The sequence below is a fragment of the Mobula hypostoma genome, unplaced genomic scaffold (genome assembly GCF_963921235.1).
Source record: "Mobula hypostoma unplaced genomic scaffold, sMobHyp1.1 scaffold_42, whole genome shotgun sequence".
In the NCBI taxonomy this organism is placed as follows: Eukaryota; Metazoa; Chordata; class Chondrichthyes; order Myliobatiformes; family Myliobatidae; genus Mobula; species Mobula hypostoma.
The window spans coordinates 4,747-110,134 of record NW_026948219.1 but is presented as its reverse complement, the minus strand read 5'-3'; the positions used below and the strand labels follow the sequence as shown (position 1 = coordinate 110,134).

The 105,388-nt window shown below is 46.2% G+C and overlaps 3 protein-coding genes and 1 pseudogene across 10 annotated transcripts; 1 reads left to right on the top strand and 3 right to left on the bottom strand.

Annotated features, from left to right (window-relative positions):
- Positions 1-15,624: 15,624 nt before the first annotated feature.
- On the bottom strand, positions 15,625-20,734 carry LOC134341953 (zinc finger protein 229-like). Its single transcript, XM_063039907.1, has 2 exons — positions 20,725-20,734; positions 15,625-17,550 (listed from the first exon to the last, which is right to left on the bottom strand). Exons 1-2 carry the CDS (start codon positions 20,732-20,734, stop codon positions 16,388-16,390), a joined length of 1,173 nt encoding a protein of 390 aa, XP_062895977.1. The 3' UTR covers positions 15,625-16,387.
- Positions 20,735-25,053: 4,319 nt separating this feature from the next.
- LOC134341958 (gastrula zinc finger protein XlCGF26.1-like) lies at positions 25,054-60,707 on the bottom strand. The gene is made up of 4 exons (XM_063039910.1): positions 60,624-60,707; positions 53,789-55,302; positions 44,736-44,745; positions 25,054-28,812 (listed from the first exon to the last, which is right to left on the bottom strand). Exons 2-4 carry the CDS (start codon positions 54,898-54,900, stop codon positions 28,072-28,074), a joined length of 1,863 nt encoding a protein of 620 aa, XP_062895980.1. The 5' UTR covers positions 54,901-55,302; positions 60,624-60,707; the 3' UTR covers positions 25,054-28,071.
- A 156-nt stretch (positions 60,708-60,863) lies between these two features.
- LOC134341919 (zinc finger protein 229-like) lies at positions 60,864-96,401 on the top strand. 8 transcript variants are annotated; one of them, XR_010016902.1, is made up of 5 exons: positions 62,220-63,738; positions 70,055-70,222; positions 87,671-87,810; positions 87,887-88,056; positions 96,131-96,401. XR_010016902.1 is itself a non-coding variant. In XM_063039850.1 (3 exons), the coding sequence occupies exon 3, from the start codon at positions 78,593-78,595 to the stop codon at positions 79,796-79,798; it is 1,206 nt and encodes a 401-aa protein (XP_062895920.1). In that variant the 5' UTR covers positions 60,864-60,986; positions 70,055-70,222; positions 78,211-78,592; the 3' UTR covers positions 79,799-83,221. The 8 variants fall into 8 exon arrangements, 6 of the variants coding, with proteins under 6 accessions (XP_062895920.1, XP_062895924.1, XP_062895921.1 ...); XR_010016903.1 differs by lacking the exon at positions 87,887-88,056; XM_063039850.1 differs by lacking the exons at positions 62,220-63,738; positions 87,671-87,810; positions 87,887-88,056; positions 96,131-96,401 and adding exons at positions 60,864-60,986; positions 78,211-83,221.
- Positions 96,402-99,122: 2,721 nt separating this feature from the next.
- Positions 99,123-100,561, bottom strand: LOC134341917 (probable G-protein coupled receptor 139; annotated as a pseudogene).
- Between the last annotated feature and the right edge of the window lie 4,827 nt (positions 100,562-105,388).

Here is a 105,388-nt window from a genome sequence, read left to right as displayed (position 1 = left end):
GCCAGTCACTGTTGTGACCTCTGCGACTATGCTGACTGAGTTTGTAGCGGAAGCGGGAGGGCAGTCATGGGCGAAGAGAGAGAGTAGAGACGTGGCTCTGTACACGCCACTGCGGGGCGCCTGTGCTGAAGTTTTGGGGATTTGATGCGCACTTGCTTAGTTTCACCGTTTGAGTACGATTAGTGAGGAAGTGTAAGTTCCAATTACAGGTTGATGTGCCGAGACTTGTGGAGCTCCTAAACGTTATCTCCAGAAATTCTCCTCAAATTTGCCTGTCTCTGAAGTAAGAGTTGTTGGTCGATCATTCCCAGTGTTAATCCCGGTACCTTTCTTGAACAAAATAATGAGATTTGTCAGAACCTCCCAACGTCTAATGCTTCGCACCTATTCCTGTGGGCAGCGAGGACGCACATGTCATCACCAAAGCCGAGGAAATCTCTTCCCACGCATCCATTAGTATCATGTGCGATATTCCTTTCGGTCTCAGGGTCTTATCTATCCTCATGCTCTTCAAATTCTCCAATGCATCTTCCTTCGAAACCTTGACATATTCCAGCATATCAGGCAGTTCACGCTGCCCCCACATTCATCAAGTTCCCTCTGGGATTCCTACTCTGTGGTCTACGGAGTCCTGGCTGAATAGTGCTGGTCCCCGGCATCAGATCTGTCCGGAAGCTCTGCACTGGTGAATACTGAAGCAAAGCGTTCATAACCGACCCGCACTGCCGCCCCCGACACCAGGCACATGTTTCTTTCCTCTTGTATCCTTCATCGTCTCTACACTCTCGTCCTCCTGTTCTCCTCCTCGCCAATGCACACTCCCAACACTAATGTCCACTGTTTGGCTCCTTCTTGGCGACCTTGTAACTCTCCAGAACCCTCTCTGATGATCTCGGCTTCTTAACCCTTAAGCATGCTTCTTTCTTCCTCCGGAATGGATGTTCCACATCTCGTCACAGCCGTGACCCCTGCGAGTTAGCATACTTTCCCTACCTCAGCGGGACAAACCTGCCCAGAACGCCAAGCAAGGGCACCCGGAACAACCTTCACATTTCTGTTGGGCATTTCCCTGAACACATCCGTTCCCAGTTCACATCCCCAGGTTCCTGCCTCATAGCGTCATGATGGGTACTCCCCCAAATTAAACACGTCCCAATATATTCTGCTCATATCCTTGTCCATGGCTCTGTAAAAGTTCAGGGAGTTGTCGTCAGTATCACCAAAATACTCACTAAGCCTCGTATATCTTCGTTGAGTTTATTCTCTTCAAGCATCGGCTTTCTGAATTATTTCTAAACTTTTCTAAATTAAACAATACTACGTCACGGTTTGCATTCTTTTACCGCTCCCTCTCTTGTTTGTTTATTTATTTATTGTTTATTTCGGTGCTTTTGGACGTATTGCACTGTACACACATTTCACGGCATTTACTGGAGACAGTAAACGTGATGCTGGTTCCGATTCTGATGATGGAAATGAGGAGCCAGTGATGATCCATAATATGCACCGTCATTTACTGAGACCTTATTCGGAGCCGGAAAACCCGATGCACATTCGGTATCGGTGATATTTGTCACAGAGGTTATTATAGAGATTTTTAACCTTCAATGTCAAAAAGCAGGGGTTACTTCAATACATTCCGTGCTGCCCTCGTCAATCTTGCCCGCACACTGGGCTGCTGAGTTCATTGTGACTGAGGAAGTATGGACAAAGTTGGAATAAGGTGATGGAATCCGTGTGGTCTACAATGACACTGGGCAAATAACGCAGACTGTGCAGGCCCGCTGTAATGTTCATATAATGTGGGGTTGGTTTCAGGATAAATCGGGAGCTCACTCAGAGCTAACATTGACTTTGAGAGATATGGAGCGAGATATCACACAATTAATATAAAATAAAATGAATGTGAAGGCAACAATAGAGGCAGATACGAGAAAATCTGCATATGCTGGAAATTCAAGCAACATACATAAAATGCTGGTGGAACGCAGCATTTTGTGTGTGTTAATATAAGTAGGTGATAGGTCATGACTGGCATTTCAATCCGGAGTGCGGGGAACAGCTTTAAAAACTTTCTGATTGTCTACTTTACTGGACAGTGTTATGGACTGAGCTTTAAGTATTCCCCGCGGTGCCGAGAGAACACAGAAGTAGAAATAGCACCTTGTTTGTTAACTGACTGTAACTAACTCGAGTTATTGTGCAACCTCTGTGTTTTTTTCACCGGGGTATAGATTAATATATAAAAGGGCAGCGAGGTCAGAACGCAGGCGAGTGGCTCTCAGTGCTAGCAGTGCGGTACATTTTGTACAACACCCGAAAATGTCTCTACCAACAATCCGGCATGTGAGGATTGTATTTTACCCTATTCTCGCAGCTTTCGGTGTTCCGGGTAAGTCGACACATCCTCTGTCTGAAATGTTCGGGACGGACTTCTATTAACAGTCATTTCACTGGGTGTTGTTTACCGGCGAAACCGACCCAGCGCGGAGACACGGCAGACTACCGCTGCTGAACGGTTCGTCTCCGCTCCACACGCTGATGCAGGGTCAAGTTCACTGTCACCCCGACCCCCCATCCCGCCCCCAGAGTTCATCATAGACGATGCTGCTGAAATTCAGGGAGATCAATCCTCTCCGCTGTTCACCACTGTCAGCGTAAATTTGATACCGGGATTGTTGCAGATTGAAATGTATTTTGTGACCTAACGTTTGGTGAAGGAGCAGTAAAACAGTACGATTTGTGGGAACGTTGCGGATTGTACCAACTGCCACCATAGCTGAATTCTCTCTCTCTCTCTCTCTCTCTCTCTCTCTCTCTCTCTCTCCCTCTCTCTCTCCCTCTCCCTCTCTCTCTCTCTCTGTCTCTGTCTCTCTGTCTTTGTGTCTCCCTGTCTCTCTCTCCCTGTCTGTCCTCTCTCTCTCACGCTCTTTCTCCCTTTCTCCCTCTATCTCTCCGTCCTCTCTCTCTTTCTCTTTCTCTCTCTCCCTCTCTCTCTCTCTCTCTCTTTCTCTCTCTCTCCTCTCTCTCTGTCTCTGTCTCTCCGTCTTTCTCTTTCTCCCTGCCTCTCTCTCCCTTTCTCACTCTCTCTCTCACTGTCTGTCCTCTCTCTCTCTCTTATGCTCTTTCTCCCTTTCTCCCTCTCTCTCTTTCTCTTTCTCTCTCTCCCTCTCTCGCTCTCTCTCACTCTCTCGCTCACTCACTCTCTCCCTCTCCTTCCCTCCCCCGTTTTTGGATTTCCGATCAAACCTTTGATTATATGTCTTCCCCGTACCAGTTGGGAATTATAGTAAATATAGCTAGCATAGGAATGTGGTGTCCAGCTGGAGATTTGAATTAATTTCTCCCTATCGCACCTTTAAGATGATAATGAATGTGATCAAAAATGGCGGATATATCCAAGTGAGAGCTTATTTATTGATAGACTTTTCTGAAACTATTCGAGTTTAAGCTAGATTGTCTACAAGCGACACTGGATGAGTCAGTGAAGTCCAATTCTGTTCACCGGGCTCTGCGCTCATTCATTGACTAAACGGAGGGAACGAGTGCATCGGTTTCACCCTGGGGCTGATGACCGACAGCGGGCACGGTCCAACTTACTCCGGGCCTGTACCGGTTCAATAATAATGAGTTCCACTGAGTGGATTCTGTCGACTGCATATCAGCCGAGCCTCCTACAGCCACTGTGTTCAGCTCTGTCACGGCTCTCATTCACTACGGCTGGTGTCTAAATGGGGCTTCGAGGGTAAGAGCCATTGAAGTGACGATCCCACGGGTAGGGAATGTAGGGCACAAGGGAGGTATGGGAGAAGATGGTGATCTCCCCTATTTTTCTGGGTTGTGATGGCAAATGAGCAGCAATGCTGCCCCCTCTCGGTTACTTCGCCAAGGTGACATTGAGAGCACGTCACCAGCAACTTAACCAGGAGCAGTGCTGCCCCCTCTCGGTTACATCGCCAAGGTGACATCGAGAGCACGTCACCAGCAACTTAACCAGGAGCAGTGCTGCCCCCTCTCGGTTACATCGCCAAGGTGACATCGAGAGCACGTCACCAGCAACTTAACCAGGAGCAGTGCTGCCCCCTCTCGGTTACATCGCCAAGGTGACATCGAGAGCACGTCACCAGCAACTTAACCAGGAGCAGTGCTGCCCCCTCTCGGTTACATCGCCAAGGTGACATCGAGAGCACGTCACCAGCAACTTAACCAGGAGCAGTGCTGCCCCCTCTCGGTTACTTCGCCAAGGTGACATCGAGAGCACGTCACCAGCAACTTAACCAGGAGCAGTGCTGCCCCCTCTCGGTTACATCGCCAAGGTGACATCGAGAACACGTCACCAGCAACTTAACCAGGAGCAGTGCTGCCCCCTCTCGGTTACATCGCCAAGGTGAAATCGAGAGCACGTCACCAGCAACTTAACCAGGAGCAGTGCTGCCCCCTCTCGGTTACATCGCCAAGGTGACATCGAGAGCACGTCACCAGCAACTTAACCAGGAGCAGTGCTGCCCCCTCTCGGTTACATCGCCAAGGTGACATCGAGAGCACGTCACCAGCAACTTAACCAGGAGCAGTGCTGCCCCCTCTCGGTTACATCGCCAAGGTGACATCGAGAGCACGTCACCAGCAACTTAACCAGGAGCAGTGCTGCCCCCTCTCGGTTACTTCGCCAAAGTGACATCGAGATCACGTCACCAGCAACTGAACCAGGAGCAGTGCTGCCCCCTCTCGGTTACATCGCCAAGGTGACATCGAGAGCACGTCACCAGCAACTTAACCAGGAGCAGTGCTGCCCCCTCTCGGTTACTTCGCCAAAGTGACATCGAGATCACGTCACCAGCAACTGAACCAGGAGCAGTGCTGCCCCCTCTCGGTTACATCGCCAAGGTGACATCGAGAGCACGTCACCAGCAACTTAACCAGGAGCAGTGCTGCCCCCTCTCGGTTACATCGCCAAGGTGACATCGAGAGCACGTCACCAGCAACTTAACCAGGAGCAAATGCGCAGTTCGGCTGCAAACCGTTTTAGTTCACTGAATGAGGAGTTTTTATTCTCTCTTGGAACATAATTTCCCGGTAATTTTGCCTATCACTGTCGGAAAATTATTTTCACATTGCATTCCGAGTACGCTTCTCCTCGCCTTGTTTGTAACTCACAAGTTGTGACTCTTTCCCTAGCGAACTTATTGACAATGATGGTCCTCTTCCGAGGGAATTGCGGCCTTTCCAAATGTATATCGCTCTACATGGCTTTCATGGCAATGGCAGATCTCCTGGTGATGATCCTCTGTGTAATTGCGTATCATATCGTCATGTACCAGTTTCCATTCTCCTTCCTGCCCTACACATCAGCCTGTAAGGTCGTCCTGTACTTCAATTCGACCTGCCTGCAAACCTCGGTCTGGTATACTGTCCTGTTCACAGCCGATCGGTTTGTAGCGCTCTGTTGTCAGAAGCTTAAAACGAAATATTGCACGGCGAGGTCAGCTGTTGCCGGCATTATAACCGTTCCGCTCCTGATGCATTTACAGAACGTCCCGTATCTATTTCAGTATAAACCCGTGCGTGTAGTTAACGGTATTCAATGGGGCTGTCAGCCGAGCTCGTGGTTCATTACGTCTCTTGTGGGCGTCGCATTCTCCCTTCTGCAGAGTATTTTAACGGTTATATTACCTTTTGTTCTGATAACCCTGTTTAACTGTCTGACGGTAAGGCGCATTTTATTAGCCAGTAAAGTGCGCCGCGGACTGCGCGGTCACAACACAGAAGGATCCGGAGATGGAAAGCCGCCGGAAATCCATCATTTTACTCTTTAGTGTGTCCGGCAGTTTCATTCTGTTGTGGCTGTCGGTCACTGTGAGCTTTCTGATCACCCGACTCACAGGAAACGCGCATTACGAAGGTGATTACACCGACTCTGCCTATGTCGCCATTGAAGCCGGCTACATGCTCATGTATCTGAGTTCCTGCACGAACGCCTGTATTTATACAGCGACCCAGGCTAAATTTAGAGAGGAAATGCGGCTGGTGTTAAAATCTCCTTGGACTTTATTTTTAAAATTAGTTAAAAAAACACGGGTAAAGCAAAACACATATTTCTAAAGGTCGAATGTTCATTAACTACTAATTCTCCGCATCGGGAATCTGTTATTGGGTCGCGATGTACATCTGCGTTTTATGTGTTTAACTATAATGTGTCTCGCTATTAAATTGACTTGGAGTCAAATATAACTCCATTTCCGTGTAGAAGCGTCCTTGATAGCCGTGACGTCATCAACAATCCTGGTATCCGATCGCTCAGTTGATTTCAGTCACTCGTTGCATTTGACAGCTGCGTTGACAGTCGGGGTCATTTGGCCGCTGGGTAACTCGGGTAAAGGTGGAGCCATCGCAATGACTTTTACACTGGCAGTGGAGATTCGCTGCGTCAGCGCTGTGACAGAGCTACCTTCTTGTAGATTGCAATGGGGAATCAATATTGCATAGATTCTGCCCCAGCTCGACTATGGCGACCTATGCCAATCCCCAGAGCCATAATCCAGCCCGTATCCCTCTCTACCTTTGTTAACCAAGGGTTATCTAGACACGTTTCCATTATTTTATTATCACCTGCATCCAGCACGTCTGCTGTAGACATAACCACGCCGCACTGGGCGAGAAAAAGAGAATGTCTTCAGATCTGTCTATGGATGTGCCACTGCTGACATAGAAGACAAAGTTGTTGGCTATCTGTACAATATACACCTCCCCATAATTGTATAAACTTTTACACGGACCCTTCACTTTATTTTCTATTTCAGACAATCAAACTTCTCCTTATAGTTTATCACCTTCCCCACAGTCCAGGAAACAATCTGGTGAATATTGATCTTCCATCAGTTTTTACAACATCCTTCCCATGGCGTGGCAATCAGAATTGCACCCATTGCTCTCAGTCTGTTATCACCAGTGCTCCGTATAGCTGTCAGACCGAGTCGGAATTCTTCCACTCAAATCCTCGGTGAACAATGGAAGAATAACAAAATCCACTTTCGCTGTACTGTCCGACTGCATTCAGAAAGGTATGGCCTAGCGTTGCAAGGTTACAACTAAAAACGACCCTCCAAAGGTCTATATGTCCTCCCAGATTTTTATTTCACAATGTGGATAAGTCACATTTTGTTTCACATACTCTTTTACAAACAATAAAGGACCCAGCAGCAAATCTACAGCTCGCCGCTTATTGCCGGGTCCGCAAGGAGAGACACGCTCGCACACTGCCATTCGCATCCATTTACCAAGTTAATTGTGTGACTAGTTTGCCAATTCATCTCCGCGTCCCTGTATCTGTCATGGGTGCCTTGTTAGAAACATTACTGAAGGCCGTCCAAACTCTATCTACCTTCCTGCTTCGTTAAATCGTCGAGATTGTTCCTTTAAAAGCACAATCATATTTGTGACACATGACGCCACCGGCACAAGACCACACGGCTACGGCGTAGGGATCCGCATAGGCTCTGCGTATGGGTCGCGGCGACGCCGTACCTACGGCGTCGATTTGACGCAGAAGTATAAATAAGCTTTGACTCCTTATTCGCTTCGTTGAACTGCCTTCCGAGATGTATATACATATATTCTGTTAACCGGAATTTTCTGCCATGCCATTCCCATACCGATATAAAGAGAGCTGATCTCAATATTCAGGAAATGAAGTGATAAGGGGAGCGATGTGGAAACGGTGAAGAAGGGAGAAAAAAGATATTTAAGGAGGCACAGACGGTAAACGACGTTTGAGGGATAAATTGAAGACGGGTGTTTGCATAACTAATGACACAACTAAATCGAGATGGCTGGGTTTATAATTCTACGCACTTGTATCCAAATCACTGCAAGGTCCCGTCCAAATCAGTCCCATGATCCCAGAGTTCAGCGCTCTTTCAGTCACGCCCGCACGGCCCTCCCTCCACCGCGGACGTCCATCCTTCAGCTCCCCGAGGTGAAATTTCCGCAGTCCCATCCGTCGGCTCAGTAGCCTGTCCATTCCTTCCACTTCTGAGCGTTCTCTCAGTGGAAAACTGGGCGAGATACGCATCCCGTCAACAACTCATCCACACGAATGCTCCAAGCCGTATGGTAATGGACACGTAACTGAAAGTGTTCCAGGAGAAGGAAACGGGGCAAATAGAGCAAAGCCTCCTGGGTAATAACTGGGGAATAGCGATCACACTGTGAAAATTCGCGAAAATCAGGGTGGGCATATGAAATACAACAAGAAGCTATTCCTTAATGAGACATTATCACGACTAATATATTCCCACGAAGAAGTATTTCCTTTTTCCGCATTTAAACTCATTGATTTATATAAAAAATGAATATTTTGAAGTATTTCAAAGAGTGAGCCGTCGCGGAACTCCGGGTGTAAAGTTGCAAGCGTTCACTCCATTTCCTGAAGGGTATTCTCCCCGTCACATTTCCAAATTATCCCTTTTCTTAACGCCACACCTGGGAAAAATTCCCTCTGTCCTTCCTTTTGTATCCTGTCGTCAGTGTGGAAGTTTGATTCGGTTCATTTCTGTCTCTTGTATTCACTCCATGGATCTCCTCAGCTCCGGCCTCCTGCATCCATTCCACACCCTCCCACTCCTCATTTGGAGCTTCATTCCATTCTCACAGTTCCCATGTCTCCGCTGTACTTTTCCAATGTTGGAAGATTCTCCACACAGGTTTCTCTGAGGTTCCGTCCCTCTGCCAACGGAGAGAAATTCCTTTCTGCATCTCAGTTATTTCCTCTGCATGTTCTCCCCACACCTCTCCCGAATTCAGCACGGTGAGATCCGCCCGGTCTTCATCCTCTTCAATTTCTATTCGTCAGCAAGATTCTACCAACCTTCACAACTCTTTTTATTTTTCTCTGCCACTCCACGCCTTTCAGCATTTTGAAGGGAACATTTTTTACGTGATTTTCTGAAGTCTTCGGCCCTCGCCACCATTATGTCCTGGTCCTGGATGAGACACATCCACTGTGATCCAGGGACACAGAGCTGAGCAAAACAGCGGGCTGAGCGCTGGCGAAATTCTTGGCTGTCTCTGGAGTAGGTCTCTCTGCTGTGGGCCGAAGGGCCTGTAATGTGCTGTCAATATCTATGTTCTTTTTCAATTTTTGTATTAAGTTTCAAAATTAAACATAACAATAATAGTAACGATACATAGAGATCGGGATACAATAATAACAGTTAGCATGTACAAGCACAAATTCCAAGTAGCAAATATAGTTTAGCCTTCCAACCTCATAGTAATTCACCATGAAAAAGATATTTTATAAACAGTGAAAAAGAAAACCCCCTAAACTAAAAAGAAACTAAACTAAAAAAAAACACACACACAAACAAAGCTTGGGCTGTTATATTACATCGGCTAAAATTATTTGTCCTTAACTCTGCTCCTCTATACATGAACAAAAAATAATTACTACAAAGGATTCAGAAAGGGTGGACTTACATCATATGAAAATATTCAATAAATGGCCTCCAAATTTCTTCAAATTTAACCGAAGGATCCAGAGTACCGCTCCTAATTTTTTTCCAAGTTTAGGCATGCTATCGTTTGGGAAAACCATTGAAATGTAGTGGGGGAATTAGAATCTTTCCATTTAAATAAAATGGACCTTCTGGCTATTAATGTAACAAATGCAATTAGACTGACATGGATAAACGACTAGAGTCTATCACTGGTAGTCCAAAAATTGCAGTAGTAGGATGAGGTTGTAAATCAATTCGCAGAACTACTGAGATAATATCAGAAATATCTTTACAATATTTTTCTAAAAGAGGACAAGACCAGAACATATGTGTCAAGAAGGCTACCTCAGAATGACATCTATCACAAACAGGATTTATATGGCAATAAAAACGAGCTGACTTATCCTTGGACATATGAGCCCAGAGAACCACCTTGAACTGTATCAAGGCGTGTCTGGCTCACATTGAGGAAGTATTGACTAATGTTCTATGTTCACACAGTTTTCTCACTCCATCCAGAGACAACAGTAATGGAGAGGTACAGCTGTTAATTTTGTGTACTTCATTGAATGTTTAAAGACACGTCGCCTGTGTTCTGGACAAACGACAGGCGGATGAGTAACTGCTCCTGCTTATCGCCGACCTTTCTGTTCCTGCCACTTTAATTCCCTATTCCTTGTAAGTTCTGATCTTTGTGTGTCTGACCACATACTCTGATATACAGGTGAAACACCCCGGTTTCCTTGGCTGCGTGAGTCGAAGGAAGGCACTCTCAATCCCCGCCAAACTCGTCAGATTGAGACGGCTCAATCCCACCCCCAAACCCCGGGTTGTGTGGGTGCTGTGTAATTTGCTATCCTGTGACAAATAACAGACTGTACACTGCATACAATTAAAGGAATTATGTTTATGAATCTTAGCTTAACTGAAAGGTTAGTGAAGAATAACAAAAATAAACTGCCCAATTCCAATCAAACTGTCATACGTGCACACGTTGGAGCTCATCTGGAACTTCTCTGTCACTCAGGCGCTGGGTCCTCGGTCAACGTGAAAGCTCACACCACCTTCCGAACGGCGCTCGCAATCCACCTCGAACAAACGGGTCTCCCGCCGGATCCTGTGCTTCGACCGGGTCTCTACAGCGTCTTCTCTCCCCACCTCCCGCCGAACAAAACCCAGGCCCAACCTTAGTGTCCCTCACCAGAGAAACATCCCCTTCATTCAACCATCCTAATTGGATAGCACACATTTCTCCTCATCTCTTATGTTCAACCATAAGCCAAACAAGCTGAAAACAAGCTTCTTTTACAGAACTGCCAATATGAACTACATACAGCACAACCGTAAAAGTAATAACCAGGGCATTACCCTCTCCCCACACCAAAATAGTCATGTCATCATGATTGGAAATAATTTGCCCTCTCACATTAATAACACCGCTTTCAAGGGAATTTCGTGAGGTCAGCAACTCCAATCCATTTGTAAAAGGTAGTGACATATCTCACTAGGGGTGTAGTCGGAGCGCTCTGTTACCCTGGTCCTACATAGGCAAGCTGATTCTTTGAGACCTCCTTACCCCATCAACTACTTCGGTTTCAGACACTCCTTGGGATACCTCTGGTGTAAATGACGAGGGTTCCCCCGGGCTATCACTCGTGCCTTCCTGCAACCCGGATCCCTCAGCTCAGCTTCATCCCCAGTTACTCTGAAGCTTAGACCGCTTCCTAGTCCAGCTGCAAGCCTGCCTGAGCACTGCTAATCCCCCACACAACCCCCACCCCAACCCCCCGCCCAGGTCACCTGCCTCAGCGAGAGAAAGGCTGAGAACCCCTTCATCAATTTTTGGGGAGTTGGCGAAAGGCAGCGTATACCACAACCCCTTTACCTCATCCTCCGAGTCCTTCAGTCTCTCCGCGTTGCGGCAGAGTCCTCTTACTAGGTGTAGGGTCCAGGCCAGGCTCTGGGGTAACACGCACCTCTTGCCCCAGAGGTAGAAAGTGGTTCCGATGCAGAATCCTGACAGGTCCATTCCCATCCTCTGGTATCACTCAGAAAACTAGTACGTTTGGCATTTGACTCTCCATTGCATTGGTCGTAGCGTCCCAGCAGTCAGCCAACTTATACTTCCCTGGTAGACCCAAATTCATTATGAGGACTCGGTTTCCAGGCATGCACTGGGAGAACCTAACTTTTTTGATCATCTTCTCCATGTGCCTTGCGTGTTACACGCTTGGGCGATCATGGCTTTCCACATCGGAGCATCAATGATATCTCGCACATTTAAATCTGTTCTTTCGCAGCGTCCATATATCTTCTTCTTTGCCTTCCTCTTCCGTGTTTCCCAGGCATACAGCCTTGTAATGTAAGGCATTCTATTTCTCCCTTTCTGTAGACATGGCTCAGGAATTTAAGTTTCCTCTCATTTAATGTTCTTATTAAAGATCTTTCTGTATGGTCACGTTGGAGTACTGTCTCATTAGTTACCATATCCCTACATGATATTTTCAGCATTCTTCTAAGAAACCACATTTCTGTTGTTTCTAAGTTTCTTTGGAGTTCTGGTGTTATAGTCCGTGTTTCGGAAGCATACAGCGAGATTGACCGGATGTAACATTTTAGTAGCCTAAGCCTTGTTGTCAGAGAAATGTGTCTGTTGGCAAAAATGGGTTTCATTTTTTGGAAGCTGGTTTTGGCAATGGCAATTCTTCTTTTTATTATTTCCACTTTAGTTCCAGCATCTTGTGATATAAAGCTACCAAGGTAATTAAAGCTGGTCTTTTGTTCAATCTCTTGGTTACCGATATACAATTGGCAGTCGGGGGTAACCTGTTGTTTTGATATTACCATACATTTGTTTTTTTACAGTTGATGGTTAGACCAAGATCTGCACTTGTTTGTATTAATTTGTCTAGGAGGATGTGTAGGTCTTCTGCAGCACTTGCTGTTAGGGTGGTATCGTCTGCATATCTTATATTGCTGATGTTAACACCACCAATTTTTATTCCATCTATGTCTTCTATTTCTCTGAGAATCACTTCATTATAGATATTAAATATTTCCGCTGAGGCAACGCAACTCTGTCTAACTGCTCTTTTAATTTTAGTCCAACTGCTTATATTATCATAAATTTTTACCTCCGCTGTTTGATTCCAATATAAATTTTGAAGCAGTTGTTGGTCCCTTCAGTCAGTGTTTAGTTTAGCGAGAATTTGAAATATTTTATCATGTTTCACTTTGTCGAATGCTTTAGTGAAATCGATAAAACATAAGAAGACATCATTTTCATATTCAATTGCCCTTTCGGAAAGCATTCATAGTATGAAAATTGTGTTCCTATTTCCTCTATCCTCAATAAACCCATATTGCAGTTTAGAATTTTCTGTCTTGTTTTTAATTCGACTCAGAACAATTCTCAACAAAATCTTTATTATGTGACTTATAAGACTGATTGTTCTGTAATTTTCGCTGTCAATGGTTCTAGGAATTTGTGGCAGTTATAAATACTGATTTCAAGAGATCGTCACTTTTCAACATAATTGTATAAGGGCTAAGAGAGTTGTAAAAGAGCGCCTGAAGGCTTTGTGTGTCAATGGAAGGAGCATTCGTAACAAGGTGGATGAATTGAAAGTGCAGATTGTTATTAATGATTATGATATAATTGGGATCACAGAGACATGGCTCCAGGGTGACCAAGGATGGGAGCTCAACATTCAGGATTATTCAATATTCGGGAGGGATAGACATGAAAGAAAAGGAGGTGGGGTGGCGTTGCTGGTTAAAGAGGAGATTAACGCAATAGAAAGGAAGTGCATAAACTGGGAAGATGTGGAATCGATATGGGTAGAGCTGCATAACACTAAGGGACAGAAAACGCTGGTGGGAGTTGTGTACAGGCCACCTAACAGTAGTAGTGAGGTCGGGGATGGTATTAAACAGGAAATTAGAAATGTGTGCAATAAAGGAACAGCAGTTATAATGGGTGACTTCCATCTACATGTAGATTGGGGGAACCAAATTGGTAAAGGTGCTGAGGAAGAGGATTTCTTGGAATGTATGCGGGATGGTTTTCTGAACCAACATGACGAGGAACCAATTAGAGAGCAGGCTATTCTAGACTGGGTTTTGAGCAATGAGGAAGGGTTAATTATTAATCTTGTCGTGAGAGGCCCCTTGGGTAAGAGTGACCATAATATGGTGGAATTCTTCATTAAGATGCTTATAACCAGACACAATCCTGTAGCAGTTTAACTCAAACTGATTACTTACAAAGGTACAATCAAGTGGCAAATATCATTCACCAAAATCTTGCTTTAAAATACAAACCATGAATGCCCTCTATCACATTCAAGGCACCATAAATTCAAGCCTGATCCAGTTTTACAGTCAAAATATTAACAATTATGTGATAATCAATACAAGATGGAACAACTCCCTCGATAGATAAAACCATTCCCAACCAACAGATGTTCCTCAATCAGTGGAGCACGTCACCACGGGTATTGTTTGTGTCATCAGTCAGAAAACCGAAAGACTTTCTCTGCCAGTCAGCTTCCAAATGTTGCTACTTTGTCATTCATTGCCACGCCCCGCTGCTGATTCCCTTCTCATCATACATTCTTACCCCGACCATCATCCAGAGCCCCAAACTCTGCCCTGTGCAGACCCACCTCTGGTTTCTGACCCTGCTCCATCTGCAGAGAATTCAAGGGAAGCCTCTTCAATTGGAGCAGGAGAGAGTAATACAGTGACAACAGGCCTGAATAGGGATCTTGACAGGATGAAAGCCTGGGCAGACGACTGGAATGACACTTTTGAGCCTACTAACTGCAAGGCAATGGTGATGTCTAGGAAGAGAAATCCATCTAACCCCGACCTGTAGTTTGGGAACTGCAAAATCCTTGGTGTCAATATTGACAGCACGTTGGTATGGGATAAACACGTTTCCACTATTTCGTCCGTGGCTGGACAAAGGCTTGGAGCTCTGTGGAAAGTAGCATCCAAATTAGACAAAGAGGGCAGAGCCACGGTTTACAAAGCCCAGGTACAAAGTATCATGGATGAATGCCTCACAGAGTTCCCTCAGCCAGTTTGATTCCATTCAGAGAAAGGCTCCCAGGATTATAGGTGTAGATGAAAATGCACAATGCAGAATATACAAAATGCCCGCCAGCCACAGCCCTGCAGACCCTCACGCCATGCTGCCTTCATCTTATGAGAGACGGCGTACCAGACGATCAAGTTTATCTATGCCTGCTCAGGCTGTTTCTATGCCTGATGCGAGAAGCCACACACTGGATAGAAGCTTCCTTCACTGTGCTATCAGAATTTGGAACAGCCTTCCAGATGCTGTGGTTGGAAACATCTGCGACGATGGGTTCCAAGCCTTCAAGAGTCGAGTGCACAAAAACACCTATCATCTCTGGGAGGGAAGTCACATGTTTCTTCATAAGCTATCATGAAGGGGACCAGGATGGCAATGCTTGGTTGTTGGCAAGTAGGGTTAATACTTGACTTTCAAGAGCACTTGTGAGTTATCTTCCGGCTGGACTTAGTCCTTAAACTGCTGGAGAACAGTGCGGAAAGAACAGGTGCTGTTTCCTCCCAGTGGGGATTAGTTTTTAGTTCCAAGTGCTCCTGTTACATTCTGTCACCCTGCAACCTTATCCTTCAATCTCTTTGAATTATGGAGGGCAGCATGTGTATAAATGTCTCTCTCCAGCAGATTTCATCATGATCATCATGACTCCAGTATTTCTACTATTTTTAATTTCTCTTACCTGTACATATGATTTTTTTTTTGTATTCTATCGCTGAGCAGCAGTGAACCTTCTGACTGGCCTATCAGAGTTCTCTTTGGGAACTAGTTGACTTGATCAGCATTTCTGATCTGGCTATTGTTCACAATTGCACTTAATAAAAAAAAAAATCCCACAGAGTGGTGACTGTTTGGAACCCATCATCACAGAGAGAGTGAGAGGTGAACGACAGGGGAGGATTTAAAAGGACTGTCATGGAACTGAATCACTGGCAGTGTCCAGCCAGCCTGAGTTGACTCTCTACAGTACACTAATTGTGTTATAAATTCACTAAGTACCCAAGACAAAGTTTAAAACAGAACTGATTTATTTGTCTAAGATCCAGAATATTAAACTCCAGTCCCATTAAAGGTGAATGTGCAGCAGAAGAAACTGCTCCCATGCCCAGTGACCAGGGTGCAGAACTGGGTGTGGTGAGCAGCAGCAATAATTGCAGAGTTCAGCACCGACAGTCACTCTCGAAATTGCATTCAGCAATGGTGATGGACAAATATCCAGCAGGCAGCTTATTGAAACTTTCTCCCCAGTGTGAACCCGGCAGTGTGTCACAAGTGTAACATGCTGTGAGGTTTCACTGCTCATGTAATGGCCTCTCTGCAATGTATCACTGCTGAGGTAATGGTTTCTCTGTAGCAGCAATGATTTGGTTACGAATAGACATAACAGGGTTTTGGAGTGCGGGGCTATCCAGTGACAGAACTGTTCTTTCTTGTGAGTCTGGAAGAGAGATTTTCGCTGTATTTTGCTGGGGAGAGATGAGAAGACGCAAATGGAGAGAGTGGGCCCTTTTTCTTTTTTTTTGTTTTCTTTACTAACCCTATAGTCAAAGTAAGAATTATAAAGCTCAATTATTTAATTGCATATTGTGTACTGTTTGTTATTTCGGGGTACTGATTTGTAACAGGGGACACATCAAGAAGCATCCACCCAAACGTGATTTCTTAAGTTTGGCCGGGCTGGGGGGCTACCACCCCCTATATTAAGCTGCTAGCCGAAGCTAAGTTTCATAAGGTTAAATGACTGAGTGAATCGCTTCCCACATTCACAGCAGGTGAACGGCCTCTCCCCAGTGTGAACTCAATGATGCACATTTGGTTGCTTTAGCTGACAGAATCTCTTTCCAAAGTCTGAGCAGGTGAATGGCCTCTCCCTAGTGTGAATTGACCGGTGTGTCAGTGGGCAAGATGACCGAGTGAATCCCTTCCCACAATCTGAGGTGATCGGCCTCCACCTGATGTGAACTCGCTGGTGTCTCTGCAGATGAGATGACTGAGTGAATCCCTTCCCACACACTGAGCAGGTGAATGGCCTCTCCCCAGTGTGAACTGACTGGTGTCTCTGTAGTTGAGAAGACCGAGTGAATTCCTTCCCACAGACTGAGCAGGTAAACGGCCTCTCCCCAGTGTGAACTGACTGGTGTCTCAGTAGGTGAGATGACAAAGTGAATCCTTTCCCACAGTCTGAACAGGTGAACGGCCTCTCCCCAGTGTGAACTCGCTGATGTACCTTCAGGTGGGATGAGCAAGTGAATCCCTTCCCACAGTCTGAGCAGGTGAATGGTCTCACACCAGTGTGAACTCGCTGGTGTATCTGTAGAAGAGATGACCAAGTGAATCCCTTCCCACAGACTGAGCAAGTGAATGGTTTCTCCCCAGTGTGAACTCGCTGGTGTATCTGTAGATCAGATGAACGAGTGAATCGCTTCCCACACACTGCGCAGGTGAACGGCCGCTTCCCAGTGTGAACTGACCGGTGTTCTTGTAGGTTAGCTAACTGTGTGAATCCCTTCCCACACTCTGAACAGGCGAATGGCTTCTCCCCAGTGTGAACTCGCTGATGTACCTTCAGTTGGGATGAGCGAGTGAATCCCTTCCCGCAGTATGAGCAGGTGAACGGCCTCTCCCCAGTGTGAACTCGCTGGTGTACCAGTAGGTCGGTTGACCGAGTAAATCCCTTCCTGCAGTCTGAGCAGGTGAACGGCCTCTCCCCAGTGTGAACTCGCTGATGTACCTTCAGTTGGGATGAGCAAGTGAATCCCTTCCTACAGTCTGAGCAGGTGAACGGCCGCTCTCCAGTGTGAAGTCGCTGATGTACTTTCAGTTGGGATAACTGAGTGAATCCCTTCCTGCAATCTGAGCAGGTGAATGGTCTCTCTCCAGTGTGAACTCTCTGATGTACCTTCAGTTTAGATGAGCAAGTGAATCCCTTCCCACAGTCCGAGCAGATGAATGGCTTCTCCCCTGTGTGAACTCACTGATCTGTCATTACGTTAGATGACCGTGTGAATCCTTCCCCACAAATTCAGCAGATGACCAGCATCTGCCCAGTGTGAACTAATTGGTGTGCCCATAGGTGGGAAGACTGACAGAATCCCTTCTCACACGCAGAACAGGTGAATAGCCTTGTCACAGTGTGAACTTCCTGATGTACCTTCAGTTGAGATGACCGAGTGAATCCATTCCCACTGTCTGAGCAGATCAATGGGTTCCCACCTGTGTAAAATGACGGGAATGCCAGTCGGTCAGGTAATTGAGTGAATCTCTCCCCACAGTCTGAGCAGGAAGAATGATCGAGTGAATCCCTTGCTCCACTTCTTAAATACATGGACAGAGACAGCAAAACTGGTGTGTTGTGTTCAAGATTCCCATCGACAAATTCCTTGTCATTTTTAACCTGTAAAAAGATATACAAAATCTATCAATGGGTGTAGGACAACACTTCAGATGAGATCCCTTGAGTTGTCAAGGTGTGATCTGGTATCACACTGTTACAGTGAAGTTCAACCCAAGTTGGAGACAGAAATCATCTTCTAACTGGGCACAGTGCTGGTATCTGGAATGACCATCAAATTCTCTGATGCTCTTCCTGTCTCTATAAGAATGGGGCATTTCTGCCGTCTCCAATCTGTGATCTGGCTCAGTTTGACTCTCTCCGTTGGTATTATTCCCTGTTCCCACTGAGCTGCATGGGTTCCTGGCCCCACAGTAACTGAAACACTCTCACACAAATAGCCGGCAGTGCATTCCACGCACCCACCACTCTCTGTGTAAAAAACTTACCCCTGACATCCCCTCGGTATCTATTTCCAAGCCCCTTAAAACTATGTCCTCTTGTGTTAGCTATTTCAGCCCTGGAAAAGAATCCTCTGGCTACCAACATGATCAATGCCCCTCAGCATTTTATACATCTAAAAAAGGCTCTAAACATAAACAAAGAAATTATACATTGCTTTGAGGATTTCTTAGAAGTATACAAAATTATGAGGGTATGCATAGGGTAAATGCAAGCAGCTTTTTCCACTGAGGTTGGGTGGGATGACAACCAGAGGTCATGGGTAAGTGGGGAAGGTGAAAATTCAACGGGGACATGTGGAAAAGTTGTTTACTGAAATGGTCATCAGAGTGTGTAATGAGATGCCAGCAGAAGTGGTGAACATGACCTCAGTTTCACCATGTAAAAGAAGTCTGGATGGGAGTCTGGATGGTAGGGGTGTGGAGGGCAATGGTCCCGGTGCAGGTAGTTGCATTAGACAGCTTAAATGTTTTTTCGACATTGACCAGATGGGCCAAATACCCTGTCTCCATACTGAACGTCTCCATGTTTCTATGACAGAGAAGCTGGCCAAACTTGTTTGGAAGGGAAAAGGTAGGAGTGACAACGGAGCAGCAATGGCTGGAGTTTCTGGGAATAATTCAGGAGCTGGGTGATCGATACATCCCAAAGAAGTGGAAGCATTGGAAACGCAGGAGGACACAACCATGGCTGAAATGAGAAGCCAAAGCCAACATAAAAGACAAAGAGAGGGCAAAAAAAAGAGCAAAAACTATTGGGAAGCTTTTAGAAACCAACAGAAGATGACTGAAAACAAAGTCAGATGAGCTGAGGGTGTGGAATTATGATATTGTAGTCATTAAAGAGTCTTTGTAGCATCCAAAAGTCTGAGGCATTTAGAAGAACAAATTATCCGGGGCGTCAATATCTGTTGAAGACCAAGGTTCCCTGCACCAGTTACCTTTCAACTTTTATTTTGGCAAGCACATACAAACTCTACACATTCAAAATTCCACTTCTGAAGGCCTCCCACTTACCAAGTGCTCCTTTGCCAGAAAACAGCCTGTCCAGATCCTTTCTGACACCATCAAAATTGACCTTTCTCCAATTTAGAATCTCAACCCATGGTCCACACCTCTCTTTTTCTATACTTACTTTGAATTTCATGGTATTATGATCACTAATTTCTGTCACCAGCCCTGGATCATTTCGTAACAGCTCATTGCACACTTCTACATCAGGAATTTTACGTACTGATTAAGGGCACATTTGACAAACTCTACCCCATCTAGTTCTTTTACAGTATGGGAGTCCCAGTCAATATATGGAAAGTTAAAATCACTTACTGAATCAACCTTTGTTTCTTGGAATAGTCTGTGATCTCTCTACAAATTTGTTCCTCTAAATCCCTCAGACTGTTGGGTGCAACAAAATCTCAGTAATGGCTACAATATCATAATTCCCTGTCCTGAGCTCATCTAGCTTTCCTACGATGCTTCTTGCATTGTGATATACACAGCTCAGCACATTCATCGCACCATGCTCAACCATTTGATTGCTGACTCTGTCTGAGATCTAAACAACATCTGACTGGTGTCAAGAAAACAACCTCCCCTCATTGTCACAAAAACAAAGGAGCTGATTGTGGACGACAGGAGGAATGGAGACAGGCTAACCCCTATTGACATCAATGGATCTGGGGTTGAGAGGGTGAACAGCTTTAAGTTCCTCAGCATAAACATCACCGAGGATCTCACATGGTCTGTACATACCGGCTGTGTTGTGAAAAAAGCACAGCAGCACCTCTTTCACCTCAGACGGTTGAAGAAGTTTGGGATGGGGCCCCAAATCCTAAGGACTTTCTACAGGGACACAACTGAGAGCATCCTGACTGGCTGCATCACTGCCTGGTATGGGAACTGTACTTCCCTTAATCACAGGAACCTGCAGAGAGTGGTGTGGACAGCCCAGCGCATCTGTAGATGTGAACTTCCCACTATTCAGGACATTTACAGAGACAGGTGTGTAAAAAGGGCCCAAAGGATATTGGGGACCAAATTCACCACAACCACAAACTGTTCCTGCTGCTACCATCCAGGAAACGGTACCACAGCAAAAGGACCAACAGGCTCCAGGACATCATCTTCCACCAGGCCATCAGACTGATTAATTCATGCTGATACAAGTGAATTTCTATGTTCTATTGACTGTCCTATGTACAAACTATTTATTATAAATTACTATAAATTAAACATTGCACATTGTTGTGCGATAGCAACAAGAGCACTCTGTGATGGCTATTTAACCTCATTCCCCTTCCTCTCACCCAGTTTCCTGTGTCCCGCACCTTGGGTGTATCTCACCTCTCTTCATGTCATATCTATCACCTCCTCCAACTCCTGGATGATCCGGAATTCATCCATTTCAAGTTCCAACTCCTTAAAGTGCAGGGTTACAAGCTGCAGCTGGATGTACATCTTGTAGGTGAGGGCATCTGGGACACTGGAGGTCTCCCCACCTTCCTACCAATGTCTCCTCATACTGTGCACACCGAATTTTATTTAGAGAGGTATTAATTTTAACAGCTAGCAAATCACTGTCAATAAGAACTTTGATCTCCTCTGGGTTTGATCCAGTTCATCTGCACTCTCGCACAGAATATATAGCAGGCCTGTAAAGGTTAATGGAGGATTTTCTTACCAGAGCTTTTGCACATTGTTTATATGTGGTTTACTTGCTACATTACACTTTAAAAAGTCAGATTTCCAACTATCATTCCACTTCTTCTCACTTGCAAATTCTCCAGGAACTTTTGCATCACCACAATACACACAGGTAACACCAGTTTCTCTATTGTACACAAATATTTCCCCTGAACCCTCCCCCAGGTGACTGATGGTGGTGAACTCAGCGATGGCAATGCCAATGAATATGAAGGGAAGGGCAGTCGTCTGTCTCATTGGAGTCTGGCACATTTGTGATGTGAAAGCTACTTGTTGCCCAGGGCAAAATTGTTTGATATCATTATGTACCCAGAGAGAATGGGACAAAATATATTCTCACGGGTAGAAAAGTCCAGAACAAGAGGAGGAAGAACAAGCAACAGACACAAAATGCTGGAGGAACTCAGCAGGCCAGGCAGCATCTATGGAAAAGAGTACTAATGCTGAGTTCCTCCAGCAATTTGTGTGTGTTGCTTGGATTTCCAGCATCTGCAGATTTTCTCTTGTTTGTGACTGGAGGCAGAACAAAGGTGATTTTCTCAACAGCTGATGTAAAAGATTTTGTTCCCTTTCTCCGAGTTCCCGATCCTTGCATTTAGACAGCTGGAGCTCAGCTCTGTCTGAGAGATCCATCGGTTCCCATTCCCTCATCAGCCGGAAGCTCCCCGGGGCCCGTGGACGGATGGTGGGGCTGAGAGAGAGGGAAGAGAGCAGGACTGTCCCGGGATTGCGGGTCACGGAGTCCGGAGCTCACAGCAACTACCCGAAGTCGGTGTTGAAAACGCCCGCCCGGTGAGACCCCCAACCCGGAGATCCCTTCTTACCTCAACCGATCATCCGGGGCCTTTTGTGCCCCGCGCGCTGGTGAGCTCGAGCTTGGTCGGTTTAACGGCTGGGCTACTAATCACGTGACCAGCCCCCCACCGCTGTCAACAGAGGAGTCACGCGCTGCGCTATTCCTATTGGTGAGAAGCGATGTCAATCACTGCTTCCAACCAATAGCGGAGGCGGACCAGCCGAGAGGGCGTTACCCCCGCTGACACCGTCTCCCGAACTTTCCGTCACGGCGGGACAACCGTCAAAGTAAATGTCCGCTTTCTGATTTATTTCCATTTCCCTCCGAGGGAAGTTGGGGCGTTTGTGAAGCGTCTCCTGCGGCCGGAGTCTGATGTGTCGCTGAGAGGTAGGAGGAGACCACTCGGCCCGTCGGTTTGATGCCGGTTCCCCGGGGAGGGAGAGGGGGATTTTATTGAAAGGATGAAGACGGTGAGAGAGGGGGCGGACAGGATGTTTGTCCCGGTGGGGACAGGAGGGGCTCATCTGTGGAAATGTCTGAGCCCACGGTGGTGGCGAGCAGAGGGATTCACCACATTGGGGGGCAAACACCGGCAGACTGTTGCCCTGCAAGCGGGGCCAATGGTCCGGGCAAAGTGACAATTATTTGTGTTTTGTTGAGACTGTACCTGGAATATGGTGTAAAATCCCGCTCCCCACACTAACACGGGTCATACAGACCAAAGAACAAACTGCCGGAGGAACTCAGTGGGTCGGGCAGCATCTGTGGAGGGAAATGGACCGTCAACATTTCGGGCCGAGACCCTCCCTCTGGACTGAGAGTGGACGGGAAATAGTCAGAGAAAAGAGGTGAGGGGTGGGGATGGGGCAAGAGCTGGGGAGTGAGAGGTGGATCCAGGTGAGGGGGAGGTGGGAAGGTGGAAATAGTGACAGGGGTGGGAGGTGAGTGGTTGGGGCAACACGGGGCTGCAGAAGATGGAAATTAATTCCATAGAGGATTAACAAAGAGGTTGGTGAGTATTTGTTATAGAGAGTGCAATGAAGATTCACCAGACTGATCCCTGGAGTGGTGGGGTCATCATATGAAGAAAGATCAAATGCGATAACCCTTTCATTTAGAGAATCGAGCACTGTGATGTGAACACATTGAAATGCAAAACATCATTACCGGTTGAACCAGGGATCCCAGTCTCTGAAAAAGGGGGTGGACTGTCCGGGACTGAGATGAGGGGAAATGTCTCCACTCCAAGGGGGGTGAATGTCTGTAAATCCCCACCACAGAGGCCGGTGAAGACTCAGTGATCGTCCTCACATAAAACAGAGGCCGGCAGATGTGTGGACCGAAGGGATCGAGGAAATGAGGATCAGGCAGAAACATGTGGCTGAGATGGGAGAGCCCTCATCTTGATGGTTAGAGGGGCTGAATGGTCACCTCCTGCTGTTTCTACTTGATGTTTCATGTGATCCCGTGTCCTGTTCTCGTTTTTCTGCAGATCTGCAGCATCTGCCGGTCACTGCTCTACGTGTCCGTGTAGCTTCATCTTTCGCCCGATCAGACAAGGCACAGAGATCCGGATCTGTCACGTCCTCTTGTTGTGGGTTGACAATGTTTTACTCTGCAATATTTTCAGCATGTTTCCATATAACCACATAACAATTACAGCATAGAAACAGGCCATCTCGGCCCTTCTAGTCCGTGCCGAATGCTTACTCTCACCTTGTCCCAGGCCTTTGCCCATAACCACTGGGCTGAGGCCTGGGACTGGGCCTCATTCCACTGTTTTTACCTGCTGAAGGGCAGCCAATGTTTCTGGATGTCTGACCCATTTATGTGAGAATTTAGCCTTTTGTATTTATCTGAGCTTTTCATAAATATGTACAGTTTAGTTCAGCTTCACTCCAGAATTTCCAAAGCAGCAACCCAGTCAGTCAAATAGTTCCACACAATTGAAATAGTTTACAGTATTACATTTTTAAAATGTTTATGTTGTACTACTTATATAATTTAACTATTTAATATGTATATTCTTATTTTAAATCACAATGGTTAAAATCTATTGCTATGAATTAGGTTCTATTGCTGCCGCAGAGACAACAAATTTCATGACATCTGCCGGTGCTATTAAACCTGATTCTGATAATTGGTCTGGGAGACCCACCACCGGTCACCTGATCCCAGTTACCACAGATCGTAATGCGAGACTGAAGCCTTTTCTATTTATTTGCATTCCTCAGAAATGACAACAGTTAAGTTTCCCTCTGTGGTTCCAGAGCAGAAGCTCAGTCTGTCTAATATTTCCACACAATTAATTGGGGAATTTGTTTATTCTTATCACATACTGAGCTACAGTGAAAATCTTGCCTGACGTACCATCCACACAGATCAATACATTGCAACAGCACATTGAACTGATATACGATAAAACAATAACTGTAACAAGGCACTATGGCTGCAGAGAAAGTGCAGTGCAGATAGACATCTGGGGCAGGGTCACGTCGAGTTACATTGTGAGGTCGAGTCCATTTTATTGGACTGGAGACCATTAATTTGGCTTACAACCACAGACAGGAAGCTGTCCATGAGCCTGGTGGTTTAAGGCTTTTGTATCTCTTCCCCGTTGGGGGATTGGGTTTGCAGCAATAATGTCCAAAGTTGTGGGCATCTTTGAGTACACGGCCTGCTTTCCCGAGGCAGGGGAAGTGTAGGAAGAGTCCATAGAGGGGAGGCTTGTTTCTATGATGTTTCCAGATGAGACCAAAGTTCTCTGCAGTTCCTTGCAGTCGTGGGCAGAGCTTTAGCCATACGAAGGCGTGAAGTATCGACAAGAAGCTCAGAGACCTCGGCCTTCACCCTGCCTTGTGCAGCTGGATCCTGGACTTGCTGTCAGATGGCTGGCAGGTGGTAAGAGTGGGCTCCCTCACCTCTGTCTCTCTGACCCTCAGCACACATACCCCACAGGGTTGTCTCCTTGGCCCCCTCCTTTACTCTCTGTGCACCCATGACTTGTGTCACCACCTACAGCTCCAATCTGTTAATTAAATTTGCTGACGACACTACATTGATTGGCCTCATCCCAAATAATAACTTTCAATTGATCAAATGCTTCCTGACAAGGCTCAGTCCAAACAAACTTTTCATCGTTCTTCAGGAGATTAGTCAGAGGAAGAGCGATATCAGCAAAGTTCTTACAGAACTTACGATGATATCCAACCATTCCCAGAAACCTTCTAAGAGCCTTCGTACCAGTCTGTCACAAAAACTGTGAGTCAACTGTCTAAGAAAAATAACAAGATGGCTTGAGTTGCAAAAATAGATTGAGGTGCTTTTATTTACAAAAATAGTGGAAAAACAAAAACTTGGATGTCCACATCAAAACAAGAAAATTTTTTTTTATATATATACAGCTTGCAATTGTCACCTGTCTGGTTAACAGCCACCCTCAGACTAAACAAAAAAAAGAACCCAAAGCCTTGGTAACCTGAGGCTTATAACTGCTAAGCCAATCCCCCTAGACTAACCAAAAGCTAAATAACTCAATTATCTTCCATTTCACACAATCTGAAACTCTACCACCAGTTTTCACAATGAACACATATACTTCATCATAGGATTCACCATTTCCCGGTTAAATAACCTAAGTAAACCCCAAAACTTTACCACAAGATGAGTAATTAGGTAACGTAACCCTTGTCCCAGGTAAAGATGGTATCCTCCACCATCGGCACACCTGTGCAGGTTGCTGCTGCCTCTATATAAGACAGCTCTATGCAGCAGCTCTGTTTCAGACCCAGTTACCGTGGAGGAGAGAGACGTCAGATTATCATGACACTTCGGCAAAACACTTACTGGAAAGATGAATATGAATAAATTGACCTGAGATAATAAAACAGTGACATAGTGTGTTTCTTTTTTCATACCTATTACTGCTGGGGTTGAGTGTAAAATTGTGACTGTTGATTTATTGTGATGCGTGCACTCACCACAATAACAGAGGGAATAATGTGTGTGGATGACCCTTTGAGTGTTTTACCGAGTGTACCATGAGACGTCTGTAATCAGTGACGGGCCTTCGTCACACAGTCGGAATAGGAACTTCAGAAATTGCCTGGATTTTGCCTGCACAGGAGCCAACTTGCCTTGACCTACAACACAGCCAAGATAGATCACAGAGGCATGGCCAAATTCACTCTTAGCTAAGTCAACTGTAAGGTTGGCCCTGGAAAGCCTGTCAAACAGCTTTTCTACTACAGAGATATGCTCTTCCCAAGTGTCACTCCCTGTGACTAAGTCATCATTATAGGCAACTGTGTGTCCTAACCCTCAAATTACAGGATCAATCATTCTCTGGAATGTTCCTGGAGCATATTTCATTCCAAATGGTGAAACATTGTATTCATACAACCCAGAAGGTGTAACAAATGCAGAAATTTCTCTACCTCAGTCCGTCAATGGAACACACCAATATCCTTTCAACAGAACAATCTTTGTAAGAAATTACCTTTTCCTAATAGCATTAATCCGACCAATCAAAGACAAAGAAATTGGTGACCATTTAGTAAACAAAAGTTTAATCTGATCAATTAAAGGTGAAAAATTAGCTTTAATAAGTCTTTATACTTTTTCGTAATTACTATCCCTAAATATATAAATGAGTCAGTAACCAATTTAAATGGTAAACATCCATAAATAGGTACCTGCTTATTTAGGGGAAATAATTCACTCTTATTAAGATTCAATTTGTAGCCAGAAAAATTACTAAATTGAGCCATCAAAGCTAGAATAGCAGGAACTGACTTCTCCGGATTAGAGATATATAATAACATTGGAGATAAGGCAAGCACATTATCCCCCACCTTGTATTTTCTTTTGTTTTGGTCCACTTATCAAAGCACCACTTCATTTTGTTTTGAGAAATCTTTAAGTTTTGTCTGGCTAGAGTACAGGCTTGGTATAGTTTATTTTTGAACTTCAAAACATAGTCTAACAAGTTAACATATACATCCCCCTCAATCCACTGTTCCTTTAACAAGGTCAAAGGTCCCCTCACTCCATGACCAAATACAAGTTCAGATGGACTAAAGCCCAGTGACTCCTGTACCGACTCTCTTAAGCCTGATTTATACTTGTGCGTCAAGTGTACACCGTAGGCACCACGTACCCTACGCCGTACCCACGCTGTACCCTACGCCGTAGGGTGACGTGCACCTCCTCTAAAAAGTAACTCACGCGTCGCGGCGACGCAGACCACAACAACTGTGATTGGTCTGCTTGGTAGCATCGCATTTCCGGTTGCTTTTCTCTGCCATGTCTGTACACTGATGCGAAATAAATGGTTGGAGACAATGAACCAAATCGTCAAATCTACCTGCCGACATGAGAAAATATTTGAAATGCATTTCCTTGTCCATGTCTCTCACGAAGAAACTCAACAGTGACAGAGAAACCCCACCGCCAACTTGCGTTTTGGTGGTGAAGTGCATAGCCATGCAGACACAACTACGCATGCTCGCTACGGCGTAGGGCTACGCAAAAATTAAATCAGGCCTACGGTGTAGGATACGGCATATCCCGAACGCACAAGTATAAATCAGCCTTTATGGTGAACAAAAGCAAATGTATTCCTTCATCCCAGTCTTGTCCATTTTCAACACAGTCTGTCTTAATCATTGTTTTGACGGTAGAATTAAATCTTTCTAAAGCCCCTTGTGATTCCAGATGGTACACAGACAATGTAATTTGTGTCGCTCCCAGTTCATAAATTACCTGCTGGAATAATCCAGATGTAAAATTACTTCCTTGATCAGACTGGATTTCTTTAGGCAAACCAAATAAAGTAAGAAACTTGAAACCCAAGCAAGGGTTAACACATAAGTGTTCTTCACAGGATACCCCAAATCCGATCCACTCCAATGGATCAAATGAAGTGACAACCACACATTCGATGTTCGCTGAATTAATTAACCCACCCTTGTGGGCAGAGGAAAGTTCTGAACAGTGACCCATGGCCACTAGTTCCCTTGTTTCGATCGTTCCATTTTCCCTCCTTCATCTCGGTCTGACTCTGAGTGCCTGTGTCCTCGGTTAAAACTAAACAAGCAGCGAGCGATGTAAACAAGATGCAAGTCAGACTGATTCACCTTAATTTCGCTCTCTCTTAAAATGACAGCCCACAGCAAATGAAACCTAGGGATTCATAACAACGGCCACTCCCCATTGTGAACTGACTGGTGTGCCAGTAGTTTGGATGACTGAGTGAATCCCTTCCCACATTCTGAGCAGGTGAATGGCTTCTCCCCAGTGTGAACTCGCTGATGACTCTGCAGGGTGGATGATTGAGTGAATTCCTTCCCACATTCTGAGCAGGTGAACGGCTTCTCCCCAGTGTGAACTCGCTGATGTACCATTAGGGCAGAAGAGTGCGTGAATCTCTTCTCACAGACTGAGCAGGTGAACGGCTTCTCTCCAGTGTGAACTCGCTGATGATTCTGTAGGTTGGATGACTGAGTGAATCCCTTCCCACATACTGAGCAGGTAAATGGCTTCTCCCCAGTGTGAACTCGCTGATGGCTCTGTAGGTTGGATGACTGAGTGAATCCCTTCCCACAGACTGAGCAGGTGAACGGCTTCTCCCCAGTGTGAACTCGCTGATGAGTCTGTAGGTCGAATAACCCAGCGAATCCCTTCCCACATTCTGAGCAGGTGAACGGCTTCTCCCCAGTGTGAACTCGCTGATGACTCTGTAGGTGGGATGACTGAGTGAATCTCTTCCCACATTCTGAGCAGGTGAACGGCTTCTCCCCAGTGTGAACGCGCTGATGTACCAGTAGGGTGGAAGAGTAAGTGAATCTCTTCCCACAGACTGAGCAGGTGAACGGCTTCTCCCCAGTGTGAATTTGCTGGTGTCTCCGTAGGTCGGATGACTGAGTGAATCCCTTCCCAGAGTCTGAGCAGGTGAACGGCCACTCCCCGGTGTAAACACGCTGGTCAGCCATTAGGTCAGATGACTGAATGAATCCTTTCCCAGAAATTCAGCAGATGACCAGCCTCTGCCCTGTGTGAACAAACTGGTGTGTCCACAGGTGAGACGACTGATTGAAACCTTTCTCACACACAGAACAGGTGAAAGGCCTTGCCCAGTGTGAACTTGCTGATGTACCTTCAATTGAGATGACCGAGTGAATCGATTCCCACTGTTTGAGCAGGTGAACGGCCTTTCTCCTGTATAAAATGACGACTGTGCCAGTCTGTCAGATGATCGAGTGAATCCCTCCCCACTGTCTGAGCAGGAAGGATGGTCGATTGAATCCCTTGCTCCACTTCTTAAATGTCTAGACAGAGACAGCAAAACTGGCGTGTTGTGTTTGAGATTCAAGGAGCTAAATTCCTTCTCGTTTTTAACCTGTAAAAAGATTTACAAAATCCATCAATGGGTTAGGACTAAATTTCAGATGAGATTACTTGAGTTGTCAAGGTTTGATCTGGTATCACACTGTTGCAATGAGGTTCAACCCAAGTTGGAGAGAGAAATCTCTTCTGACTGGTCACAGTGCTGGTATCTGGAATGGCCATCAATTCCTTGATGCTCTTCCTGTTTCTATAAGAATGGGGCACTTCTGCCATCTCCAATCTGTGACCTGGCTCAGTTTGACTCTCTCCATTGGTATTATTCCCTGTTCCTGCTGAGCCGCATGGGTGCCTGGCCCCACAGTAACTGAAACACCCTCATGCAAATAGTCTTTCTTGACGTGCATCTGGGATTTTCTTTTATGTATTATTAACTTAAAGTGCCACAGTTTTAACGCCATATAAAAAATTCCTGCTGAGATGAGTGGTTGGTCCACACAACTGTTAAAAGGACTCAGAGTGAATTTCTGTATTATTTCAGGTTCTTTTCGCAGTCATAGAAAATTGCAACACAGAAACAAGCCCTTTGGGCCATCTAGTTTGTGCTGGACTATTTAAACTGCCCAATCCCATACCACTACCATCCAGGTATGTATATAAACCTCTGAAATGTTGAAATTGAGCTCGCATTCACCACTTGTGCTGGCTGCTCATTCCACACCCAGATGACCGTCTGTGTGCAGAAGTTTCCCTCATGTTCCCCTTAACGTTTCACCTTTCACCCTTAACCCATGGCCTCTAGTTGTAGTCCCACCATCTCAGTGGTAAAAGCCAGCTTGCATTTACCGTATCTATAACCCTCATAATTGTCGTATACCTCCATCAAATCTCCACTCAATCTTCTACGTTCCAAGGAATAAAGTCCTGACCTGTTCACTCTTTCCTTATAACCCAAGTCCTCCAGACCTGGCAACATCTTTGTGTATTTTCTCTGAGCTCTTTCAACCTCTTTTACATCTTTCCAGTAGGTAGGTGACCAAAACTGTACACAACACTCCAAATTAGGCCTTACCAATGTCTTCTACAAGTCAACATTACATCCATCTATTGTTGTCAGTACTTTGGTTCATGAAGGCCAACTCACTCTTGTCTGCATTAAATTACATTTTCCATTTCTCAAACCATTTTCCTGGCTGGTTCAGATCACACTGCAAGCCATGACAGTCTTCCTCACTATTCACTACACCACCAACCTTGGTGTCATCCACAAATTTGCTGATCCAGTTAACCACACTATCATCCAGATCACTGATATAGATGACAAACAGTAACAGATCCAGCACTGATCCCTGTGGCACACCACTGGTCACAGGCCTCCGGTCAGAGAGGCAACCATCTGCTACCACACTCTGGGTTCTCCCAAAGACAGTGTCTCATCCAAATTACTATCTCATCTTGAATGTTGAGTGACTAAACCTTCTTGACCAACCTCCCATATGAGACTTTGTCAAGTGCTTTTCCTAAAGTCCATGTAGACAACATCCACTGCCTTGCTTTCATCCACTTTCCTGATAACTTCCTCGAGAGACTCTATAAGATTGGATAGACATGACCTGCTGCCTATCCTTAATCAGTCCACATCGATCCAAATACTTGTATGTCCGTCTCCTGCACACATATTCCAATAACTTTCCCACTACTAATGTCGGGCTCACCAATGTATAAATTCCTAGTTTATTTTTAGAGCCTGTCTTGAACAGCGGAGCAACATTGGCTGTCCTGCAATCCGTCACCTGTCCATCACCTGTCACGAAGGATGATTTAAATATCTGTGCATGGGCCCCGACAATTTCTGCACTTGTCTGCCGCAGAGTCCCAGGGAACAACTTGTCAGGCCCTGGGGGTTTTTCCACGCTAATTTGCCTTAAGACAGCAAACACCTCCACCTCTGTAATCTGTACAGGGTCCATGAAGTTGATGCTGCTTTCCCTCACTTCTAAAGACTCTGTGACCATCTCCTGAGTAAATACGGATGCAGAAAGTATCTCCCCCATCTATTTTGTCTCTTCATGTAGATCACCATTATGACCTTCCAGAGAATTAATTTTTCCCCTTGCCATCTTTTCACACTTAACATATCTGTAGAATCCATGAGGATTCTCCTTCACCTTGTCTGCTGGGGCAACCTCATGTCTTCTTTGTCTTTCATAAGTGTTCACCTGAATTTCCTGTATTTCATATGTACCCCATTTGTTCCTATCTGCCTGTACCTGGTATGTGCCTCCTTTTTATTGATCTGAGAGATGAAAGCCAAAGGGGTGATGGAGCTGCATGGTGGGAGGTGGGGGTAAGGGGGGTTAAACTAAAGTTGCAGGGGGAATGGGAGCCTGAATAACAGAACAGATAGTAGAGGTGTTGTGGAGACAGTTGTTGTTCAGTCCTTAGGCAAAGTCAGGAATTAAAAACATTGAGCATGGTGCGGTGAATATGCTGAGCCCTGTATATTTCAATACAAGGAGCAGTGTAGGAAAGGCGGATGTGTTCAGGGCATGGATCAACACCTGGAATTATGACACTAGGAAATGGCAACTGTGGACTGGGACAGGCTGCTTTATGGCAAAGGTGTGCTTGGTAAATGGGAGGCCTTCAAACCGAAATTTTGAAAGTACAAGGCGGGTATGTGCCTCTCAGAATAAAAAGTAAAGATAGAAACTGTAGGGAACCTTGGTTTTCAAGAGATATTGAGACCCTGGTGAAGCACAAAATAGAGTTGTAGAACAGGAACAGGCAGGTAGGTTCTTATGGAGTTTAAGAAATGCAAGAGAACACATAAGAAATAAATCAGGATGGCTAAAAGGCATGAGATTCCCCTTGCAGGAAAGATGAAGGATAATCCTCAGGGATTCTGGAGATAGATTAAGAGCAAATGGATTGCAATGCACAAAATTGGTCCTCTGGAAGACCGGAATGGCAATCCATGTGTGGAACCAAAGCAGATGGGGGAGATCTGAGTATGGAATGAGCTGCCAGACGAGGTGGTAAATGCGGGTTCTTTTTTAACATTTAAGAATAAATTGGACAGATACGTGGATGGGAGGTGTATGGAGGGATATGGTCCGTGTGCAGGTCAGTGGGACTAGGCAGAAAATGGTTCGGCACAGCCAAGAAGGGCCAAAGGGCCTGTTTCTGTGCTGTAGTTTCTATGGTTCTTTGGTTCTATCTCAAATATATTTTTCATCTCATTTACTCAGGAGATGGACACAGGGTCTATGGGATTGTGGAAAAGCGGTATTAAAATCGTGGACCCTGTACGGATTAAAGAAGAGGAGGTGATTGCCATCCTGAGGCAAATTAGGGTGGATGAATCTCTAGGGCATGACAAGGTGCTCCCTTGGACCCCACGGGAGGCAGTGCAGAAATCGTTGGAGCCCTAGCAGATATAACTAAATCATCCTTAGTGACAGGGGAGTTATCACAGGATTGTAGGATAGCCAAAGTCATTTCGCTCTTCAACATAGAGCAGAGAAATCTACAGCATATTCCAGGCCATTCAGCCCACAATGTTCTGCCAACCATATAACTTACTCTAGAAACTGCCTGGAATTTCCCTAGCACATAGACCTCTATTTTACTGAGGTCCGTGTACCTATCTAAGAGGCTGTTAAAAGACCCTATTGTATCTGCCTCTACCACCACCGCAGGCAGTGCATCCCACACACCCACCACTCTCTGTGTAAAAAAACTTACCCCTGACATCCCCTCGGTATCTATTTCCAATCACTTTAAAACTATGCCCCCTCGTGTTAGCCATTTCAGCCCTGGGAAAAGCCTCTGGCTATCCACACGATCAATGCCCCTCATCATCTTATACACCTAAAAAAGGCTCCAAACATAAACAAAGAAATTATACATTGCTTTGAAGATTTGTTAGAAGTATACAAAATTATAAGGGTATAGATTGGGTAAATGCAAGCAGCTTTTTCCACTGAGGTTGGGTGGGATGACAACCAGAGGTCATGGGTAAGTGGGGAAGGAGAAAATGTAATGGGAACATGTGGAAAAGCTCTTCACTGAAATGGTGGTGAGAGTGTGGAATGAGATGTCAGCACAAGTGGTGAATATGAGCTCGATTTCACAATTAAGAGAAGTTTGATAGGTACCTGGATGGTCGGGGTATGGAGGGAGATGGTCCTGGTGAAGGTAGTTGCATTAGACAGATTAAATGATTTTTTTTACCATTGACTAGATGGGTCAAATACCCTGTTTCCGTACCAAACTACTCCATATTTTTATGACAGACAAGCTGGACAAACTTGTTTGGAAGGGAAAAGGTAGGAGTGACAACGAAGCAGCAATGGCTGGAGTTTCTGGGAACAATTCGGGAGCTGAGTGAGAGATACATCCCAAAGAAGTGGAAGCATTGGAAATGCAGGAGGACACAACTATGGATGAAATGAGAAGCCAAAGCCAACATAAAAGCAAAAGAAAGGGCAAACAAAAGAGCAAAAACGATTGGGAAGCTTTTAGAAACCAACAGAAGATGATTAAAAAAAAAGTCAGATGAGCTCAGGGTGTGGAATTATGATATTGTAGTCACTAATGAGTCTTGGTAGCACCCAACAGTCTGAGGCATTTAGAGTAACAAAATAACCAGGGCCTAAATATCTCTTGAAAACCAAGGTACAATATGATAATTCCCCATCCTGAGCTCATCTGGCTTTCCTACGATGCTTCTTGCATTGTGATATACACAGCTCAGCACATTCATCGCTCCATGCTCAACCATTTGATTGCTGACTCTGTCTGAGATCTAAACAACATCTGACTGGTGTCAAGAAAACAACCTCCCCTCATTGTCACAAAAACAAAGGAGCTGATTGTGGACGACAGGAGGAATGGAGACAGGCTAACCCCTATTGACATCAATGGATCTGGGGTTGGGAGGGTGAACAGCTTTAAGTTCCTCAGCATAAACATCACCGAGGATCTCACATGGTCTGTACATACCAGCTGTGTTGTGAAAAGAGCACAACAGCACCTCTTTCACCTCAGACGGTTGAAGAAGTTCGGGATGGGTCCCCAAATCCTAAGAACATTCTACAGGGACACAATTGAGAGCATCCTGACTGGCTGCATCACTGCCTGGTATGGGAACTGTACTTCCCTTAATCACAGGAACCTGCAGAGAGTGGTGCGGACAGCCCAGCGCATCTGTAGATGTGAACTTCCCACTATTCTGGAAATTTACAAAGACAGGTGTGTAAAAAGGGCCCAAAGGATACTGGGGACCCAATTCACCACAACCACAAACTGTTCCTGCTGCTACCATCCAGGAAACGGTACCACAGCAAAAGGACCGACAGGCTCTGGGACAGCTTCTTCTACCAGGCCATCAGACTGATTAATTCATGCTGATACAATTGCATTTCTATGTTATATTGACTGTCTGATCTACAAACTATTTATTATAAATAACAATAAATTACACATTGCACATTAGTCGGAGACATAACGTAAAGATTTCTACTCCTCATGTATATGAAGGATGTATGTATTAACGTCAATTCAATTCAATTCACCCTCCCCACTATCTGTTCTGTCAGTCTGGCTCCCATTCCCCCTACAACTTATTTTAACCACATCACCCCACTCCCCCCACAGTAGCACTAGCGAGCCTTACCACTATGATATTGGTCCCTTCTTGTTCTGTTCTCCTCACTAAGGAATCCCGTATCACCACTTTGACTTTCCTCTGCCAGGTAATCCCCCCCGCCCCCACCAACAGTTTCTAAAGTGGATCCACCTGTTGTTGTGTGGGATGGACACAAGATTACTCTGCGATGGTTATTTAACCTCATTCCCCTTCCTGATTCTCACCCAGTTTCCAGTATCCTGCACTTGGGTGTAACTCACCTCTCTTCATGTCATATCTATCACACCCTCTGACTCCCAGCTGATCTGGAATTCATCCATTTCAAGTTCCAACTCCGTAAAGTGCAGAGTTACAAGCTGCAGCTGGATGTACATCCTGTCGGTGAGGGCATCAGGGACACTGGAGGTCTCCCCACCTTCCCACCAATGTCCCCTTAATTTGTAATGACCAGTGTGCACATAAAGCTTGTACTGTGCATTTTTTTACTCAGTGACAATACGTGCACAGTGAATTTTAAATAGAGAGCCATTCATTTTAACAGCTAGCAAATCACTGTCAATAAGAACTGTGATGTCCTCTGGGTTTGATCAAGTTCATCTGCACTCTCACACAACCTGTATAGTAGGCCTGTAGCGGGTAATGAAGGATTTTCTCTCCACAGCTGTTCCACACTGTCCATATGTGATTTGCTTGCTAAATGACTCTTAAAAAGGTCAGATTTCCAACTAACACTCCACTTCTTCCCACTTGCAAATTCTCCAGCAACTTTTACATCACCACAATACACACAGGTAACACCAGTTTCTGTAATGTACATAAATATTTCCCCTGAACCCTCCCCCAGGTGACTGACGGTGGTGAACTCAGTGATGGCAATGCCAATGAATATGAAGGGAAGGGCAGTAGTCTGTCTCATTGGAGTCTGGCACATTTGTGATGTGAAAGCTACTTGTTGCCCAGGACAAAGGTGTTTGATATCATTATGTACACAGAGAGAGTGGGACAAAACATGTTCTCACGGGTAGAAAAGTCCAGAACAAGAGGGGGTAGAACAAGCAACAGACACAAAATGCTGGAGGAACTCAGCAGGCCAGGCAGCATCTATGGAAAAGAGTACTAATGCTGAGTTCCTCCAGCAATTTGTGTGTGTTGCTTGGATTTCCAGCATCTGCAGATTTTCTCTTGTTTGTGACTGGAGGCAGAACAAAGGTGATTTTCTCAACAGCTGATGTAAAAGATTTTGTTCCCTTTCTCCGAGTTCCCGATCCTTGCATTTAGACAGCTGGAGCTCAGCTCTGTCTGAGAGATCCATCGGTTCCCATTCCCTCATCAGCCGGAAGCTCCCCGGGGCCCGTGTACGGATGGTGGGGCTGAGAGAGAGGGAAGAGAGCAGGACTGTCCCGGGATTGCGGGTCACGGTGTCCGGAGTCACAGCAATTGTCCCGAAGTCGGTGTTGAAAATAATCGCCCGCAAATTTCCTCTTACCTGTACCAATCCTCCTGAGGCCCACTGTATGCTGTGCACATGCGTGAATTCGAACGTCATCAACCCAGACGCCTGCGCACTTGATCGGCGCTTCAGAGGCAGCGAAACTTTAGACGCAGGGTTTTATGGGTAATCACGGTGCCATTAACAGTTTCTGGAAACACCGGTTTCATGTCCATATCTCAGTTTTTTTGTGTGTATAGAAAATTCAGCAGCTGTTTTAACGCAGAAAGTGGCTCCCATAAACAATTTACTCAATATTAACGTGTATCTAATGCCAAAGTACAATCCTCTTACAAATGCAGATATGAAACACAAGAGATTCTGCAGTTGCTGGAAATACAGAGACGCACACACACAAAATGCTGGAGGAACTCTGCAGTTCAGGCAGCAGCTAAGCAGAGGAGAATACAGTCTAGGCATGCTGAAAGGTCTCGGCCTAAATGTTGTCTATTTATTCTCTCCACATTTGCTGCCTGATCTGTTGATTTCCACCAGTAATTTGCAAAAAAATAACCATCTTTTTTTCGATCAAGCAGTTTCCAAATGTTTCTGATCTTTCATTTGTTGCCATATCATGCTGGTCTCATTTCTCTTCCTCCTCGTAAACTCCAGACCCCATCTCTCTCTTGAGACCCAGAGCCCTGAATCAGGCTGGCAACCCTTTGGTTTCTGACTCTGCACATTCAAAGATTCACTCGCTAGTCTGCTGCCAAACTTTAGAGGTGCATTGCAACAACCCAGGTGTCTGAAGCACAGTCCTTTGAAATGAGTGAAAATGACCCAAACATTGAAAACAGCAGGGAAGAAGGAGTTTAACCAACTTCGTCCTGAGCCCTGGGGAAAATCAAAACCACAGTGAGCTCATCGTCTTATGCAGACTGGAGAAAATCATGCAGGAAATTCATGCAGGTGTATAGGATGATTAGAGGCATTGGTCGTGTGGATAGTCAGAGGCTTTTTCCCAGGGCTGAAACGGCCAACATGAGGAGGCATAGGGTTAAGGTGATTGGAAGGAGGTACAGAGGAGATGTCAGAGCTAAGTTTTTGTTTAAACAAAGAGTAGTGTCTGTGTGGAATGCACTGCCAGCGACGTGGTAGAGGCGGATAAAATTGGGTCTTTTAAGAGACTCTTAGATAGGTACATGGAGATTAGGAAAATGCAGGGCTATGCGGTAGGGTAATTCGCAGCAGTTTCTAGAGTAAGTTACCCACAACCTCGGGCCAAATTGTCTGTAATGTGCTGTAGATTTCTATGATTTCTATGAATTTTATGAAATTCAAGGGAAGTCTCCTATCCCACGCAGTGATGACTGGCTGCAACCTGTCATCACAGGGAGGGTGAGAGGGGAACGGCAAGGATCATATACTGATATGGAACAGAAACATGGGCAGGGATCAGACGGGCTGAGTGGCCTCTCTAGTGTACGTTGTGAGTGTGGTAGAGACTGTAAGTACACAGGATATGATACAGAACTGATTTATCTTTCAAAGATCCACAATATTAAACATCAGTCTAGTTTAAGGCTAACATCAGCAGAACAGATTCCTCCAATGCTCAGTGACCAGGGTTCAGTCCTGGGTGCGATGAGCAGCCGCAAGAACTGCAGAATCTGTAAGTAACAATCCCTCATGAACCTGCAGCTGCCTTCAGTCACCGTGATGGTTAAACATTTAACACAGAGCGGATTTGACCTTCCTCCCTGATGTGAATTTGCTGGTGTTGCAGCAGCTGGGATGATTGAGTAAAACTCTTTACTCACTCCGGACAGAAATGTGGTCTCTATTTATTGTGAACTCACCGGAGCATCACAAGGTGGGTTAACTGAATGAGTCCCTTCGCACACACGGAGCAGGTGAACGGCCGCTTCCCAGTGAGAAGCTGTTGGTGTATCTGGGATGTCCCACTGAATCCCTTCCAAAATGAGAGCCAGTGAATGACGTCACACTGCTATAACGTCATGGCAATGTATCCAATCAGATCACAGACATGGACACGTGATCGGGCTCTCCTTGTAGCGAGTGGGGCGCTGTCTTCTCCAGCATCTCCGTCTCCACATTCAAGGATCGGCGGCATTCAAGCGCTGGTGAACTGACAGATACAGCGGGACTAACGTGCTGTTGTGTTTGAGTTTCCCATACACAAATCCTTTGCCTTTTCTACCTGTTAATAGTTTACAAAGCACGTCAAGAAATGAAGGACATTTCAGCTGGGATAATTTTAGTCTCCTGGTGACGTCTGATAGAAACCCTGTCACAGCTCAAAACAGTTTGGAGGAACAACACCTCATCCTCTAACTGGCCACAGTTCAGGCATTCCTGCACAATATCAAACTCTCCGCAAAGCAAAGGGAAAAAATCAAACACCAAATGTGCACTGAGAGAAATATCGTGCAAGCAACTACAGTGCACGAGCGTGCACGGCCACGAGACAGTCGTCACTGTTGTCTCGGTTCAGCGCAGAGACGAGTAAACCGGGGAGGGGTTCAGGGGAGCGAGGGAGTGACGGGCGCGCTGACATGTGGCGGGAGGGGAGGGGATGACGGAGAGCGGGAACTGTATAGAGGAGTGAGGGGTTGTCGGAGACGGCGTGGGCGTACGGGAGGAGGGGTGCCGGAGGAGGGGGGTTGTTTGTAGGGATGGGAGGGTGCGACAGATACGCTAAAGTGTATAGCGAGTGGAGGGGTGACCGAGGCTCTGAACTGGAAACGGGAGAGAGGAGTTCACAGAGGCTGATTGCGGCGCAGGGCAGGTAGGGGTGACGGAGTTGGGGAGGGCTGTGGAGGCGGGTGGAGGGTATGCGAAGTGGTGTAGCGTTGGTAGGAATGGTGGAGAGGGGCGAAGGAATGTCCATCTCTCACCGATTTTCCTCCCCTCTCTAGAGGTCGATAAAGGATACACACACAAGTACTTCCAACCTGAAATGTTTGTTGCGCTTTGTGGAGACCCGCTGCTGACTCGCATTGAAAGGAAACGACATGGGGAACGATTGTCTACTTCGATAACTCTTAATCCTATCCCAAAGAATCCTCCGCAGTAATGTGCATATCCCTGACGTGAGGTGGGTCCTTACCTTCCAGGATCATCCACCCGGCCTCTTCAATGCTGTAATAACTTTTATCACTGGCTTTCTGGGAATTTGTTTGTGGTTAGAGAGAACACAAACTGCTGAAGTCCCCAGTAGTGTCATCTGCTGGGTCTCTCAATAAGGTGCAGTGTAGCCCCCCAGGCTCTGGAAGATTATCCACCTTAACGCTCTTTCAGAGACAGGGCACGATCTCCTTACTGGGGCGGTACAAATTTAAAAGGCATTTTCGATACGTACTGGATACTGAAAGTTTAGTCACAGACTTTTCCAGTCGGGAAAATACCCTTCAGCCCAGGTGCCAAAGCGATTGAGATGTACATTCAAGCTGATTCCTTTTTCAGAGGAGATGGGTCAGACGTCGGCAGATGAAACGAGTTTAGGTCGTCACCTGGTCCACATAGAAAGACTCGGCTGAAGGGCCCGTGTGAACGTTAAAAGGGAAGGATCTCGTCCGAAATATCGAATCTATATATCTCAATAAATCCTGGATGACCTGCTAAGTTTCTTGACATTCACCGAGATGCAACACAGAGCGTCACAGGAAGTCATTCCTGCCTGTGGCCATCAAACTTTACAGCTCCTCCCTTTATTATTTATTATTTATGGTACAACTGTAACGAAAACTAATTTCCCCCGGGATCAATAAAGTATGACTATGACTATGACTATGACTATGACTATTGTGCATTCTGTTCTGGTTAGCATTCGGCAGAAAAGATGTTTTGTGCTGGAAGACTGCAGAGGAGATTCACCGGGATTGCTGGGTAGATGTCATGGGGTGAGATCGGGTTGTGTTGATGTCTGGTGTTAATCTACAGAGGGACCTTGGGATCCAGTTCATAGCTCCCTGACAGCGGCTGCACAGGATAACGGGATGGTAAAGAAGGCGTACGGCCTGTTTGCTTTCAGTAGTCGTGGCACTGAGTTCCAGTGTCAGGTTGTTATGTTGCAGTTTTATAAATCTCTCCTTGAACCGCATCTGGCCTATCAGAGGAAAATGAGGATGCTTTGGACGGTGCGTAGAAGAGGCTTAACAGGATGCTGCCTGGATAAGGGGAGACTGGGCAACCTAGGGATGTTTTCTCCGGAGCAGCGGAGGCTGAGAAAGGCCACACAGAAGAGTCTGGGAATATGGGATGCACAGACAGAGTGGGCAGACGGCATCTATTTTCCCTGAAGGAAGAAATGTCTAATACCATAGGGCATGCATTTAAAGTGAAAGGGGGAAACTACATCACATGCAAGAGAAAATCTTCCAATGCTGGAAATCCAAAACAACACGCACAAAATGCTGGAGGGACTCAACAGGCCGGGTAGCATCTATCGAAAAAAAAAGTGCAGTCGACGTTTCTGGTCGAGACTCCTTTAGTCCTTTTCCGCACTATCTATCTATCTATCTATTTATTTATTAAATTTCGTGTCATTCAGCATCATTTCCGTCCACTTCTGCTGTAATAAAACAAGTTATGCAAGCCAGTGATGTTAACGCTGACTCAGAATGTTTAAAGGAGATGTCCTTTACAAGTTGTTTTTTTCATTCTCATCGTGGCGGGTGTCTGGAAGGATTGCCGAATGTGATGGTGGAGGGCGATTCGATGGAGGTTATCAGATACCACATGAATGTGTAAGAATGGAAGGATGTGCACCTTCTGCAGGCGTCGTTATTCATGAAATTGTCATTTCGGTTGGTTCAGAACAACGCAGTGAGCATAAGGGCCTGTTCCCCTGTTGTATTTTTCCATGCTGGCGACACCACAGCTGGAGTACTGTGCGCATCTCTGGTCGCCCGCCTCAGGAAGGACGTAATTAATCTAGAAAGGCGCAGAAATGATTCACGAATTTGGTTGCCGGGACCGGAGGACTCGAATCAAAAGGAGACTGAGACAGTGACTGTGTGTGAGATCCCAACACTGAGGACGATGCAACTCTGCGACCACAGGCTCTGTTGGCAGATTCAATTGTAGGTAATGTTAATGGTGGCAAATGGCATAAGTGGTCGATAATGGAAGCGGTGTGACGTAATTCTCAAACACCGTCATTGAGTTGTTGTGTTCGCAGTGAGAGGTGGTGCGTGACGTAATCACGAGACTGTAAGGGGATTCCTTTTTTGGTTTCCTCGTAAAGGAAGTAAAGGCCTCTAGTTTTTATTAAGCACATAACACGAAGGGGGCACGTTTTATTCGCAAAATCTTACAAACTCACAGTAAATGTGCGCTGATCCCAGAATTTATACCCGCCCCTTCAGTCCCGCAATCGTTTTCCTCGTAATTCAACTGAATGTTTGCAACTTTTATTAAGCACATAAAACGACTCGGGCGCGTTTTATTCACATAATCCTACGAACTCGGAGTGAACGTACACTGATCCCAGTAAAGGGACCCGCCACTTCAGCCAACGAAAATGCACGTGAATTGCCTCTAATCCCTCAACTCCAGCCACACAGTGACAGTGGGTAGAATTTAACAACAGGATGGGTCACACAAGTGGGATTGTATTATAGAGTCCAGTCGACAGCGGGAACTTGACCTGTCTCCGTCCAGTTTACCTGAATCTCTGGTCATTTTAATCGTTTGCATTTGCTGGCATCTCAGTCACCGAAGTTCCATGAAATAATGAAACAATGCCTCCCTATAACACAGACCCCTAAGTCACGGTAACATCCTCCTAAATCTTTTCTCCACTCCTTCCGGTTTAACCATATCTCGCTCTTCCCCTCTCTCTGTCTGTCTCTCTCTCTCTCTCTCTCTCTCACACGCACACGCAATATCTCTTTCGTTCTCACAATCCCACGAACCCCATGCGCACCCCGCTATCGTTTCATCACCTTATTCAAACACTCTCCCACGACTCCCCTCACAACCGCGCCTCTGCCTACCTCTCTCTCCATAACTTCCCCTCCTATTCTTAGGGTCAACAATACTAATGTCCTGGCGTTGCCGGTCTATTGGACAACTCGCCCGGAAATAACACTTGGGATCCAGCTACGAATCTGGGTTGTGGTCAGGACGCGGCTTTATTAATGACCCGTCGCACCGAAGCGACCGGATATTTCATCGCGGTGATCACCTGCTCCCTGAATTTCGACTGAGTGACCGCGTAAATAAATGTGTTCGTGCAGCAGCTGAAATTCTTCAGCAAAACCCCGGCGCGGTGAAAGATCCATTCAAAATCATTGAAATACATGAATCTTATTCCTTTCATCTCATAATACATGAAATTTACAACCAGCGTCAGCCACAGGGTGATGAAGCTTCCGGAGATGGTGAGAAGTAAGATCACAGACCTCCTCCTGCTCTCCATCTCCGGGTCACTGCGGTTCTCCGCCTTGCTCTGACCCCTCAGTCCCTTACGGAGGCGACTGGTCACTAAAATGTTTCTGACTGTCAGAGCGTTGAGCAGCAGAATCACAACGAAAGGGATGAGCGGACTTAAAACCGTATCGAGCCAGTCATATCCTACCCACCAGGGGTCGGTGAGAGTATAGTCCATGACTTTACAGAACCACTGTACATTGTCGATTATCTCTCTGGGTTCCCAGAGGAAGAAGCGGGGAACGTTTTTCAGGAAGGATAGCACACCGGTTGTTGTGAGAACCACAGCCGCAGTTTTCCCGGTGCAATATTTTGTTTTCAGCTTCTGGCAGCAGATGGCGACAAACCGATCGAAAGTGAACATGACGGTGAACCGGACAGAGCAGTATGTGGCTGTGAACCTCAGTACCTCGATAACTCTGCACATCGGGGTAGTGTTTAGTAAAGTCCACGGAAAGTACTTACATATGACTCGAAATAAAATGACCTCGGTGACAATGGTGAGTAGATCCGCCGTTGCCATGGCCACCAGGTAGCGAGTGGTGCAGGTAGAGAGGCCGCACTTTCCCCGGGAGAGGATCACAATCGCCACGAAATTCACTGCAGGAGGAAAGAAGAGAACAGGCCCCGGGAATGGACAGGGAATCTGCTTTCAGCCAAAGACCCGGAGTGCGACAGGAGGTGAACGGCTGGTCATCTGAAACAAAACACGGGTCTCACTGTCTCTGACCTGCCTTCCTCATTGTGGAGATAAGGCGATGTGTGGGCAATCTTCATGAGCAGCACCGATCTGTACTAATGCCGATTCTAGTCCCTGATGGGGCCGGTTTCACTGACCCGGCCTCTGGAAATAGCATCTGACGGGGCCGAAGAGGGATCCGGAGGGAAACAAAACTCACAAAGTGCTGGGGAACCTCAGCAGCTCCAGCAGCGATCATGGAATTGAACAAGCACCCGAACAGGTCTCGGAGCGAAAGCAGGAACAATTTAGTGATCAGATGCGGAGTGACTCCGTTAATGGGTTAGTTCCACAGCGCAGTTCAATTCGATAATACACGGCAGTAGATCCATGGATACTGGTTCAGGTGATCAGATCCATTTTTTAACTAACTGGTCGTGGAATTCGACTGTGACAGACTTCACAGGGGAGACATAAAACACAGGACCACGTCCTCACTCGGATCAATAACTCAGAAAGAGTGAACTGTAAAATGTAAACCGCTCACAGTCGCATCCTCCTGGAGAGCTGCCCGTCCCCAAGACTGGGAGAACGCTGGAGACCGTCCCACTAAAGCTCTTCTCGTCACTCCTTCCTGAAGAGCTGCCTGTTCCCAGCACTGGTACGACAGCGCGCAAAGTCCCACTCAATCCCTCCCAGTCACCCCGTCCCAAATATCTGCCCGTCCAAAACACCGGGGCCACTCTAGACACGGTCCCACTAAAACTCTCCTCGTCACATTTCCCTACAAATCTGTCTTTACCTAGCACTAGTACATCTCTGGGCAAAGTCCCATTGAATCCCTTCCGTCACACCCTCCCGGAGGGCCGTCTATACAAATCAGTGGGTCGGCTCAGGACAGGGTCCCAGTATAACCTTCCAGGTCACACCTTCCCACACCTGTCTGTCCCCAGCACTGCTGCAGATCTGGGAAAGGTGCCATTAAAACCTTCTCAGCTATACCTTCCCACACCTGCCTGTCCACAACACTGAGACAAAACTGGGCAATATGCCATTAAAACCTTCTCAGTCACACCTTCCCACACCTGCCTGTCCCCAACACTGAGACAAAACTGGGCAATATGCCATTAAAACCTTCTCAGTCACACCTTCGCACACCTGCCTGTCCCCAACACTGAGGCAAAACTGGGCAATATGCCATTAAAACCTTCTCAGTCACACCTTCGCACACCTGCCTGTCCCCAACACTGAGGCAAAACTGGGCAATATGCCATTAAAACCTTCTCAGTCACACCTTCGCACACCTGCCTGTCCCCAACACTGAGGCAAAACTGGGCAATATGCCATTAAAACCTTCTCAGTCACACCTTCCCACACCTGCCTGTCCCCAACACTGAGGCAAAACTGGGCAATATGCCATTAAAACCTTCTCAGTCACACCTTCCCACACCTGCCTGTCCCCAACACTGAGACAAAACTGGACAATATGCCATTAAAACCTTCTCAGTCACACCTTCCCACACCCGCCTGTCCCCAACACTGAGACAAAACTGGGCAATATGCCATTAAAACCTTCTCAGTCACACCTTCCCACACCTGCCTGTCCCCAACACTGAGACAAAACTGGGCAATATGCCATTAAAACCTTCTCAGTCACACCTTCCCACACCTGCCTGTCCCCAACACTGAGGCAAAACTGGGCAATATGCCATTAAAACCTTCTCAGTCACACCTTCCCACACCTGCCTGTCCACAACACTGAGGCAACCCTGGACAATATGCCATTAAAACCTTCTCAGTCACACCTTCCCACACCTGCCTGTCCCCAACACTGAGGCAACTCTGGACAATATGCCATTAAAACCTTCTCAGTCACACCTTCCCACACCTGCCTGTCCACAACACTGAGGCAACCCTGGACAATATGCCATTAAAACCTTCTCAGTCACACCTTCCCACACCTGCCTGTCCACAACACTGAGGCAACCCTGGACAATATGCCATTAAAACCTTCTCAGTCACACCTTCCCACACCTGCCTGTCCACAACACTGAGGCAACCCTGGACAATATGCCATTAAAACCTTCTCAGTCACACCTTCCCACACCTGCCTGTCCACAACACTGAGGCAACCCTGGACAATATGCCATTAAAACCTTCTCAGTCACACCTTCCCACACCTGCCTGTCCACAACACTGAGGCAACCCTGGACAAGGTGTCATCAAAGGACCAAGTTTTCACTCTGATCAATAACGCAAACAGTCGACATCACAATGCATAACTCTGCCGGTCACTCAGTCCCGGAGAACTGCCTGACCCCCTGTCCCCGCCAAGGTACCACGCTAGAAAAGGTTCAATTGGAAAGCGAGAGAAACGTTTGAGTTAATCCCGTGATCTGGAGGAAAGATAGAGATCTAGTTTTGTTTGTCATTAAATGTGAAAAATGAGAATGTTGATTTGACAGGATCAAAGGCACTGTCGGATGTCCTATCTCTGTTCCTATGCCTTATGGATGTTTGTTCAATGAACATCAAGTTGTAAAATGATCATAAACAGCTTCATATCGGTTAACGCACAGGAATACCAAACATTAATTGCTCCGCTCACTCACCAGGAACTCCATTGACGGCGATGAACACGTTCAATACTTTATCCACAAGCAGGTAGCTATCAAACAATGCGGGCATTTTCTCTGGCCGGTGATTTGTCCCCGCGTGCTACGGGCGATCTCTGGGAGTGAAATGTTCAGGCGGTACCTGTCTGGGATGTTTAATACCATCCAGCGACTCCACTGGGACAGATTTCACCAGATTTTAAAATAAAAATGTTTTAAATTATTTACAGTCCGATTACGTCAGACAAGTGCAATTCCCTTGGTGCAACATCGTGATTAATTGTGAAACTGCAAACAACAGAAATTATGGTGGCAGTAAAGGGTGTAAATTCCGAGTGGCATTCCTCCAGCAAAGGGGATATTGTTTCAAACACCATCAGACCCAGCTCTCCACCTCATGTTGTGTCGGTACGACTTCTGTCGATCGGCTGAGAGTAAAGCAGCGGCTCCACCCTGATTCTCCACCAATTGTAATCACAGATCATCTCACTGTAACCTTATCTCCCACTCCCGATTACCAGCAACCATCCTCAGCTTGTTTGGGTGAAGGGTACCAAACAGTGTCCTGGGTCTAAAACATGCCCATCACCATTGAGAGGAATGCATACTCTCAGAAAAGCGATGCCACTGCCTTCCAGTCGTGTTAAATCTGCCTGGAACTGAAAAATGAAAGCACAGAACAGACCCTTCGGATCACAGTATCTGTGTCAACCATGTCGCCATATTAACCGGATCCCACCTACCTACACATGATTAATCTCCATGCGTTCCCGGCGTGTCCGTGTGTCCACGCTCACAACAGAGATCTTGGAGTTTTGTGTTCTTGCTCTCAGAAGCTTTTTGACCATCTGTGTGAAATAGCTGGACCCAACAAGGTTGTCTGAACCTTCAAAGGTGTCTTGTCAATTACAACGTGTTTCCACTGTAAATGTGTACTTTAAAGGAACATCTGACAACACAAAATATTGAAGTTGAATATCTAATTGTAGCTTCTGAAATTATATTGAATCGCCTATTGTTACCATGGTCCCTAGGACTACAACGTCTTGACATTGTTTGAATTTGAGACACTCTGCCAATAATGTATCCAGGACAATGTCCAGTTATGGTGTTGAAAAAACACTTTCATATCCACGAACTTTCTTCAGTGACTTGGCACCGTCCCAACATTCGTTTAGCTCTCTCAGGACTCACCCCTAACCCATCAAAAGCAGCAATCTAAAGGGGCGACTATGTGCGCACAGGTACCTATCAAACAATGCACACATTTTCTCTGTCTAGTGACTTGTCACCGTGGGCTACAGGCAATCTCTCGGAAGGAAATGGGTGCCTCTGTCTGTTATGTGTATGTGATACACACACAGGCTCGCCCACGTACAAACTAACATAAACATAAACAGATAAATACAATCAGATGCAGACACACGCAGAGGCACATTGGGCCCACACAGAGACAGTCACAAACACACACGGACATATATAGGCACACGCAGACGCACACACCAAAACATAAACAGATAAATACAATCAGATGCAGACACACGCAGAGGCACATCGGGCCCACACAGAGACAGTCACAAACACACACGGACATATATAGGCACACGCAGACGCACACACCAAAACATAAACAGATAAATACAATCAGATGCAGACACACGCAGAGGCACATTGGGCCCACACAGAGACAGTCACAAACACACACGGACATATATAGGCACACGCAGACGCACACACCAAAACATAAACAGAAAGAACACACGGGCACGCCAACACACAGACACACGCGCAAAATTCAGAATTGAGAGATGTATATGGACTAATGAGTGTTCTTCTGTATTCCCTGAAGGCTGACCTGGAGGTTGATTCGGTAGTAATGCAATGCCTGCATTCATTTCAAGAGGACTCGAATATGATGCCACAGAAGGTGTGGAGGCCATGTTATTGGGGGTAGGGAAGGAAGAGTCCAAATTGCCATGCAATTTGAATAAATCATCAGGCCTTATTGAAGTGCCTATCGACGGCTTCTACAGCGTGTTACCGTTAAAATTCTTTGTTAGATCCTGGACAACTCCCAGGGAAGTGAGGAATAAAGGCGGCTTCCTCGCAATATTGCTCTGGACACACTGAGAAATAGACTTCCTGCTGATGATACCTGGACCTTGTGGAGACATTCACTGTGCAGGCAAACATATCGCAGAGTTGATACCAACTGATTGGACATAGGTTACACTCACAGTTGAACTTAAGATTTCTGTGAACGAGCCGATGTTGGAAGCGATCAGCTAAACCTCTTTGCGGCGTTGCCTGCTCACTCCGGACATGGACCAGACCCGATCTGATCTCTGTGCGCTCAGTGCGAATTCCGCCCGTTCTCCATCGACGGCAGTATTTCTTCCCCCTGCTAGGTGCTGCATTTCCCCTCTGTCACTGAAAACCAACGGCTCTGTAGGTCACTTCACTCTGGTGCGAGGGATTCATTTTCCAGAGGGACGTAGCGGTGATGAGAGAGGGAATATGGTGAAAAAAATAAAAGCTAGGATGATCTGAGCCATTGGTAGAAGATGACGGTCACAGGCTGTGCATGCCGAAGGGTCATTTCTCGGGCTGTGTCTCTCCTGGGGTCTAACACAGTTTTATTCACAACGGAAATAAGATAAAATCTGAAGATGCTGGAAATCGAAGCCAAGCGCACTGGGAAGGGTTTAACTGCTGACATAATGCTGTTTCTGGAGAAGCAATACTTGGGTTACGGTTAGAGATAACGGGTGCTTTGGAAGGTGAACTGGGTTCTTTGTTCAGCGGGAGATGAAGAGAGAAGACGCTGGAGAGAGCCGGTTGTAGGATTCGACTCGGTGGGGACCGGGATTCATTGGAGCAAGGTGCCGCAGTCGAAGGAGGATCGGTGAATATTACTTTTGGAAGAGTTGGTCTCCAACTTGTGCACATTTGACTGTTTAATTATAATGGGCCTTTTTAAATCATATAACCGTATAACAACTACAGCATGGAAACAGGTCATCTCGGCCCTTCTAGTCCGTGCCGAATTCTTACTCTCACCCAGTCCCAGCAACCTGCACTCAGCCCATAACCCTCCATTCCTTTCCTGTCCATATAGCTGTCCAATTTAACTTTAAACGACAACATCGAACCTGCCTCAACCACTTCTGCTGGAAGCTCGTTCCACACAGCTACCACTCTCTGAGTAAAGAAGTTCCCCTTCGTGTTACCCTAAACTTTTGCCCTTTAACTCTCAACTCATGTCCTCTTGTTTGAATCTGCCCCCCGCTCAATGGAAAAAAAGTCTATTCACGTGGTAATATACGCCTGTGTGTGTTTGTGACTGTCTGTGTCTGCGCGTATGCCTGTATGTCCCTATGTGAGTCTGCGGGTGTCTGCATATGGATGTGTTTGTCTGGTTATGTTTGTTATGGGTTATGGGTTTGAAGGGTTTCAAGAGATGGCGAGAGCTGTAGGGGTTGGAGGGGTTTACAGAGATGGGGAGTGGTGCAGGGGTTTGAAGGGTTTTTACAGATGGCGCGGGGTGTCTGTGCGCTTTTCCACCACTGTGGAAATGTACTTTACTTGTAGTACTAAAATGGCATTTCTGTCTGAAACAAAATTAAACCTGTATTGTGTCGGAGTGTTTTGCTAAAAATGTTCGTGCAACATAATGCTGAGAGAACCTGAGTATGTGACTGCAGACTGCAGTCCCTACACTGTATTTCATCTGCCACTTCATTGCCTGCCCTCCAAACCGGTCTGAGTCCTTCTGCAGACACCCACTTTACGCTGAGCTACCTGTCCGGCAAATACCTTGGTATCAACTGCAAAGCTGGTCACCAAGCCATCAATTCTGTCATCCAGATCGTTGATATCTAACACGAAAAGAGGGGGTCTCATTCCTGACCCCAGTGGAATGTCATTGTTTACTGGCAGCAAACTGAATACGCTCGAATTGTTCTGACTCTTTTCCTCCTGCCAGTAAACTAATCTTCGATCAATGGTAGTATCTTTCCTGTAATACCACGAGCTGTGATCTTGTTAAGCAGGCTCATGGGTGCCAGACCCTGTTAAAGACCATCTGAAAATCCAAGCAAACAACGTCCACTTTCTCTCCTTTGTCTATCCTGCCTGTTAGTTCATCAAAGGATTCCAACGGATTCCTCAAACAGGTTTTCCCCAGACTTAGGCCTGTTATATCATGTGCCTCCAAGTATCCTGGAAAATTATCCTGAATGGACTCCAACCACTGAGGTCAGACTGACTGTCCAAAAGTTTCCTTTCTTCTGTCTTCCTCCCTTCTTAAAGCGTGAAGTGACATTTGCAACTTTCTAGTCTGCCAGAAACATTCCAAAATCAAGAGACACTTAAAAGTTCATTACCCAATCTTTAAGAGAAACAGGAGGGGGATCCTTTTCACTCAGAGGCAGGAAGAATGTGGAACGAGCTGCCGGAGCAAGTGGCAGGGGCGATTGCAACATTTAAGTGAAGTTTGGATGGGTACATGGATGAGAAGGGTATGGAGGTCTATGGTCCCGGTGGAGATTGTTGGAACGAGGCAGATTAATGCTCTGGCACAGACTAGATTGGCCGAATGGCATTGTTCTGTGCTGTAGTGTTCTATGACTGTAATGCCTTCACAATCTCTTCAGCTACCTCTTTTTGCACCCTGGGGTGGGCACCATCTGCTCCAGGAGTCTTATCTACCTCCAGGACTTCCAGCTTCCTTAGCAAATTTTCTCCTTAGTAATAGCATCTATACTCACTTCTGCCCTGATACTCTTGAAGTATTGGTATTATGGGGGTCGGGGGGGGGGTGGGCAGATGAGAAGTCAGAGTAAGAAGTGCAAGGTTCCTAAGGATATATTTCCCTTAACAAAACCAGGATTCAGCAATCCATGCTGGCATGAAAAAACTAATAAGAAATACACATCACTACACCGAAATAAAAACACAATTAAGAAAACAAATAGATGGTCACTCTAGAAGACCACCCATGTCCTGCCATAGAAGACATCCCTGCCATTTGAGCGGACAAGAAAAATATAATACAAATTAACTCTACTTGATACCTAGTTAGCCCATTGCTTTGCTTTGCTTTTTAGATTAGTTGCACGGTGTTTTTTTGGTTTTTTTTCTTTTCCTTATTGACATGTATGAAAATTAGTATACTATTATATTACCTTATTTTATATCTAAACTGCACTGTTTGTATTAACTTCTTTTTGTGTATTAATATCTCTCGTAAAGTTATATTGCAACAGCGTATCAGTGCCTATATGGTTTACCTTTTGTGTACTAATTCAATAAAAAGATTTAAAAAGGAAGAAAGTGTGGACGTAGCCTCAGATTCAAACTACCTTGGACAGAAGGAGAAAGAGGAATAACACACATGAAACAAAAAATCACACAACAGTCAGATAAAACTTCTAAGTATATATTTTCATCAAAAAAGAACAGGATTCAATGCTTCATGTGTGTATATGCAATTCTGATAAGAAATACAGACCAGGAAACTTAAATGAGAGGCTAACTCAGAAAAATGAATCATCACTATGGAAGAAAACATTAACCAGTGGAATGAGTATGACCCTCCATGGGAGACATCCCAATGATCTGAGCAGACTAGATGTTGACAAGGAAGCATCGAGCACCTGACTGAGAGTTGGAGATCTCTTCCCAGAAACAGAGGGGCTCCTTGCAGAAATACAGGACAAGGTGGTTGACAAAAAGAAAAAGAAATCAAAAATACAAACCATACAAAGTAACAAGGCAATAAATGCAGAAAATGCCAACAGAAACCAGACACAATCCAACACATTCCAGAATCCTGCAGCAGTTTAACTCAATCTGATTACTTATGCAGGTACAATCAAGTGGCAAATATCATTCACCAAAATCTTGCTTTAGAATACAAACTCATGAATGACCACCATAACTTCATTAAGGCACCATAAATTCAAGCCTGATGCAGTTAGGGACAGAATCTCACAATTTATGTGATAATCAATACATTATTACAGATAGGATAATCTAGAAGAACCATCCAGATATAATATTACAGGATAAACAAGCAGGAACAACTCCCTCAATGGATAAAACCATTCTCAACACACACACGTTCCTCGACCAATAGGGCATCTCACCAAAGGTATTGATGTCATCAGTCAGACAACCAGATTATTTTCTCTGCCAATTAGCTTCCAAATGTTGCTACTCTGTCATTCATTGCCACACCCCGCTGCTGATTCCCTTCTCCTCATCATACATTCTTACCCTGACCACCGTCCAGAGCCCCAAACTCTGCCCTGGGCAGACCTGCCTCTGGTTTCTGACCCTACTCCGTTGAACATCCAACTAATGGTTTCCCATTCTGCTTTCAGTCTTTAGAGGACAGTGGTGTTTTCTAACAACCCTTTAGAAGCAGGGAAAATGACCCACATGTGGAAATGAGCCGTGAATAAGGAGATTAACTCCCAATGTCATTCTTTCTCAGCCCAGAGATTTGAGGGGCAAAGAACATCTCAGACAGAACTGCAGTCAGCTCGACTTCTTCAGTCTGCAGAAAATTCCAGGGAAACCTCATCACCCACAGAGTGGTGACTGTTTGGAACCCATCTCACAGATGTGAACAACAGAGGAGGATGTAAAAGGACTGTCATGGAACTGGATCACTGGCTGGGTCCAGCAGGCCTGAGTACACTGTTTGTGTTATAAATATTCTAAGTACCAAAGACAGAGTTTAAAATAGAACTAATTAATTTGTCACAGGTGCAGAATATTAAACTCCAGTCCCATTAAAGGTGAATATGTAGCAGAAGAAACTCCTCCCATGCCCAGTGACCAGGGTGCAGAACTGGGTGTGGTGATAATTGCAGAGTTCGGCACCGACAGTAACTCTCGAAATAGCATTCAGCAACGGTGATGGACAAATATCCAGCATGCAGCTTATTGAAACTTTCTCCCCAGTGTGAACCCGGCAGTGTGTCACAAGTATAACATGCTGTAAGGTTTCACTGCTCACGTAATGGCCTCTCTGTAATGTTTCACTGCTGAGGTAATGGTTTCTCTGTAGCAGCAATGTTTAGGTTACAACTAGAGATAACAGGGTTTTGGAGTGCGGGACGATCCAGTGTCAGAAATATTCTTCCTTGTGAGTCTGGAAGAGATATTTTCATCTTCTTTTGCCAGGGAGAGACGAGAAGACGCAAATGGAGTGGGCCCTTTTTCTTTTTTTTTGTTTTCTTTACTAACCCTATAGTCAAAGTAAAAATTATAAATCTCAATCATTTAATCACATATTCTGTACTGCTTGTTATTTTGGGGTACTGATTTGTAACAGGGGACACATTGTGCAGCATCCACCCAAATGAGACTTCTTAAGTTTGGCTGGGCCGGGAGCTATCATCCCCTACATTAAACTGCTAACCGAAGCAAGAGTTGCAAGGTTAGATGACTGAGTGGATCGCTTCCCACATTCACAGCGGGTGAATGGGTTTCCCCAGTGTGAACTCAATGATGCAAATCTGGTTGAGGTGGCTGAGCGATTCTCTTCCCAAAGTCCAAGCAGGAGATTGGCCTCTACCCCGTGTGAACTTGCTGGCGTCTCTGCAGTTGAGATGACCGAGTGAATCCCTACCCACACCCTAAGCAAGTGAACGGCCTCTACCTAGTGTGAACTTGCTGGTGTCTCTGTAGGTGGGATGACTGAGTGAATCCTTTCCCACACTCTGAGCAGGTGAACGGTCTTTCCCCAGTGTGAATTCGCTGATGTCTCTGTAGCTCTGATGACTGAGTGAATCCTTTCCCACAGTCTGAGCAGGTGAACGGCCGCTCCCCTGTGTGAAATGACTGGTGTGTTTGTAGGTGGGATGAGCGAGTGAATCCTTTCCCACACTCTGAGCAGGTGAATGGCCTCTCCCCTGTGTGAATTCGCTGATGTACCTTCAGTTCAGATGACTGAGTGAATCCCTTCCCACAGTCTGAGCAGGTGAATGGCCACTGTCCAGTGTGAACGAACTGGTGTCTCAGTAACTGATTTGACAAAGTGAATCCCTTCCCACAGACTGAGCAGGTAAATGGCCTCTTCCTGGTGTGAACTTCCCGGTGGGTCATTAGGGTGGATAACTGAGTGAATCCCTTCCCACAGTCTGAGCAGGTGAAAGGCCTCTCTCCACTGTGAACTGACCAGTGTACTTGTAGGTGGCCTAACTGAGTGAATCCCTTCCCACACTCTGAACAGGTGAACGGCCTCTCTCCAGTGTGAACTCGCTGATGTACCTTCACTGTCGATGACGAAGTGAATCCCTTCCCACAGACTGAGCAGGTGAACAGCCTCTCCCCAGTGTGAACTCGCTGATGTACCTTCAGATGAGATGACTGAGTGAATCCCTTCCCACAGTCTGAGCAGGTGAACGGCCTCTCCCCAGTGTGAACTCTCTGATGTACATTCAGTTCAGATGACCGAGTGAATCCCTTCCCACAATCCGAGCAGGTGAACGGCCATTCCGCCGTGTGAACTCGCTCATGTAGCTTCAGATGAGATGACTGAGTGAATCCTTTCCCACACTCTGAGCAGGTGAATGGCCTCTCCCCAGTGTGAACTCGCTGATGTACCATTAGATGAGATGACTGAGTGAATCCCTTGCCACAGACTGAGCAGGTGAATGGCCTCTCCCCAGTGTGAATTCTCTGATGTACCTTCAGTTCAGATGACCAAGTGAATCCCTTCCCACAGTCCAAGCAGGTGAACGGCCATTCCCCGGTGTGAACTGGCTGGTGTGCCATTAGGTCAGATGACCGAGTGAATCCCTTCCCACAGTCTGGGCAGGTGAATGGCATTTCTCCGGTGTGAACTCGCTGATGTGCCTTCAGATGAGACGACGAAGTGAATCCCTTCCCATGTTCTGAGCAGGTTCATGGCCGCTCCCCACTGTGAACTCGCTGGTGACCCATTAGTTCAGATGGCTGAGTGAATCCTTCCCCACATATTCAGCAGATGGCCAGCCTCTGCACAGTGTGAACTGACTGGTGTGTCCACAGGTGAAAGGCCTTGCCCAGTGTGAACTTGCTGATGTACCTTCAGTTGAGATGACTGAGTGAATCCATTCCCACTGTCTGAGCAGATGAATGGGTTCCCCCCTGTGCAAAATTACGGGAATGCCAGTCGATCTGATGATCGAGTGAATCCCTCCCCACTGTCTGTGCGAGATTCCAGTAGACAAATTCCTTGTCATTTTTAACCTGTAAAAAGATTTACAAAATCCATCAATGGGTGTAGGACAATATTTCAGATGAGATCCCTTGAGTTGTCAACGCGTGATCTGGTATCACACTGTTACAGTGAAGTTCAACACAAGTTGGCGATAGAAATCATCTTCTAACTGGGCACAGTGCTGGTATCTGGAGTGACCATCAAATTCTCTGATGCTCTTCCTGTCTCTATAAGAATGGGGCATTTCTGCCGTCTCCAATCTGTGACCTGGCTCAGTTTGACTCTCTCCATTGGTATTATTCCCTGTTCCCACTGAGCTGCATGGGTTCCTGGCCCCACAGTAACTGAAACACTCTCACACAAATAGCCGACAGTGCATTCCACACACCCACCACTCTCTGTGTAAAAAAACTTACCCCTGACATCCCCTCGGTATCTGTTTCCAAGCACCTTAAAACTATGCCCCCTCATGTTAGCCATTTCAGCCCTGGGAAAGAATCCTCTGGCTACCCACACGATCAATGCCCCTCATCATCTTATACATCTAAAAAAGGCTCTAAACATAAACAAAGAAATTATACATTGCTTTGAGGATTTGGTAGAAGTATACAAAATTATGAGGGTATAGATAAATGAGAGCAGCTTTTTCCACTGAGGTTGGGTGGGATGACAACCAGAGGTCATGGGTAAGTGGAGAAGGTGAAAATTTAACAGGAACATTTGGAAAAGCTCTTTACTGAAATGGTCATCAGAGAGTGGAATGAGATGTCAGCACAAGTGATGAACATGAGCTCGGTTTCACCATTTAAAAGAAGTTTGGATGGGAGCCTGGATGGTAGGGGTATGGAGGGCGATGGTCCCGGTGCTGGTAGTTGCATTAGACAGCTTGAATGTTTTTTCAGCGTTGACCAGATGGGCCAAATAGCCTGTTTCCGTACTGAACTTCCCCATGTTTCTATGACAGAGAAGCTGGTCAAACTTGTCTGGAAGGGAAAAGGTAGGAGTGACAACGGAGCAGCGATGGCTGGAGTTTCTGGGATCAATTCGGGAGCTAAGTGATTGATGCATCGCAAAGAAGTGGAAGCATTGGAAAGGCAGGAGGACACAACTGTGGCTGAAATGAGAAGCCAAAGCCAACATAAAAGCCAAGGAGAGGGCAAACAAAAGAGCAAAAACGATTGTGAATCTTTTAGAAACCAACAGAAGACGACTAAAAAAAAAGTCGGATGAGCTCGGGGGTGGAATTATGATATTGTAGTCATTAGTGAGTCTTGGGAGCACCCAACAGTCTGAGGCATTTAGAGGAACAAAATATCCGGGTCCTCAATATCTCTTGAAAACCAAGGCTCCCTGCACCAGTTACCTTTCAACTTTTATTTTGGCAGGCACATACAAACTTTACACCCTCGAAATCTCACTTCTGAAGGCCTCCCACTTACCAAGTACTCCTTTGCCAGAAAACAGCCTGTCCCAAACAACACTTGTCAGATCCTTTCTGATACCACAAAAATTGACCTTTCTCCAATTTAGAATCTCAACCTGTGGTCCAGACCTCCCTTTTGCCATATTTACTTTGAATCTCATGGCATTATGATCACTAATTTCTGTCACCAGCCCTGGATCATTTCCTGACAGCTCATCGCACACTTCTACATCAGGAATTCTATGTACTGATTCAGGGCACATTTAACAAACTCTACCCCATCTAGTCCTTTTACAGTATGGGAGTCCCAATCAATATAAGGAAAGTTAAAATCACTCACTGAATCAACCTTTGTTTCTTGACATGGTCTGTGATCTCTCTACAGATTTGTTCCTCTAAATCCCTCAGACAGTTGGGTGCAAACATGTCCCAATAATGGCTACAGTATCATAATTCCTGTCCTGAGCTCACCTGGCTTTCCTACGATGCTTCTTGCATTGTGATATACACAGCACAGCAAATTCACACCATGCTCAACTATTTGATTGCTGACTCTATCTGAGGTCTGAACAACATCTGACTGGTGTCAAGAAAACAAACTCTCCCTCATTGTTACAAAAACAAAGGGGCTGATTGTGGATGACAGGAGGAATGGAGACAGGCTAACCCATATTGCCATCAATTGATCACGGTGAACAGCTTTAACTTCCTTGGCATAAACATTACCAAGGATCTCACATTGTCTGAAATTGTCCCACTTTGGCAGAAATATTTAAAATGTCGCTGTCTACGGGTGAAGTGCCGGAGGATTGGAGAGTGGCTCATGTTGTTCCGTTGTTTAAAAAAGGATTGAAAAGTAATCCGGGAAATTATAGGCCAGTGAGTTTAACGTCAGTAGAAGGTAAGTTATTGGAGGGAGTACTAAGAGACAGAATCTACAAGCATTTGGATAGACAGGGGCTTATTAGGGAGAGTCAACATGGCTTTGTGCGTGGTAGGTCATGTTTGACCAATCTGTTAGAGTTTTTCGAGGAGGTTACCAGGAAAGTGGATGAAGGGAAGGCAGTCAATATTGTCTACATGGACTGCAGTAAGGCCTTTGACAAGGTCCCGCATGGGAGGTTAGTTAGGAAAATTCAGTCGCTAGGTATACATGGAGAGGTGGTAAATTGGATTAGACATTGGCTCGATGGAAGAAGCCACAGAGTGATGGTAGAGAATTGCTTCTCTGAGTGGAGGCCTGTGACTAGTGGTGTGCCACAGGGATCAGTGCTGGGTCCATTGTTATTTGTCATCTATATCAATGATCTGGATGATAATGTGGTAAATTGGATCAGAAAGTTTGCTGATGATACAAAGATTGGAGGTGTAGTGGACAGTGAGGAAGATTTTCAGAGCCTGCAGAGGGACTTTGACCATCTGGAAAAATGGGCTGAAAAATGGCAGATGGAATTTAATACTGAGAAGTGTGAGGTATTGCACATTGGAAGGACAAACCAACGTAGAACATACAGGGTTAATGGTAAGGCACTGAGGAGTGCAGTGGAACAGAGGGATCTGGGAATACAGATACAAAATTCCCTAAAAGTGTCATCACAGGTAGATAGGGTCGTAAAGAGAGCTTTTGGTACATTGGCCTTTATTAATCGAAGTATTGAGTACAAGAGCTGGAATGTTATGATGAGGTTGTATAAGGCATTGGTGAGGCCGAATCTGGAGTATTGTGTTCAGTTTTGGTCACCAAATTACAGGAAGGATATAAATAAGGTTGAAAGAGTGCAGAGAAGGTTTACAAGGATGTTGCCAGGACTTGAGAAACTCAGTTACAGAGAAAGGTTGAATAGGTTAGGACTTTATTCCCTGGAGCGTAGAAGAATAAGGGGAGATTTGATAGAGGTATATAAAATTATGATGGGTATAGATAGAGTGAATGCAAGCAGGCTTTTTCCACTGAGGCAAGGGGAGAAAAAAACCAGAGGACATGGGTTAAGGGTGAAAGGGGAAAGTTTAATGGGAACATGAGGGAGGGCTTCTTCACACAGAGAGTGGTGGGAGTATGGAATGAGCTGCCAGATGAGGTGGTAAATGCGGGTTCTTTTTTAACATTTAAGAATAAATTGGACAGATACATGGATGGGAGGTGTATGGAGGGATATGATCTGTGTGCAGGTCAGTGGGACTAGGCAGAAAATGGTTCAGCACAGCCAAGAAGGGCCAAAAGGCCTGTTTCTGTGCTGTAGTTTCTATCTATACCAGCTGTGTTGTGAAAAAAGCACCTCTTTCAGCTCAGACGGTTGAAGAAGTTTGGGATGGGCCCCAAATCCTAAGAACTTTCTGCAGGGACACAATTGAGAGCATCCTGACCGGCTGCATCACTGCCTGGTATGCGAACTGTACTTCCCTTAATCACAGGAACCTGCAGAGAGTGGTGCGGACAGCCTAGCGCATCTGTAGATGTGAACTTCCCACTATTCAGGACATTTACAGAGACAGGTGTGTAAAAAGGGCCCAAAGGATATTGGGGACCCAATTCACCACAACCACAAACTGTCCGTGCTGCTACTATCCAGGAAACTGTACCACAGCAAAAGGACCAACAGGCTCCGGGACATCATCTTCCACCAGGCCATCAGACTGATTAATTCATGCTGAATTAATCGGGGACACTGGATGTCTTCGCACCTTCCGACCAAAGTCCCCTAATTTGTAACAGTTTCTAAAGTGGATCCACCTGTTGTTGTGTGGGATAGACACAAGAGTACTCTGCGATGGTTATTTAACCTCATTCCCCTTCCTGACTCTCACCCAGTTTCCTGTGTCCTGCACCTTGGGTGTAATTCACCTCTCTTCATGTCATATCTATCACCCCCTCCAGCTCCTGGATGATCCAGAATTCTTCCATTTCAAGTTCCAACTCCTTAAAGTGCAGGGTTACAAGCTGCAGCTGGACGTACATCTTGTACGTGAGGGCATCGGGGACACTAGATGTCTTCCCACCTATGTCCCCTCTAATTTGTAATGACCAGTGTGCACATAAAGCTTTTTTTTTACTCAGTGACAACATGGGCAGAGTGAACTTTAAATAGAGAGCCATTCCGTCCATATCTGATTTGCTTGCTAAATGATGCTTTAAAAACTCAGATTTCAAGCTATCACTCCACTTCTTCCCACTTTCAAATTCTCCAGCAACTTTTGCATCACCACAATACACACAGGTAACACCAGTTTCTGTATTGTACATAAATATTTCCCCTGAACCCTCCCCCAGGTGACTGACGGTGGTGAACTCAGTGATGGCAATGCCAATGAATATGAAGGGAAGGGCAGTAGTCTGTCTCATTGGAGTCTGGCACATTTGTGATGTGAAAGCTACTTGTTGCCCAGGGCAAAGGTGTTTGCTATCATTATGTACCCAGAGAGAGTGGGACAAAACATGTTCTCACGGGTAGAAAAGTCCAGAACAAGAGGGGGTAGAACAAGCAACAGACACAAAATGCTGGAGGAACTCAGCAGGCCAGGCAGCATCTATGGAAAAGAGTACTAATGCTGAGTTCCTCCAGCAATTTGTGTGTGTTGCTTGGATTTCCAGCATCTGCAGATTTTCTCTTGTTTGTGACTGGAGGCAGAACAAAGGTGATTTTCTCAACAGCTGATGTAAAAGATTTTGTTCCCTTTCTCCGAGTTCCCGATCCTTGCATTTAGACAGCTGGAGCTCAGCTCTGTCTGAGAGATCCATCGGTTCCCATTCCCTCATCAGCCGGAAGCTCCCCGGGGCCCGTGTACGGATGGTGGGGCTGAGAGAGAGGGAAGAGAGCAGGACTGTCCCGGGATTGCGGGTCACGGAGTCCGGAGCTCACAGCAACTACCCGAAGTCGGTGTTGAAAACGCCCGCCCGGTGAGACCCCCAACCCGGAGATCCCTTCTTACCTCAACCGATCATCCGGGGCCTTTTGTGCCCCGCGCGCTGGTGAGCTCGAGCTTGGTCGGTTTAACGGCTGGGCTACTAATCACGTGACCAGCCCCTCCCCCACCGCCGTCACCAGAGGTTTCACGCGCTGCGCTATTCCCACTGGTGCGAAGCAATGTCAATCACTGCTTCCAACCAATAGCGAAGGCGGATCAGCCGAGAGGGCGTTACCCCCGCTGACACCGTCTCCCGAACTTTCCGTCACGGCGGGACAACCGTCAAAGTAAATGTCCGCTTTCTGATTTATTTCCATTTCCCTCCGAGGGAAGTTGGGGCGTTTGTGAAGCGTCTCCTGCGGCCGGAGTCTGATGTGTCGCTGAGAGGTAGGAGGAGACCGCTCGGCCCGTCGGTTTGATGCCGGTTCCCCGGGGAGGGAGAGGGGGATTTTATTGAAAGGATGAAGACGGTGAGAGAGGGGGCGGACAGGATGTTTGTCCCGGTGGGGACAGGAGGGGCTCATCTGTGGAAATGTCTGAGCCCACGGTGGTGGCGAGCAGAGGGATTCACCACATTGGGGGGCAAACACCGGCAGACTGTTGCCCTGCAAGCGGGGCCAATGGTCCGGGCAAAGTGACAATTATTTGTGATTTGTTGAGACTGTACCTGGAATATGGTGTAAAATCCCGCTCCCCACACTAACACGGGTCATACAGACCAAAGAACAAACTGCCGGAGGAACTCAGTGGGTCGGGCAGCATCTGTGGAGGGAAATGGACCGTCAACATTTCGGGCCGAGACCCTCCCTCTGGACTGAGAGTGGACGGGAAATCGTCAGAGAAAAGAGGTGAGGGGTGGGGATGGGGCAAGAGCTGGGGAGTGAGAGGTGGATCCAGGTGAGGGGGAGGTGAGAAGGTGGAAATAGTGACGGGGGTGGGAGGTGAGTGTTTGGGGCAACACGAGGCTGCAGAAGATTGAAATTAATTCCATAGCGGATTAACAAAGAGGTTGGAGAGTATTTGTTATAGAGAGTGCAATGAAGATTCACCAGACTGATCCCTGGAGTGGTGGGGTCATCATATGAAGAAAGATCAAATGTGATAACCCTTTCATTTAGAGAATCGAGGACTGAGGGGTGACCACATCGAAATGCACAACATCATTACTGGTTGAACCAGGGATCCCAGTCTCTGAAAAAGGGGGTGGACTGTCCGGGAAATGTCTCCATTCTGAGGGTGGTGAATGTCTGTAAATCCCCACCACAGAGGGGGTTAAAATCTATTGCTATGAATTAAGTTCCATTGCTGCCGCAGAGAACGAATTACATGACATCTGCCGGTGCTATTAAACCCGATTCTGATAATTGGTCTGGGAGACCCACCATTGGTCACCTGATCTCATTTACCGCAGATCGTAATGCGAGATTGAAGCCTTTTCTATGTATCTGTGTTCCTCAGTTGAGTTAAGTTTCCCTCTGTGGTTCCAAAGCAGAAGCTCAGTCTGTCTAATATTTCCACACAATTAAAATGGGGAATTTGTTTATTCTTATCACATACTGAACTACAGTGAAAATCTTGCCCGACCTACCATCCACACAGATCGATACATTACAACTACATTGAGCTGATATACAACAAAACAATAACTGTAACAAAGCATTATGGCTGCAGAGAAAGTGCAGAGCAGATAGACATATGGGGCAGGGTCATGTCGGTTACATTGTGAGGTCGAGTCCATTTTATTGGACTGGAGACCATTCATTTGGCTGACAACCGCAGACAGGAAGCTGTCCATGAGCCTGGTGGTACGCGCTTTAGGGATTTTGTATCTCTTCCCCAATGGGGGATTGGGTGTTTCTCTGTCCCTGTACCTTCCCGTACTTGTGCACTTGGGAATAAATTCAACAGGACCTGAGAAAACTCAGTGAGATTTGATTAGTGATGATCATCTTGGCAGCTCGGTAGGTTGAATGTAGAGGGACAGTACACTGTGAAATGTAAAGAGACAGTACACTGTTGAAAGCAAGTCCCTGAACAGTGTCGATGAGCAGAGGGATATTGGATCCAAGTTCACAGCTCCCTGAAAGAGACTGCACAGATTGATCGGGTGGTTCAGAGCTGCAACGAGAGGCTGGACAAACTTGTGTTGTTTTCTCCAGAGCGGCGCAGGCTGGGGTGAGACTGGATGGACATTTATAAGATTAAAAGAGGAATAGATAGAGCGGACAGACGATATATTTTTCCTGGGGGTTGAAATGTCTAATACATTTAAGGTGAGAGGAGATGTGAGGGACAAGTGTTACGAGATCAGAGGTTTCATTTTGCTGTGGGTGTCACTGTGAGAGAGGCTGCAGGAGGCGGGAGTATGACGTCAGTACACTGACTGCTGGAGCTCTCAGTCTCAGAGAAGCAGAGAGAGACAGAGACAGGGAGAGAGAGAGAGAAGAGAGGGAGAGGAGAGAAAAGAGAGAGAAAGAGAGGGCGAGGGAGACACACACACACACACACTTTGGAATACGGCTCGACGACTAAAAATCTTCTGTGATTTGTATTTCCTTTTCCCAGCGTAGAATCTGTGAAATTCTTTGTGATTACTTTCTCGTTGCATTTTAATGTGGATTTACAAATTTCCCCATTGCGTGGAAAACTGAAACTTGCCATCTTGAAACTTTCAGAACTGTTCCTAAACTTGAGAGTTTGGCAGCCACAAACGCATAACACTGTTAACTTCTGTATAGAAGAGTAGTTTGTTTAATTGTCTCTATACTAATACAGATAGTAGTTTATACTAATACAGACTGAGTTTGTGGTCTATCGCTGCTGTACATAACACAGAGTGACGGGCGGGTCACTGGAGTCTCTCCCTGGGTTGTGGGACCCACCGGTCACGTGATCCTGTTCGCCCCGCCCATTTAACCGCAGACGGGCAGCAGCGGCCGTCAGTTCCCGAGGCCCCGCCCTCCGGATGACGCAGAGTCTCTTTGCGCATGCTCACTGTCGCCAGATTGTCGGCGTTTGCTTTTCCGCTCGCTGCTGAAGCGGATCGTCTGCGGGATCGGGAAGGGACGATCGCCTCCTTGATCGGGGAGCCGGGGGTCGGGATCACTATTTACGGGCCGAAGATATATCTTTCCCATCGGTGAGTATTGAGACCGATCCCGAGCGGGGAGATCCGATGTTGGCCGTCAGCCCCGAACGGCGGGCCAATTACTCATTTAGTACCAAGTTATCTGGGCTCGTCAGAAACGTGTCGACTCCACTTAATCTGCATTGAACGACCCAAACCAGGAGCCCAGGCTGTCTCTTTCCGCAGAATTGAAATGGAAGTCCCGCCAACAGGTCACGTGAGGCTATTTAGCCCCGCCCTCCGCTTTGTGACGCAAGATCACGTGGTGTGTGCTCACACTCCCCCGATGGGTGGTGACTCTCCGGGCCCCCTGGTAGCAGCAGAGATACAGAGGAGCAGATTGAGAGGCAGATTCTGGAAAGGTGCAAAAATAACAGGGTTGTTATCATGGGTGCCTTTAACTTCCCTAATATTGATTGGCACCTGATTAGTTCCAAGCGTTTAGATGGGGCAGAGTTTGTTAAGTGTGTCCAGGACGGATTCCTGTCACGGTATGTGGACAGGCCGACCAGTGTGAATGCCATACTAGATCTAGTATTAGGTAATGAACCAGGTCAGGTCACAGATCTCTCAGTGGGTGAGCATCTGGGGGACAGTGACCACTGCTCCCTTGCATTTCACATTATCATGGAAAAGGATAGAATCAAAGAGGACAGGAAAATTTTTAATTGGGGAAGGGCTATAAAGCTCACACCTGCGGGTGGGAATTGGGATGATGTTTTTGCAGAGAAATGTACTATGGACATGTGGTCGATGTTTAGAGATCTCTTGCAGGATGTTAGGAATAAATCTGTCCCAGTGAGGAAGATAAAGAATGGTAGGGTGAAGGAACCATGGGTGACAAGTGAGGAGGAAAATCTAGTCAGGTGGAAGTGTAGATCGTGTCTAATAAGCCTGATAGAGTTCTTTGAGGAGGTGTCAAGGCATATAGATGAGGGTAGTGCAGTGGATGTGATCTACATGGAATTTAGTAAGGCATTTGACAAGGTTCCACACGGTAGGCTTATTCAGAAGGTTAGAAGGCATGGGATGCAGGGAAGTTTGGCCAGGTGGATTCAGAATTGGCTTGCCTGCAGAAGGCAGAGGGTCGTGGTGGAGGGAGTACATTCAGATTGGAGGATTGTGACTAGTGGTGTCCCACAAGGATCTGTTCAGGGATCTCTACTTTTCATGATTTTTATTAATGACATGGATGTGGGGGTAGAAGGGTGGGTTGGCAAGTTTGCCGGCAACACAAAGGTTGGTGGTGTTGTAGATAGTATAGAGGATTGTCAAAGATTGCAGAGAGACATTGATAGGATGCAGAAGTGGGCTGAGAAGTGGCAGATGGAGTTCAACCCGGAGAAGTGTGAGGTGGAACACTCTGGAAGGACAAACTCCAAGGGAGAGTACAAAGTAAATGGCAGGATACTTGGTAGTGTGGAGGAGCAGAGGGATCTCGGGGTAATGTCCACACATCCCTGAAAGTTGCCTCACAGGTAGATAGGGTAGTTAAGAAAGCTTATGGGATGTTAGCTTTCATAAGTCAAGGGATAGAGTTTAAGAGTTGCAATGTAATGATGCAGCTCTATAAAACTCTGGTTAGGCCACACTTGGAGTACTGTGTCCATTTCTGGTCGCCTCACTATTGGAAGGATGTGGAAGCATTGGAAAGGGTACAGAGGAGATTTACCATGATGCTGCCTAGTTTAGAGAGTATGGATTGTGATCGGAGATTAAGGGAGCTAGGGCTTTACTCTTTGGAAAGAAGGAGGATGAAAGGAGACATGATAGAGATGTACAAGATAATAAGAGGAATAGATAGAGTGGATAGCCAGGGCACCATTGCACAATACAAGAGGACATGGCTTTAAGGTAATGGGTGGGAAGTTCAAGGGGGATATTAGAGGAAGGATTTTTACTCAGAGAGTGGTTGGTGTGTGGAATGCAGTGCCTGAGTCAGTGGTGGAGGCAGATACACCAGTGAAGCTTAAGAGACTACTGGACAGGTATATGGAGGAATTTAAGGTGGGGGGTTATATGGGAGGCAGGGTTTGAGGGTCGGCACAACATTGTGGGCCGAAGGGCCTGTAATGTGCTGTACTATTCTATGTTCTACGTTTCCTCTATGTTGTGTTGGGGAAATCTAATGTTGGCCACTGAGTCCCGTTAACTTCCCCCAACTCGCCTCGCTTCCTGAGGCTCCTCACATTTGTCCCTGAGCTTTCGGCTGTTGTCTTCTCCCCGATTGGGGTGGGTGAGAAAGGAGAACGTCCCAGGTTGTGGGGATCTTTCATTTCACTGCCTGCTTTACCGAGGGACTGGGAAGTCTAGGGGGGAGAATGGTTTCTGTGATGTGCTGATCAGTATCCAAAGGTCTCTGGAGTTCATCACAGTCACGGGCAGAGCAGTTACCATGGAAACGTGTGAAGTGTCCGGATGAGAAGCTTTCTATGGTGTGTTGACAAAAATTTGGTGAGGATCAAAGTATATATGGCAACGTTCTTGTTGTTTGCTCTAACTTTGTCATTTTAGGATCTGTTATACAGTAGTATGTACTATTAATTCAGTATCTGTGTATTGCTGGAGGACCATCAGTGATTGTCTTTGATCCCTTCTCCCACCTGGTTCCATGTGCTCATCCCTGCCCATCTTGTTCAACCTCTGTCCAGTCTCCTCACCCCACCGCACTGCCCTGCTTCAGTGATATACATCAACCATCTGGGTCAACCTCTGTCCAGTCTCCTCACCCCACCCCACTGCCCTGCTTCAGCGATATACATCAACCATCTGGGTCAACCTCTGTCCAGTCTCCTCACCCCACCCACTGCCCTGCTTCAGCGATATACATCAACCATCTTGTTCAACCTCTGTCCAGTCTCCTCACCCCACCCCACTGTCCTGCTTCAGTGATATACATCAACCATCTGGGTCAACCTCTGTCCAGTCTCCTCACCCCACCCACTGCCCTGCTTCAGTGATATACATCAACCATCTTGTTCAACCTCTGTCCAGTCTCCTCACCCCACCCCACTGCCCTGCTTCAGTGATGTACATCAACCATCTGGGTCAACCTCTGTCCAGTCTCCTCACCCCACCCCACTGCCCTGCTTCAGCGATATACATCAACCATCTGGGTCAACCTCTGTCCAGTCTCCTCACCCCACCCCCCCACTGCCCTGCTTCAGTGATATACATCAACCATCTGGGTCAACCTCTGTCCAGTCTCCTCACCCCACCCCACTGCCCTGCTTCAGCGATATACATCAACCATCTGGGTCAAACTCTGTCCAGTCTCCTAACACCCCTCCCACTGCCCTGCTTCAGTGATATACATCAACCATCTGGGTCAACCTCTGTCCAGTCTCCTCACCCCACCCCACTGCCCTGCTTCAGCGATATACATCAACCATCTGGGTCAACCTCTGTCCAGTCTCCTCACCCCACCCCACTGCCCTGCTTCAGTGATATACATCAACCATCTGGGTCAACCTCTGTCCAGTCTCCTCACCCCACCCCACTGCCCTGCTTCAGCGATATACATCAACCATCTGGGTCAACCTCTGTCCAGTCTCCTCACCCCCCCCCCCACTGCCCTGCTTCAGTGATATACATCAACCATCTGGGTCAACCTCTGTCCAGTCTCCTCACCCCACCCCACTGCCCTGCTTCAGTGATATACATCAACCATCTGGGTCAACCTCTGTCCACCCTGTGTCCCACCTCCTCAATGTTATATATCAGCAATCTTCTAACCCTTGTTGTTATTGTGAAGTGTTCTTTTGCACCTTTGGCCTTGCTGAGTTATTTCCAGAATCAGTTTTTGTTAGCTGGAATGCCAGAGGGTCATCAGGTACCAGTTGTGTTGTGCATTAGTGTGGAGGTGTTGGTTTTTGAACTGTGACTGTCTGACACACTGCAGCATTTTCCTGGCAGCAAAGAGTACTGGGTGAGTCCTGTGATCTACATTCCAGGCATATGGAACTGTCACTGTTTTGGTTTTGACTTTGGTTAGTGCTTCTACAGATGGGGCTGGACGGTCGTCCTTCTGCATTGAAGCAGAAATTTCAAGCAGCTGGACATTGGTTGTGGGGAAATCCCAGATTGCACTACCCAGTCTGAGTTGCGGGGGTGATGTGTGAGATTTTCAGGGTCAGTGAGTGGCAGGTTCAGCTGTGTGAGGTTGGATCCTGGGATATCACAGTTTTTGCTCCAGGTAAAATGGACCCGGGGATCGAGCTGCTTGGGTTTATGAGGTGTTGAGCGAGTATTTCTGGTCTGGGACCAGATGTTTATTTCTGGAGTTCCTTTGGAAGCAATGACTGCTAATCTGAGGAGAGGCTATGAGTAAATGGACTATTCCATGTTTACAGCAGTAGAAATAGACCCATGAGTTTGGTGTTCAAACTGTGTTTGGAAATCCCCCCCTGTCTGTCACTCGGTGGAAATCAGACAGAATCTCAAGTTGCTGGAGATTGGCACTAAAAACTGAAAATGTTTGAAGTCATTCTGATGAAACGTTATTAACCTGAATTGTAAAGTGTGTTCCTGTCCCCAAAGCTATTCCTTACTTGCTGAGTGTTTCTGGTAATCCCAGTTTCTTTTTATTATATTCACCCTGGACTGAAATAAACCTGGTTTCACTTGGAAATGGAAATGGCTTGTTTTGTGATCGTAGTGTTATGTGGTCGGCAACTATGAATATAGAATTGAGTCAGGTTTTATAAACAAACTTAAACATTTAATAAACTCTGCTCGACAATAGTGAAAAGTAAACAAACGATTAACTTAACCGGAAGTTAACTGCTATATGGCAATTTAACGAACAGCCAAACTCTGGAACATTTCTTAAAGTGGTAAATTCGAACACAGTCTTAAAGTGGTAAATTTGAAAGTCCAAGTGATTTACACAGTCAATAAGGAGAGACTTCTCTGGAAACGGATTTCTTCAAAGACGTGACGTTTCTGCTGATTCTGTCCAAAGGATTTATGACAAAGGAAATAAAACGGCTTAAAGGAACTGACCTTTTTCTGGATGGTGAACACTGCACAAACCTTTCCTGAGCTTGCAGGGGTTATCTCAGATGCAGATCACTAATTCTGAACGAAGATTCAATAAGGTTGATCTTTTATGGAACCGCCAAACGACACCACCTTTACTCAATTCTTCGGGTTCCTGTAGTTTGGTAAAGGTCTTCACTCTCCGACACTAAACTGCAAAGGTAAACAGACAAAACCTGGCAGCAATTGGCGAAACTGCCAGCACAACGGTTTTACCTTAAAATAGAACGTAAAACTTCGCTTTGAAACGAAAACTGCATCATGAGACGATTACGCAGCAAAATTAACTGACGGAGTAACTGACGAACCAAAACTGACGAACTAACTCCGTAACAACAGGGGTTTCCCCATGTATATTTGTTGGAACAGGTCATCACATGACCTCACACTGGCGGAAAAATTACATGACCCCACCATCACAACGCAATTACATCATGGTCACAAGATACTCCATTACATCATGGTCATAAGACACTCACAAGATACCCACAAGGTATGTAACAGTAGAACAGTAAAGAAAGCACAACATTTCCTTGTAAATTATCCTGATACCAATTTGTCTATTATTCCTGGAAATGTGTTTGTACAGTTGTTGCAAACAAGGTTTACAAGAATAATCTCAGGAATGATCGGCATTATGTATGAGGAGCATTTCATGGTTCTGGGCCTGTGCTCAATGGAGTTCAGAGGGACGGTTGGGGTGGTGGGGTGATGTATGGTCAAGTAAACCTCCCGAATGCTGAAAAGCCTGGATACAGTGGACATGGAGAGGATGTTTCCATTAGACGGAGAGTCTGTGATCTGACAGCACAGTCTCAGAATAAAGATGCTTCCCTTTAAAACTGACATGAGAAAAATTTTTTGGCCAAAAGATGTCGGATCTGTGGGATTTGTTGCCACAGATTTTGGTTGAGGCTGCCATTTGGGTGTATTTTTGACAGAGATTAATATATTCATGATTTCTAAGTAACTTCAGGGTTACAGGAGGAAGGCAGGAATATGATGTTGGAATAAAAATCAGCCATGGTTGAGTGGTGAGGCAGACCAGATGGATCGAATCACTTAATTCTGTTCCTGTGACTTATGTCTTACCGTGACTGAATGATGGGTTGTTCTTATCCCACATCGTTTTGTGATGTGTGAGGGACAATAATAGATTGTTCACTGAGATCATTATATCTGCCTTCAATGTTTAAACTTCAGTGAGTTTTGTTCTTAGTAACATTAAGCAGAAATGTTTTTTTCTCCTTTTTATTGTTATTGTGCTTCATTATCTTTCACGTTAAAGTTAGACCTGCGGTGAGAGATTTATTGGAAGAAAAACTCCAACTGGAAGCAAACCACGACTGAAGACGAGGGAACAGCAACAAGTGATCCAGCCCGAGAGTTGAGAGCATCAACTGGAGAGAACCCATCTGACTCGGAGGATCCAGTGATTCAGTCAGGGGAAAGTTTGGTGAGTCTCATTTACTCAAACACTGGTCCTTTAGACATTGCATACTTGTACAAAGGATGGTAGGAAATAGTTGGGGTGAGACTGAATGTTCCCAGAGGAACCAGTTATGCCTCTGTCAGACCCAGCTGCAATCACTCCAGGTCTGGTGATGTGCTTCCAGCAGCCCAGCCCTTTAAAACCACGCCCATTCTGTGGAAGTCGAATCCGGATAAAGCCACTCAGTGATCGTATAAGTACAAACTCTTTATTCCAAGCACCCGGGGCTATTCAGTTATTCGCTCAAACAGGAACAGTCCATGACTGTTCCTGCCCAATCCACTAACTGACTAACAATTCCCCTTACACCACAGATATATCCGTCCAGATACACCCCACACAAGACAGGCTGGAGCCAAAGTTATTTGCTAAAGACAAATTACAAAATAGTCATAATGTCTTACACATGCAGAACAGACTGAAGCTGTCCTATCTCTACACATGAGTGCACAATGAGATAGCATCCTGAAACCCTAGCTAGCTACCCTCAAGAAGAAATGTGGCTCAGCATGGCTTAGCACATCTGTTGATCATCAGCAGTTTCTTTCAGAAAAACAGGCTGCTATTGTTTAACGACGTGTTAATCCTTTTACATAATTTATCATTCCCTCCTTTTGATCATTACATGATCAACAAAGCAGTAATTTTTCACAGAGAAAGCAACCGAGTACAGCATTGACTTATCAGTGGGTAATAACAGCGCACAACAGTAAATATAAGAATGACATGTAGAATTATTAGGCCATAATGCAATATCATGCTCCACATATGACTGAACAGGCCTTCGAAGACCATCATTTTGACCCTTCGATGAACCCATGTAAATCCTGTCCAACTTTCTTAATGCTGCAGTCTCCTTGGCAGTGTGGTCAGAGAGAGATGTAATGTTAGTAGACTCATCAGGGATATAGGTGCAGCATTCTGTGTCAATAATAGCACAGGTTCCCCCTTTCTCAGCTGGGATAAAATCTGAAGCCATACGACTCTGTAGGATTGTTTGCCAGATTGCAATCATTTCAGTGGATATTTCTGTTACTTGGGCCTGTGTTTCTGTCAGGGCCCCTGCAGTATTGTGGCCAGCTCCTCAAGTGCTGCAGCCAGATTGATTATCTCTCGTGAATTCCTGGCTACTCCATAGGAGAGAAAAGTGATCATCCAAAATCGCTCAGTCTCAGTTATTCCTCTCCGCTGCTGGGTACCTGCAAGTATGGCCAGGATGCATGTTTCCCAGTATAGGAAGTTCTGTTTGGTGGGGGCCTGAGATACCATCCTTCAAAACACTGACAGCCACAGTCATCTCTGACTGGAACATAGCTCCTCACCCCTCTTCCCCGGGTGTTGTTTAAGAAAGCCCAGGCTGAGAGTTCCTCACTCTGGTTGAGCGGGATTACTGACATTGGAATCATAGATTTACCACGCTGTGGGATTTTGACACAAACCCAGCAGGCCCCTAGTTCTACCTGTTTGGCATAGGTGTGACAGAGAGACAGAGAGTTAACACGGGGGCCCCCGGATGCTGGGGTGAGCCCTCTCAAAGACATGAAGACAAACACCACTATCAGCCAATACATTTTCCTTTTGTCCGAGAGAGTCCTTCTACTCAGCTTCTTCAGGAACATGTTTGTCGTCTGTTCGATGTTCAATGTATCCACCGAGATTGCCCCTTCAGTTTCACAGCCGTGGGAGTGGTCAGTAACACCTGATACGGTCCTCTCCACTGAGGTCCGAGTTTCCCTCGATCCCAGTTCTTGATCAGGACAAAATCCCCAGGTTCTATGGTGGGATAGTCACTCCTCTCTGCGGGGTAGTTCTCTTCCTTGCAAGCCTGTCGTACCTGTGAATGTAATGCTTGGAAAATTTTGGTTAGTTGGCATCTGTATTTCCCCATCTCTTCCCCTAGAGAATGCTGTTACGTACCCCGTAACTGGGTTGCCAAACCAGCAGAAATGGACCACTCAGTTGGAGTCTGGATTACTGGAACTGAGGAAGTTTTATGAAAGAAATAAGCAACACAGTACTCTAATCAAAAGGATATAAATGCAACAGTTTAGCAATGATAAAACACACATGTACACAGAACTAGGATAATAGGATCAATCAAGCTCTATCGCAGTCTAGGGGTAAATGATCAGTTTCAAGTGACGCAAAGTTCAGTTCAATTTAGTTCAGTTCAGTTCGCAGTAATCGCTGTTGTGCCATTGGGGCGGGGAGGAGAGAGAGAGCGAAAGCGAATGAATATTCAAATCGGATTCCAAACAGACCTTCGGTATTCCTCGCAGTTAGCTTTCGGGCGAGCCCTTTGTAATGTCTTCTGAGGTCACCAACTGTGACCCCTCCATTCCAGATACGATCGTTCCTCTGCGGTGAATCCGGCACCCAGGCAAGGGTGGACACACACACCAGGTTCCCGCCGACTCCTACCTTTCCAGCCTGTGCGTCTCTGGCTGGTCCCGTGACCAGACCTCCAAAACTATCACCAACTTGTGGGGGCACAACGCACTTCCAGGTTCTCGTTGTCTCGTCGTGTCGTGGTGTCCTTTGCCTTAGCGAACCTGTTCCTTTTATCCCCCTGCTGGGGTATCGCCTATCCATCAAACTTCAAACAGTTTCAGGTTCAAAGCAACCGTCTTGACAATACTCGGAACTGTGTCTCCTTTTTGTTAATCTCTCTCATCCCCCATTAACATTCCTGAATGTTCCCCCCATTGTCCTTCTTATCGGCATCAATCTTCTGATAACTTGGTATTTTGTCACAATGCATATCCAATTTTGCTGGAAGACTTTCTGGGAGCAATGGTACACCAGGTCTTGGTCCCCAGTGTATCCTCATGGGCCGTCCATAAATGATTTCAGCTGGTGACAGCCCTGTTTTCCCCTGAGGGGTAACCCTCATGTGGAATAGGGCTAACGGTAAGACCTTCAACCAAGTGAGTCCAGTCTCTGCTGTTAGTTTGGCCAATTTACTCTTCAGAGTGCCATTGGCTCTCTCCACTATGCCAGCTGCCCGTGGGTGGTGTACATAGTGGAATTATTGCTTGATAACTAGTTTGATATATATCTCTTCGTTTACTTTCGCCACAAAGTGTGGGCCATTGTCAGATCTCAGCATCTCTGGCAGGCCGTACCTGGGAATTATTTTCCATAATAATACCTTCCCAACAGTCATAGTATTATTATTGGTAACAGTCACAACACACTGGAGGAACTCAGCAGGTTGGGCAGCATCCGTGGAAAAGATCGGTCGACGTTCCGGCCCGAAACGTCCTGACGAAGGGTTCCGGCCCGAAACGTCGACCGATCTTTTCCACGGATGCTGCCCGACCTGCTGAGTTCCTCCAGCGTGTTGTGAGTGTTGCTTTGACCCCAGCATCTGCAGATTATTTTTTGGCAGTATTATTGGTGTTTGGAATAGCTTCAATCCATCTACTAAACTCATCTGTAATAACTAAGCAGTATCTATTGCAATGTACTCTGGGCAATTCAATAAAATCAACTTGTAGACACGAAAAAGGTCCACCTAGCAAGGGAGTCGTACCTGATGTTCAGGATACAGGTTACCAACCATTCCCTCCTTTCCCAGGTGTGTATAATTATGTATATAATCAACCAATATTCATTAAAAACTGTGTCGGAACACAAACCTGTCCCACTGGGGTGATCCAAAAATCTGGGTTGGGGTCTTTCTGGCACCCCATCTGGGACCACAGTTTGTGCTCCTCCTCAGAGGCGTCCCCCTGAAAAGTATGTACCTCCCGCATGTCTGGCAAACCCGTTCTGCTTCAGTCACGGAAGGTTGTTTGACGGGAACCCGAGGGGACGACAACTACTGAGGACTGTGACACACTTTTCACTGTCTTACCTGCTAAAGCATTGCCTTTAGTGACCTGGTCGGACATGAGGGTGTGGGCTGCACATTTAATAATGGCCAAAACTCGAGGTAGCTGTAGAGCAGTGAGTAAGTTGTTTACAAAGATAGCATTACTAATGGGGTGGCCAGAAGAAGTCAGGAACCCCCATTTTCCCAGAGAGCCCCGTAGTCATGTACAATTTCAAATGTATAACGGCAGTCTGTGTAAACGTTTGCACTTTAGTCTGTTGCTAGGATACAGGCACGAGTGAAACAGCTCAGCTTTCTGGGCGGAGACAACTGTTTCAAAAGAGGACTGCTCAATTACTTCACTGTCCGTCACTATCGCATAGCCAGAACATTGTTTCTCTGTTGGATCCACAAAAGAGCTTCCATCCTCATAAAACATTGCCTCGGCCTTGAGGGGGTATTGTGGAATGGATAGCACAGTCTGTCCTTCTTTCACGGTGATCCGGACGGGGGCGGGGGGAGGGCAGTTGGTGTGGCCAACTTCATGGCCTGAAATTGCCCATAGATGGGGTACAGCATCCTGGGTTCGGTCAGTATTAAAAGGATGTCTTACCAGATGTCCCCCCTTCACCTCTGACTCCTTCCATTATCGGAGTTGGCCCGTGGCCAGGTCTTGCTGATTTCCCTCGGTGCTGGAGGTTTGTTTTGTCAGGTGTAGACAAAGAGTCCTAGGCTCTTTGGCTTGAACCTAGGGCAAAACCTAATGGTGGTATGGGGAACAACCAGTCCTGTCTGTCGCCAAAGGAAATCCGGAACTTCGGCCAGTAATGCACTGCCCTCTCTTCCTTTAACCTCTCCAATCACCGAGACTGGGAACTTCTGTCCCTCGAAGGGTGCATAATATTGGCCTCCTCAGTTCAGCACCCCGTAGGGTCATAGCACGGGGTCACAAGGAGGTCGACCGCTGACAGAAGGGGTTCAAATGCAGTGGATTCCAGATTAAGTGCCCACCACTGGGGCATTGGAAATTGGAAAAGGTGTCGGTTGTTAGCTAGTCCCTGGGTGATACCCTCGCCTGTGCATAGAATCTCGACTTCCAACAGACAGCAAGTCTCTCCCTGCTAGATTACACCCCAGACTGGTGGTGACTGTAAATGAAACCTCACTCTGGTTCCCCTGGATTTCCACCTGCAGTGGCTGGGCACGTGAATATGTATGCTCCGTGCCTTCAAACGCAGACAGAGTGATTGTTGTGTTTGATAGCTGGAATCCCTTTTCTGATACTATTTCCTGACCGAGAGTGGTTGTGGTTCTCCCTGTAGCAATCATAAACGGAATTTGGATTCCAGCAACTTGCAGTACTCTGACTGAGGCTTCCAGGGTGCATACACAGGAATCACTGAGGACTATCCTTCCTCCTGCTCGTGGATTGGGTAGCATTCGGGTGGGCAATTGTCATTGTGGAGCCATTAACTCTGGGGTTTTATTGTATTCTTCCCTCCCTGCTCGGAATAATCCTCGGTATTCCCTTTCTGGATCTCAGGGCATAGAGAGCCTCCCCTTCCCTGCCGCCACTGTTTTACCCGAGCGGCCACCGTATCTGAGTACTGGGAGGATTGGGGTTCAGGAGCACTGGGTGCTCTTGGCCCCTGGTAAGGTGGGGGGTACGATGGGTATGTTTCCTGGATGGTAGCAGTGGGAACAGTTTGTGGTTGTGGTAAATTGGGTCTCCAATATCCTTTGGGCCCTTTTTACACACGTCTCTGTAAATGTCCTGAATAGTGGGAAGTTCACATTGACAGATGTGCTGGGCTGTCCGCACCACTCTCTGCAGGTTCCCGCGTTTAAGGGAAGTACAGTTCCCATACCAGGCAGTGATGCAGCCAGTCAGGATGCTTGCAGTTGTGTTCCAATGGAAAGTTCTTAGGATTTGGGGCCCCATCCCAAACTTCTTCAACCGTCTGAGGTGAAAGAGGTGTTTTTGTGCTTTTTTCTCAACACAGCCAGTATGTACAGGCCATGTGATATTCTTGGAGATGTTTATGCCGAGGAACTTAACGCTGTTCACCCTCTCAACCCCCGATCCATTGATGTCAATAGGGGTTAGCCTGTCTCCATTCCTCCTGTCATCCACAAACAGCTCCTTTGTTTTTGTGACAATGAGCGAGAGGTTGTTTTCTTGACAGCAGTCGGATGTTGTTCAGACCTCAGATAGAGTCAGCAATCAAATGGTTGAGCATGGTGTGATGAATGTGCTGAGCTGTGTATATCACAATGCAAGAAGCATCGTAGGAAATCCAGATGAGCTCAAGACAGGGAATTATGATATTGTAGCCATTATTGGGACTTGGTTGCACCCAACAGTCTGAGGGATTTAGAGGAACAAGTTTGTAGAGAGATCACAAATCATGCCAAGAAACAAAGGTTGATTCAGTAAGTGATTTTAACTTTCTATATATTGACCTGGACTCCCATACTGTAAAAGGACTGGATGGGGTAGAATTTGTCAAATGTGCCCTTAATCAGTACGTAGAATTTCGGACGTAGAAGTGTGCAATAATCTGTTCGGAAATATTCCAGGGCTGGTGACAGAAAATAGTGATCATAATGCCATGAGATTCAAAGTAAATATGAAAAAAGAGAGGTCTGGGCCATGGGTTGAGATTCTGAATTGGAGAAAAGTCAATTTTAATGGTATCAGAAAGGATCTGACAAGGGTGGTTTGGGGCAAGCTGTTTTCTGGCAAAGGAGTACTTGGTAAGTGGGAAGCCTTCAGAAGTGGAATTTTGAGGGTGTCAAGTTTGTATGTGCCTGCCAAAATAAAAGCTGAAAGGTAACTGGTGCAGGGTACCTTGGTTTTCAAAAGATATTGAGGCCCCGGACATTTTATTCCTCCAAATGCCTCAGACTGTTGGGTGCAACCAAGACTCATTAATGACTACAATATCATAATTCCACGCCCTGAGCTCATCTGACTTTTTTTTTAGTTGTCTTCTGTTGGTTTCTAAAAGCTTCCCGATAATTTTTGCTCTTTTGTTTGCCCTCTCTTTGGCTTTTATGTTGGCTTTGGCTTCTCATTTCAGCCACGGCTGTGTCCTCCTGCCTTTTCAATGCTTCAACTTCTTTGGGATGTATTGATTACTCAGCTCCCAAATTGCTCCCAGAAACTCCAGCCATTGCTGCTCTGTTGTCACTCCTACCTTTTCCCTTCCAAACAAGTTTGACCAGCTGTCATAGTAACATGGAGAAGTTCAGTACAGATACAGGTTAGTTGGCCCATCTAGTCAATGCTGAAGAAAATATTTAAGCTGTCTTATGCGACCACTTGCACCGGCACTATCGCCCTCCTTACCCCTACCATCCAGGCTCCCATCCAAACTTCCTTTAAATGGTGAAACTGAGCTCATATTCACCACTTGTGCTGACATCTCATTCCACACTTTCACAACCATTTCAGTAAAGAGCTTTTCCAAATGTTCCCATTAAATTTTCACCTTCCCCACTTACCCATGACCTCTGGTCGTCATCCCACCCAACCTCAGTGGAAACAGCTGCTTGCATTTGCCCGATCTATACACTCATAATTTTGTATACAGTACTTCTGGCAAATCCTCAAAGCAATGTATAATTTCCTTGTTGATGTTTAGAGCCTTTTTTAGGTGCACAAGATGATGAGGGGCATTGATCGTGTGGACACCAGGGGGTATCGCTTTAAGGTGCTTGGAAATAGATATCCAGGGGATGTCAGGGGTAAGTTATTTTACACAGAGAGTGGTGGGTGCGTGGAATGCACTGCTGGCTATTTGTGTGAGTGTTTCAGTTACTGTGGGGCCAGGCACCCATGCAGCTCAACGAGAACAAGGAATAATACCAATGGAGAGAGTCAAACTGAGCCAGGTCACAGATTGGAGATGGCAGAAATGCCCCATTCTTATAGAGACAGGAAGAGCATCAGAGAATTTGATGGTCATTCCAGATACCAGCACTGTGCCCAGTTAGAAGATGATTTCTCTCTCCACCTTGGGTTGAATCTCACTGTAACAGTGTGATGCCAGATCACACCTTGACAACTCAAGTGATCTCTTCTGAAATGTTGTCCTACACCCATTGATGGATTTTGTAAATCTTTTTACAGGTTAAAAATGTCAAGGAATTTGTCTACGTGAATCTCAGACACAACACGCCAGTTTTGCTGTCTCTGTCCGGATACTTAAGAAGAGGAGCAAGGGATACACTCGATCATCCTTCCTGCTCAGACTGTGGGGAGGGATTGTCATCTGACCGACTGGCATGCCCGTCATTTTACACAGGGGAGAGGCCGTTCATCTGCTCAGACAGTGGGAATGGATTCACTCGGTCATTTCAACTGAAGGTGCATCAGCAAATTCACCTGTTCTGTGTGTGAGAAGGGACTCAGTCAGTCTACCCACCTGTGGACACATGAGTCAGTTCATACTGAGCAGAGGCTGGTCATCTGCTGAACTTGTGGTAAAGGATTCACTCGGTCATCTGGCCTAATGGCTCACCAACGAGTTCACAACGGGGAGAGGCCGTTCACCTGCTCGGACTGTGGGAAGGGATTCACTTGCTCATCTCAACTGAAGGTACATCAGCGACTTCACACCGGGGAGAAGCTATTCACCTGCTCAGACTGCGGGAAGGGATTTGCTCAGTCATCTGAACTACTGATACACAAGTCAGTTCACACTGGGGAGAGGGCATTCACCTGCTCAGACTGTGGGAAAGGATTCACTTGCTCATCTAAACTGAAGGTACATCAGCGAATTCACACTGGAGAGAGGCCATTCACCTGCTCAGACTGTGGGAAGGGATTCACTTGCTCATCTAAACTGAAGGTACATCAGCGAGTTCACACCGGGGAGAAGCTATTCACTTGCTCAGACTGCGGGAAGGGATTTGCTCAGTCATCTGAACTACTGGTACACAAGTCAGTTCACACTGGGGAGAGGGCATTCACCTGCTCAGACTGTCCGAAAGGATTCACTTGCTCATCTAAACTGAAGGTACATCAGCGAATTCACACTGGGGAGAGGCCATTCACCTGCTCAGACTGTGGGAAGGGATTCACTCGGTCATCCCAACTACTGCTACACAATTCAGTTCACACTGGGGAGTGGCCATTCACCTGCTCAATGTGTGGGAAGGGATTCACTCAGTCATCTAAACTGAAGGACCATCAGAGTGTTCACACTGGAGAGAGGCCGTTCACCTGCTCAGACTGCGGGAAGGGATTCACTCGGTCATCCTACCTACAAGCACACTGGTCAGTTCACACTGGGGAGTGGCCGTTCACCTGCTCGGACTGTGGGAAGGGATTCACTTGCTCATCTAAACTGAAGGAACATCAGCGAATTCACACGGGAGAGAGGCCGTTCACCTGCTCAGACTGTGGGAAAGGATTCATCCAGTTATCCCACCTGCAAGCACACTGGTCAGTTCACACTGGGGAGCGGCCGTTCACTTGCTCAGACTGTGGAAAGAGATTCACTTGCTCATCCCACCTGAAGGCACATCAGCGAGTTCACACTGGAGAGAGGCCGTTCACCTGCTCAAATTGCGGGAGGGGATTCACTCAGTCATCTCAACTGAAGGTACATCAGCGAGTTCACACTGGAGAGAGGCCGTTCTCCTGCTCAGTATGTGGGAAGGGATTCACTTGGTCAAGTCAACTACAGAGACACCAGTCAGTTCATACTGGGTAGAGGCTGATCACCTGCTCAGACTTTGGGAAGAGATTCTCTCAGCCAAATCAACCAAATGTGCATCATTGAGTTCACACTGGGGAAAGGCTGTTCACCGGCTGTGAATGTGGTAAAGTTATCTATCCTTATGACACCCTACGGGATCCACACTGGGGAGAAAGTTTCAATAAGCTGCATGCTGGATATTTGTCCATCACCATTGCTGAATGCAATTTCGAGAGTGACTGTCGGTGCTGAACTCTGCAATTATTGCTGCTGCTCACCACACCCAGTTCTGCACCCTGGTCACTGGGCATGGGAGGAGTTTCTTCTGCTGCATATTCACCTTTAATGGGACTGGAGTTTTAATATTCTGGATCTGAGACAAATCAGTCAGTTCTATTTTAAACTCTTGTCTCTGGTACTTAGTAAATTTATAACACACCTAGTGTACAGTCGAGCAGCAGTCCCTAGCCACCAGGCCACAAAGTATGCGCTACCGGGCCGCGAGGAAACGATATGATTTGGCGATATGAGTCAGCACCTTTCCTCATTCCCTGTCACGCACTGTTGAGCTTGAACGCACGCGAGGTCATTACCCGCGCGTCATCCATGTCAGCGCGGGAAGGAGATCAACTCCTCGAGCTTGCAAATGACGATGGGCTGCAAAGTATGTTTGACATAACATCTCTGCCAGCGTTCTGGATCAAAGTCAAGGCTAAATATCCTGAGAAAGCCACGAAAGCACTGAAAATGTTGCTCCCATTTCCAACATATCTCTGCAATGAATGTAATGAAAACCAAATTGCGTAATGGACTGGACATAAGGAACCCCGTTCGAGTATCGCTGTGTCCCATCACCCCTCGATGGGACCACCTGGTTGCAGGGAAACAAGCATTCAGCCCAGGGCTCCCACTGATTCAGTGATATTGGTGTGTTGCAATGATTTATATGTTCATACGGGGAAGATATGTGCAGTGTGTTTAATATCCAAATGTTACTTAAAATGTTATGATGCTATTGATTTATATAACCATATAACAATTACAGCATGGAAACAGGCCATCTCTGCCCTTCTAGTCCGTGCCGAACGCTACTCTCACCTAGTCCCACCAACCATGGACCACCGACCTAGTCCCTTCCTTTCCTGTCCATATACCTATCCAATTTTTCTTTAAATTATATTGAACCTGCCTGTACCACTTCTACTGGAAGTTCGTTCAACACTTACTTCAAGCTCCCCTGTCCTTCCCTGATACAGTAATTGACTTATCGCTATATTCATGCGAGGAAAATATGCGCTGTGTGTGTAATATTAAATTCGTTAGATAAACGCTTTTAGAAACAAAATTGAGTGTAGTAGCCACTTATCACCTATATTCTGGTCGTGATTAACACCTTCCTCCCCCCCCCCCGAACAGAATCGCCAAAAACGATCTGTAGAAAAATCGGCAGGTACACGCATGCGCAAAGCACGCACACGCTCTGGTGCCCACGCAAGGCTTCATGGTCGTTGTAGTCTCTGTAAACAATGTATTTGGCTCTACTCTTGTCCATTGGCAACCCTACCCACCGCCCCCAGCCCCGGGTCAGCCGGTCCGCAAGAGTATTGTCAATATGAAATGGTCCGCAGTGCAAAAAAGGTTGGGGACCCCTGCAGTAGCGAGTCAGCTCAGGCCGGCTGGACCCTGCCAGTGATTCTGTTCCATGACAGTTCTTTTAAATCCTCCCCTGTACGGCCAAAGTCAGCGTGGTTTTCCTCAGGAGAAGTCTTCTCAGACAAATCTGTTGGAATTCTTTGGTGAAATGAGAAAGGCAGTGGGTGTTGTTTGTTTGGATTTTCAGATGGTCTTTAACAAGGTATTGCACCTGATGCTGCTTAACAAGACCACAGCTCATGGTGTTTGATGTCTCTGTGCCTGTTCCCGCTGGAGTATAGAATAATGGGGCTGGGGGGGGGGGGATTCCTGAATACTGAGAAGCCAAGATAGAGAGGATGTGGAGAGGACGTTTCCCATAATGCAGAGCCCAGGACTGGGAGTACACCCTCAGACTACAGGGAAATCAATTCAGAAGAGAGAGGAGGAGGAAGTCTTATGATATTATGTTTATTCAACATGGCCGTGTCTGATCTATGCGTCTGTTCCCATCCCCCTCTATCTCCACCTCAATGTACCCAGCCACCCGCCTGCTCTCAGATAGATAGACACTTCACTGATCCTAAAGGAATTTACATGGAAGATTTAGAATTTCAGAAATTTCCATACGTCTCCATTTAAAATGAGCAGCCCTTTTCGATCCTTGTCTGTTTCTCTCTCACTGATCAGCAGAGATGTCAAAGAGCCCGTCCCTTTTCCTCGTTTATCTCCCCCGCCTCAATCCCTGGTTTCTATCCCGGTTTATTTCCCCATCTCTATTCCCTCCAATCTCTCTCCTCCGTCATTCTCTCCCGCACCTCTTTCTGTCCCCTCACTCGCTCCCGTTTACTTCTCTCCCACATCCATCTCATTTCCCGCCATTCTCTCCCCTCACTGGTTGTCGCCACCGTCTCGCTCCCCTCTGTTTCTCGCCTCCGCTACTTCCCTCCCATCTCTCCTCAGTCTGTCTCGCTAACACTCCAACAGCCTCTTATTTCTGTAACTCAGTTTCTCCCTCCCTCACTTTCACTACCACCACTCAGCCTGTTCTCCCTCTGTCTCTCTTTCCCTCCTCCACTCTCTCTCTCCCTCCCCCTCTCTCTCCCACTTTCCCTTCTTTACTTCTCCCTCTTCCTCTATCTCTCTGGTGGAGGAGAAGATGGGGGTGCAACGCAGCACGCAGCCTCTCCGGTGTATGATACCTGTATTTGTAAGTAGGGGCCGTGCACAATTCTGATTTGATGGAGACAGATGTGAGAAGCACAGAGGAACATCTGGAGTAACTTCTGAAATGCCCGGTTCGCTGTTGCTGCTACTGTGTGATCGAGAATCTCCGGAGGGGAAGGACAAAATCCTCAGCTTTGCCTGTTACTGGCGGCCGGGGTTGGGGTTGAAGTGCTCAGCAGAGATGGTGCTCTGTGCTCGGTGTCAGAGGGCTGGTCGGAGGCTCGAAGTTTTCGGATAGACTCAGAGTCGGACTGTGGCCGGGTGCTTCCAGGATGCTGCATCGGCAAGTTTGCGGCACTGGAAGCTCATGGCAGGGAGAGTTTTCTTCCTTCTACCGTCTGCGTGAGATGATGGGACTTTCGAGAAACTTTGAGACTTTTTTTTACAATGCCCATGGTCTGTTCTCTATCAAATTTCGGTATTGCTTGCACTATTGTAACTATATGTTATAATTATGTGTTTTTTGTCAGTTTTTCAGTCTTGGTCTGTTTTGTGTTTCTGTGATATCACACTGATGGAACATTGTATCATTTCTTAATGCAAGGGCATTACTAAATGACAATAAAAGAGGACTGTGTGTCCCCATAGTCTAATCTAATCTTTCTCTCCTTCCTGTGCTTCATCCAACTCCAAATGCCAGTAAATTCCGATGTTACCCAGGCTACTTATCTTGTTGCTGTCACAATCGCACATCAAAAAGGACGGTATGCTATCCTGGAGTGAACTTGGGCCGAGATCCAGTGTCGGGGTGCGCGGTGCGGTTTGAAGACAGAAAAGGGAGAAGAGAAGTGAGAGTGAGAGAAAGTTGGGGTGAGTGGAGTATGAGAGGGAGGTGAGGAAGTGGGAGAGGGTGTATTAGGGTAAGAGCAGAGAGGAGGAAAGGTAGAGTAAGAGAAGATGGAGGAGAGAGACAGAGGAAGGTGTTTTGAGGAGTGAGGAGGGTGAAGGGTAGGGAGAAAAGGAGTGACAGATACGGTGGGCGCACTATGGAGAGAGGAGGTAGCAAGATGTTGAGGGAGTTCCATTCCCTCTGTCCCACTCACAGTAACTTTTCTAAGGATGTATTTGCATCAACGAAAACAGGATTCAACATGTTGCGATCATGTGCTATTCTGAACAGAAATGTAAGGTCAACCCAGAAAGATGAAAGTGTCACAGTAGAACAGTTATTCCCTCTGGGGGCGGTTACGTGTCCTAAGACGGCTTTAGGAACAAATAACACTCGCCGGGGGGCGTTCAAGATTCTTGGTGGGGTGGTAAGCCGCCTCTAACTTGCGGCACCAGACCTGACTGACCGTTAGTAGAGCAGACACTTCCAGAAAAAGAGGAGGCGCTGGGACACAGGAAGAAGCAGAGCACCGCAGGCAGTGAACATTCGTCGTCACAACGACTCTGACACTCGGCAATCTCGTCCGACCTTATCAACCTAGCAGGTGTTATTGGGGATGCATACATTAGCAGCTAGGGTGCTCGACAGTTCACCCTGACTCACGGCACTCGGGCTAAAATAGGTTGGGAAACACTGCTATAGAAGAAAGAGCTAGCCAATAGATGAGCATAATCGTCCGCGGATGAGATCCCCACGATCTGAGCAAACGAGGAAAGCGGCCAACGGCAGCCTCAAAGCTGGAGACCTCCTCCCAGAAACTGAGTGGTTCCTTGTGTAAATACAGGACCAGGCGGTTGACACAGAAATAACAAAAATACACATTGAAAGACTAACAAATTCAAGACGACGTGTGCTGTGCCTCTCTCGGGCTCTGAAACAGAATCTGCCAATTAAAACGAGAAACTATCCAACACATTAGCGTATCCAACAGCAATTTATTTCAATCTGGTTACTTACACAGGCGCCATCAAGTGGCAAGCATCATTCATCAAAATCTTGTTTTAAGGTACAAAGTCATGAAAGATACTATAGATTACTGTAAATACAAGCTTGATCCCATTTTAGAGCCGGAGTCTTACAATTAAATTAAGACCGATCCATTATTAGAGATAGGGCAATACACGATCCCCGTCCGGATATAATATCACAGGATAAACATGCAAAGGCACTTTACTTGATAGATACAGTATAGCCATTCCGACAAATTACAACACGTAGAAATCAGTAAGTGAAAAGCACCTAAAATATGCTGACTTGAAACAGGAAAATGAAAGTCTGCGATACATGAACAATTGTTCCAGTTGTAATATACACGACTGGCATCATCCCAAAGTCACTAAACAAAAACATTAAACAATTGGAGCTGCAGGACAATAATAAACACCGCTGGAATAGTCCATATATTCATCGCAGTTGAGAAATGAGCTCTTTGTCTATGTCCATAGACAACGTTTTACCAGTTTTAACTGAGAAAAAAATAAAACAACGTTAACCATGCGATTGTACTGCGCAGAATACAGGGGAGATTCAACGTGCAGTTTGTACGGATGGAAATTTATGAAAAAAAGTCAGGAAGCGATGTTGAATTTTTCCATTCAGCAGAGTAAGCATTGGGTTACTCCAATGGAAATTTGCACAATTATGAACCAAATCCCGGAGCTCTGCGGTGTTAACCATTTCTCCATCACAGGTTTATCTAATATGAAGGACAAGTGCGATGTTTACTGTAAGTTCTTGCAGATTGTTGATTTGCTTTTTCATTTCATTCTGATGCAAAAGACTAACGTAACAAATGAGATGCAATTTTGCCGATTATGACTTGAATGTCCCCGGATCCTCTCCCGCTTATCATCACCGAAAGGGGTGTGGCGGTGACAGGAGCCGGAATATGGTGGGGAAATAATCATAAACGGTAGGCTGAGTTTGGATGTCGCGGGCTGAAGGGGTGAATGTGTATTTTCCTGTGTTGTGCCTCTCTCGGGCTCTAAACCAGTTTTATTCTCCCCGTTGCCATGTTCTCCGATGTCAGTTCTGCAGTGTTAAGATGGAAATCACCACAACCCCCTCCGAGAAGAGCTTAGATATTTTGTTCATTAAGTATTTGAATAATTGACGTGAGCGGATATTTCGCTGCGTTGATGAACTGCTCTCATAATACCCCATAAATAAAAGTGTTTGTGCAGCAACTTAATATCATCAGCATGTATCCGGTGTGTTGAAAAATGTGTTCTGAATCATTGTAATTATTTTGATCCAATCCGACAATTATGTTATAAAGGAATTCGGCAACATTCACCGACCACAGGATGATAAGGCTTCCGGAGATGGTGAGAAGTAAGATCACAGACCTCCTCCTGCTCTCCATCTCCGGGTCACTGCGGTTCTCCGCCTTGCTCTGACCCCTCAGCCCCTTTGGTCGCGACTAGTCACTAAAATGTGTCTGACTGTCAGAGCGTTGAACAGTAGTATCAACATGAACGGGAGTACTGGCAGTAGAACAGTAGTAAGACAGTCATATCCCACCCACCCGGGATCCGTATAGTAGCTGGGCACATGCAAACAGTCCCAGGGTATATTGTCAATCACTGTCACAGGCTGCAATATGAAGAAGTAGGGCACATTATTCAAACAGATCAGGACGCCGGTTGTTATCAGAACCACAGACGCAGTTTTCCCGGTGCAGTACTCTGCTCTCCACTTCTGGCAACAGATGGCGACAAACCGATCAAATGTAAAAGTGACGGTGAACCAGACAGAACAGTCAGTGGCTGCCTCTCCCAGGGCAGCGATCACACTGCATACGGGCGTGATGCCCAGGGAAGTAATAATAACTGACCCGCCACAATATCACCGCAAAGACGATGGTCAGTAGATCCGCCGTTGCCATGGCCACCAGGTAGCGAGTGGTGCAGGTGGAGAGACCGCACTTTCCCCGGGACAGGATCACATTCGCCACTAAGTTCACTGGGGGGAACAGCAGAAAGACTGAGTGAATTGCTGTCTCACCGCTCTGTGCTAAGATAAGCTGTAAAGAGACAACAATCCAACTTTGCAGGCGCTCATTACTGAAGGTTTGAAAGGTGTAAATCGGGGTTCGCAGACACCTCAAATGCGCGCAAGCAGGGAGAAATGGTACGGCACTAGGTACTGCAATAGGAGCAGGATTTGGCAAGGAGGCGCTTTGAACTGATCTCCAAGGGCACTTGTCGACCGATGCGTGACGTTTGGATACCTAGGCAACTTCCACGATGTTCTGGCCCTCATCGCATGTCGCTACGCCTCACTGCCTCTGACTTTGTCCATTTACAATGTTCAAAGTTCGTAGCAGATTTACTTCCCCTGTTCGCAAGCATTCATCTGCTTTTGGACTCCCCTTTGTCACCCGCCCACGCGGACCCAGCTAGGCTCGCTGCTTTTAAATTCTGCAACTACACTTGGGCCACGGTTCCTTCACACTATGTCAAGAGATCGTATCTGGAAGTTCCTTTTCTTTTTTATCGTACAGTCCTTCTGACCTGCTCCAAATTACAGAAGCATTATTTAAACAGATCGATGTTTCTTGTTGCAGAGCGGACCATGTACGGTACGCCGTCAGGCATCTAACAATCACCTCTGGGTTGGCTAATCCCCTCTTCATCGATAGTATGGCGTGGAAACAAACACTTGTAAACTAAAACACACACGGACACATTTCAATTTTCGAAAATCCCGATGGTTCGCGATCTAACGCACAAGTGAATCTCACCGGGGTTTGGCGTACCACGTTCCCTTCAAACTTGCAGCACTATTTTTCCAAACGCAGCGCAATTCCTTTAAATTTGAATTTAAAGCATGTTGAACTATTGATGCGGGTAAAAAAGCACCAAGTAACCCGTAAAGGTGCCGAGCGCGCTGGATTATCGAGTTTGACAGTGGTTTTGCATTGATAAACAAAGCTGCCTGCCATGAATCCACAATATGTATCCATCTCTGGTGAACGCAGCAGGCCAGGCAGCATCTCTGGGAAGAGGAGCAGTCTGCCTGGCCTGTTGGGTTCACCAGCAACTTTGATGTGTTTTGCTTGAAATCCCAGCATCTGCAGATTTCCTCGTGCTTCCACTTTACATTTGTTTTCTTTTTTATTTTTTTCTTCTTTTCAGCCGAGGCAATGGATTAAACTGCAAGGAACTTCTGAACGAACACCGTGATTTATTACAATATCTGCACCACATTCACTGACACACCGGCATCACAACGCTGTCAGTAACTGAACGAGTCCAAGGACTGCGCACATAGAACTGTAAGTGTTAGTTTGCCTATGTTCTTACCGGGAACACCGATAACAGCAATGATCAAGTAATGTATCTTTCTCACAGGGTAAAATGTGTCAAGCATTCTGTGTGAGATTCAGCCTGTCTTCCAGCTGCCCGCGATCTCGCTGAAGAAACTCTGAGCTGATGAATCTCCACGCTCATTCATTTATACTCGCTCCAGCACGCTGAATATTCAATATTACACAAGGCTGACGTGTCCTCCAACGGCTGGGGTAAAAATAAACATGATGTCATTCAAGTAAAATCCCAATTATGGTGAGGTATAGGTAGTTTGATATGAAATTGTGAAATCTCAAAGAGGATGAATTGGCGAAGTCAGTGAATGTTGTTGCAAAGCCCTCTCAGGCTCACCGCTCGGTTATTGTTGATCTTGTCCATTCCTGGGCTACATAGACCTTGATGATAGACTAATGTTATACTGTATTGGGCCGCTCTCTTTCACTATGGGCATTCTGCCGCTTATCGATCTTTCAAAAAAATATATATATATGAATAATATGTTCGTAAGCTCCTGTAGTATAGTGAAGAGCCTTAAACTGATATCACATCCAGGCTTACGAAGATACTGAACGCACGCAAACCATTAATCACAACAATCACGGCACATACAAAATGCTGGAGGAATTCAACGGGAAAGGCAGCATCTATGGAGATGAACAAACCGTCTATGTTTCGAACCGAGACGCCTTCTTCAATTTAATTTCATTTCATTTTAAAATCTTTTCATTCATTATTATTGAAAATCAACAAAAATACATTAAAGTAATCGAGTTAACATATCAATATGTACAATAAGAGATAAACTAACTGATTAACCGAGCTAAACAATATATCAATAATAACAAGAAAAAAAAACAAAAAGTTAAAACTATTTTTCTGGAAAAAAAGAAAGAAGGAAAAAAGAACCCCTGCTAATTGAAACAAAAAAAACACTAACAAAAAAAAGGAAGAAAAAAAAACACATTGGGAGCACAACCCCGGAACTGTACGCCTTACAAGCTTCCGTTCTTCAAATTAATTAACGCTTCGGCCAGCACCTCAGCTCCAACAACAAAAAGCAGAATTTCCGCAATTCAATTCCAATCCCCATTCCCAGTGCGAAATATCGGCCCATTGTCTCCTTTTCTGCCACATAAGCCCACTCGCAGGTTGGAGGTGTAAACTGCAAACTTACATTCTGCCTTTGGACCCTGCAGTCTTATGGCATGAACACAGATATCTCAGTATTCCGGTGTTTTCCCTCTCCCCCGTCCCTCTTTTTCGTTTCACCACTCTGGCCTCCTACTCTTCTTCTCACCTACTAATCACCTCTCTCTGGTCCCCCCCTACTTTCGTTTCTCCCATGATCCACTTTCTCCTATGAAATTCCATCTTTTCCAGCTCTTTGTTTTTTCCCATTATCACCCCAGCCACATTTCAGCCACCTATCCTACACATCTTCTTCACCTATTACCTTCTAGCTTGTTCTTTTCGCCCTCCTCCCAACTTACTCATTGTGGCATCTTCGCGCCCTTTTATTCCATCCCGAAACAGGGTCGCAGCCCGAAACGTCAACTGTTTATTCATTTTGATACATGCTACCTGACCTGGTGAATTCCTCCAGCATTTTGCGTGAGCTCAAAATCGATTCAGTCCGTCGCATGGCAACCCAGGTACACTGAATGTTTGCACCGATATGAAGCAAATTACTCAATCGCCCTACACGTGACCCTCGAATTGGTGCAATTGCTTAAAACGACAGAGCATCTGCATTCATTACATTTGTAACAACAGTGACAATTGTTTTGCAGATGCACTAAATTGGTAGCGTTGACAGTAAGGTAGATAGTCGTACTTACTCGTGTAATGCCCTGTTTCGTATTTTTACTGTTGTGCTGTAGGCATTTCATTTTGTGCTCTTCTTTATGAACTACTTGTTTTCATATTTGCTTTGGTTACTGTTGAAATTAACAGATAGGAGAAATGTGTGCCATGCAATTAGGATGTTCGGATTAAGGGGAGGTTTTCTCTGCTAAGAGGCATTAAGGTTGGGCTTGATGTTTTTGGTTAGAGAGGAGATGAAGAGCGAAGACGCTGGGGAGAACTGGTCGTAGCATACGATCCGCTGGGAGAACTGTTTGTTCGAGATGGTTTGTGAGCGACGTTCGGAGGGTGGGTGGTGTGAGCTTTCACGTTGACCGAGGCCCCAGCGCCTGGGTGACAGAAAAGTTCCAGATGAGTTCCAACTTGTGTACGTATGACTGTTTAATTAGAATGGACCCCTTTCTTTTTGTTATTCTTTACTAACCCTTTAGTTAAGATTCATAAACATAATTACACGTGTCCCCCGCTTTTCGAACGTTCGTTTTACGAAACCTCACTGTTACGAAAGACCTACATTAGTACCCTATTTTCGCTTTCAGAAGGTGTTTTCACTGTTACGAAAAAAAAATTCAGCGCGCGAAAAAAATCAGCGCGCGATGAAAGGCAGTGCGCCCCGAGCAGCCGCTCTCCCCCCGATTCGGAACGGCATTCTCTCCGGCATTGCTTAAACACGAGCCTGTGAGCAGCCGTTTGCAAGATGAGTTTTATGGTATCGGAAAAGCCTGAAAGAGCTCGTAAGGGTCTTACACTTACGGTAAAACTAGACATAATTAAGCGTTTTGATCGTGGTGAACGAAGTAAGGACAACGCGAGTTTGACTTGTGGAAGTTGACGAAAATGCTGTTGAAGAGGTTTTGCATCCCATTCATCAAGAACTGACAGATGAAGAGCCGATGCAATTGGAAGAAAAAAGGATAACAATCGAAACCGAATGAGTAATGATAAAGTACGACTTTAATTTTGAAAGGGGCGTCGGTTTAGGGGATATTTGCAGGATGGTTTGAGTCCTTATTAAAGAACTGTGTGATAGAAAAACACGCGAGGCTCAGCAGTCAAGCAAGCCTCCCACATCAGCCACAGCAGACGACGAACCTCGACCCTCGACATCGAGGCGGGCAGTCACAAGAGAAGATGAATTGTCTGCCCTAATAGAAACAGGGGACCAGATGACACCCCAGTGTCCCACCATCCCAACCCCCAGGCCACGGACAGATACCGATTCGCGGAGAATGCAAAGGTAACCGGGAGGCACACAGCACATCTTTAAGAAAAAAGCCGAAATAAACATGCTAATTAATTAGGTGCCGCCCACACGCAATTGTCGGCCCCGATTAGAGACGACGCAATCGGAAATCGGCACTGATCCGGGCCGACAATGCGGGCGGCACCTAATTAATTAGCATGTTTGTTTCGGCTTTTTTCTTAAGATGTGCTGCGTACCTCCCGGCTACCGCTGAAACCCTGCGTTCTTCGCGGCAATGTATCGCTCAGTGGGCTGGAGGGTGGTGGCCACTGCACCACCCAAACTCCGACGACTCAGTCTAACACACCAACATCAGTGTGCTCGGCGCTGTCCCGATTCCCGTAAGTGATACTACACTGTACGTACATTATTCCTACTTTATATCGGCTGTGTATTTTTACGTGTTATTTGGTATGAATTGGCAGCTTCATAGCTTAAAGGTTACTGGAGAGCGCTTGCGCGTGTTTTTGCCAACAGCGCTTGCGTGAGATTTTCTGCCGACGGCGCTTACGTGAGATTTTCGCTCCGGAGAACAGTTCAGTAATGATTGTGGAAAAGTATTTCTACTTTATATAGGCTGTGTATTTATCATATCGTTCCTGCTTTTACTATATGTTACTGTTATTTTAGGTTTTATGTGTTATTTGACATGATATGGTAGGTTATTTTTGGGTCTGCGAACGCCTACAAAATTTTCCCGTATAAATAAATAGTAATTGCTTCTTCGCTTTACGACATTTCGGCTTACGAACCGTTTCATAGGAACGCTGTACCTTCGGATGGCGGGGGAAACCTGGTATTTTAACCGTATGCAGTGCAAAGTCTGTTATTTCATGGCATTAATTTGTAACAGGGTAGCAACTGACACAGCATCCACACAAACCGGGGTTTGGGGTAGGAGCGAGCGTGCCTCAACCGCACGAGTTTGGCATGGCCGGAGGTTGCCTTCGCTGTGCCAGGGTACTTCATTGTAGGGGCTCATCCGGGATCGATTTCGTTGGATGCTGTGTGATTGCCCTGAGCGCTAATCCAGAGGGTTCTGTGTTTGTGTTAAAGTATTGTTTGGTAAAGTGATTACGATACGTGGCTATGGAAGCTGCATGGGTGAAGCGGAGATTTGATAAAATGGCGGTCAAAGACTTTGTTCTAGTTCGGACTAGAACTGAAATAACTGCAGTAAAACTGCCTGGTACAATTGTGGCCTCGAAACAGGAGTCGGTCGCGGGCTGTCCATACTTTGCGGGAGGACGGGAGTGAAGGCGAGCGTGCCGAATCGGAAGCTGAGCTTCCCGTAGTTGGGGTCGGAGACTTTAAAGACAGGTTGCTATCGTTTCTGCGGAGCGAGGGGCAGGAGTGGTCTGAGTAGAGGGTCTAATGAGTCTTCCAGAGAGGGCTGAGCATTTTGAGCTTGTGGCCCTTACCTGCCTGATGAATAAATGGCAAAATACCCAGTTTCAAAGTCTCAGCTATCGTAGGCTCAGCCTGTTCTCAGGAATGAAGCCCACCCCTGAAGGAAAGAGGAGTATGAGGCTTGGGCATGGAATACCTCTAAATTGCTGGATAAGGGGCAGTGCTCTAATGACGAAGAACGACAGCGATTGAACGGGCCGGCTATTGACGTAGTGAGATCCGTAAAGACACAGAACCACTTAGCTACCACTGCGGCCTACGTACAAACGCTAGAATAGGCGTTTGGTTCGATGGGAAACCCATTGGAGCTTATGACGGGATTTCAGAACATTTTTCAGGAGCGGGGGGGGGGTGGTGTCGGGAGGTTCTGCCTACGTTATTCGCCGAGAGATGCAGCTAAATTGCTTGCGGCGTAGAGGGGCCATTCAAACGGCTGAGAGGAGCCACTGGCGAAAAGCGCACATTCACCGGACCTGATCGCTTGGTTTTCCGAATGTCTCGTAAGAGGTGCCCTCTTCCCTCGTTTGTCCAGTTGATCAGAGATCTAAGAGAGGAAGAAAACTTGATGGAGGCGCGGGAGGCCTCCGTCCACAGGGTGCAGTCCTCGGTAGCGGTCCACTTGGCCTGATAACACACACCGAGGAATGATGAAGGAGCTTGTGGTCGAGTTCAGGACTGAGGTGTACGGTAGAGGTGATAGGGAAGCGGACCCCTAAAGGGGCAAACTACACAGAGGGCTGCTCGTGGCCGGCATCCCGCCAGAAGGGGAGCGGCCGGCATCGTCTGTTATATCTGTGGTGAAGAGTGACACCAGGAGGGACTGTGAACGACGGAACCCCTCGGAGAGTGAGCTCCTGAAGACCGCGAAGAGGAGTCAGGAGTCCTGCTGAGGTACTGGTGAGGCCCGAGCTGCAGAAGCCCTCGGTTGTACAGGTGAACACGATGACAGAGAGTGTCAGGAACACTTCGGAGCGGGACGTCACCCTCAGGCGGGGTATGCCAAGGGCGCATCTCATTCCGGTGACGGTAATGTCTAGTGCTCCTGTGAGACAAGCCGGGGAGAACTTCTCCCCGGGAAAGGGAAAGTTGACAAGTCAAGTCATTCAACTTTGGTGACTCCCCGGTACCTGGAGGCTGGAAGAGGAGGTTGATAGAGAAGATGTTGAAACTGAAAGATGCATTTTCTACTGACGAGTTTGATGTGGGTTGTTTCAAGAACACTCGCCACTCTATCGGGGTGACAGAGGACACCCCGCTCAGAGAAAAGTCGCGGTGACTGGCACCTGCGGAAGGACGTTCGGCAGCATCTGCAGTATGAAAGAAGCCGGGATCATCATTGAGTCCCGAATCCCTTATGCATCTCCAATAGTGGTGGCCAGGATGAAGAACGGGAAGATACGGATAGGTGTTTACGATCGGACTCTGAACACGGTTACAGTCCCCGTCGACTAAACAGCCCCGAGCACCGAGGACACGCTGGCTTGCCTGAGTGGAGCGACGTGGTTCAGTGTGCTGGACTTGAGCAGTGTGTGTTAACAGAACCCATGAGAGAGACTGGAAGTATCAGCAGCAGGGAAGAGTAGAACCACCACCGCCGCTGAACGGCATATGGATTCGGACGATGAGGAAATGGGGGTGTGGTGTACGCTGCCCTTTGCTAACTCCCCACTAATTCAGGAAGAGTCTTCTCACACTTCTCACGAAGAGGCAGGTGAAACCCAGGGGACAATTTGTGGACAGACAGGTTTCCAGATGGACCTCGAAAGGATCCTGGGCTCTAAAGTAACTGGGCTGAAGCTGACTATCCTAATTAGATGGCACACATTGTCTTATCTTTTATGTTCAGCAGTGACCCAAACAAGCATGAAAACAGAACAGAGTGCTCTTATATCACTGCCAAAATGAAATACGTACAGCATAACAGTAAAAATGTAAACCAGGGCATTACACACTCCCCTCCCTCCCGCCCCCACCAAAATGGTCACGTCCCCATGACTTTGAAATAATATGTCATACAATCAGAAATAATATGTCATCCAATCGTTAATAACACCGTTTACAAAGGAATTTCGTGATGTCAGAAGCTCCAATCCATTTGTAAATGATAGTAACATATCTCACTAGGGGGATAGTCTCAACCCTCTGTTCCCCCGGTGCTACAGAGGCCAGTCTATCTGGGGTCTCTTGACTCTTTGAGACCTCCGTTATCATCACCCATCTCTTCAGTTTCAGACGTTCCTTGGGATACTGCATGGCGAGGTCTCCCCCCGGTCCATCACTCATGCCTTCGACAACTCGTGTCCCTCTGCCACTCGGCTGAGCTCAGCTTCAGTCCCAGGTACTTTACAGCCCAGGGTCCCCTCGAGGTCTAGCTCTGCTCCTATATAAGCTGTTATAAGAAAGTCACATTCAGAGCAGGCAAAGAAAATTCGTTGGCAAAATACGTATGTTACACTATGCTACCCTGAGATATTTTTCCTGCAGGCGTTCACGAGAAAGTAACGATGATCATCCCTATCATGGGGATAAACAGTGGGAAAAAGAATGAATTTGAAATTTCAATCCATTTGGAAGCAAATTGCCTGTTACATTTGTGGACAGTCCACGGGTCCCACTAGTCGAAACTATTCTTTTAATGTTTGCACCTGTCTCGGAATGTCTTCCTGAGCTGCAGACAAAATGTCCCGAAAGCCCGTCCATCTGACCATTTCATCCATTGTTAAAAAGGCCATAATACCATAATACTTAGGAGCAGAAGTAGCCCTTTCGGCCCATCGAGTCTGCTCCACCGTTCAATCATGGGCTAATCCACTCCATCCAGTTATCCCCATTCCCTTGCTTTCACCCCATACCATTTGATGCCCTGGATGATCAAGAACCTATCTATCTCTGCCTTAAATACACCAATGACTTGGCCTCCACAGCCGCTCGTGGCAACAGATTCCACAGATTTTCCACCCTCTGACAAAAGTAATTTCTCCGCATCTCAGTTCTAAAAGGACGTCCTTCAATCCTGAAGTCGTGCCCTCTTGTCCTAGAATCCTCTACCATGGGAAAGACCTTTGCCATATCTAATCTGTGCAGGCCTTTTAACATTTGCAATCTTTCTCTGAGACCCACCTCATTCGCATCCCTCCCCCCTCAAAGTATGCATGCCCGTAGTGTTTGTCTGCCGCTATGAATATTTAATCACGTGTCTCCATGGCGACGTATAATTCTCCTTAGATTGGAAATTGGAAATTATCGCTTCTACCAAGTTACAGTGACAAAAACAAAACTTCGTTCTGCATGCCACCCATGTAGGTCATTTCACTACGAAAGTACATTGAGGAAAAATGGGGATAAAAGAACTCTCCTTTAAGGATTCTTTCATGATCATTATTAAATGCTACTTATTGATTCCGTGCATGTGCACAGTCTGTTTACAGGTTACAGTTCCAGAATTTTACAGTTTACTGATTCTATTTACAGTTACTGCTCTATAGCTTTGCTAAGTATGCACGCAGAAAGCGTTTATCAGGATTGTATGTGATGACATGTTTGTACGCTGATTATAATTTTACTTTGAACTTTGGATCGTGTTCCACTTGCAGAGAACATGAAGAGTAGGTTGTAAATGAGGTGCAAGGGTCATGTCGAGGTGGGCTGTGAGATCAAAAGTTCAATTTATTTGCATGAGCTCTGTTCACTAATCTTTACACAATGGGACAGAAATTCCGTTAGCCCTGGTAGGCTGTTGACGGAGCTTTGTACTATTTGCATGATTGTAGGGGCCGGGAGCAGAACAACGTGAGTGTGCAGGGGCTTCGATAACGACGGCCGCTTTGCTGAGGGAGAAGTAGACAAGAAGCAGTTTTAGGCCAAGGTCTTCGACAGGAACGATCCACCTTGAAAGGAAAGGAAGAAAGAGACACCAAAGGTAGAAATTAAACTGCCTTCGCAGATGAAATCGCCACCACCACGTCTGGCAGTGCCTGCCCGATATGGGCAACTCTCTGCATAGAAAAAAATCAAGAACATTTCCTCTCTGCTCTTATTAAAATATTGTTTCTCTGATCATAACTCAATTATTTTTTTTCTTATGATATATATCTTTACATTTCTTCTGATTTCTTTTTCACAGCTAAACTGACTGACCCATCTGTGCCACTTTTGATAAATGTACCTCGACCATCTTACCTATCAGTTTCCTTCGCTCCTGGAGAAAATCGAATCACCGGCCCACCGAATAATGCAAACAAGGTAAACATTGTTTACCACGACACCCATATTGAAAGGGAAGTTGCACTGCTGCTTTATGAAACATACGGTAAATTGTTTCACTGCGGGTGTATCATGTGTAGTTCAGGTGATGACAGTACGCTACAGGTATGACGGCACCTCTTGAGTGTGCAGACATCAGATATCTGAATGTTGCCTGGGAAGGAACACTTCAGTTATATGGAGGGATTGAAAAGTTTGGGAGTTGAGTTCCTTTGGCGTGGAACAGGCTGAGCAGAACATACCGTGGGATTCAAATAGTGAAAGGTTTAAATGGCAGCAACTTGGCCCGAGGACAGAGGTGACAAAAGGCAGCGGCCTTTGGCTTATTGTAAATAGCAGGGATAAAAATGTTTCCTTGCCCCCTCGGTTACTGCCCTTAGATATGACCATTGTTAGACATGGGACAGACTCTCACAACCGTTTATAAACATGTGGACGTGCCGTAGCATCGCCAGGGTAGTGAAGAACACGAAGAAGTGCTAGCAAATTGGAGCTAGACATGAGAATCTAGATTAGCTTGGAATATTTTCCCTAAGGCTTCGGGTTCTGGGGGAGACGTGACAAAAGTTTATAAAATCAGGAAAGCAAATTACTGTCGACAGCCTGAATCATTTTCTCAACCTGAAAATGAAAAACAAAAATACTCGAGGACACGCACATTGGATGAGAAGGGATGTGTTTAAAGGAGGTATGTTGGGCAAATTAATATAACCAGATGCCAATGGAAGTTTATGTATCATGCCAGACAGCACGGATTAGTTGAGCCCTCCCCCTCCGACTTTCAAATCTCTTAGTAGCTCTTCTTTCAGTTAGTCCTGGCGAAGGGTCTTGACCCGAAACGTCGACTCTACCTCTTCCTAGAAATGCGGCCTGGCCTGCTGCGTTCACCAGCAACTTTGATGTGTGTTGCACGGATTAGGTGAATTTGGTTTCATGGTGGACACCGATTATCATGGACCAGAAGTTCCTGTACTGTGTTCTGAGAGAATCGGAACAGGCTGTGTCTGTATCCCTCGGGTGGAAGAATTACATTCCTAAGACCTACATGACCTTAAGCGGCAAAAAGGTGCATATAAACGTATTATCACGTTTGGGAGGGTAATAATGGAGAGGACACCGTTTCAGTTAAGGGACAGTCATTTGAAGCAATGTAGAGAGATGTTACTTTTGTCAGACTGGGTGAATCCCTGCAATTCCCTGTCAGGGAGGGTGGTGACGGCTAGAGTATCGGAGGCATTGGAATACACGCAAATACTGTGTTTGTGTAGGTGGCCTGGGTGGGGGCTTGATTGGAGACCGGAGCAGCGGAAGAACTGACTCCCGAGTTAATCAGCTACAATTATATTGAACAATTCTGCTCCTAAGCCTTGTGGGTTAATGACCGTCCGAGTCAGCTCATGGGCGGGATTCAGTTGGCCCAGAGTTACTTGCAGAAACAAGTACTGTCGCCGACAGGGTGATCTACAGAAAAAATGTTTCGTTTGACCGAGTAGGAAACGAAGTAACAGCTGGAATGCAGGTTATGGGCGTGTGGGGCATGTGCTTTGGAAGGGAAGATGAATGTGTCGAAAATGTTCTAACTGGAGAGAAAACTCAAAAATAAAAGATGCATTTTGACATCGGTTCTGGATTCGCTGGGGCGAACTTGCAGCTTAATTCGGTAGTAGCGAAGGCAAATGGCATCTATTTTAAGAGGAGTGGAATTTGATCCCACAGAAGTTGGGGAGACCAAGCTCCCGGATGTGGTTAAGAGAAAGTTTGAAAGGCTCTTAACTGGTGAATGTGCGAACGGTTTCCGAGAGGAGGACGGAAATTGGGGTTCAGGAACAGATCATCTAAGCGGCAGAGCTGGAAAGCACGACTGGTCCAATGCTGCTCCTATGTCCTGTGGTTTAATTACTGTCTGAGTTCACCATTGGCCCACTTTCTACACACCATAATTGGATCTTGGGGGACATTCCGTGCGCATGTCTTATGGTCTTATGGAAAACATCACCAATTCACTGCACCCGGGTACACTGGATAATTAAAGTTGATGCTGTCTGCTCATTTAGTTTAGAAAGACGCGCCAATGTTGGATAGACTAAGACAAGTCTCTTTACGAGATTGCCTACTCACTCCGAGCATGGACCAGGTCCAATCTGATCTCCCGGAGACTTGGGATGTATTCCGATCGTTCTCCGCCTGACGCCAGCATTTCTGCGAGGGGAACATTTCCTCTCAGTCCTCTGAGAGGTAAGCATTAACGCTGCAGTGTGGGAATCATAATCGAAAGGTGTGTAGCGGAGAAGAAGTGTTAATATGGTGAGAAAACAACTGAAAGCAACATAGTTTTAATCATTGGTAGGAGGCGCTTTCTGGAGCTTCGGGTGCCAGTTCCCGTGCCGCGGCTCTGGAGAGCTTAATACCAATTCTGTTCTTTCAGCTGCTACGTTATCCGATGCCCGCCGGTTCTGTAGTGTCAAAGTGGAAAACGCTCCCACCGGCTTTGAAAATAACTTACATATTTTGTTTATTAATTCGTTGAATAATTGACGCGAGCGGATATTTCGCTGCGCTGATGAACTGCTCTCTGAACCTGGACTGAGTTACCCCATAAATAAACGTGTTTGTGCAGCAACTTAACATCATCAGCATCTCTCCAGAGTGTTGAAGAATGTATTCCGAATCGTTGTAATTATTTTGATCCAATACGGCAACTGTGTAATAAAGGAATTCGGCAAATTTTACCGACCACAGGATGACGAAGCTTCCGGAGATGGTGAGAAGTAAGATCACAGACCTCCTCCTGCTCTCCATCTCCGGGTCACTGCGGTTTTCCGCCTTGTTCTGACCTCTCAGCCCCTTACGGACGCGACTCGTCACTAAAATGTGCCTGACTGTCAGAGCGTTGAACAACAGTATTAACACGAACGGGAGTAATGGCATAAGAACGGTAGCGAGCCAGACATATCCCACCCAGCCGGGATGCGTATGGTAGCTCGGCTTTATAATACAGTCCCAGGGTATATTGTCAATCACTTTCACAGGACGATATCGAAAGAAGTAGGGCACATTTTTAAAACAGAACAGAGCGCCGGTTGTTGTCAGAACCACAGCTGCAGTTTTCCCGGTGCAATACTTTGTTTTCCGCTTCTGGCAACAGATGGCGACAAACCGATCAAATGTAAAAGTGACGGTGAACTAGACAGAACAGTCTGTGGCTGCCACTCCCAGAGTAGAGATCACACTGCACACGGGGGTGATGTCCAGGAAAGTCCCGGGGAAGTAATAATAACTGATCCGCCACAATATGACCTCAAAGATGATGGTCAGTAGATCGGCCGTTGCCATGGCCACCAGGTAACGAGTGGTGCACTTGGAGAGTCCGCACTTTCCCCGGGACAGGATCACAATCGCCACTAAATTCACTGGGGGAAAAACAAAACAAACAAAAAAAAAATGAGTGAAATACTGTATCGCAGCTCCGTGAGTCTCTGTGCAGAGATAAACGGAAAAGTTCCTCCTTGACCGTTCGTCACCCGCCCACATGGGCCCCAGTTTTCTCGCTTCTTTTAAATTCTGCATTACTCTAGGTTGGAGGGTTCCGTCGCACTATAGCAAGGAATGCAATCAGAAATAATTAACTAATGCATTAATTCATTAAAACTGGCGGCCATGAATCCACAAAAGGAAGCCATCTCCCCGATCTTCCTTTCTACACCTGTTATAACTGATGGTTTATTTTCAGCCGAGATCATGGAGCTTGAAAATGAACACAGTTTTGTCATCGTGTCTTCAGTGCACTCAACGATCCACCGACATCACAACACTGTTTGAACCAAAGAACGTGTACATAGAATAACAATTTTTAGTTATTCTATGTTCTTACCAGGAACACCAATAATGAAAATGATCATGTAATATACTTTTCTCACGCTGTAAAATGCTTCAAGCATTCTGTGTGAGATTCAGCCTGTCTGCCAGCTGCCCGCGATCTCGCTGAAGAAACTCTGAGCTGATGAATCTCCACGCTCATTCATTTATACTCGCTCCAGCACGCTGAATATTCAATACTACACAAGGCTGACGTGTCTTCCAACAGCTGGGGTAAAAATAAACATGATGTCATTCAACTAAAATCCCAATTGTGATAGCTTGACAAAGAATTGCAAAATCTCAAAGACGAAGAAGTGACGATTGGAGAATTCAGTGAATGTTGTGAAACACTCTCGGTCTTCCCTCCCGGTTCTGTGGTTGTTATTGTTGGTCATGTCCATTACAACCCTTCATAGACATTTTCATCATAGGCCTATGCTATGCTGCTATTGGGCTGCTCTGTTTCACACAAAATACTGGAGGATCTCGGCAATTCAGGAACATATTTGAAAAGAATAAAGTCGAAAGAATAATGTTCCGGGCCAAGTGCCTGCTTCAGGACTGACAAGGAAGGGGCAAGATGCCAGAATAAAACAAAATGGCTGTAGGGTGGACGGGAAACAGCTCGTTGGACGGGTAACAGGTGAAAATTACCATGAATTTTCCCATCACCCACCGCTGCTTTGGAAACGACTATCACCGTTCTTTCAATTAATAAGTCACGTCAATCCAATGTGAGCTGGAAGGTTTTTTAATGTATTTTTCGTAGACATGATTTGGGTTGCAAACATGGCGAACAACAATGGCGTCTTTTATTGATTGTTCGGTGTTAAGCCTGAGACACATTGGGTATGCAGTAGAAATGAAAAAACTAACGAAGGCTGGAAGACTTGTTGAAACACAGACAGTACTTTGGAGTCCAGTATTGCTATTAACTAATAATATTTATTAGCAACTACTCAATACAGTAATATAAATGTAGATAAATCAAACAGGTTAGTAATGATTATATATAAGTAAATAAATCAGTAAGTGCGGAAATATATGTGAAAAACCGAGCTTCGTTAAGTCTTGGGGTAAAAATATACAGTCTTACGATGATGAGTAAAGTTCAGTTCAGTTCATTTCGTGGTGTTGAGTTGAGGAGTGATGGAGAGAGAGGCGGGGGAGAGAGCTTTGAGTCTTCAGTTGAGCTGACACCGTCGATCTTCTCGTTGTCCTCCGAAATCCTTCAAAAGTCACCGACAAAGGGGACCGGTTTTCGGTGTGGAAATATCAACTCAGGCAAGGGTGGACACATGGACCACACCCCACCGGTCACTCCATTTTCTCATTGCAAGAGCGACTGATCGATCCTCCAAAAACCCACTTTTCCTGAGGGCACAACAAAGCTCATTCAGTGTCCAAAACATGCGTCTTAGGTCTATATCATCTGACCTCCTATTTATCTTACCGTACTGGGTACCCCTGTCATTCAAATAACTCCTCCTTCCCTTCTCTGTGTAAGAAATGTACAAGCAGGCGAATGTTCTTGAGAAGTATAAACACGCTGCCAAAAAAATCATAACATCGATTGTCCATCAAATAACGCCGCCCTCAGTCACCATAGTAACTTACAAGCTGTTTCGGTGTTGCCTCTCTCCAACTCTGCAGAAATCCAAAAGGTAGTCAGTTTTCTCTCGTGCCTTAAAGTGACAGTCGAAACGTTAGTCTTCGTCTCTTTCTCTCTTTCTTTCTTTTTCTCTCTCTTTTCAAAACAACATGTCGGTGTTAAATGCCTCTCTCTCTCTTTTCAAAAGCACAGTTCATAGGGGTAATCGAGCACGGTTCATAGGGGTAATTCAGAACCCCGTCACATTGGTGTGAAATGAGAACAACACTGAAACAAGACGAGTGTGAACAGAGTGGATGGGAATACAGCTGACTGAAAGCAAAGGACCTGCATGGGTGTTATGGGAAAAGGAACATAAACACATTAATGATATGCATTGTTGTGGACAGATTTCCCTATGAACAACTGAAATAAATTCGCATCTGAAAAAAAAAACGGAGAGTTACAAGCTATGGGAATGCAGAAAGAAAACAGTGTCTTAATGTGTTGATGAAACATCAAGCCACAACGGAACACCCACAAAATACCGGAGGAACTCAACAGGGCAGGTAGCATCCATGGAAAATAACACAGTTTAAGTTTCGGGCCGAAACCCCTCAGCAGGACTGTAAAAAAATGATGAGGAGTAGAGTTAACATATGGGGGGGGGGAGTGGGGGAAGGGAACGAGAAACACAATGTGATAGGTGAAACCGGGAGGGGGAGGGGCGAAGTAAAGTGCTGGGAAGTTGATTCGTGAAAGAGATGCAGAGCTGGGGAAGTGGCGGGGGCGGGGGGGAGGCGGCGCGTTCCAATAGCAGAAGGCAGACCGCCATGGAAGAAAGTAAAACGGGGAAGGAGTGGGATATTTATGTTCATGGGGTGCGGGTGGGGAGGAATGGGGAGAGAGTAGATTGGACATAGCGGAGAAAGAGGTGAGAGAGCGCGGAAGAGAGCGGCGCAGAGCAATGGATGTGGAGCAGGGAGGGGAATGGTGATAGAGAGGGGGAGTGTGGGAGAAAGAATCTGATGAAGGAAGGGAGTAGACAGGGGATGAGGGTGTAGGGAGTAAAAATAGGTGGCGAGTTGGAGAGAAGTTGGGAGACGAATGTGAGAAAGATGGGGAGAAAGCGGGAAGAGAGTCTGGAGAGAGATTTGGGTGGAAAGAGATGGTGAAAGGTGTAGAGATGGGAGAAAGAGGGGATGATGATGGAGGACAGTAGGCTGAGTATGGTTTTAGTCATCTTTGCTCACTTTCTTCTGCTTTTCTCCTTCTCCACTCTGCTGCCCACGTTCTGACCTCTCCCGCTTCTCACACACCTCCCTCTCGCCCTGAAGCCCATGGTGCTGATCCACACTAACAAGCCTACACCCCCAGAACTCGCATCCAACTTCTCCAACAAAACCGCCCCGATCCTGTCATCGATGGGCCCCGCTCCAGGTACAGATGAAGTCGGGCCGAACGGCCTGAGAAGGGTTGCAAAAGAACGGGCGGGTCCCACACGGATTAGTAGATGAGCACAGATTCGGGTGTCTCGGCAGATTTAGGGTCGCACACGTATAGTGGTGTTGCATGTGGATTCGGGATATCGGTGTAATTTGGACATATTTTGGGTATCTGCAGAATTCGAGGTAGGAGGAAGCTCGAAGCTGTTTCATTGAAGCAACTATTTTGTGAGCATTCTGAAATGATTCTTGCTCAGGAATAATCCAGTGTGAATGAGGAAGTGTCCGAGGTGAAATTGGGGCAGAGAATGGTTTGGTTTCATGTCGATTTGGAGGAGCATACGCTTTAAGCTGTCTGTGGATATGGGTGTGCACGCTGATGTGAGGGAAGTTTTCGGATATGGAGGTGCGCACAGACCTGCGGGGGGTTGAACTTATTATTGGTGCACACGGATGTGGGGATGCGCACGGTGTTTGGGTTGCACCGTAATTTAGAGCTGCGCGAAGATTTAGGGATAAGTATTCGAAATAGGCAGTACACGCAGATTTAGGGATGTGCACGGAGGTCAGGGTGTTGTGTCGAATGTTTTGGTCTTTGCACTGGGTGCGCCCGGTCAGACTCTGGAGGTTTGGGTACCTTTATTTTAAGATATGAACCACTTCTTCCCATAGACCAAGAAACCCCAAAATATCCCATTGATTCCCCCTAGATAGGTATTCTAGGTACGTTGATTTATTTCTCGACGGTTAAATTATGAGATAATATATTCACACTGAAGACCATTCTCACCCGCGGCGACCCCACACATAAATGATAACGTAGGCCTTTGAGGGCCTATTCCCTCTCAACATATTATTCCACAACACACTTATGATTTGTTTGAGTATCGTTAATCTTCAAAGGGAAAGATCTCATCATCCATTTGGCAAACCATATTTCCACCTTGAGAAGGTAGCAGGATCCAATATCCGTCTTCAGTGCTTCCCTTCATCCCAGCTGTCTGTAACTGACCTAGGGAATCGCATGTTTTTTTTTCCTCCTGGCGTCGAACTCAATAAATCGTGCCATCCAATGTTCCATACTCCTGCCAGACTTTCTTTTCAATCCAACAGAAATATAGAGAAATTTATCTCCTGCTGTCAGACCTTTAAAAGTCTAGCCTGAATCAACCTTTCTCAATTATCATTTGCAAGCTCCCATCTCCGCTCTCGGAATTTGTCTTGTGGCAAAATTGAACCTGAAACTGTAGATTTCAATAGCTGTAGATTTTCCCCCGTAAGACTCGGAGAATCTCAATGGAAAAATGAACACATTTCAAAGAACACATTTCAATGAACACATTTCAACCTCAAGCTCTCTCTCTCTCTCTCTCTCTCTCTCTCTCTCTCTCTCTCTCTCTCTCCACCCCCCCCCCCACCCCACTTCCTTCTCGTTCTGTTTTAATCTCGGAAAAACAGTCCAAAGCAATGGGTTTCCATATATTGGCCCTCACTGACGCTCCCTAATTCCAAGTACTAACACTGAAGGATCTTTTGTTCAAAGTGTTTAATTTACAATGAGCGGACCTCACTAGATGTCATTTTGCCTCATTTTGCACGTTGTTAAAAATTCCGCACTACATCTACCCTCGACTGTCTACCTTTTATATAGTTAAGAAAGATTTTAGTATCTTCTTTGATATTAGTCGCCAGCGTCCTTTCATAATTCATCTGCAGTATTTTATTTTTAGTGTACATGCTCATCTTTCTGTCTGTTAATATGGACTTCATTTACTGGAAAGTTTCTTTCGCCATTGATATTCTGTATTTGACACCTGTGTTACTTGTTATTTGGCTGCCAAGATATCTGAATTTGTTGACTTGTTTGATGT

Bases quoted from the DNA above. Each gene is read 5' to 3' on its own strand.
- LOC134341919 (XM_063039850.1), top strand. From the start codon at position 78,593: ATGGCTCACCAACGAGTTCACAACGGGGAGAGGCCGTTCACCTGCTCG.
- LOC134341958 (XM_063039910.1), bottom strand. From the start codon at position 54,900: ATGCCATTCACCTGCCCAGACTGTGGGAAGGGATTCACTCGGTCATCT.